This window comes from Lutjanus erythropterus, chromosome 18 (genome assembly GCF_056507025.1).
Source record: "Lutjanus erythropterus isolate fLutEry1 chromosome 18, fLutEry1.hap2, whole genome shotgun sequence".
In the NCBI taxonomy this organism is placed as follows: Eukaryota; Metazoa; Chordata; class Actinopteri; order Lutjaniformes; family Lutjanidae; genus Lutjanus; species Lutjanus erythropterus.
Window position 1 is genome coordinate 13,163,868 of NC_139334.1, and position 130,037 is coordinate 13,293,904.

General features: G+C 39.2%; 6 protein-coding genes across 9 annotated transcripts; 2 read left to right on the forward strand and 4 right to left on the reverse strand.

Moving 5' to 3' along the window:
- Window positions 1–15,651: 15,651 nt before the first annotated feature.
- On the reverse strand, window positions 15,652–36,371 carry rpap1 (RNA polymerase II associated protein 1). Of its 2 annotated transcripts, none has more exons than XM_084742076.1 (27): window positions 36,314–36,371; window positions 35,124–35,323; window positions 34,783–34,931; window positions 34,443–34,535; window positions 33,662–33,812; window positions 33,382–33,546; window positions 33,030–33,260; window positions 30,069–30,184; window positions 29,818–29,916; window positions 28,810–28,911; window positions 28,562–28,729; window positions 28,111–28,290; window positions 27,832–27,966; window positions 27,518–27,688; window positions 27,219–27,376; window positions 26,454–26,624; window positions 26,165–26,360; window positions 25,325–25,434; window positions 24,511–24,706; window positions 24,052–24,198; window positions 22,647–22,789; window positions 21,911–22,343; window positions 20,784–20,902; window positions 20,449–20,680; window positions 20,173–20,349; window positions 18,391–18,447; window positions 15,652–16,484 (listed from the first exon to the last, which is right to left on the reverse strand). In XM_084742076.1, exons 2-27 carry the CDS (start codon window positions 35,317–35,319, stop codon window positions 16,335–16,337), a joined length of 4,245 nt encoding a protein of 1,414 aa, XP_084598202.1. In that variant the 5' UTR covers window positions 35,320–35,323; window positions 36,314–36,371; the 3' UTR covers window positions 15,652–16,334. The 2 variants fall into 2 exon arrangements, with proteins under 2 accessions (XP_084598202.1, XP_084598203.1); XM_084742077.1 differs by lacking the exon at window positions 36,314–36,371 and adding an exon at window positions 35,733–36,230.
- An 18-nt stretch (window positions 36,372–36,389) lies between these two features.
- LOC146310774 (transmembrane protein 151B) lies at window positions 36,390–43,374 on the forward strand. Its single transcript, XM_084742078.1, has 2 exons — window positions 36,390–37,133; window positions 41,583–43,374. Exons 1-2 carry the CDS (start codon window positions 37,011–37,013, stop codon window positions 43,194–43,196), a joined length of 1,737 nt encoding a protein of 578 aa, XP_084598204.1. The 5' UTR covers window positions 36,390–37,010; the 3' UTR covers window positions 43,197–43,374.
- A 4,350-nt stretch (window positions 43,375–47,724) lies between these two features.
- Window positions 47,725–54,777, forward strand: lrr1 (leucine rich repeat protein 1). Its single transcript, XM_084742667.1, has 5 exons — window positions 47,725–48,288; window positions 50,720–50,818; window positions 52,390–52,642; window positions 52,962–53,436; window positions 54,211–54,777. Exons 1-5 carry the CDS (start codon window positions 48,106–48,108, stop codon window positions 54,464–54,466), a joined length of 1,266 nt encoding a protein of 421 aa, XP_084598793.1. The 5' UTR covers window positions 47,725–48,105; the 3' UTR covers window positions 54,467–54,777.
- Window positions 54,778–55,990: 1,213 nt separating this feature from the next.
- dnaaf2 (dynein axonemal assembly factor 2) lies at window positions 55,991–60,263 on the reverse strand. Its single transcript, XM_084742668.1, has 2 exons — window positions 57,890–60,263; window positions 55,991–56,480 (listed from the first exon to the last, which is right to left on the reverse strand). Exons 1-2 carry the CDS (start codon window positions 59,999–60,001, stop codon window positions 56,079–56,081), a joined length of 2,514 nt encoding a protein of 837 aa, XP_084598794.1. The 5' UTR covers window positions 60,002–60,263; the 3' UTR covers window positions 55,991–56,078.
- Window positions 60,264–62,275: 2,012 nt separating this feature from the next.
- On the reverse strand, window positions 62,276–68,092 carry LOC146310777 (Krueppel-like factor 11). The gene is made up of 4 exons (XM_084742670.1): window positions 67,886–68,092; window positions 65,918–66,199; window positions 64,200–65,109; window positions 62,276–62,742 (listed from the first exon to the last, which is right to left on the reverse strand). The coding sequence occupies exons 1-4, from the start codon at window positions 67,922–67,924 to the stop codon at window positions 62,441–62,443; spliced, it is 1,533 nt and encodes a 510-aa protein (XP_084598796.1). The 5' UTR covers window positions 67,925–68,092; the 3' UTR covers window positions 62,276–62,440.
- A 12,007-nt stretch (window positions 68,093–80,099) lies between these two features.
- grhl1 (grainyhead-like transcription factor 1) lies at window positions 80,100–101,895 on the reverse strand. 3 transcript variants are annotated; one of them, XM_084742284.1, is made up of 16 exons: window positions 101,736–101,895; window positions 97,754–97,943; window positions 97,436–97,509; window positions 96,648–96,781; window positions 96,183–96,418; window positions 94,851–94,933; window positions 94,359–94,512; window positions 94,123–94,234; window positions 93,227–93,321; window positions 89,758–90,001; window positions 88,868–88,992; window positions 86,451–86,479; window positions 86,166–86,251; window positions 83,596–83,681; window positions 82,314–82,378; window positions 80,100–81,511 (listed from the first exon to the last, which is right to left on the reverse strand). In XM_084742284.1, the coding sequence occupies exons 1-16, from the start codon at window positions 101,753–101,755 to the stop codon at window positions 81,397–81,399; spliced, it is 1,848 nt and encodes a 615-aa protein (XP_084598410.1). In that variant the 5' UTR covers window positions 101,756–101,895; the 3' UTR covers window positions 80,100–81,396. The 3 variants fall into 3 exon arrangements, with proteins under 3 accessions (XP_084598410.1, XP_084598411.1, XP_084598412.1); XM_084742285.1 differs by lacking the exon at window positions 101,736–101,895 and adding an exon at window positions 101,498–101,701; XM_084742286.1 differs by lacking the exon at window positions 101,736–101,895 and adding an exon at window positions 100,991–101,067.
- Window positions 101,896–130,037: the final 28,142 nt, after the last annotated feature.

The window sequence follows — 130,037 nt, forward strand, 5'->3', positions numbered from 1 at the left end:
AATCCATTGTGTTGGTGTGGAGGAACCATCGGAAGGATTTATAAAACCAAAACTGTCTGCATCATGAATTAATAAAACTAGAGGTGATATGTATATATATATATATATATATATATATATATATATATGTATATTGTTTTTTGCTTTTTGGGTGAACCAACCCTTTAAAATGCTTCATGTAGTGGGGGTTGCATACGTTGTTAAAATCAAGGAGCAAGACCAAGTCCTCACTCAGTCAACTGTGTCTTCTAGACATTTCCAAAAGTCTGCCTCAGTGACCTCACACTTACTCTCAGATACACACACTTCTTGTACTTCTATCTTTGTGAGGACCCTTTTTGACATAATGTGTCCCCCATCGCAGCTACATTTCCAACCTTAACCCTTACCTTTACCTGAACCTCAACCAAAAGTATAACCCAACCCTTAAAACAAGGTTTGTAGCCTCAAACAGCCCTCTGAAGGTCAAATGTCCTCATTTCCAAAAATGTCAGAAGGTCTAAAACTCAAACTGGTGTCACACACAGAGCCCAGGGCCTGGCTAGGTCATTAAAGTTCATCCAAAAATGAAAATTAAGTCATTATTTACTCACCGTCATGCTTATTGAGGGTTAATTTTGTTAGTCTGCAAAACATTGCTGGAGTGAATGGTGACTAGTTTTCAAATGTAAAAAAATGGAAAACACACACACACACACACAAAAATGTCTCCACACTGCTTGTCTGACATAATCCAAGTCTCCTAAAGTCCTGACATGCCGTTTGCACACTGTCACACCACACACACCCAGTTCAAACAGTGTGCATGTGCTATACTGAAGATTCAGGTGAAAAACACAGTGTGAATAACTTTTTTTTGGTCAACTTGACGTACTGGGGCTTTAGGAGACTTGGATTACACCAGATGAGCAGTATGGAAACATTTTATGTATTTACTGTTGTTGTTTTTTGATGTTTGAAAACTGGTCACCATTCACTTACATTGTTTGGGAGATTCTGCAATGTTGGTGAGTAAACAATGACTGAATTTTCATTTTTGGATGAACTATCCCTTTAACTGGGCCGACTAAATCCTAAAATATTATCATCCTGTGTGTGCATGTGCATGTGTGTGTGTGTGTGTGTGTGTGTGTGTGCGTGTGTGTGTGCGTGTGTGTGTGTGTGTGTGTGTGTGTGCGCGTGCATTACATCGCACTGAGGGTGTTTAATAGATAACAATTAACACAAAGCTTTTCAAAGTGATCACTGCAGTATCGATGGTGTTAATGGGTTTATAAGTACATCCATACACTCACAGTCCCTCAGACACACACACACACACACACACACACACACACACAAATTAATTAGTGTGCACTGACTCAATCATTCCAATCACGACCTGTTTAATCACAGTGGTGCTGCTCTTATTGTGGGTTAATGGCTGTAATGGAAAACCTTCATTTACATTTCCGCCTTTTCCATTTACGTGGATGTTAATGTGTGTTTAACACACTCATGGGTCGTGTAAACAGGGATTCGTTGTCTGTGGAGCCATCATAACAGATTTCAGGGGTCAGGATGTTACACAAATTGTTTCCGTGCGAGCAAAAATACAGCTTTAGATATTATTTGCCGTGAGCGAACAATCTGCTATAGTTCCTTTGTGACCCTAAATATCCTTGTTGACTTCACAAAAACGTAAAACTCTTCCCATGCTTCAAAACGAAAGTGAGTCATAGTAAATTGGCTGGAAATTAGCAGCATTTGTCAGCTACAAACAAGGTTTAACTATCAGCAATTTGAAAGCAATTTGAGAAAAGTAACAGAGAGCAAAGAAGCTAAATCACCTGTGGCAAAATAGCTGTCAGATTGGTTTTAAAAAACAAGTGGAAAAAGAATTTAAACTAAACCAGAGAAATTAAATTATACAACCTGAAATACTGCTCCTCTGTAGCAATCTTTGCAGCACTAGACCCTGTCATTAAGTTTCTACTTTTCAGAGTGCATCAAATCTTTTAAGTCTGTTTGGTTTCAGCTAAACACCTCAGAGGAAGAAGCTACAACAGCTGTAACAGCTCACAGAGACATGTGGTTTTTATTGTTTGATAATGTGATCACAATCTGGTTCAAATTAAAAAAAAAAAAAAATCCTTCAAAATGTATTAAGAACAAGTATCTTCCAACGTGCAACCATTTCTTGTCAGAATTCACTGAAATAAGGATGTTTTTGTTCATTTTTGATTTTTGTGTTGACACTATTAATTAAGTTATGTCTTGATTCCTTAAATTAAATTTTGATGTACGACTGAAAACAAAATAATGTTTCAACTCAGTTTCACAAAAAATATTCTGTTTTCCAGAAGACGGGACTGATGAATATGGACACACATTTCAAATATAAAAACCTCAGTACAGAACAATAACAGAACTTATTGTTTTTTCCCCATAATTAATTAAAACCATATTGCTGATATACAACAATTGTTTATAAAATATTAAATAGTGACTCGGCCTACTTGCACTTGATTTCATCACCAAGTTGAATTTCAAAATGTCATCAGTTACAGAACCTGAAGACAAGCTGAGACCTACAGATAACATTGTCCCATCAGGGTTTTCTTTTTCTGTCAAATTACACCTTACCTGACAGATGATGTCGAAACATTTCATTTGAATTCTTCAGAAAAATTTGACGAGTCAGAGTTGTTCTTTGTTTTTGTTGTAATAGTGATGTCAGTCAGATTTTGTTTGGTCAGAGCTGTGGAGTATTAAATTTAGTTTTTAAAGTTAAACGTCTCTTAAAATGCAAACATGTGAAATGTGAAGTAGGTAATTATACGCCATGTTGAAAATAGACTCTGGGAAGAGCGAGAGGGACTAGCGTGCACAAACATGAACACGCAGCTGTCCCGGCCAAACTGAGATGAATAAAAAACAACAAAAGCCCCGAGAGTGTGACGTTATTCTCTGCCCAGGAAGACATTCCTCCATTAAATCTTTACACAGCAAATAGAGGTTTGTCGACTTCTGACGAGTGAGCTGAATGTTGTGTTTCTCACCTTTAAAGAACCACAGGCTAAACTTTGGATTAGGATCTTAACATATCAAACGCTATATGATTTTATCTACAGACTGTCAACACCAACCCAGACAGGAACAGACTCGGCTCAGCTTGGTCCTATCAGTCATCACGCTTGAATATTCACTATTCAGTCACTCCTAATGTGTCTTTGCCAGATTCCGGTCTTATCCCCTACAATTTATTGTGTCTCAGTAGTTCGTAATAGTTCAAAAGCTTATCTTGATTATTTTGATATATATGCCTTTGAAAGACGAAGCCTTTGCTCAGCTACAGGTCACGTAATTTTAACAATAAGTTGTAAGTTGATGAATTGTTGAGCATATGTGCACATTCAGGTCATTCGTGGGTGAAAGTGTGAATTGTGTCATACAGCCGCCCTTCTGGAGGCTTTAAAGGCCTCATGAAGCTTCACGTATGAGGGCATATTGAATCCAAAGACAACTCTGTCAAGACACCCTTATGAACCCCGGGGAGTTATAAAAGAAATTCAGGCAGCATGAATCCACAAAGTGCTTGGATCCACCCTATCCAACACGAAGTATCACAGCGAAAATAAATGAAGGCATTTAGGGTGTTGATGAAGGAGAGCTTGGTGTGAGTGACAGAGGTTATACAAGGACGAATTCTTTGTTTTTTTACAGTGAAATTTGGCCTGAAAGTATATTGCTCCCAGCTGATGACTTAGAAGTTAATTGCTGAGATCTGGGAATGTGACAATATTACTTAAAGCTGCAATAATCACTCATTTTATATCAACAACGGACTAATATATGTAATGTGAAAGTTGAATGTCCATTAAATGTGCTCATGTTTTTGGTGGACGGTGAACTGAAAGTATCTGTGAATGTTAGTGTAATTAACTCACAGCACCCGGTACATCCACTCAGCATTGCTAATGCACAATGTTTTGCAATTCAGATGCAGCTCTGGCGCTGCTGAGGCCAGATCATGTGAATATCTGAGGGCCTTTTAGGAACAAATCAGTACAAATTTAAACAGAAAAAAGGTGACATTTTTATGCAAATTGTTCCCGCCGGGTATGACAAACAAGTAATTGTCACCCACATCTGCAATGAATTTGAAAAGACACATCTGAGTCGAAGCATCCGACCAGTCTTGGGAAATATATATAAGAGTTGATGATCACAGGGAATGAATAACAAAGGGTAAGACCACAAGGCAAAGTACTTCCACCCAAGTCAAACAAAGTCTAACTTTGCTGGAACTATGAACTTAATTCAAAGCTCAAGTTTGTGGACTATTATATGAAGAAGTTCATTTTAATCTGCGTGAACTGTACTTCGAACTGGCTCCTGTGAAACATGAATTTGCACAATGCTGCTCTCCAGGCTCTGCTACCTTTCCAGCACCAAAAGACAGATGAGGTTAGCAACTAGCTGGTGGACAAGCAGCATTTAACAGCTAAAGAGAGAGAACTAATAATTTTGGTGGGGACCAAAACAGAGCTAAAAGAAGAGTGAATGTTGGCCCTGACTTTGACTGACTGGCCAGAAACGCAGCTCCAAATGCTCAATGTCTGCTGAAAGTGTAATAAAGACATTTTTTGCTGAGATGTTCAATGGCCATCTCTTTTCTTCTTTCTTTCTGTAAAAAGAAAATCACTCTTATTTCTTGTTGAATCTATTTGCACAACAGCTCTTTCATATTTTAGATGTGTTGGTCTTGTATGTATATGTGTGCAATATTGTCCTTAATGCTTTGGCATTATTGTTCACTAAACATTCATGCCAATAAAGCAAATTACACTGCATTGAACTGAAAAGTGAATAGTGATTTTTAAAGCTTTTCAGCTGAAAACAGCTGCTGTCTACATCTGGAATGAGCTGGAAGACATACGTTCCCTGTGGGCTCTGCCACTATTTTAGCAACACCTTAAAAAATGTAGGTCTGGTGGTTGCAGGTGCACATATGGGCTGCAGCAGTTGAAGTGCACTATTTCCAGCCCATACTGGCAATCATTCAGGTTCATGGCCTTAACCTGTCGAGGCAAAACAGCAACACCTCAGTTACATAAACCCAGATTTGGATCCAGATTGCTTTGATAAATTGCTCTTTTTTTCCTTCCTCTCTCTCTGCTTCTCCATCTGTTTTTTTTTTTCCTTACACAGGCAGCGGAAGTGCAGGAATTCCCAGGTGGCTTCAAGCCAAAAAACTCATCTCTTTTAAAATGAGCTTCTCATCACTTGACGGTGAATCCCACACTGCCTTTCATGCCCAAACATTACGGCTCCCTCTGCTTCACATGTCTCAGTCCGGCTTGAGATGTACGGCTCTCGTTAGCTGGCTGTTAAATATTTAATTTGCTGCAAACTACAGAGAAAGAGGTCAGTGAGTCTATGTTGTGCTTTGAAAATGTACCCTGTAGATGACGTAGTTTGAGGGCCTAAATCAGATTTATTGAGAAAATAAAGAATAATAGAGCAAAATTTAGACACTGATGGACATTTCTGTCCTCTGTCTGGTTTGTTTTGTACTTTTTAATGATATGGCCCAGAGAGAACAAGCTATTGGGATTTTACAAGTTTGTAACACACAGTAATATATTAATATTTTCAGTGTGCTCGCTCTATTTTTCAAACACTGAACTCAGTTAGGCCTTGGTGGTATCATCACAAATCTGTTTTCTTTATTAAAGCTTTTAACTGCTGTTAATTTGTACACTACACACACAAAAAAACATGCACTTACGCAGTCAAATGCACCCTGAGCCACACATAAGCCTTTCCAAAAACTTAAACACCAGCTCCTTTGTTAACGTCAGATTTGCATTTCTTTGTGTCTGACTTTCTTGTTTTTCAATCTGCCATAAGAGTATCTGTGGCCTGAAGGCAGGCTTTGTTAGCGGGACATCGTGAGAGCATCATGGTCCCCTCTAATGTAATCAGTTTCAGTGAATTACAACAGCGCCTAATGTCATTAGGACCTGGTGACACTCATTTAGTCCACTTATGTCCCCACATGTCTCAGACTTCGGAAAGTTGGAGCAGGGAGCAGAGCGAGTGACAGCTGTTAAAACAGCATCTCTTCCTGGTGAGACAGGAGAATTACAGTGAGGAGTCTTCACACCGAAACACTCTTCCTGGGTATAAAGATCTTAATCCAAATCTGTCAAAGTCTTCTTCTGTCTTTCTTTTTAATCTTGACTCGAGGCACCATCTCAATCTTCAGCTCAATAATCTGTCTGATGGGGAGTTTTAAGGAGTTTAAGTGAGTTGAGCTCCATTTTGTCAGATTCAAAATGTAGCATTTTGTCAAAAATGCCTCAGAGATATGAGGATTGCTCTTTATTTCCTTCCACACTCTGGCTTCAACAAATTATTATTTGCAGAGTAAATGAATCACATTATTATTTTCCCCATTAAAGGCACAATATCAAACATTTTCCCTTTCAATCATCACTTATGACCCACATGAAATGTGGTATTTGACCTCCTGGGAATGACATTCAACAATCAACTCTTTCTTCAGAGTCGTTGCACATCTAAGCAGTTGTTTTATAAAATTCGGGTTTAATTTTCTAGAGCCTGAGGTCACATGTCCAGACAGATTTTTGTGTTTTACTAGTCCAAAACCCAAATAAAGTTTTAATAAGATAAGTAAATCGAGGCAGTGTTGCACATTTATATTTCAGTAGCTGGAACCATGAAATTTTTGGCATTTCTGTTCGAATAAAACAAAGAATCTACAACTAGCATGGTTGTAGAAAAGAGAGAAGAGACAGGACCACCTCCAGGCCAATTTGAAGATGCAGATATGGTAACCCACTGTCCTGTTTCATTTCTCCCAGTTTGGGTTGCAGCGTTTGAGTAACTGAGATATTTTCACTTTCATCATTACAAGCTTTCATTATTAAAGAAGTAAATAAGATTAAAAATCGAGTCATGCAGCTCTCTGAGGCTGTAATCAGGCACAGCGGTGCTTTGAACTAAATGCTAACATCAGCATGCTAACATGCGCTGAATAACAATGCTAACATGCTGAGGTTTAACAGGTATAATGTTACCATGTTAAATATCTTACTTTTGTGTGTTAGCATACTAATTTGTCTAGGCACAATAAAGGCTCCTTGCATTTACCTCCTTGTATTTACCTACTAGGATGGCTAAAAATTACTAAAATAAAAGTCCACCTGCAGTCATGTTTTAAACAATATAAAGTGGCCTGCAAGAAGTAATAACCTTACACCTTTCACCATGCGTTCATTTGGTATTTAAGGATTCCCCCGCCCTTACCCCTCAGTAGCTGCACCTGAGTTCTCCGCTTCTCTGCTGCTCCTCATTGAACAGGATTGGTTCCTTTGGTTTATGATGTAACATACCCAGTCAGACTGAATCTGATTTTTCAGAAAGCCCTTGCTCACTGCAGGTTCAAAGCAAGAAATGCTCAGACATAGCGTTTACTGCTTATTTTGCCCTTGATATGTCTTGTAACACATGAAAAACACCACATGGATGTTTGTGACAAGGTTGAAAACATTATTTTCATGGAAGGGGGTATTTTAGACCACGGGTGGTTGTGGTCACGGTGTGAATGGACGGACTCTTAGCCGCTGCTGGCTCAGTCACAAGTCTACATAATTGCAGCTGGTGCTAGGATAACTAGCAGAGCTCATAAACCAAGTACTCTACACCATGTTTTGACTGTCTGCTGCTGTAGCTGTGATTGTGACAGGCTGTAACTGTTATATAGCCATGGGTATAGCCATTGTCGTCATTGCTTTTGCTGTAATGATGGCTGGGAACACAACACATCTACATGTAGGGGTGTGTGCAGTAAATTGACATGGTTGTGCTGGCTGACTGTTCTGGCAGAGCTGTTCCTGAGCTCCTTCCCTCTCTAATCTGATAGAAGTACCGGTTTCAAATCAAAGTGTGTCGATACTTCCTTGGCTAATGTTAGCAGGTACAATAAGAAGTCACGGTACGATTGTAGTAGCCATATAGCACCATAGAATCAACCGAAAATGCAGTTGTAGCCCATAGCCATGCAAGTCCACAGCCACAGCTTCCACCATAACTCTACCCTGCAGCTGAGTCTGAGACAGTCAGAGCAGCTGCAGCTGTGTTCACAGCCAGTGGCTACTTACTGTCGGAGCTCGTCCTTTTAATCAGCAATAAATACATAATGCAAAGTGTCACATCATCTGTTTGTTCTGCAGTTTGATGAATGTTAAACTGCTTTAAACTGGCAGTGTGTCAGCTGGACAGGACCAACCCAATAAATGCTCCGATAGATCAGGGGGAATGCAAAAGTTATTGCAAGGAAATACAAAGCAAAATACTCGGCTGCACCCCACACACAAAATATGAAATATAAATTTCTGCTCTTGATTCGGTGAAAATGTTTAGCCTAATGTAGTGCCAAATGACTAGTTTGTTCAGCTTACTGTCAGAGAGGAATATTCACATTTAAAGAAGCTGAAATCAGAATTTTTAAATTTGTTTTATTAAAAAATCACTCAAAATGAAACAAAACTGGACCTGTTTGCCAAGTCTCTCCTTTAATAATTATTTTCATTATTGATTAATCTGTCAACCATTTTCTCCGTCAATCAGTTAGTTGTTTTGTCCATAAAATGTTATAAAATAGTGAAAAATATTGATCATAATCAAATGTCTTGTTTTGCCTACAACTCAAATATATTCAGATTACTGTCAGCATGGAGTAAAGAAATTTGACTATTTTTTCCTTAAAAAATGACTCAAAATGATAAATCAATGATCAAAATAGAAGCAAATTAATTTAATAGTTGATTAATAATGGATTAATCAATGCAGCTCCAAGTGTTTGGGTATATTAGTTTGTTTAGCTGTTTTTTCATTTGTTGCGTGCAATTTATTTAATAATTGACTGATTTAAAGGCAAAACATGGTGAAATTTCCACCCATGACTTGACTCGAACAAAGAAAAAAGGGAGTCAGCACTCATAATCACCAGTTTCCATCTAAAGAGTACGTAAGCAGAAGACAGATCAATACTTGGTGTCATCATTTATTCATACTGGAGTTGCACCTCCGTCACAGTTCTCTGGTAACGTACAGTGTTTGCTCCTGCTGCATGTTAAACACAGCGTGCACGCTCCTCCTTTGATGATGCTCTGTATGCAGCTCTCTGTAACTAATGAGAATAAGCTTCACACAACAGTGAAGGAGTTAATATTCGTCTGCAGCTCACTTTCTTTTTCATGTCAACAGCAAAAAGAGTACAGTGAGTGATGACACTGAGCTCAGGGGTGTCATAATTTATGCATACTCAAACACAGACATTTTATTATTATACAGTGATCATAAATAACGGCCGACTGTCTCAATCTCTTAAATCAGAAAGATTTATTGTTTAGAACTTTCTGGTATTTTGTTAAATTTTTTACCATGAGCCATTTTCTTTAACGATTCCTCATTTTCCCTGCAGGAATGAACATCTGACGCTCTTTGCACGGCAGTCATTTTAAACCATTTCTTATCAAACTGCTATTTATGAGTAAAGATCGAGGCAGAATATTTAATGAGCCCTTTCAAATGTAAAAAGTGAGCGGTTTTCTTTGACTCGACATGTTCGTGGTCGAGCTCCCCATATATTGATTATTAATTCTCTCATGCTGACTTTACAACTTAAAGGGATTCAATCAAGGATGGCAGCAGATTGAGGCATCAGTGATAATCTGTATGCAGACAGCAGGTGAAGTTCACTGTATGATGTGAATAAAGTCCATACAGCGATGCAGGTTGAAATCAATATCACAGTATTAATAACCATATTTACCAGAGGTGGGAACAAGTTATTGTTTTGCAAATCACAAGTAAGTCTCAAGTCTTTGCATTTCAGTCCCAAGTCAAGACTGACAAGTCTCAAGTCCTAAATTTTGAGTTTTGAGTCCAAAATACCAAATGTAATGTCTTTTTAATAAGATCAAGGAAAATATTCATAGTACACTTATAGTGGTCTCAGCCAGCCCCAGTCTGAATCTCCAAAGTAACTAGTAACAAAAGTTATCAAACAAAAGTAGTGGAGTTTGCCTCTAAATTGTTGTAAGGTATGAAGATTGAAATACTCAAGTGCAATTACCTCAAAATTGTGCTTAAGTACTGCTCACAAGCAACCACCAGTCTATGTAAGACTGAGGGCCTCCCAGCAAACAAGGCTTGGAGGAAGGACATTTATTAGTCAACAAGAAGGCTTTTCTTTAGAGTAAATGGCACAATGATATATTTGAGGAAGCTGGGTGACGTTACATGAACCATAATAATTTATCATGCAGCATAAACACAATTAGAAGAAAGTTATTTGCTAGATTTGAGGCAAATGGTTAAATTATATTTTGTTGAAACCAAAATCATGAACATATTCAAATCAAGCACAATTACGGCCCTGAATCAAGAAGTCAGAGGTCTTTAGTTGCACAGCGGAGAACAGGAATCCCTCCTCTGAACCTTGAAGTTGGCTTAAAGGTTTAAAAACATCCAGGAGGATGACGGGTTGTGTGAATGCTGTGAACTAGGAGGAGCTGAGAGTGAATCACATTTTCTTCTGAACTGTCCTTTATATGACGAGTTCAGAAAACTGATATTCAATGAAATGTCAGTTCAAAATCCAGAAATGTTCTGGTGCACTGATGATGGCAGAATGGTTGTTTAACATTAATGTTTCTAAATTGGCTAAATTTCCTTATAAAGCCTGGAAAAACATGTCAGGATGGTTTATTTGTTTAATATAATTAGTAATTTATGTATCATTCTACTGAAATAAACAAGCCTTACGCTGATGATGGCTCTCAGATGAATTATGCAACACATTAACTGCAGAGTCCAAACCAACTCACACATTGAAGAGGACTTTACTACCCAGCCAAGTAGTAGTAGGGGAATTTAGCAGCCCATTATATTATTCAAGCCCAAAGAGTGGATGGCTTAGTGGAGGACTATAACAGTTTTGAGCTTTGTCTCTTACAGGCATCTGTCTTTTAGCTTCTAGATACCTCCTTTACAGTACCTGTCCTAATGTTTGTACCACCACAGCAATCGCTTCATTCATCCATTATTTTTTATTTTTCATTCTTGCCTGTATTGCATGTCTCACATTAGGAGATTCTCATAAATAACTTAACTTTCCCAGCCTTAACTATCATTAAACTTTCTTGCATGCACTGATCATCCTGTGAATTTCCTCGCCAGTGTGCACCCTGTGTGTTGCACCACCACCTGGATCTATTTGAAGAACTGCATGTGTTTACAGGTGTTGACTGGCTTAACTAGGATCAGTGGAAAAACACTAGCAAACTGTTTTAAATTAGGTTTTATTGACTCTGAATTTCTAAACTTAGATACATTTCAAAGCTGGACTTGTATCAGAGGAATAATTACCCAGAATATTAAAACCATCCCAGTTTGTTTCTTTGAAAGCACAAATAAACGCTAAGCACTTGCTTATTTGCCAATAATTCAGCTGCTTTATTTGCAGGTTTTCGTCTGCCAGTCAGATGTCTTAGTCATCCAAGTCGTAGTACTCACAAATGGTTATTGTAGGGAACTGCACTTGTTTAGGTCTTGAAGATGTTTCGCCACTCATCCAAGAGGCTTCTTCTGTTTTTTCAGTTTTTTGACTTTTCATGACTTTATTGACAGGAGAGCTGAAGATATGATAGGAAAGGGGGAGAGAGTGGGGGGGGGGGGGGGGGGGTGATATGCAGCAAATGGCCACAGGTGGGACTTGAACCTACAGCCACTGCAGAGGACTCAGCCTCAGTACACAGGGCGCATACTCTACCAACTGAGCTACCACGCCGCCCCAAGAGAGATCAGGTATTTAACCTCTGTGAGGTTGTTAACACCTTGAGAGGTGTGTGACTCATGTACCCATCCCTCCATCAAGTGACCCATTATGGACACTTGAGTAAAGGTGTCAGTGGGTGTTGTGAGTCATTGACTCACCCTGCCATCATGTGTCATTAGCGACACACAAAAGTGTCGATGGATGTTAATCTGCCTGGAGAGTGACATCAGGACTGTATTGTATGTGGCTGATAGATTGCATCATAAACCTCCTCCATATAGGGATGGTTGTTCCAGGCTCTGACAAAAATGGCTTCTTTTATTCCTCTCTAAACCCATCAGTCTTCCCTGGCCAAAATACCAACATCGCTGTCCTCAAAGGAGTGTCCCTTGGTAAGGGCTCTCTTGTGTCAGCCGCATACAATGTTGTCCTAATATCACTCCCCAGGCAGATTAACACCCATCTACCCATCTACCACCCCTGCATTAGTCAGTGCCCAACTTTGGTTGCCTCAGTCAAAAAAGTCTAGACTCACACCTGATCTTAACATAATGTCTTTTTTCAGACTGTGTAAAAGCTCCGAAGAGGTTTGAAAGTTGCAGGACAAACAAAGAAATATGAGTTTGATGAGTCAGATGGTGGTGCTGTAATGAAGGCCTTCTTGGACAAACAAGCGTTATTGTATTACTGATGGTATCCAAATGAAGAATATTAAAAAAATCATTCTGTTTTTTGCATTTTTTAAACCGTAAAAAGATAAATACCAGCTGCACTATTTGCCATTTTGTGAAAGTAGGTTGGACATTTTATAATCGAGTCGAAGTGTAGTTTCCCTGTGGAAAATTTACTTTTGAATCACACTGGTCAATTTAATAATTAAGCCTAACTGGGGCTGTTGGCAGATTCCTCACTTTTGTAGCAGCTTGGCACATTTTCCCATGAAGAGACCAAACGCAGACCAGATGTGGGAGTGACACATGTGATCAGTATTAGTACCCACAGGAGGTGCCATTGTCTTTCAACAGGAAAAATCACATGCCAAGGTATTTCACTGAGAGACAAGAACGTTGAGCAGTTGATAAATCAACAGGCAAAACCAGGTCATTGCATTTATCTAAGAGAGCCAAACGAAGGAATGAGTAAACAACATGAAGCTGCCTGGTGCCAGTCCATCGTCCGACATGTTATGTGAAAATCTGGACAAGAGTCAAACTGAAAAGATGGAAACGAATCAGATTAATCAGATGCAGAAATTCACCTTGACAACCATATAACTGAATTACGGAAGTAACGTAAAATAGGACCGTGTGAGAGGCAGCAAGCTATGGTCAGAAATAATTTTTTCACACATACACCAAATTGAGAGATGAGATCTCATATTATATTAGAGCAATAACCTCTGTTACACACCTTAAACAGACACTATCTGATGGAAGGACACACTTGAAATCACTGATTTAAACTACCTCATTTAAGTCCATCTCCTCACTGAATGTCTGTGTTGTTGTTTGTCTTTTTGCTGACTATCGCTGCTTTGTGATGTGATTTTGATTTTGTGATTTTATGGGCTACAGAACAGGATCCTGCTGTAAACCAGTTTTAACTGAGTCAGGCCTGATTAGTTGGAACTGATTTTATTATGTTACTTTTCATCTTTTCCTGTATAATAATCAAAGCAATGAAAAGCATGAATGTTTCATAGGGAGTTGGTTGTGTGTGGAGTATCAGATTGCTATTATTTTATATGTAGTGCCAGAAGGAATTGGATACTTCCCTGGAGCATGCAGGAGATGAGTGTTTAAATGAAAAACATCCTGCTCACTTTGACATAGATGGACTCCACCTGCTTCAAGATCAACACAGCAGCCACAGGACTCCCTCCGTACATTCATCTTTACAGCAGATCAAAACCAGCGAGAATGAGTCTGCGAAGCATTCCTGAAGTTGTATAGCATTTCTTAGCATTATTTTGATTGTCTTTGCATACATGGAGCATTAATTTCTGAGGACATAAACAATCGACAGTCCAAACAGATGGAGGATATGCAAGTCCTTGGATTGTCCGTCAGTTTTCGTCTGATTGACTTCACACTTGGCGGGAGTATTCCTGAGGACTTGAGGGAGTAACAACAAACTTTATGTTTTGGCCTGGAACTACCAGAATCTTGATACAAATAAAGATGGACACTCTTGGGCTGGGTATCAGCAACCTGACATGCCAGATGATTTGTTACACAAAATCATCTGGGAAGTCGTCTTCAGAAACTGTTTGGAAAAGGGCAGGACCTTTCAAAAACACACTTGGCAGGTGAATGGATAACTCATCTGTCCACTATGGGCCTAACTTCAACCAGTCAGATCAAACTCTTGCCGAAATCAGTCGGGAGAGGAGTAAAAACATCTTTTATATGGAGAAAAGCCTTCAGTGCCGTTCTTTGCTCTTCTTTCAGTGAAAAAAATCTCTAGTCCTGATATAACTGACGCTCTCACAGTATCTACCCTAACCTTTTTATGTGCTGTGTCTTACCAGCCTGATTGTTTCTTGTTGTCAATAAAAAAATAAATGAAAAAACCTAAGGGAGTGTCAAGGGTCATCATCCTGCTCCCATCAGGTGCTGCACTGCTATCTTTTAATGTGTGAAAACACTCCACAAAAATGCAAACAAAGGATCCAGTTGTGGTCACACCTCTTTGCTGCTTATTTGAAGAAATACGATGATGATGTTGGCTATTCTAATTATTGTCGTTGGATGGCGATTTCTTGGAAAAACCCTGGAAGGTTTTTACATCTGGATCACCCCCTGTTGGGGGATTATTTCCAATATTATTATTACCATGTGTAATTACCTACAACTGAACTAATACATTAGAACAATCTAGACCAGATGTTCCCAAACTTTTTTCATTGGCCCGCAATTTGAGAGGGTTTTTGTCTTGAGGAAGCCCCTCTTTCATGTCTTCATAGATCACAGTAGGATCACTATAAATTACAATTAATCCAAATGGACAACCATATTTCTTTCTGCAGGAATTTCTATACTGATAAATTATTTCTAAATTATGGTAAACAATTCTAGTTATAAATTCTTTTAAAGTATTAACAATGTGCACAATATTGAAACTATATTTATCTCATAAAGTTATATCTAAAAACAGCCAAATCCAATATTAAACCTGTTAAGTAAGAAAATTAACTTCAACAGATGTGACAAGTTGTTAATGTGAAGCAGGTGCTCGCAAAGTGTTATCTGAGTACAAGCACATCTGCAGACAACACTCTGGTCCCTTTCGGGCATTTTCCAAATCTGATTTAACACTGGCACCAGTTTGCACAGCTTCAATGGGAATTATATAGGGTCTTTGTCTGTGAAGGACTTCAGAGTGAGTGTTATTGATCAGTAACACAGACACGGAACAATGCACTCCACTTATTGTGATAGCCCCGAGAGGCACATTCTGGACAGGCTTTTGTTTGTGGTTTCAAAAACACATTTTAATTTGTTACAACTCTGTGAAAACAACATGTTTGCTGCAATGAAAATAAATAAAAACTAATCAGTGTTTGTTTTAATTTTCAGCTAATTTTTGGCCCATCCTCAAAGAGCACCTGATTTGTTTATGTTCTGTATTGCCTATACCCTGTGCAGCACTCCCCACTTTATCTCTATATTTACTGTACCGTTTTAAAAATATGTGCTTTTGCACAGCTACATTTTGTTAAATGCCGAATTTATGAGTTATACTTGCAGTGTTGAGTCGCAGTGATTAAGAAATAAAAACACCGGGGTTACGCATACTTCAAGTTTTATTCACAAAAAGACCATTTCAGGCACTTGTAAAGCAGGTCACTTGTCTTTACTCTGAGCTGCCGAGAATCATCCTGGTCTGTTTTTCAAGCTTATCAGACACACAAGAGCTCTGGCAAAGTGCTGGTATCACAATGAAAAACATTAAATTTCTCCAGTTTGGATAGAGAAAAGGTTTGTGGGATCTGTGCCCCACAACATCTGCACTTAATTTTTTAGCATTACAATTTAACCTTTGGGCTGATTTGACTGGTTGTGTTTCAGTTCAAATGACCTTAGAAAACCAATAATTTGAAACAGACTCGCACATAATTTCCACTGACTGTCTGTAAAATATAATCTTAGATTGAGAAGTCTACTTTTGTCATGCTCAAAACAGGTTAAATTTAGTGCTAAAAGTTATTTGCAAATGCCTCTTCATTAAAGGCTGACCAGATCTATGTCAGGCTGGGTTTCCTTTAAGAAGACAGGCCACAGAAAATATTCTTGTGACCATATTGGCTGATCTTGATGAGACATTTTTAGTACCCTTAAGGTGACATTAATGTCTCCCTTTATCTCCACCACCAACCTCTCTTTCTTGTGCTCTAGTCTCTACTTCGATTTGCTCTCAGTCCCGTTCTGTCTCTCCTCTGTGTCCTCAGTTTTTTGCCTCACTACTCTCCCTGCTGTCTTCAGTCACCTTTGTCACTGCTGCTGTCCTGCAGTTTCAGCACACTCTCCAAACGTTTTGCCCTAATGGGAGGCAACTGATCATACATGTTGAAGCCAAACTCTGAGTGCTGTTGTGGCAGACGGAAGAGCAGCAAGTGACTCCTCAACACCTGGAAATGAGACACAGAGAGCGAGAGGGAGGTGAGAAGAGCAGCAGAGCTGATGATGTACACCACAGATATCCCAAACAGTACTACTTGTGGAGGAGGGGGTACTTCAGCAGTTACAAGGTGGTATGTGGAAATATTGTGCAGTAGCTCAACTAATTTGAAAAAATAGAAAGAATGATTTGATTTTCAAATGTATATCGGCAGCTGTAACAACAGGACACCATTTGTTCCAACTGAGAAAGCAGGAAAACTAATTAGCAAGCAAACAGAGGGTGAAACAGTTGACTGAAAGTAATTAATAAAGGATTGAGATAGATAGCTTAAAGTAATGAAGAAACAGTTGAAATAGTTAGTTAGCTGCTAGCTTAAAGGTAATGAATAAATGGTGTCGATACTAATGTTTTAAATATTTAGCCAAATATAGAAGCTGAATGTCTTTAAAAAAATAAATACAATTTTGAAGTAGATAGCTTCAAGTAATGTATAAACAGTTGAAATAATTAGCTACCTGGAGGTAATACATAAATTACTCAAAGTAACCAATAAATTAATGAATAGATAACTGTTTAAAATATTTACCTAAGTAAAGAAGCTCAAATGGCAATAAAAATATGAGTAAATGGTTAAAAGTAAGCAAGTACAAATGCAAACTTGATTAAACATTGACAGTTAAACTGTATGAAAAAATATTGTAACAATATAGACTTTTATGTAATGGACAGCATTAAACAGGATAAACAAGGATAAATGAAATTCAAATGAATAAATCAGGAAAATGACATAATGTCAACAGATCTGACATTCAAAAAAGGTTGGGGACCACTGGTGTAAACAACACCTTCAGATAAAGAACTTCACAAAGTTTTTTTGTTACGTTACAGCAGGACTTCACGTTGCAGTGTTAAGGTTGGAATAAAGGCTGTTGCAGTGACCTCAGTTTTGAAATAGTGTTTTATAAAATGAAACAACCAATCCGAGGGCCAGTAACGTCTCAAGCTCAAGAGTAGACTGATGGACTGTCCATGACCCGACTTCAAACCAAGCAAAATATTATTACATTATGTATATTATGTTAGTCTAAATATTATTATTTTCCTTGCCTCACACTTGAAAGCTATGTATTATGCTGTTTTACTGTTTATTTTGTGGATTTATCAGCTGAACTTGGCATTAGCATGTTAAGCAAACTAAATAACCAGAGTTGTGGGCTGGGTGCCAGCAACTGTTAAATGTCTTTTCTGTTGCTTTTTGTGAAATTTTATTCTGCAACATGAGCTACGTTAGCTTTGTTGTTAGAGAGAAGTTGGCTCGTTACTTCATTGACAAACAAAAGAATTGCACTAATACAGCATACTGTGCTGAGCCAGCATAAATGACCGCAGCGGAAATTAGGTCAGAGGAACAGCCCTAGATGGACTGCAGACCATTTGTTGGTCTAAGTGTGGCAAATGTATTCAGTGATAATAGGGGAGCAAGGTAATTACTGGAATTAGAAAAAAGCTGGAACAAGTGTTAAAAGACATTTTGGAGAAACTGAAATACTAAATAAGACATACAAAGAAAAATTATTGGGTGTAAAACCAGCTACATAAAAGGAATTAAGAAGAGATGATTATCACATACATAATCAACACTGAGCCTTTAAAACATGGACGTTTTAAAAGAAATGAAAACACTCCAGGCTACAACAACCATAGATGGTAAGAAAAACATCCAGCAGGATAAAAGTGAGTTGGATGGCGGTTAACGACATGAGAAACAGCATGGAACCGACTGGTTTGTCAGAGGAATGTGGAGTGATTGTGGAGAAAACAACATTTCGTGAGGCTAGGAGAAGAGTGCTTGGTACAATCAATAAACACCTCGTAGCACATAAAGATCAGAGAAGAGGGAGAGAGTGAAGTACCTCATCAGTCAGGTAGTAGATTTTCCTCAGCATACTGTGTCGAGCTGCTTCAACCTCCTGGAAAAGGACGACAGGATTAAAGATCAAAGGCCTCATTGATGTACTTTACTGGCACACTTTACCACTCAGTGTTTATTTTAAAAAGCCTGCACCAGCATGGATGAATGATTATAGCTCCACTGCTCTTATTTTAATGTCTCTGTTAATGAATCCAATAAGCTGAAACTGCTAAATATATTTCTTATTGCAGGATGTTAACCCCCAAACCTCACAGTTAAATAAAAGTCACAATACTACACCTTAAAGGGTAATTACAATGTAGTTAAACCTGGGGCCTATTTTCATATTATTGGATCTAAATGAGCCCCAGGGTACCATCAAGCTGGCTGCAGAGGTAATAAAAGGTCATATTAAAATGCATAATTTCAATGACCGGTTGAATATCACTATGCCAATCATGGTGCTTTAAAATGGGGCTTTAAAAAGGAACGATACTCAGTGTTTCATAAGTAAGACTAAGCTAATAAGAGTCATCATTTTAGTCGACTGTTGTCACTGTAAACTGCATGTGTGTAGTGTGAGAATGGAAAGCTTGATAGACATAGCAATAATAACTAAGGAGGGTGGGGCTTAGTGAAGGGTGAAGTTTGCTTATTAAAAGTGCTTGTTTTTGCCATAGACAGGCTCAGATCGCTTTTCTAAATGTCTGATAACATTATAGAAAGGATCCCTACAGAGACAAACCTTACTTTTGAAGAGTAAGTTCCTTTCTTTCTAATTAGAAACAGCTGTTATATTGCTCTCCTAAATTTTACTTTGCAGGAAACTTGAATTACTGATAACTGCTGCCTCAATCTTTTTTTTTATTGTGTGATACGTGTTAACTCGTACTAAAACACCAAAGTCACACAGTAACACAAATAAACTAACAGATTGAGGAAGTGGTAGACAAAAGACTTGTTTTCTGTGAGAAGAAATTGCTGTTTTCATCAATGGAGAGAGTAATATGACAGCTGTTTCTGGTTGAGCAAAAAAGATCTTACGCTACCAAAAAGCACTCTGTTCTCTGTAGGGATGCTTTCAATAATGCAGCATTTGCCCCGCATGGATTACAACTGCAGCCATTACAGCCTGTTTTGCAGTTGCTGGTTAAGGTGATCTACTGGATTCATTTCAAAACTTTCATTTAGACCCTAGGGCCTGGGTTTTAAAGTAACAGAATTTCCCTTTAAATAAATATTTATGAACAGGAAGGAGCTAAGTTGAATGTGACACAAACTCAAGAGGCCGCTCCACACTTAATCAGTAACATGAGAACCAGTTTTGTAGTCACATAAAATCTAGAAATAAGAAGATTTTGAATCCCATGAGCTCATATTTGGCACAAAAAACGTGCGTGTCCATTACATAACTGAATACATCTCACAAATCCAGTGCAGCTGCTGCACCTTCTGGATTTGCTAAATCATGACATATGTGGCAGTTTACCTTTATGTGTTCTGTGGCTGAGAATAAAAGCCACAAAGCACATTCTAAAAATGAGCACAACACAAAAAAAAATACTACACACACTTTCTCCAAGACAGGCTTGGACTTGTTTCTGAAGCTTTGAGTATTCACAAATCAGGAAAGGTATTCCCAGAGGAGACAGAATTCACTTTCCTTTAGAGTCCTTCACGTACAGACTGTACTTGTCTTTGTGTGTGTGTGTGTGTGTGTGTGTGTGTGTGTGTGTGTGTGTGTGTGTGTGTGTGTGTGTGTGTGTGTCATGAGGGGCTGTACCTGTGCTGCAGCATCCTGAGAGAAGATGAAGGAGTTGACGTGAGACAAGGCAACCACATATAAGACAGGACACCAGCATGGCCTCAGGGTCCCCGTTACCAACGAGCGGAAGTAAAGACGGAGGAGAGGGAGGGAGTCTTCAGGGGGAGACGTGAACCGCTCCATCGGGATGGAGAGCTTCATGTGAAGAGACAGAGAGATAACAAATGAATCCAAATAATTTGTTATAGGATCATAGAATATTTGTGGTATAAAAAGCAGTAAACTCATCATCACCTGTTCTTCAGTGACTCCCAGTGACCTCAGCATCCCCACATGTTCTCCAAACACAGCCAGCCTCATGGTGGCACTGTATCTCCTCTGCAGGGGTAACAGGACCCAGCAGCCAAACAGCCGGTCCCCAAAGGACACGGCTTCATACTGGGTCAAAAGAGCAGAGTACAAGTCCTGGAAGGAGGCGAGACCTGGAGGAGCGACGTTCAGGTTCAGAGAGTCCAGCCTGGTTTGCCTAGAAGTGGAAGAGATTTGGTGAAACTGGAGTTAAGCCACCTTTCTCTGTTCTCAGGTAAGATCTGACACTTTCAGAAGAAGGTGTTTAAAACTTTTCAGACCTGGTCAGCAGTCTGAACAGACCCCAGGTGAGCTTCTGAACAGGTCTCTCCAGGAATAAGTCACTGGAACACAGGAACACGCAGGACAGGCGGGCAAATTTGGCGATGGGAAGGATCGCCTACAACATAACACAGTGTTCTGGAGGTTAGTTACAATAACAATTATAAATATTTAATTTAATAAAATATATATGTAATGTTGCCTGACAGACACACTAGAAGAGAGGTGTGGCCACCAGAGGATCAACATTAATCATTAGTATTTATAAACAAAATCACTGTGACGTCGCACTAATAACAGGTAGACAACTGGCGGTTAATTTGAATATGCAGATATGTAAAATCAGCAAACTTGTTTATTTCTGCTGTTATTTTCAGCCGATACATGTAAAGATATATAGTTAAACATGGCTTCTGCTATTAAACTGCTTATACATAATATAACACTGTTTTGAAAGGTGCTATGTAAATAAAGCTTATTATTATTATTATTACTCATACATTAGGTAATTGTTTCAGCTCTAACTGTTAATTGATTTATACTATGTTGGCTAATATGCAATGTAATCATGTTTTTTGTCATCCTACACTGACCCCACAAATTCAGTAACAATCTGGTTCAAATATTTACATTACAAAACTCTTATATATGGCTGCAAAATTAATAAAAATACTATCGAAATTACAGCATGGCAAAGTGCAATATCCAAATCACAGACCCCGCAATTTTTTAATAAAGGAAAAACGTGTGACAAAACAGCATTATAATGAAGTGCTACAGCACTGCACAGATGTCCTGGTCTATAAATCTTGTTCTCCAGATGTAAATAAACATGTTTGTTTGGAACAGACCACAACAAATGCCACATTGTTGTGATTTTCATTTTTTTCAAGTGAAAATGAAAATTATTACACAAAAATTATCATTCCCACTAATCGTGAATCATATCACAATCAGAATATCTGTCAAAATAATGGCAATACAATGTTTTTACCATATGCTTTACCATTTTGTTGTTACTTGGGATTGACAGTTTTTTTCTCATCCAAATCTTGGGGTCAGTGTAACTGTGAAGCCCTTTGATGCAGTTTTGTGCTCCACAAATGAAACTGATTTGTTTCTGTACCTTTAGTGCTTCGTCCCTCCAGACCTCCAGCAACAGCAGCCACTGCAGACAGTGGGTCACTGCCTGCAGCGCCCCCTGTGGAAGCTCTTCCACTGCTAGCCCTCCTCCGTCAGAGACCCCACCACGCTCGTACAGGCTGACCAATGGGAGGAACGGCCAGTCCAACGGCAGGGTGGGACCAGTGAGCTCTGGGAGGAGGTGGGACTTGATCCAGGGGTTGCGGCCAAGCAGAGCGTCTCGGGATGTCAGCACGGACGGCTCAAGGTGGGCCAGGTGAGTGAGGAAGCAGCCTCGTATGGATGGCAGCTGGACACAGGCTTCTCTCAGGAGAGCTCCGACAGTCTGGAGGGAGGGGGAGGTGTGGTGTTGTGGTTCCTCCTGGAGTTTCAGCTCTCCCAGCTCTACTGCCTCAGGTCCTCCGCTGTGGCCCTCTCTGGAAAACAAACATAAACTGAGTAATAGAGAGGAAGCAAAGAATGTGGAACACCACTTTTGGTGTAAATATGTCATCGGTTAAATTGATAAAGTTACCAAAGAAATCAAATTTTGAAGGGAATATAATTTGTGAAATTAGATATTAATCATCTGCCCCGTTTTTCAAGCACTAATTATATTATAATTATAAAGAATTAGAAAGAACGTTATTATATGGAATCAACAAAACAAAAAGGTCAAAAACATTTCAGGCTCTTTATGTTGATTGTTTTGTTGTTTTTTAAAGTTAAGATAAGCTTACGATATAAAGTCCTTGCTGAAGATGATGGTGGACAGCAGTTCATGAGCCAGGAATTCACTGCCTGGTAGTAGCCATGGCAGCAGAACCAGCGCCACCTGGTGGTACAGCGAGGTATGTTTGGCTACTTGTGGCTCAATGGGAACCTGAGAAGAAACAAAAAGAGTAAATGCACAGCTCGATGATGACAACACGTATAACAACAGTTTGTCTCAGGTGAAACCTCAATTCATACACAAACTCTCCAGAACAAAGAAGGAAATCACACTGATCTGCACTAACTGATACTCTTTTTTCATACAGGCGTGTGAATAATCTGTTTTTTTTAAATACAATAAACTACAGAATAGGATGTGTTATTAACCTCTTTGACTCCTCTACTTCTTACCATACACAATTTTTTTTGCCATTTTCAGGAGGTGGGGGAGGAGATCTTAGGCAGAGATAGAAGGTTAACAGTATATGCCACATATAAGTTGTATACATCTTCTGAAAACTGAAAACCTGAAGATTGTAAGGGTTAATGATGGAAGTATGAGATGGCCTTATACATACTCAGTTATGTCTCATACGTTTTTGCAGCAATTGCAGGTTTGAATCCATTATTACACAGATTTGGTGAAAATTTTAACCATTGTTGAACCCTCAATAATTGATAATATTGTTCACAAGCCCCCTTATTATCATTCATTATACACAGTGAAGTCATCCATTCTCTGAATGCCCTAGGTCTCTAGTTTGTGGTTGTGAAGTTTCACAAGGCTGTGATTATCCCAGATGTCATAATATTTCATCTGATACAATGAGGTCAAGTTTAAAAAAAATATTCTCACTACAATGAAATGGTTACTATGGTTACTAACATGCATACAATCGGCTCGCTGAATCCACAAGAGTCTCAGCGTTCTGGTCATAACTGATTTATGATATTCCAGCACATTCATACACATTTTTTTTAAGAACAGGCATAAATAATACATTTATATTCCATGCAAACAAGCATTGCATGGTTTTTCCCCAGAACTTAACGGGATTGACATAAAGTGAGGACGTCTGTAAAAAGGGAGACTCTTGTGTACCCATGAAACCATTTTCATTCATATGTGAGGAAGTAAGAGGATAATGGACTCTTCTGAAAATTGCAATGCCTGATTTTCACCTGTCAGAAGTGAAAAACCTAACTTTACAGTGTTATTTGGTCAAATTCTCAACAAGCTAACATGACATGGTTCACTTCACTCTAGCTGTAAAGCTCACCACATCCTCTGAAAAGACAGTGATGTCAGCCACGGAGATGCCCGTGGAGAGGTTAAGCATTATGATCAGTCAGGAACAGCAGAGAATGTTGCTGAATGAAACAAATACTTGAACAGAATATTATTTATGGGTGTTTGAAGTTGGAGCCTACCAGTCTGTGCGCCAGCCGGAGCAGTAGGTAAAGGAGGTGGTGTTCATGACGGAGCAGCCAAGCTCTGGTGTGAGACAGGGTGGGAGTAGCCTGACTGCAGCTTCGCAGGTAACTTATCATAGGCTCTGACAGGAGGAGACCAGTGAACTAGAGAGGAGGTCAGACACAGAAAAAGACCACCTGAGATAAAATATATATGGGATTTAGCTTCTGTTACCACAGGATGGCAGCAAAATACATCTTGCTGTGTTCCTAACTCAGTGCTAGACTGCCAAGAAGCTGAAACAAAAAACAACTTTATTGATTAGTTCCTCATATTTGGCTGAGTTTGTGCTTCACGGTGATATAATCTAATGGAAAACCTTGCAGATTCTGTATCCCTTGGCAGGCTATTGTCAGTCCCTGTCTTTGCAGGATATAAAACACTCCCTAAAAGCATATGGACTCAGTGAGACCTACCTTTCGGCTGAGACCTTTGTGGATGCTTGTAATTGTCTCCAGGAGGAGCCCCAGTCCTGTGAGAAGAGGGAAGGGGGAGGAGGGAACAACCAACCCTGGACGGTCCCTCCATCCTGGACAGGCCAAACCAGGGAGGCTGGGAGTGGTCTCTGGACCCAGATGGCTAGACTGGACATTACACACTACTGAGGAAGACCTGGTGTAAAACAATTACAATAGAGAAAGTTCAACATAAAGTGTTTTTAATGTGCTGTTGAAAGTGTGATTCACGGGTTCTCAAACTTATTACTCAAGATCTGCGTCTCATTTTTAGTCAAAGTCAGAGCTTCGGCACAGCTGGCAAAAATAAAATAACATTTAATCAACTCAACAAGCACTGAACAAATATCGACGTCACCTAACAGGTCAGCATATAACTAGGGCAGACATGACTCAAAGAGCTAGTCCATTCATTTCTGACTTAGATATCTTAACAACTACATTTACATTAGTTTTAGAAATGTGTAACGGAGAAAATCAAGTTGATTTAGAAGTTGATAGCAAATTCTCCAGTGTAATGGCAGCAACGACACACAAAACTCAACAATGTCATGCTGCTACACTGTATATTCAACATCACAAACAATGTATTGATCAACAGAAAATTTATTTCCGAAACAGAAAATGTTCCACCTCATAATGTATAGCATAGCATAGTTGCTATTTGTTTCTGAGCAGGACCATGGTTCAGACATTGAGAAGATCTTGTATAATTGATAAAGAATAAAAGTTCATAAGCAAACAGACAAAACAAAGGCAACTGTGTCAGACTTACTTTAGGTTCTTTATCAGGCCTTGAACAACGTGATGGGACAGCAGGGGCAGGAGAACCTCAGACGTCAGCAGCTCCAGTTCCTGAAGTGTGTCTACTGGCTTGAAACAATTCTGAGAACAAGAGTCACAGTGACATAATTTTAGTAATTTTAGTTGTTTTCATTTGACAGTTACTCTCCTGTGACTGCATTTACATGCAAATGTGTATCATGGTTTTAATCTGATTCAGGATATGATGATGATGATGATGCTGATGATTTACACTGAATACATGATTCTAACAGTATCTTGGTTTCTGATGATCTGGGTGCAGTCTTATCTTAATCACTCACCATCCCAACCACTCTTGTCTGTACCAACAAAAATGTTCCAGTATCAGGTGTCTGCATGCCACAATATCCCGGTTTCTATCTGAGCATTCCAGCTAACATCTCCAGGTTTCTCAAAACTGGGATTTGGTCTTCTCCGGATTTATGATGTTTACATGCTTAAAAAAATAACCAGGATACTTAAAAGACCTGATCATAACCAGGAAACTTGTGCACATGGAAAAGCATTCCATGTTACATTTTGTTGATGTGCAGCCAGAGCTAATACATGCCAACTCTTGAGTTTTTCTAACAAGCCACTTTTATTGAATGTATTTTGTAATTCAGAGATTTTGAAATATCAATCATGGATATCTGAGATTTTACTGTCCAGTCATGTTTCAGACATTTACTTAAGAGAAAACTGATAATGAATTTGTTATAGAAAGCCTAACTGCTAACGTTTGCAAGTACCAACAAATATGGCTTTGCTATGAGACAGATTCAGAGATGTACAAAGCAGGAAGCAGTACCTGTCTGGAGAGCTGGTGGTAGTAAGCCTCTAAGTAGACCAAGTACGCTGGTATCACAGCCAGGCTGCTCTCTTTCTGAACTGGATTATCAAGACTCTTCACAAAACCCTTCAAATGGCCCAACAGGGACGCCTGCAACCCTGTGACATGACTCCAAGACACTGGAGGAGGAGGAGGGCACTCTTCTCCCTGAGAGCTGAGTAGGTAACACAGACAAAAAAAAAAAAAGGATTCAAGTGGAACATGTAGCAGCTTGGTTGCATAAAACCTCTTAAACCGTCATGTGTACCTGACCACACCGGCCTGTAGCTCCTGATGGCAGCCAGCAGTGTGTGTGACCTGTGTGAGCAGAGAGAGCAGAGCCAAGACTCGCTGGAGCTGCAGGGGCCACAGAAGATCTGAGGGGATCAGTACTCTGTGAACCGACTGTAAGGCCTTCGCTAAGCCTGGATACAGGTCTCTGTGGGAGAATAATGCCAGAATGGTGGAGAGGAGGAGAGGAGAGGATTATATTTTGAGAAACTAAAAGTGCAGTTCCTGTGAGCTTTGAATTATCTGTATAGTTGAACAATCTGGAGGATAACCAGTACAGAAGCAACTGTTAGGTAACACACTGAAATGACTTACTAAACAGATGGTTTACAAAACGGATAGTTTATAAAGTGTCTTTTTTGTAAGTTTGTTTAGGAATAGGGCAACTGATGACTATTTTCATAATCGATTAATGTGCTGATTATTTTGACAATTAATCTGTTAATCATTTAGTTTATAAAATGTCCAAAAAAATTTTGAAAAATGCTCATTACAATTTCCCAGAACCCAAAGTGATGTCTTCAATTTGCTTCTTTTGTCTAAAATCCAAATACTCTTCATTTCCCAGCATAGATGGCAAAAAAGCAAATCTTTAGATTTTAGGAGCTGCAAATGTTTAACATCTTTGCTTAAAAAATGATTGAAAGAATCCTTTTTCTATTTACTAACTGTCTAACATAGTCACAGGTCTATCTGGGAGTCTTTCTGTCTCTTTCTACTCAGTTTGAATTCCTGAACTTACATGTATAATTGACAGGCCTGTCCGTATCCAGCTGCTACAGCCCACAGCCTGTAGGCCTCTGTGGTGATCCTGAGAGCATCAGTCGCTTCCAGCAGCAGCTCGCCGGGCTCCGCACTCAGCAAACGAGACAGACGTTCCCTCACTCCAAGAGAGTTTAACTGGGGACAGGAGAGCAAAAGATGCACAATTAGCGCTTACATACTGTATATGCTGGATAGCATCAGGCATCTCTAAATCACACAGTTATTCTAAAATAATATAAGGCTATTAAATACTTAAAACACTGCACTAGCACTTACCAATCTGGCACAGGCATGTCTGCCAGAGGTAGCTAACACTCTTAACAGCTTCATGGCACTGGCAAGTGGGACTCCGTAAACTGACTGAGGAAGGGGTGAAGATGGCATTGTCCAGGAAGTGGGAAGGAACTCCGACAATACTGTCTCCATCAAGCGAGGGCAGTCGAGCACCTGAGAGTGAAATACATTTTAAAAAGTTAGATATAGGCAATAATAACTACTTGTACTGCAAGTTTGGGAAATAATAGGAAATAGGATGTCTAGGTATATTTTTGTAATTAAATGACTGGAATTGTGGCTGTTACTGTTTCTACCTGGGTGGCAGATGAAGAGGAGTGCCTAGCGATACGAGTCAGGATCTCAAGGACGTCCTGGACTACTCGAGGAGAAGGTCGGACCACCTCGAGGATGTAACGTAGCCTGGGCAGCAGTTTCATTTTTAACAGACCCTGAAACACAGGCAGGAGAGACAACAATAGTCATCAAACCATCTAAAGAAACTTCTTTATTACTGTTGATTTACAACACATTATATATCTGAAAAAACAAGTAGAACAAGTAAAATATGCATTAAATGAGTTCTGCTTGTTTACCTTGACAACATCCTGCCTGGCCACATCATGATCACTCTTCCTCTCTTCCTTCTCCTTAGTGGTCTCCCTCATATTTTCGGGCAGCCCTTCATCCTCCTCATCATCTTCCTCCTGAGCAGATGGCAGCAAAGGGAAGGAGGCCAGGCCACGGAACCAGGAGAAGGTGCAGTCCAAACACTCCTGAGAGGGAAAACAAATTGGATATGAACCAGAGGGACAAGACATTAGACTGAGAAGAACTGTAACAGACAACCACAGTGTATTATATCTTATATAAATACATTTTTTTCTGATATATTTTGTGATAATTGGTCAGTATTACTGTGATTTTGCACTGCACTTCAAAGAACCGCTTCTTAACCAAATTTTAGTAATTCTTTGGAGATAAAAATGATTGTTGTGCATCACATTGTTTAATCGTGTTTTAATGAAATGCTTCTAGTTGTCTTACCTCATCCTCTGCACACACGAGGAGTGCTTTGAGAGCATGCACAGCTGCAGACATCGCTCCCTCCACACCGTCGTCCAATGCAAAGCGGAGCAGAAAGAGCAGGCCTGCATCCAGCAGAGTGGGCATCACGCTGCCTTTCAGAACAGACAGGTACTCCCCAGCTCGTGCCTACAGGATGAGAAATGAGTGACTACAGATATCAATACGTCTCTGCAGAGATGTGTGACTCTGTATGTTTGTTTGTGTACCTTTGAGAGGATGTTGGCCAGAGTGCTGAGAGCCAGACTCCTCTGCTGGATGATTTGACTCCGAGACAGCAGGAAAAGTTCCTGCAGGGAGTAACCTGCCCGCTGGAGAGGAAGCCTCAGCGTCAACAAAATAAGCCATGATAATGACATTTAAAACAACAGGTAAAATCTCTGGCTAATCTACCTTTGTATTTAGTTGCCATTATGTTAAACTAGTTTTTTTAGTTATTGTTGGTCATCTTTTGTTTGCTTTTGTTCTCTCTTTTTTGCATGCTATTTGTGTATGTAATGTATGTGTGAAATATCCAGTCTGTAAAATAAGGAACAATATGAATAGAAAATAAATAAATACAAAACAAAACCATGAAGAAAAGCCATGAAAGTGTTACATACATTTCATTAGACTGACCACATTAAAGAAAAATAGGAAACATTTAATGATATTAAATTTGGGAGACGTTTTTTGTTTCTTGACTTATTGCCAACTAAGACTGTACCAACTCTCCTTTAAACCACCAGCTTCTCTTCTTTTGAGGTTCTTTTTGTCATATTTTATGACATCATCACCCTAAAATAACAAAAAAACAAAACCCCAGCATTTTCATCAACATTAATATAATTTGTGGTGCTGTTAGATTGATGCTAGACTGCTGACTAGAGCAGAGGTTTTTGACCACAGTGAAAATGGCTCGACACCAACAGGTATGGATTTAAGCAGAATGTTTTGTTAGATAAAAACATTGTGAATTTTGGGAATGATTACATCTATCGTTGTTCAAGTCATTTTGACTTGGACTTAATGACGCTTTGGAGTTATTGGAAATGTTTAGATCACATGAGTAGGAAAAGATCCCATGCAGCTGCCATGGTAGAACTGTGTAGAAATAATGGGTTTAAACAGAATGAATAGACATGCAAAAAAAGGCTGTGTAGTTCAAATGTTGATATCGTATTTGAATGTCAATTTTATGAACGAAGCAGGACAGAACAGCCCTGTTACCTACTCACCTCAGGCTCCTCTCCATGGTGGTGCAGGCCTAAGTGTGTGGGCAGATCCTCAGTGGGTGGAATCAAAGTCCCCGCAAAGTCAAACCGAGCCTGCATGGCCTATGAAGAAACCACAGAATGTGTTGGCTCGCACATCTTTTCATCTGTCACTACGGCCTGAATGCAGAAAGAACTTACTGAAATGCAAGTCGAGTTGAAATGAATGAATGCCTCTTTTTGTTTTACTGATATTATACAAAATGTTGCTGTACCTTTTTGGTTCCTTTCCGTCTGGGTGCAGGCAGGTCTCTCATCCACTCCAGCTTCTCTGGTTCCAGCTTATCCATGTTGACCCACTCCTTCTGAGGCTTCACCGGCAGATTCTCCACTAAATTCACACATTCACACACACACACAAGGGCAAAAACAAGATTAGTAACAGTGAATTGTTGCTCGTATTAATCAGTACAACTGTCTGCTGTAGTCAGAACAAATAAAGTGATAACTCTATGTGCCTCCATGTAGGCCTGGACAATATATTGCCCCAAAATTAACTGTGATGAATTAAATTATTGTAATTTTACAACAATTTTATGCCACTGACATAATGATAGTATCATAGGATAATAATGCCAGTACATTCAAGAACAATGTACCTTTAATACTTAAGAATATTCAGAATGTGATACTTAGACTACTGCTTAGCTACTACTTAGCTACTACTACTATTTTGTCTACTACTTAGACAAAATAATACATTTTTGTGTTTCTCCAGAGTCTGTTAATGTCCTGAACCCTTTTTACACAGAGATCCCGTAATACCGCCGCAATGAGCACTCACCTTTAAGCAGGCTTTGTGTATTTACACTGAAACAAGCGGTACCAGCACCTGGAGGTACTTCACTACTTGCCATGGCTGAGGAATTGTCTGGCTATCTATGTAACCCAAAACAAGGATATGCTGTTTTCTTTAAAAGGGAAGGTAGACGGGGCAATAAATAATCTTTTCCAGAATGACAAAAACAGCCAGGTTCATTAGGATTTTTGCTAAAACAGAGAGGCATAAATGATGTGTAAGACTTGTCTTCGTATGATCCATTAGAAACACTCTCATCAGGAACGGGAGTATTCTTTGAACGATCTGCAGTAACTTAATTGCAGAGAGTGGCTACTTCTGGCTCAGTCTGGCCTTTCTGCTAATCACACAAAGTGAAGTCAATGATCAGCTTAAAGTCTGGATTTCAGCCATGCAGCAGCAGCAGCGTCCCACATTAGTTATACAATTAGAGAATGGATGCTCAGGAGAGTGAGGAGAAGAGGGAGAGCAGACAGAGTGTAGGGGAGAGCAGAGAGATAAAGGTAGGAGTGGAGGCAGAGAAAGCTGATAGACAGCCAGATGTGATGGTTCTCATGACAGCAGACAAGTTCATTTAGTCTGACAGTCGTAGAAGCAAGTCTACCATGCAAAGGGACGGTTCTCCCCAAAATCAAAAATACATACGTTTCCTCTTACCTGCAGTGCTAATTATCCATTGAGATTGTTTTGGTGAGTTGCCAAGTTTTGGAGATATTGGCCATAAAGATGTCATCTCTCTAATATAATGGAACTAGATGGCACTTGGCTTGTGGTGCCAAAAAATACATTTGAAAAACTTAACAGCAACGTCTCTTTCCAGAAATCATGACGCGGTTACTCAGACCTTGTTGTGAGCAGCAAAACTCCACCTGCTAACTGTATCACCACACAGAAGGAAGCGTGCATCTATTCATCGATGAGAGGCTAGTCCTCATGATGGCGTGAGGTGTAAACATTAATGCTGTCCTCCCCATACATCTCTATGGCCGATATCTCCAAAACAAGGTTACTCAAACCAAGACAACCTAGATGGATAAATAGCACTATAGGTAGATTTGAGTAACCTGTGGGGTTTTTTTCAGATACTGGTGCTAAAACGATACCAGCAGCTTAACGTTGCCTGAACAGAAGCACAAAATGACATATGACAACTTTAAAGTAAGGCTTTTTTCATTGCAAGGCACATGTAAATTTGAAATTGAACAATATATTAACTGTTAAAATAAAAAATAAGATCAAATTGAATATAATGAATCTGGTTAATTTTTGGTGATCTACAAATTCCAGCTTCAAACATCAGCAGCAATCTTTTGCAGAAATTCGATCATGAGAGCTGCAACAATTAATCAGTTTGTTAAATGATTATTAAATTAAACGCCAACTATTTTCATAATCAAATACAGCAATTTTTTAAAGAGAAAAATTCTAAATTCTCAGATTTCAGCTTCTTAAATGTAAATATTTTCAGTTTTTTTATTCCTCTCTGACAGAAAACATATATATGTGGGTTATGAGTAAAACAAGACATTTGAAGACTTAATTTTTTATGCAAACAACTATTAATTACTTAATCAAAAAAAAATAATGGACTGATTAATCGACTATGAAAATAATTGTTAGTTGCAGCTCTAATGAGCATATCTGCCAGCCACTCATCATCATCAGTGCTGTCATCGGACTCGACACATCTTGTAATTTATATTTCTGTGTCACACAAAGTTGCTGCCTGATGAGCTCATCATGGGGTCACACGAGCAGTCAATCATGATGCACCGCTCTGCTTCCATGTGTGTCCTGTGTACCACCAGATGCTTCCCCCTTTACATGCGACTGTTTTAAAACATCTGTTGCATGTCCCATGTGGTGTCGGAATCCTTTCAAGTGAAATAAAGCCACAGTTAAAGCAGCTTAGCTCTGCATTTTAACAGTGTTTGCAGTAGGTACAAGGTAGTGGAGGGCTGCTTGCTGCCAGAGCCATGTAGAGAGCATGCTGCTATAATGTTAACCAGGCACATTCAGTGACGCGTCTGTAATGTCTGCACCAGAGTGCAACTATTTCAATCCACAGCTCAGACATCTGGCACCGAAATGATGCAAGGATTCGGTTTGGTGGTTACCAGTTGTGTAGGAATCAGTGCCATATTGGCACTGAGTTTAGCTGCCCAACCCTAAGTACAGGTAGGAGAAAAAATTTTTTTTTTTTTTTTTGATTGTGGGGACAACTGTCCCTTTAAAAGTAATGTGAAATAATAATGAAGCATATACATCTGCATAACTTAAATGCTGCTGATTCATGTATATCTCCAGCAGCAGCAGACCCCTGGAACAACTGACAGGGCAAATGTGAAAAAAGTGTTTATTTTTATTTTATCCATACCCGTCACAGCAGGCGGTGGTGGCAGTTCCTCCTCCTCTTCTTCTTCTTCCATCTCTACTTCTCGGGGTGTCTCAACCAGCACAGCAGCACTGGAGGAGTCTGACTCTCTGCTCACATTTTCAAGAGGAAAGTTTTCCTTGGTGCTTTTGCCCTGCGGGTGTTTGGATGGGGAGGCAGAGGACGAGACACTCTGGGCTTTGCGAGATCTAACAAACTCCACCAGTCTAGGATCTGGGAAGCAGAAATAATCGTGTTACACGCACTAGGACCAACAACATAGAAAAAGTACTTCACTAGTTATGATACAAACTCAATTCAAATTTTGTCTTCCATTTCAACTATTGTCGCCTACCAAGCTGCGATAAGAGTTTCTTCTGTTCTTCTAGTATCTCAGACTGAGGCATTCCCAGCAGCTTCGCCTGGTTCTCCCTATGGATCCTCATAATCTCTCCTGAGCTGTCTGGGCCCTCAAGCCCCTGACCGGACACAAGCCGGGGGCCTGAGGCTGCAGTCGGCTCTGGTGGGTGGAGAGGAGTGGGCAGATAAAGAGAAAAGCAGAGAAAAATAATGTGAGGAAGGGGTTCTGCGGTGAAAGAGGAACAATTAGAATAACATAGCTCAAGTCTACTTACGATCATCTGCAGCCTCACACTGATCTGTATCCATTCTGGTCTCAGGAGCTTCAGGTGCACAGTGTAAAGTTTTCGTCCCCTGTGAAAGTTTCTGAGCCGCAATCTGACGTGCAAAGATACTCTTCTTTCCACTAGCTGAAGACAATGGTACCTGGTTGTAAGGATGAATAAACTTAAAAAAATTAAGATAAAGCCTTACGGAAAAATTTCCATTTAATCATTTTCAAATAACTGTAATGACGCTTTGTGGGTGTAGACACTCAGCTTGAATAATAATTTTTCATACACAGATTTTTAAATAATGTGTGATTCTGTTTGTAAAAGCACTATTGTTCTCCATTGTAAATTGCCAGAGGTCGTTGCCATTTTTAAAATCAAAGGGCTTATACACTTGCATTTCAGCATTTCAAGAGCATCACGCTTTCACATCATAGCATATTTATCAGGGTTCCGCACCTTTTCTAAAGTGAAATTAAAGCACATTTCAGGCATTTTAAAATTACCTTAAAGCTGGTTAGACAGCTAGCTAGCTAAATAATGAATCTCTGCTCTGTGCCACTAAAAGTTGAAGGTTGATTGATGGGTGGATGTCGTGATATTATCAGTTGAAATTAGTTGGTTCCAGCCTCAGCACACATCATATTTTGTTTTACCAGACGTAAATACTGTTAATTAGGTGCACAACATGACCCGGGATGTGATCTATAGGGGTTAAAATGGCATGTTTCATTTAATCTCGACATTAAGGCTCTAAAATCACACACATGAAGAATCTTTTTACCTGACTGCTGGTTTCTGAGCGGTGCAATACTTTGGGGAAAGCCATGCCTGTAAATGCTGGTAGAGATACTGGTACAGAGCTGGTGTCTCTCTCCTTAAAAACAAGGAATGTTACAGATCCGTTAGTGAAATACTGAAAAAAGATGTGAATTATATCAAGATAAGCATGATAGTAGCAAACAAGGATAAATGAGAAAAAGTACTAAACAAAATTTAAGTGACACACTGGATGCATGAATACTAGGAGAGATCAAAGTGGGAAGATAAATTACTTTTTTAATATATGGTCACACTTTGCATTTCTTCTCTTGCTTAAGTTTGGTTTCACAAGAGGTACTTACAACAATCCTGGAGAGAACAGCACTGATGTGAGTGTCATGTCTGTCCAGCCTCTCCTCAGCATCCTCATCCTCAAAAGTGACACGACTGGCTTTAAAGCGAGACTTCTTAGGAGGGGCTGGTGTCAGAGATGGGAGTTGGTCTGGAAGATCTAGAAGAATTGAATTTTGAATTCTGTATTAAATATTGTATTAGTCTATTATTATTAGCTGTTATATATACTTTAAAAATGTGACATTATTAAAGAGTGTGACTGAAGTACCATTTGCCCTCATGTTGAGCCAACGGTGATTAAAAATTCTTAATAATAGAAAGAAAAATAGAAAAACAACAGATCTTTTACCTTCCATGGTGACAACATCCCTCTGTCTTCCTTCATCCTCCCCATTATGTTCCCCTCCTTCACCTCCAGCCTCGCCTCTCCTCTTGTCAGGTCGGCGGACTACATTGGCAGCAGAGGGGGCACCGGAGGTCAGAAACTGTTCCTGCTCTCTCAGGAGGTCTGCCTCAGAGTCGGTTGGCTTGGGACGCCGCAACATCCCCCTGAAGGACACAAAAAAAATGATATTAAATACCACTGGTGTGCCCAATTCTCGTTCCCCTATCCATTTGGCTCTCCATACTTCAACCTGAGCCCCAACCAGGCATCTCTCTAATGCCTAAGCTACGCCTTAGCGGGATAATTTCTATTATTTAAAGTGAGGTTGTATGAGGTACTTATCCATAGTCAGTGGATTACATACAACAGATGCTGGCTGACACGTCCCCAGTTTGGAGAAGCAGAGAGAAGTACCAGCACCGAAGGAAGGCAATGTCCTGTTGTGTACAAGGTCAGCAGCAAACCTTATTTTAAGCACCTCAAAAAATCATCACACATCAACTGTACACTGAGTATGGGTAAGTACCTCATACAACCCCACTTCAAAAAATCCGAACTATCCCTTTAAAATACCTTACTGGAGAAGGAGGCAAGACTGTTGAGGTGAAAGGTTATAAGAAGCTGGTGAGTTCCCACAAAAATAACTTATGCCACTGAATGAAGGATGACATTTAAACTCTACTGAGACTTATTCGTGCTGTCCTCTGGTTCATCATACCAGACAGGAGCGCGTCGCAATTTAATAAAACACTGTATGTTCAACATAATCTCTCATCTACTTTACAGAGTACTGTAAACGTTAATGGCTAACTTAGATCTGGTTAACATTAGCGAGGCTAATCTTAAGGCTAACTAACGTCATCTAACGTTATCTGCTGGCGTCAAATTTACACCAATTAAACAAATTAATTAATTATGTCAAACGTTAGCTGTAGCTATACATCGCCTTTTTGTTTTCACGTGCAAGTGAACGTTAGTGACGTTCACATCAAACACGCACCGGGTAACGTGCGGTTTACGTTAGCTTAACTTTAGCCTGAAATCTAAAACCTCACTCAGTTGAAGCTAAAATTATCCAACACGTTATCGAACCACATCTCCACGATGTGTCTGTCTTTGTTGCTTCAAAGTATTTTACAGTTGAATTAGCTAACCTTCGGTTAATTGCTGGATCCGTGAAACACAACACAACACTCGATGACAACACGGAAGCTTTTTAGTGTGACACCAAAACTCCACCTTCAAAATAAAAGCTCCGCGAGCATGAAGAGGAAGGAAACCGTAAACCATTCCTTCTCCAAAACTATGAGGTATTTCATAGGTTTAGAAAGCATACACTATTTAGCTGAGTTGTTGGTTAGTATTTGAATGTATTCTCGCTTATTTATATCGTGGGACGCCCAGGGTTTACCTCATATCTAAGCTACATCTCGCGTTATTATTCCTCCCTTCTTCAGGAATTCAGGACACAGGATAGCGCTGCAGCATCTGGATAAACATAATGCGGTGATGGTTTTATTAATGATTTATGGTTTTATGAGGTAATTTGCCACTGACAACAAGCTTCCCTGGCTGCACCATCATGGTCAACCTCTGCTGCCTCTGCTGCGGTGAAATCCCTCAACCCCGCCCCCCTCCGTCCGGCCAGTCGGGACCACCGCGGGATCCCCTCTCCTCCTCCGCCTCCTCCTCCGTGCAGCAGCAGCAGCAGCCTGCTGGCTTCGGCCCAGACCGTGTGGGGCTGAAGGGGGAACCGAAAGAAGGGGGAGCGACCCGAGGGAAACAGAGCCAGTGAATAAAGAAAAGAAAGAGTAAGTTTGCAGTCTCTGTCTGACATGCGAGAAGTGCAGCATGCTCTCCTCCGATATGGACTCTGCGGCGGCCAGCTGCGCTCCCAATGATGCTGAGGGAGAGGAGCAGGAGGAAGAGGAGGAGGAGGACTCACCGGCTGAGAGTGATGTCCTGGAGGAGGAGGTAGGTGTAGACATGTCAGCCATTCATTATCTTATTATTATACTAAAAGAAAAACCTTAAAAACAGGAAGAAACAGCAGCTGGGGATACTTCTGATGAATGAATTACTTTGAGAAAAGTAGAACAAATAGAGCCTGACTGCTGCTGGATTTTGTGGTTCATGCCCATACTGATCATAAGGAGTAAAAAAATATATATATAAAAATACTAATATTGATATGTTGACCATTATTCTGTATCAGGGCTGCAACAGCTAATAAATTATTAAATTAATTGCCAACTGTTTTGATAATCGAGTTGGGAGGGTTACTTTAAGAATATATTCTGATATAGCTACTAATTACCTGTTAAAACATGTAATCAGTAGCACAATCTAAGTATCACAATATTAAAGTAATGTAACTTCATTACTTTTTGCTACTTTTGGAGTTCCTAAATATAAAATATGGTAAAACTGTTTAGTCTAATAAATATTTTCTGACTTAATGAATTAGTAGCTTTGACCATGAAATGGTGAGCTGGCAGCTTCAAATGTCTCGTTTTGTCCACAACTCAAAAATATTCACTTTACTGTCAGTTGGAATCTGAAAATTTTGACGTTTTGACTTTTGTATTCAGATTATGTAATTATTACATGTAATGTGTCACTCCCCAAGCCTGTTGATGAATTGATTTGAGTAATTTTAAGAAAAGAAATCCAAAATTCTCTGTTTCCTGCTGCTTAATTATGAATATTTTCTTATTATTTTGCTCTTTTATGACAATAAACTGAACATCTTTGGGCTGTTGGCAAAACAAGACATTTGAGGACATCATCTTGTATTAGGGAAAACAATGATCAGCATTTTTCACATTTTGCAGAAAAATGGAGAAAATGATGAACAGACTAACAGTGAAAATGAACATTAGTTTTAGCTCTATTCTTTATAGTGCATACAAATTACCAAATATATCCACACATTTTTTTGCAGTGATTCCTCAAATGTGCTTATCAAACATGTGTGACAAAACATAAGGGAGTCAGAATATTTACAGTTTGACAATAAACTTTATTGTCCAAAATGATGTCAGGACAATGAAACAGTAAAAGTGTTTTAATAATTATACATGAAGCGAGAAAAAAACAGAAATAGAGTAAAATATACTGTATATAGGCCTATACAGTATATTACATTTTAAAATTATGAAAAAAGGATTAAATATACAGATTATGCTGCCTGTGAGGACCTAACTGTGTTTGTGTGGATGTTTCTCCACCACCATGCCCTCTGTCTTTACTGTCATGGAGTAATTACTGTGATTCTAACTGGGGGATTGGCTGAGTGTGCAGCCATCCGTGGACAGAAGAAGCGAGTTGTCTCAGACCCGCTGTCCGTGAAAAGTCCCGTTTTATAGTGTGGAAGAGATTAAAGTACAGTTTAGTTACAAACAACTTTCCACAAATGTCCTATTTATCGTCAGCCAACAGATTTAGTTTAGCTGCTTGAAAACCGCTTTTAAGGATTTGATTGTCTCCCACCTGAGCCAGGTCGATTTGAGTCATTTTTTAAGGAAAAAAAGTCCAAATTCTTTGATTTCAACTTCTCAAATGTGAATATTTCCTGTGTTTTGTACTCTATGACAGTAACATCTTTGAGCTGTGGAACAAAATAAGACATTTTACGACACCACTGTGGCCTTTTATAGACCACACTACTAATCGATTAATTGAAAGAATAATTGACAATCAAAGCTGTTAGTTGCAGCCTTAACTTGAATCTTTTGACCTGAAATGATGAGTTGATTTAATTTACTGTACATAGTTAAATCATGATGAAGGTTAGTATGAAATTCAGTCTCTCTTGACCTTAAACTTAAAATTTTATAAACTAAAATGTTAAATGTTAGCATATTGTCAGTGTGGCTGAAGAGTTGTTGGTTCAACTTAATATCTTGAGTTTGTGGAACATGTTTACTCAAGTACAACTGAATTAAGTTTATCTGACTAGAAAAATTAGTTTTGAATCATTACAAAATTACCTAAATTTGTCTTTTGAAATTCAGTCAACTTGAAACTTGAAGGCAGTCTGGACACTTACTTTTTGAAATTATAACACATAGTTCATTCTGATAGTGTAGTGATATAACATAAGGGTCACAAGTGCAATTTTACTGCTTGGAACACTTAGATTTTCCTGAATATACATCCATACTTTTAAGAAACATTTTCAATGCAGGACTTTTACTTGTAATGGAGTATGTTTATAGTGTGGTACAAATACTTTTAATTAAGTAAAGGCTTTCCTCTACCACTGGTCAGGGCTTATAGTTTTTTATATAACCATGGCTTGATTTAACAGATATTTTACTTGGAGGAAATATATAATGTTTTGTTTTTTTTTTCGCAAATCCTGCATATATACAAAATATGATATAAAGTCCTCCCAAAGCGTTTTTCAGGTAAATTAGTACAATCTGTATGTAGTCAAAAATGTCTGCAGTCTGGAGGCCTGGACAACTGAAAAGTCCGTCCTCTGTGCTACACCAGAATTGCATCCCCGTTTGCTCCATAAATAACTGAGGTGGAACCAGCAAAGTGACATCCCCACCCCTGTGTCAGTGCAGTAATGGATGGGCTGCTTGTCAACATAAATCCTTTCACTCCATAAAACACCAGAGGTAGTCTCCAAGAACACAGGATCTCATGGGGAAGAGGATTGTCAACCAGACACACAAATATTATAAACTACCATCAAGTCATCTATTAGTTTAACTGATAAATGTGACAGGACAGGATCAAATTAACTCCCAAATTTCTCTCCTTGCAGATGCATACATTAAATGTTGGTTTAAAGGCTGGTTTAATCTCTTTATGCATAAAGGGTTACGCTCTGGCTTCATGTACTGTTAGTGTTACTGATGAAATGGCTTAAGGCCCATGTCTCTGCTGAATGGGACAATTTGACTTGTGGTCAGTATTGCAAATGTGAGCACTTTTGTGTTTGTCTGCTCTGAGCTGACCACCCAATACTCAGCAGATAAGTGTGTCTGTGTGCTTAGGCAGTCCTGGAGAAGTATTCAGATTGTTTTCTTAGGTAAAAGTAGCAATATTACAAATTTAAAATACTGCATTGCGAGGGATTATCAAGTGAATACATGCATTATCAACAGAATGTAAAAGCACCACATGCTAATGTACTAGTTTTGCAGCAGAATGGCCTCTCAGCGTTATATTATTATTTAATTATTATTACTTTTAGCATGCATGTGCAACTGAACGTTAGTGATGCACATCATCTCCATCTCTATGAGAAGATATCCTAACTTCAACCTGACTGGGCGGGAGAAGAGCCGCAAAATTGCCTCTGCATGTGCTAGATGCTGCTGTGGCACCAGCGTTAACTCTGTGTACCTCTGCTACGTTTAGTTATTCTGATTCAGATTTTAGCAGTGACTCTTAAGTAAGCAAGTAATGAATTTAGCTTTCTCTTAGCCATATTACTTGATGCAACTTGATGCGTACTTAGACTGTTTGGTGTAACCCTGATGTGGAAGCAGAAAGAAAACATTTTTTTCACATTGAATGCTGTAGGCCTAACGTTAGGGTTTCTTAAGTACACAACATTTGCTGTCCATTTTTAACAACCCAGTATTCAATGGCAAGGAAAGAGAAAACACCTGAACAATATTTATTTGTATTCATATTTGTGAAAAATGTTTTTTGATTTGAATAAGGAATACTGTATATAGTGAGCATAGTGAGACATTTCAGTGACAGTTGCAGTTGCAATTTGTTGATAAATAATAATTGTATTTTGCACCATGGACCTGACTAATAATATGTGTGGCTCATATTATCAGCCAGTATTAATTTACCACCTGTATATGTGTATACATTGGTTACTAAGTAACAAGAAATTGCTGTTGAAATGCCAAAAATATGGTTGAGATAATTATTGTTGCAGAAACAGTGTGTCTATTAATATATTGCTGTACAGGTTGGTTAAAATTATCTAAATTTAATTGACCCTTATTCATTTTTGTGTGCGTTTTTATGTATACAAGTGTTAATCTGTGATATCAATATGACAACTTTACTAGCAACTACATTTGCCCTCATGCAATAAAGATTAAATTGATTTCAGAGATAGATGTGTGAGAAAACCTCAGTTAATATTTAGTCCATCAGCTGCTTTGACTCACAGCCTCTCAGGGACACTGCCTGCTTTAATTGAACCCCACTGAGCTTTCTTTAGTTTGATTTACTTCATGCTTAGGTCTGGAAAAGCTCTGCAATTTATAGTGCAGCCACGTTCATTAGCATTTCTGCTGCAACTCATAGTGTCACTGCCATGTTTCAGGGGCTCATTCCTCTAAGTGCCTTTTCCTAATTACTCTTTCTCTCTTTCTTTCTTTCTACCTTTGTTTCTTTTTTGTTTCCTTGCTTTCTTTTCTCTCTCTGTCTCTGCAGCAGCGTCCAGTGAAGCAGTCCCTGGGTGCTTGTGTCTGCAGAGAGTCCCATTGGCGCTGCCTGCTGCTCTCTCTGCTCATGTACAGCTGCCTGGGTGTGGTGGCCTGGTGCCAGCTGACCCGGGTCACCAAGATCAGCTTCAACCCAGCTCTGACCTCCTCCTTCACGGCTTCCTTCACCTCATCCCTGAGGGGGGCCTCCGGGATGGGCGTCGGAGGACACTCAATGATCTACCATGACAGCCCCTGCTCTGATGGCTACATCTACATCCCTCTGGCCTTCCTGCTCATGCTCTACGTCCTGTACATAGTAGAGTGCTGGCACTGCCGAGCCCGGAGCGAGCTGCAGTGCAAAGCAGACGTGGACAGTGTGTACGAGCGCGTGCTACGCATGCGACAGGCCCAACCTTGCATATGGTGGAAGGCCATCAGCTACCATTTTGTCCGACGGACTCGGCAAGTCACTCGATACCGTAATGGTGATGCCTACACTACCACGCAGGTGTACCATGAGAGGGTGAACACCCACGTGGCCGAAGGCGAGTTTGACTTCAGCCACTGCGGAATGAAAGACGTATCACGGGACCTCAGAGGTTTGGAGGGTCATCCGGCAACTCGGCTGCGCTTCACCAAATGCTTCAGCTTCACTGAGGCTGGTCCAGAAAACGATTACCTCAACCAGAGAGCGAGGTTCTTCTCTGAAATCGAGGGTTTGGACGATTACATGGAGGCCAGGGAGGGGATGCAGCTGAAGAATGTGGACTTCAGAGAGAGTCTGATAGCCTACATCGACCCGGACAGGATGCCATGGTACAATTCCCAGGTGGCCTTTTGGCTGGCAGCTCTGTTCATGTTGTCCTGGCCTCTGAGGGTGCTAATAGAGTACCGCACTGCTTATGTGCACTACCGTATAGAGAAACTGTTTGGGTTGGAGTACATCAACAGCCAATCATCTCCTTTGGATGAAGACAGGCCTGCAGGGACTGGGTGTGTTATCCCAAGAGTGGACACACTGGACAGCACTGAGATGGAGTGGCACATACGCTGTAACCGTCAGGTGATTCCCAGCTACTCAGAGGCCATGCTGATCAACATGAGCACAGCAGACTCTAACTCCCTACAGGACACTGAAGAAACCTCGTCCTCAAACTGCATCCTCCTGGACAGCAGCCAGACTGCTCAGAGCTACGGCGCCCTCCAAAGCCAGGATGACTATGAACGACGCAGCGAGCCAAGCGAACAAGGTAGGAGGAGGACCATCACCAGCTCCAGCTGCTCCTCCATCTTCTCCTGCCGTGGAGCACTGTTCCACTCCCACCTCTCCTCTTCCACGTCCCGCTTCTCCCTCTGCCGCATGTACGGCTCCCACCGCACCGTGGCCCTGTGGAGGAGCCGCAGCAGCAACCTAACGGACCCATGCTGCATGGATGAGCAGTGCTGCCGGTCTGACTCCAGTCAGCTGGCGCTCAGTGACAGTCCACCGACCTATAGAGACGCCCGGTTTTTCCCAGTTCTCATTGTGCATCGATCTGAGGGCTGCGGTAGTGAGGATGGGAGGGAAGTGAGGCGTTATTATATACGGAGAGGGTCGTCCTGTGTGGAGACAGCTCTGTAAAAGACATAAAGAGACATGTTGGAAAGAATGATTGCAGTGGTATGACATTTTCATGGTATGGTAACCGTCTCAAAAAATATCTCAGCATACAGTATTATACAGTTATTTTTATTATTACTGACCCTTCCTAAGTCTCACCCTAATTTACTTCAGTGACAGTTGAGCCAGTGTGGTAACTTGGTCAACTTTCTTCTGTACTTAGATATGCTGTGTGCTTGACTTGTCAAAGGTTGAAAAAAAATCTAATTTTTAAAAGACACTGCTGGAAGACCTGTAAAAGTGACATATATTCACATCTTAACTTGTAAACATTGGCACTAGCTAACTAGCTGGCTAGTCTACACGAATCATTAGTGAGCTAGCATTTAGCTAACATTAGCTAATGTAAGATGTGACCCTATATGTTGCTTTTACATGCTTGCTCAACTGTTATTGGAGCACAGAACAAAAAAAGGTGGGACTTAGCAAGGGTCAGCTATTATTTTCATTAGCAATTACAATGACCCTTAATAGAAGGAAAACAGAAGGGTTTTTTGTGGTTGAACAAACACCTATATAATTTCAGAAAATATTATTTATGGCAGACATGAAACTTGATGATGATAACTGTCAAGTTTCATGCTATGGTATACCATGGAACTGGTCAAGGTCATGGTTACAATACAGTAGCTAATGGGGATCCAATAAACAAACAAACAAACCAACAAGGTATTGACTGAAATAACCCAGTGCCAAGTAGTATCAAAACCAGTCAAACGATACCTGCATTCAATCTTTTTGGTACCCACATCTAGAGAAAAATTTGACTGCAACCGTTATTCATGAAGAAGAACCTTCAAAAAAGGAATCAAATTAAATACTCCACTGGTCACTCACTTTAAGGGCGCTGGTATTGATACTGGTATTGTAATGTCATAAAACAATACCCAGCCACAATTCACTCCACAGACAGAATGACATTAACAAGGATTTATGTAGAAAATGTTTTTTTTAAAGAAATTCCACTGTAAATATGAAGTAAAAGAAACTTAAATAAATACCTTATTTACTTTTTAACACAGTCACCAAAAGGTCAAAGACTCTGTCCTCATAATGAATTTGCACATGTCCATATCATTGACTTTATATAAAGATGGATGGCATGACAGCTCCCAGAAAGTGAAGCCAAAACATCTTGATCACCCCCTGATGACTGGCTGCAGATATGTAAAATGATACATAAACCCCACCCCCTCCCATGAGAGTAGATTGGACATGGGCCAAACTAATACATCAAAATACAAGTCAAATAAATTTAATAAACCTTGACACCATGGCTCCAACCCTGATCACTACAGTGCAGACTCCAGATAACATCAACATTGCAGAATGGCAGCACCCATATCCAAGATATTTTGGCTTCGGTTTTGTACAGTGGGAGAAAGAGGAAACGCGTTATCCATCTTTGTTTACAGTCAATGGTCCATTTTATTACAGGCAAATTGTCTGTATGAACACAGGTTGGGATGCACCAGGACATTCTCACCTCGTCACACTCTCCTCGTGCCAGCAACAGTCTGTCAGCTACAGGAGTGTGTGCCATGTATAAGAGGATCTGACAGATCTGACTAAATGGTGCATACTTGACACAGATATATGGAAACTGCACAACCTCAGCATCGTACTGTTTTCATTAAAAATTCATATTTTTCAAAAATCACAGGAAACAAAACTTCCGGCTCTTACTTTGACCTTGTATGTGTTGTTATATGTGTGGGAATACTTACTAAAATTGTGCCATGTTGGGGCATACGTAAGGATAATAGTATGTTCATATTACCTGCGACACAGCTATAATATGGCCAAACGTGGTCGGCTGCATTGTTGCAGATTGCTGAGAAAAGTTGAAGCCTGTTCACCATTTTTTGGTAGAACGTCACACCCGACACGCAGCAACAAGTGGTTGACGTCAGTTTCTGGCTTCATAGCCGGCTTCCATCGAAAATGACTTGTGGCCTGACGTTTGTTGCCAGTAATATGAATATAATGTAAAGCTGTATTCACACCAGATCAGGTGTTCCAAGATCAGTGCAGGGTTGTGCGGTGGTGTGGGCGTGTTTATTTGTGCTGTAGAATGTAACCACTGTGAAACAATTAGAAAATAACATTTTGTTTCTCTGATTCACTGCTAACACAGCTCCCTCTCTTCATTCACTCTGCTTGCTGGACTACCGCTGCTCTCTCTCTCTTTCAGACAAACAGATCAGAGCAACCCATCAGGATACTTTGTTCCTGCATCAGGTTTACACTCCTTTTTGGGTGAAAACAACTACTCTAATTAACTGATGGTCAATAAAAATGCTGAGGTTTTTGCCAGTTTAAATTCATTAAATGCTATATTTCAGATTGACTGTGGAGCACTTTACCATTTCGTTCTCCGGCTTACATGATTGGTCACTGTAGCATAATCAGATTGTGTTTCTCCAAATGTTGATTCTGTTTCGGCATACACTGCAGCCCCCATGGCTGCAGCCCACTGCCCCCATTCAAATGAACAGGAGAACTGGTGTTTTTGACGCAACACCTGATTTGGTGTGAATACAGCCTAATACAAGACAGTTGCATGTTTTTACCAAAAGTGTTGCCTTTTAGTTGATTCGCAGACAGCAAGGTGAAACCAAAGAGTGTGTTGTTGTTGTTTTTTTCTTTCCAAAGAGTTTTATGAAACACTGCAAAGAATCTATTTAGGAAGGATACGCTGGTTGGAGAACATGAGTTGAATGTCAAAATGTAAAGCAATAAAAGTTGTTTTAAGGATTATTGTTGCATAACAGTCATGAGACTTGTGAGGTTTATGACTCAGTGAACTTGTACCCTGTCAGATTAACTGGAATATTTTCAAACTGGAAATGATTCAAAATTGCAGAAGGAGTCATGTAACAGGATATGATTATCACAAATAAATGTACAATCCTCCTTTTGTGTGTTAACATAGAGGATCAGAAAGAAGAGAGAAAGGAAGAGGAGAGATCAGAGTTAAGTTTCTCCTGTGATCATGTTGATCTGAGGCGACGATGTCGGACACAGTCAGACTCACTGGTACCTCTGCTGTCCTCAACTACAAGGGAAGAAACGCAACACTGTGAAGTCAGTGTTGTTGGGTTGAAGTATTCAGCAACTTTCCATTGTGACTGCAAGACAGAAAATCAACCATTTATACTAACAAAAGTTTAAATTCAGCATCTTACTGGAACTGGAATAAATAAACAAAATTACATAAATATAACTTGATAATTTTAATAAATAAAAATAATATAGTGTTTCTGAAATTCTTATTAATCAGTGATCACATTTAAGGAAGTTTGTCATAATCCTCTGGAGCCCAGTAGTTTTTTTTGTTAAATATTTCATAATACATGAGTGTAACATTTGTAGACAAACCCACAGGTGTATGTGATTTATATTAGACATGGTTGTTTTACTTACTTTACTTGAACACAGGAGCCTGAGTTTAGGAGATTTCTGTTCACACATGGCATTTATGTTTACATTGTGATGGGGAGAGATAAAAGAAGTATTCAGATCCAAGGTAAAAGCAAAACTACAAAAATATTCCAGTACAAGTAAAAGTCTTGCCCCCAAAACTTAGTTACAAGCACAGCATTATTATCAGCCTAAAATAATTGTAGAAAGTTATAATATTATACATTATATTACTTTTCTAGATTATTATCAGTTAATCAATCAAGCCATTTTGAACTACTTTATGTACAGAGTAGTTAAATGTATAACACTTAATCATTATTATATCATTATCATTGTAAGATGATGCGATCTGTATGGAAAAACTGATTCTCCAAAGTAACTAGCAGCAGTTCCGTTTTTGGGAAAGTCTTTCTTTCGGTTGACCACTAGATGCCACAATTGCTTTATGTTTTTTACCCCAAATTTATTGACAAATGTCAAATACAAACCATGGTAACATATTACCCATGTTAAGGAAGAAAATATACACAATCAAATAAATAAATGGGCACAAATTAATAACTGAGTATCGATGATTTTATGTTTCAAATATCGTTCGGGTTTTGTTACTTTTCGGTTTTATGGCTTGACCAGAGAATTAGTATGAGGTAAACATATTACAATAAGGCAGAGTTTAGTTTTATGTTGGTACGTTTCATTTAATCATATGAAATTTGCAATTTACAATTGTAAATTGTTTACAATTGTAACATTTTAATCCATTAGTCTGTCCCTCAATGCGCGCTTGAGCTGACGTCCTTCCTACAAGGTAACCCCAGACCCGCTAAAGATCTCGCGAAAGCGACAATTTAAACCTAAACCATGACCGTTTCCAAATTCTAGCCAAGTGCTTTCTGTCCCTAAACCTACCCAGATATTTTAACCACACATGGCTGTCACATTATAAACCATAATCATTTCCTGCAAGGTCGTCAATGAATAAACGACGCGCACAAATCTCGCGAGGGTTTCGCAAATCAACGTTTCCCTTTCAAACATGTCTCGAACTGAGTTAAGCAGCGCCTCACTTACGTCACTTCCCACGCGCGCGGGATCTCTTGCTAACAGCAGCTAATCAACCATCTGACAACTGCAAACTATCAGGACCTTTACGATTTGTAAAGATACTGTCAAAATAACCTCAGCAGCCCACAAAAAGCTTAGTTTACCAGCCGTCAGTTGTGTTTAGCGTGTTGTACAGCCGTTCAGATGCAGCTGTGTGTGGGGAGAAGTGTGCTCTGTTGTTGACATCCAGGACAAGCACGGATGTGTGTTGTGTCAGTAGCTCCAGCGGCTGCTAGCGTTACTTTTTTCGCGGAAGTTTTTCTCTCTGGTATGCGTTCAAAGCCTCTACTCACTGTGACTCGGCACTGAGCCGGACTCGAGTCTGTAATATTAGGTTGAGATGAAGCTGCAGTGTGATGTCGAGGTGGTGAATCGGATGCTCCCTACGTTTGGGATGAAGAGTCGCGGCAAAGGGACGAGAGCGGTGCTCTCCATCGGGAAGCATTTGGACAAGACGAGTCAACGCAGCAATGTTTACATGATGATCTGTACAGCCAAAGACAGGGCAGGATCAAAATACAAGGTCAGTGTCTGTCTGTTGTTGTTGTTGTTGTTATTATTATTGTTGTTCCTCTTTATCTTCTGTGCTGTACTAACTGCTGTACTGCGTCTGGTTGTTGAAGCCGGACTTCAAAATTTATCCCGGGGCGTGTGGCCTCTGTGGTTGTTTCCCAAATAATTCTGATGGGAAGTAAGTTGTAAGCACTTTCCTTAATCTGTCATTGGCATCATTAACGATCTGATAATCAATTAGTTGTTCTTTTTAAAAACACAAACATTTTGCTTATACTAAAATATACCAAATTGGTTTTTTTTTTCTTCCCCACTCAAAGCTTTATTTCCACAGCAACATGTATACTGTCTGACAGTATCATATAGCCTATGAATCATATACAGGCATTAAATATCAGATAACACATGAGACTCGCTCATAAAAATAATCTCTGTTGTATTTCAGATCTTTATTTGATAGTAGATCGATTACATTTTACTTGATTGACCAAATTTTTAACGACCGATTAATCAATCATCGATTAATCTTTATCATCCCTAATCTGTTCCAAATTTTCTTAATTAATTGATTAGTTGTGTGGTCCATAATATGTCAGAAAAATCGGGAAATTGTTTTGTTTGTTTTTTTCCATGCAATCAGAACTGTAAAGGTAGATAACAAAACTGCTATGTAGTAGTTGGGGATTTAAGCACAGCATAAAATGAATGAAACAATGGCACAATCATTTGCATGGATCACGATACAGTGTTTTTGAGAATCAATACTGTATCGCAAAACATAACAATGTGTTACTCAAGTATGTTGGTATTTCTTACACTCCTAATGTTGATCACTGTTTGCCAAAGCCAAATATGATGTCCTCAGACATCTTTTTATTCCACAACCCAAAGATATTAAGTTTTTGGTCTCAGAGAACTAAAGAAGCCAGAAAATAATTACATCTGAGAAGCTGGAATCAGAGAATTTAGACACATTTCTTTAAAAAATGACTCAAAACAAGTATCGATTATCAAAAGAGATGATTAATTTAATAGTTGAAACAACTAGGTTAATTACTGTAGATCTAATATTAAATATTAAGCGAAAATTAGTTCTTAAAACATGCATTTAACAGTCGATCCAGATTAAATATCTATATTATCTATCTATATTACATTATGGTTTCTTTTACATTTATTGTTCACAAGTCTGTAAACTTTGTCTGTTTTTGTAGTATTTTAGTTAGCATTCTTTCCTTGCATGCATTTTCACCAGTCAGTGTTTATAGTTTATTTATTTAGTTTAGTTAGTTAGATAGTTAGTTAGTTAGTCCTTTTTAAACAGAAAAATTATAATTGCCTGAATCAGCCCTCTGCTTGAGTTTAAGAGCAAAATTTGTATTTACAGAGCCTCAAAAAGGATAAGAAAAGAAAAGAAGCATTAAGTCTTGGCCGTCAACTAATGATTATTTTCATTTTCACAATTATTTTCACAATCAGTGCTTACCTCAATTTCCCTGAGCCCAAAGTGATGTCCTCAAATCGCTTCTTTTGTCCAACCAACACTTCAAAACCCAAAGACTCTTCATTTACTATCATAAATGCATAAAGGACAAAGAGAAACAGCAAATCCTCACATTTAGAAAGCTGGAACCAGCAAATGTTTGACATGTTTTGCTTGAAAAATGACAAATTTCTAATCGGAGTAGGTGGCAACTAATTTTATTTTGATCAACTAATTTACATTTAATGTTCACAAGTCTATGAACGTTACCTGTTTATGTAGGGTTTGTTTATATTTCACCCATCCATTCAGGAAGGGGCAACTGTATTTTTTTTACATACATACATTTATCCATCTATCTATCTAGAGAGATATAGATATATATATACACATACATACATACATACTATTTTCAACATGTAGGTCACATTATAACAAAATATTTTAGTGTCTACAAGGATGTGCCAATTACATGCTACATTCCTCATAGCCCTAGTTTAATTAGACTGAAAATTAGGGCTAATTTTATTTGTTTGTCAGTAAAACACCCAGACCTTCTGCTACAGTTTCTTTTTTAAATAGACAGTATCAAACATTGCATTAGATTGGCTGTATTTTGCTCATTTCCACTTACTCAATCCCCTGAGTGACTTAAAAAATCAACTTTTTAAATTATTCATTATTAACTTTCCCAGAAAGACCAAGGCTGGAAACACTAGAAGAGTTGTTTTCATGGTTTCAAATGTTGCCTTCAGGTGCTCTTCAGAAGCTCCCGTGTCTGATTTAAAATGTTATAGCTGTAGATGTAAACCTGCATGTTGAGTAAGTGCTTTCAGCAATCCTGTCTACACTTGCTGAGCGACTGTGAATCACTCTTGGTCAAATGAGGACACGTAACCGCCTCAGTGTTGTGTCATGTATTTTTCCATCTCTGATATTTGCCAACTTTCTCTTGCAGCTGAAAGACAACATAGAGAAGTTCTTCACATGGTTTGTGGAGGAAGGCAAGGCCACAGTGAGATTAAAGGAGCCTGCTGTTGACATTTGTCTGAGCAAGGTATGACACCCAACATGATGTAATAATTACAGTATGAGTAGAAGCAATGGTTGGTTGTTGTTTTTTTCCTATGAAGCAACTTCATTCTTATGTCCTTTGACAATTTGTTACATAAAACTCAGAGACAAGAGTTAAGCTGTCCACTCACTCATATATCAGCTAGACAGACACGTAGGCTTGTTTTGACTGCAGTTGATGCCTGGACAGACACCAGCAGCCTCATTGTTTCCAGCTGCTCTAAAGCCCTCCTGGCTGTTTTGAGGCAGCGGTCACCTTTGACCCAGATTCTAACATAGCTGAACCTGTCACGTAGACAGAAATACTCCCACAAACACAGTGACACACAACATTAGGCATGAGCTCCCAAGCTGTAAGAAATGTGTAAACAAGATCTCAATTTACTGAAAGGCCACAATTTTATAAACACCATGATACCACCAGCAGAAACTGCAGCCTTAAAGGAACAAATAAAGGGATTATACAAAGTACTTGAAGTTGTATTAAGTACTTGTCCATAGTTGTTGTCTTACCTATAGTATATGGCGGTCAACATGGTGCCAGTTTAGAGAAGCAGTGGGAGAACTGGTGTCGGAAGCTAAGTAATGAACTGCTGTCAACGGGGTCAGCAGCGAAACATATTTTAGCCACCTGAAAAAAAACAATGTCAGTTTAAGTGTTTACCTTGCCGTCAAACAACCTTTTACTGACCAAAAAAAAAAAAAAAAATCAACGCTGTTATACAAGCTAAATATCACTCCCTCCAAAGCCACCAGACTCCTTTGGCAAAAACAATAATTTTACCTCACAGAATAAAGGAATCACTGGTCTACTGCTGCCTCAATAGGTTAGTAATGATATTGTGTGACTTTGTTGTTGCTCTCATTCACCAAAAGACACACAATAACACAAATGGCGGCTGTTGTAGACCAGCAACTCTGGTATTTCACAAAATAAGATTACTGAAATGGAGTCTGGCTGAACAAGAAATAGCAATATTTGGCTTATATAACAGCAGCTTCCCATTGAATAAAGTTTGTCTGACAGCAAGATTAAGCGTTGAAAATATTCTAGATATAGTGTTTTGTTGTTGACCCTGTACATAGCAGTACATTGCTAAACTTCTGTGCTGGTGCTCCTCTCTGCTTTTCCAAACTGGGGCTGAGTTAACCACCATCTACTGTAGTTAATTCATTGCTTATCAATTAGTACTTCATACAACTTCATTTCAAGTAAGTTGAACTATCCCATTAAAAGTGACCAGAAATATAAATAAACACCACATTGTTTCAGTTTGGGTATAGATCTGTTATTTTGGAACATGTAGGATTGTACATTTATTCACAAAATGGCATCTTATCCCTGTACTACCTGAGTCACTCACATTTATATTCCCAGCAGCAGAAAGTTCATCATGTTCATTCAGAGGAAGTGTGTCAAGATATTCCAGGCCAGTGAATTTAGGTTAGATATTTCAAGGAATCCGGTCATATGCAATCACCTGAGCAGATACTTTGAGTCTAATGTAAGCTGTTAACCCCCCTGTAACTTTTTATTCATTGATTCATTTATAGGCTGATGCCAATAGCTTGAAGAACTTCCTCTCAGCTGCTCGCTTGGCAGACAGAGGAAGTGACACAAGCAGCCTTCCTCTCTCCACACTCACTCCTGTTCGTGCCAGAGACGTAGAGCAACCCAAGAAGAAGCTCACCATAGTCTCCAAGAAGGACTACCCCCTTACCTCTAACTTCCCCTACTCTCTAGAGCAACTGCAGGTCTCCTACTGCAAACTGTCACGGGTGGACATGCGGATGCTGTCCCTAAAAGGTAGAGTGAGACGATGGGGTTGTTGACTAGTGGCTATACATATACATATATAGCCACTATATATATTTATATTCAGCCTGTGAATAGAATCTGATGATAACTCTTTGAGCTTTTCAAAGTTTCAGAAAACAATCATGAAGATCCAGTGTTTTGAGAGCTTCAGATAAAAAGTCAGCTCAGCTTCTGCTGCTTCAATTTAGACCATTTGATCATTTAAATTTGTCTCTTGCTAGTCCCCCAACTTCATGGGCGTGCAACAGTTTATAACCAGAGTACCCCTTTTAAGTGTTGGTATTTTTCTTTTGTTTTGTTTTTGCAGCTCTCCGCAAGCTAGACCTCAGTAACAACCACATCAAGAAACTCCCCGCCACCATTGGTGACCTCAGCTGCCTCTCTGAGCTTATCCTCCACAACAACCACCTGGAAGCTTTTAGTGTGGCGCTCTGCCTGTCCACCCTACAGCGGACCCTCCAGTTCCTGGACCTCAGCCAGAATCGGCTGCAGTCCCTCCCTGCTCAGTTCTGCCAGCTCAAAGAACTAGTGAACCTCAAACTGGACGACAATGAGCTCGTCTGTTTGCCATTCCACATAGGACGACTATCCAAACTGAGGTTCCTGTCAGCCGCGCATAACCAGCTGGCTGTGTTGCCTGGTGACTTCCGTCAGCTGAGTCTGGAGAACTTGGACCTGTTTGGAAATCCGTTTATCCAACCTAATTCTCTGGACCACACAATGAAACTCACATTCCCCCTTCCACTCCAAGAGATGGCCTCCAGAGCAGTGGCGAACCTCAGGTTAGAAAATATAACATACTCAGTGTATCGTACTTACTCTTTGCCAGTGGATGATGGGGCTGGGGATGATTAAATGTTCATTCCAGCACATACCACACCAAAATATGTTCTTAAATTTAACAGTTACAATCTCTTCGCTTACATGCCTCTATATGTCACTTAATGAAATCCACATGTTCCACATGTTCAAATCGGCATAACTTCTTATTTACAGCTCAGTTTATCTTATGTATGAAGAAAATTCATCACTTTTAATGCTGGTTTGACTGTCACTCAGCATTATTTCCATTTTGGAAGGAAATGGCGAGAAACATCAGAATAAAATACCAGGAGTTTAGTTTTCATTAAAACCAAATTGTAACTGGTGTGTTAACTGTATGCCAAGTTAATCCAAGCGCTCAAGGCCTCCTATGTTATGATTGCTGACAAACAATGTAGTATTTAACAGGTTATTTTTTTAAATGGAGTCTGGCGCAGTGCTCACTCCACATAAAAAGAACTGGGGCTACATTACATCACTTGCAGCAAACTTTGAGGAGAACAGTGAGGGTAAAACAGCTTCATTGATCACCAAAACACCAAATCCTTCAGCGCATTAGCATGTCATTCACCACTGGCCCTGCTTGTAACCTGTACTGACAATGTCTCTTCTGCTCTGCTCTGCTCTGATGAGAGAAACCAGCATGACAGTAAACACAGTAAAGTGAACATAAATTAGGTAAATAACATGGATAAAGTAACTCATTATTGTACTCTTTCTGATTCACCTCACAGGATACCATACGGACCTCACCTCATACCTGCCCATTTGTGTCGAGACCTCGAAGTAGCCAAGACCTGTGACTGCGGCCGCGTCTGCATCAATTTCTATATCAAAACGGCGGTCAGCATGAACCTGCACCAAGTCTCTCACACGGTGGTCCTGGTGGACGACATGGGGGGCACAGATGCTCCTGTGCAGCAGCATTTCTGCTCCCTCTCCTGCTACTCCGAATTTTTAGACAACTCCCTCCAGAGAGGAATCAGATGAGGAGGAAGAAACTGCTTTTGTTTGACAGGAGACACACTAACATCTAGAAACTGCTGTGGATTTTTGCACTAGATTGCAAGCTATGAGACATTGTTGGATGGTATCTGATAAGACAACAACCAGAGGAATCTACAGTAGTAAACAGCTCAGTGTCCAGTTTTCTACTAATGCCCTTAAAGTGATAGTTTGGACTTTTTGAAGTGGGTTTGTATGAGGTAATTATCTATAATCTGTGTATTAGCTACAGTAGATTGTGGTCTGCATGACCCAGTTTGGATGCAGCAGGATTACTAATGTTGGAAGATTTAAAAAAAAAAGCAAATCATATTTTAGCCAACTAAAAAAATCAATATCAGTTTAAGTGTACACTATATTTAGAATATTTTCACTGTTTTGCCTTTCTGTCAGACATATTTTTTCAACAGGAAACAGAAGCTAATATATACATCTATGCTCTCTTCAAAACCACCAGACTCTTTTTGCAAAAATAGTTATTTTACCTTGCAGAACACTGTATTTGCTGGTCTACAGCTGGTCTTTTTTTCATAGTGTGTTTATGGTGAATCCAAACTAATCCTTTAAAACACCAAAGTCACACAATAACACAAACTAACCAATCTAGGCAGCGATAGACCAGCAACTCCTGTGATCTGTGAGGTAAAATTACAAAGGAGTCTGGTTGCTTTGGAGAGAGCAATATTTGTGTCATATAACGGTGGTTTCCCATCAAAAAAGGCTGTATGACTGCAAGATAAAGCGGTGAAAATACTCTAAATATAGTGTATGCTTAAGCTGATAGATTACATTTTGCTGCTGACCCTGTCCACAGCTGTATGTTGCTTAGCTTCTGTTCCAGTATTTGTCTCTGCTCTCCAAACTGTGGGTTTGTCAACTGTTATCTACTGTAGCTAGTACACTGACTACTGACTATTGATAAGTACCTCATACAAGCCAACTTCAAATCCAAACTATGCCTTTAAATGACAGGAGATTATTGGCTCTGTTAAGCTTTTTTAAAAGTGCTTCAAACTGACTGTTTTACACTTACATTCAACTTATAATGCACTTCCCACACATGAAAAATGTGAGACGAGCATAAATACATTTGTCACTGCTCCATCTCTAACAGAGTGGCACTGACATTATGTAACTCACAGCAGCACTGACACAAAATGACAGTTTCCCTGTCCATTTTGTGTAAGTATCACTCAATGTCTTTTCTGTTCTTCCTGCCACTTAAAACAAACTGCAGGTTCCCCCACTGACCCACTTCTACTTGGCAGGGGAATAAAGAAATTAGATGAATCACAGTCTTTTCCTGAACACAGTGCCTCAGGGTCCATGAGTAAAGGGAGTTGGTTTTTACTGTGCTAGTGACCCACAACTTTTATATAAATATATGTGAAAAATTCAATAAAATAAAAGTATCCGTTATGTTGTCCTAAGTAGCTTATTCTGGGACACTGAAATGAGTTATGTGTCATTTTTATCAAGTTTTTGAATAAAGTGACTGAAGAAGAATGGTTACGTTTTGAAAATAAGAATATTTAATATTGTTTTAACTGACATGACTTGCATTCAGAACTGCTTTATACAGTTAAATGCTTCATCTTCAGTCCAGTTCATACATCAGGGAGTTCTGGAAGACGAACCCAGCAGATGTGGAGTGATCACTGATGACCTTTTCGTTTCCATCTTCATCGATTTCCCTTAATAACGCAGGTGGAGAGGAGTTGGTGTCATGATCTGAGTTCTGGAAGATTTGCTCTGTCGGCAGGTCATCTTCGTCTATGTTCTCCCTTTCCTCCTGCTTGCCTGTGGCAGGTTCTTCGGAGCAGAAGTTGACCCTGTTGCCTGAACCTCCTCTGCTTGACTTGTTCATTTTAACTGTCACAGGCATCTTGCTGCACTCTTCAGTCGGCTGGGAAATGCAGCAGTCCTTGAGGTTCTCGGCTGGTGTGGAAGACAAAGCCTCACTGGGTCTGTGATGTAGAAATGCAGGATCTGTTTCCAACTAGAACAAAAAAATAGAAGTTAATAGAAATTTACAACCCTAATTCCGAAATCGTTTGGACACTGTAATAAGTAGACAAAAACAGAATGTAATGATTTGCAAATCCCTTTCAACCTTTATTCAATTGAATGAATTACAAAGATGATATTTAATAGTAACACTGATTAACTATCACTTTTTGAAAATTTACACTCATTCTGAATTTGATGGCTGCAACTCATTCAAAACAGGTAAGGACAGATGCATTGTAACTATTGTTCCATCTTTTTACAACACTCAGTAAATGCTTGGAAACTGAGGACACTCATTCTTTAAGTTTTGAAAGTTAAATTCTTTTCCATCCTTGATATACAACTTGAGGTGCTCAACCGTATGTGGTCATGTTTTGCGATCTATAACGCATCACGTCAAATACTAGGAAGCCACTTTGTTGTACCACATGCAGAATGTGCCGGGGCGTTGTAATTCTTAAAAAGATGTCTGGGTGGCAGCATACGTTGCTCCAAAACCTGTATGTGCCTTTCAGCATTAATGGGGCTTTCACAGATGTTACAGTTACCCATGATGCCACGGGCACTAACACACCCCAATGCCATTACATTTGTGCCTGTAACAATCTGGATGGTCCTTTTCCTCTGCAGTCCAGAGGTCACAATATCCATGACTTCCAAAAACAATCTCAAGTCATCAGACAACAGCATGCTGGATGTTGTTATATATGGCTTTTGCTTTGCATTTGCATTTGCAGATGCAGCAATGAGCGGTGTTTACTGACAGCGGTTTTACAAAGTGTTCCTGAGCCCATCCCTTACAGACATGTTGATTTTTGATGCCGTTTTTAGTTAAGTGTTGCCTGAAGGATCAAAGCTCATGGACATTCACTGTTAATGTTCAGTCTTGCCCCTTACATGCAGAGATTTCTCCAGATTTTCTGAATTTTTAAATGATATTATGGATTGTAGACACTGAATTCGCTAAATTCCTTGCAACCACTTGTCAAACTGTTAGTCTGTTTTTCCACACAATTTTCCACAAAGTGGTAAACCTCACCCCATCTTTATTTTTGCATGACTGAGCCTTTCAAGGATGTCCTGTCACCTTTTAACCTGTTTACCTTTTGAATGTTCTAAACAGGTGTTTTTTGAGCGTTCTACAACATCCCCAGTCTTTTGCTGCCCCGTCTCAATGTTTTTGGACCGTGTTTGAGTGTATATTTAACAGTTTATCAGTTTGAACATTATATATCTTATATTTGTACTGTATTCAACTGAATTGAAGTCAAAAAGGATTTGCAATCTTTGAATTCTGTTTTTATTTCTGTTTTACATAATGTGCAAACTTTTTTGTAATTGGGGTTGTGGTGTGATCTCACACAATTTTTACCTGCTCTCTAACAGGATTTATCTCACCTTCAGGTTTGCATCTGGAGTCTCTCTTGTCTTTTCAGTCTCCTCTTTCAAGCCTGATTTCTTCATTTTGGGCGTTGACTCCAAACAAGAGTTCTGGTTCACTTCTCCCTCTTCTCCAGTGACACTTGGATGTTCAGCAGTGACTAGAACAGATTGGTTCTCTGGTTCAGGTGCAGCCACACATGAGTTTTCACCTTCGGAAGAAACGGCGTCACACTGAAAACTTGTTGCACCAGAATCATTTGTCTCTGCTGCCCTGTCACATCCATTTTCTCTTAGTTTGGTATGTTTACTTGTCAGTTTATCTTCATTTTGCTGCCTTTTTTGTTGGTTCAATTTTTGTACTTCCTTATTTTCCTGCTTCTCCACCTGCACACTTTCTTGGCCTTTTCTAATGTGTTTTTCACATTTCGCTATCTCTACCATTGTTGGCCAGTTCAGATCCTCCTCTTTGGTGTCTCTGTCCTCCTTCATCTTCTCCTCAGCACCAATTTCCTCTTTTTCACCATTTTCTCTTTCTCCCATCTCCTTTTTCTCTTCTTCACCTTTCTCTACCCTTGTTGGCAGGTTCAGATCCTCCTCTTTGGTGTCTCTGTCCTCCTTCATCTTCTCCTCAGCACCAATTTCCTCTTTTTCACTATTTTCCCTTTCCCTCATCTCTCCTTTCTCCTCTTCACCTTCCTCTGCCCTCGTCTGCTGCTTCAAATCCTCCTCTTCGATGTCTCTTTCCTCCTCTTCCTCCTCAACACCTCTTTGCTTCACACTTCTCCTCTCCTCCTTCCAGTTAACCTCCTCCTCCACCCCACTTTTCTCCTCTTGCCTCACACCATCACTAACACTAGCAGGCCCTACAGCCAAATCAAAAGCTTCATTAGAAGGAAGAACAGGCAGTGTGACATTCAGCTGTCCTCTCTGTTTGTTGAACTTGGCCTCTCCTTTATCTTCATCCACAGGGTAAGCTAAGGGCAGCTCCAGTCTGTAGGCTGGTTTCGTAGACTCCAGTAGCAGCAGCCGTCCCTCTTTTACCTCAAGGCTGGCATCTGCGACCGTCTTCAGAAGTGGCACATCAATGGTAACCACTATCTCTTTGGGCCTGGGGCTTTGGGCTGAGTCTCTAGAATACCTGAAGTCCTGCAGATCAATAAAAGATCGGTATTTTACTGTGTAGTTTGGCTTGGTTGGCTCTTTGGGTTTCTTAGGCTGGATCTGGAAACTTTTAGGTGTTTCTGCAGGCTTGGCTTTTGAGGTTGTGGTAGACTGTTTCTCATCCGGATATGGGAATGCAAGAGCATCAGGCTCCTCTGAGGGATCCTTGGGTTTATATCCAGGTATGGGTTTGCGGATGACACAAGGCTGCGGGGTGCCTTTGTATTTTGCACTCATCTCTCTCACATTATTTTTATCCACGGTCACTTTAAATGCACTCTGGATGCCCTCCATGGTTGTGCTGACCACCATATCCATGAATCTCTTGTTTTTGCTTGCAATGTGGAGAGTGTCTGGGTGGAAAATAACATCATATATCATGATTTTATTCCCTTTTGTATCTGTGTCTTGCCGCCCTGGGTGCAGACTGTGAGGCAGGGACCAGCACTGTCCTCTGTGGCCCTTCTTAGATACCTCCCACTTACTGGCAGGTTTTCCAACTTTCTCATTGGCACAGATATTGATAAAACACTTCTGCTTGCCGTTCACACTCGTCCTGAGAGCCCTGAATGGCTGGGGGTGGATAAATTCAATCGTGTTTCCTCGTTCCTGCTCCAAAAGTTTGATCTCCTCTTCGTATCTCTTCTTATTCTCGGGATCGGACAGTTCCTCGGCGTAGTCGCGCAGCATTTCTTTGAATTGTTCGTCTTTGAACGCCTTTGTCAACCTGTCGATTTCTTCCACTGTCATGTTCAGTTCTTTCAACTTATCTCCGAATTCCATGTTGATGGTAACAAGGTGAAATATTAAGGCGAGTGAAGTTAGCCTGCCACGCAACTCTGATGAGTTAAACAACAAAGAAACAAACAACTGGTCAGAAGCAAAGTTAACTAAACTGTAAAGGTGCTCGAGGTGTCCTCGCTGAGAAAAATGCAGATTTTTCTGTCGTTTTAAGGCAACTAACATGTGTTTTAGCTCGTGTTTGACCTCCAATTGGCAGCAAATGGTCCAAGTTGTGTTAGTGTAACCATAGCAACGCAATGTAGCGTTTAAATGATGGTAACCCCAGACCCGCGAAAGATCTTGCGAGAGTGAGTTATCTTTCCCTACACCAATCCAAGTGTTACCTGTCCCTAAACCGAGGTTAATGTCTTAACTACCGCGTTGTCACATTATAAAACATATTTAATTTGCTAAATGTGTACAATGAAGCCATTAGTACAAATCTCGCGAGAGTTTCGCAAATCTCAGGTTCCCTTCCAGATACGACCATCATTGTTTTAATAAGGAAGTACTCTTCTGAATAAATTATTGAAACAAACAAAAAATAAACTAAAACTAATATAGAAATATTGAATTGAACTAAAGGCTGACATTGATTTATATAAAGATCTAAAACTAATACTGAAACTATACTCTGGAAACTACCTGAAACTATACTGAAGCGAAAACTTTTTTTTTTTTAAGAACTATGATTATAAAATAAAAAAAAACCTACATTAAAATTACAACTCAATAATACCTCTGGTTCTAATGGTGAAATGACATTATTCGACCAGCAGATGTCGCTGTAGACCAGGCCTCTGGTGGCACACGGCCAGTGAGTATGTCGGTCAGTAAGGCAAAGGGGCGGGTATGCAGGGGAGAGAGGTGATTGGTCGCACCCCCAACAGTTCATATTTCTCACAGTCTGATTGGAAGGAGTGTGCTGTTACTAGGTATGAGACCACCGATTATGAATGTGTGGGTGAGGAGAGAGGCAGAGGGGATGGAGGCTGCACAGAGAAACAGTCCTGGTCCAGCAGCATCTTAACGGCTCCTTTTTATTATTTACTTAATAATAAAACATGCACACTCCCAATTTCTCACACTCCGTGTTAGTTTATGTGGCCAAGGATAGTCTAAATCAGAGGTTGCCATTTTTTTCTCAGTCAAGGACCCTCTTAGAAGATAAAATATCAAATAAATATAGAATGAAATATGTTGCTTTTTTACACTTCTACTTAGTTATGTGAAAGAACAGCACAAGAGAACATGTATTATGAAGATATTAGACACGTATCAAAATTATTCATACCATCTCATCAAAGAACATCCATGACATTCATGAAGAGAGTATGCTTCACTCTCAGAACAGGATCGTCTGTTTCATAGTGGCAAAAGAAGTTCAGGCAAAAAAAAATGAATAAAATAAAATAACAAATTTAAAAGCAAAGCAGAAATTAATGTAACTTTATAAAAGTAATGTTACCTTTATAATTCAGTCCATTTTTAAGACTGTCAGAATCGACCTGTCAATACACATATGTCTGTCTGTCTAACTATCTACATCCAGAAACTAATAAAAATTAAACTGAACAGAGCACACCCACTCTGAAACTCAGCTCAAAAATTAAAATTCTACATTTATTATCAGAGCTATTATACATTTAATATTTTCATTAAACTATGAAACCTTTTGTAAATTAAAAAAAAAAAAAACTGACAAGAGTTCCATGAACCCGTTTGAGAACCACTGTGCTAAATTACAACCAGGCCAGTAAGAGACGTTGAATGAATAAAACACTGTGGTGGTGTGTTATGCAAGAATCATACAGCCTCCACCGCCTCCTCGTTCCCATGTGACGGAGCTCAAATGATCACTTAATAAACTCTTCAAGTGTTCCGTCTCTGAGCTAATGAACAGGACGCAATGTCCCCAAATGGTCTCACCAAAATGAGGAGAAAAAAAAAAAAAATCATTCAGCCAGTCATCCAATAGAGCAGTGGGGAGTAAGAGTGTGACGCACACAGGATGTGGGCAGGCACCACTCACTGCATTTCTGCATGAGACAACCGGGAAAGATTGCTGACTATATCTACAATCCCACACCTCATTTTTCCTGGATTAGATAACAGAGAGCTCATAAAAATGCACAGGGAATGACTTGTTTAATCTTTTGTTTATTACAAATATGTATTAAATAATATGAAAAGTTAGACAGGGAGATATAATCAAGGTATAATCATGGTACTGATGATTAATACTCATATTTACATTGTTTTTCATGTTAACATTTTCCCCAAATATGACATATAAATGCATTTCATAGTACAACAAACAATACATTCACATAGACATGTGTGTTGATACTGTTGATCAAAAGTGTTGTAGGTGGGGAGGAGAGGATGAAATGTATAAGACAAACTTCATACAAAGGCTTTGGCGAGAGTGCATATACATTATCAATAATATCAAAATAAACAAAAGAGAAAAATACACATACAAATGAGCAGAAGAGAGGAAAAACAAGAGTCCAGTGCATGTTTTTTGTTTCATTCCCATGAGTAAAGTAGCAGCAGCCTCCTGTGCTTGGCTGCTCCCTGTGGTATCTTGGGAGTGGGTAGGATGGCAATGTTCATTGTCTACTTGGAGCTGGCAGGCACCAGCATGCTCAGCGTGGTGAGGCCAGGTTTTGAGGGAGGTGTTTTGCAGGCGGCCATTTTGTTCAGGCTCCGAACGTCGGCCTGCCAGGAGGGAATTTTCTTCGTGGTCATGTGACGGCGTGCGTGTTTGGTGAGGTGGTCGCTGCGCATGAATCGCCGGTCACACACGGGACACACAAATTTCTTCTCACCGGTGTGTGTTCGCCGGTGACGCGAGAGCTCGTCAGAGCGGGCAAACCTCTTGTCACAGCCGTCCCAGCTGCAGCTGAAAGGCTTCTCACCTAAGACAGGGAAACAGAGAGAAACAGGAAAAATAAGGAGTCAGCAAGTGAGTCACGAGGGGTTCACTCTCTTCCCATAAAGCATAACAAGGCCGAGAAATGTTTTACAAACAGGATGCAACACTCATCTGTGGTCACGTTTTGTTCCACATGTGCGTGAATATGCAACCAAATATGTCTATGGAGACGGACGATCATTCACTTTATCCACACAGCAGCCATTTTGCTCTTACATCACACTCAGGTTGGGAACCTCAAATGCTGCCCAGCTCTGTCCCAGGTTGATTAAACATAGGAAACCTGACAAACTGTAATTATTTAAGTGCTTCCTGAGTGATCAGCAACTGAAAAGACGATTGATAGTGAAAATCTTAAGGGACATTGGGCATTGATTTCAAGCTAAATAAATATTTTTGATAACCTATTAGCTACCATAGCTAACGTTAGCATTAGCCACTTCACGATGTGATATAAAAGGTATAATTAATGATTCCCTTTATATTTCAGAATCAATTAACACATTTCATATCATATCATATAAAATGGCCGCTGTGTGAATATAGTGAATGGGACCTTAATTTGGAAAATATATGAATGGTAGTCAACGGCAAGAGACAAATTATTCTTCCATCCAGTCTGAATTGTGCCATGAACTACAAACATTGTCACTTTAGAAGAAAATTAAAGATGTTGTGATGTTGATGTTTTTAAGTATAAGACTGTGACTTTCTCACGACTTTCTCCCTCCAAAAGCTAACGTTAACTGCTGACACTATGATGTCTATGTGTTTTCTCGTACCATGTCATGATACAAGCAATAAGTTTTGCTCGTTCTTTCATTTCCTGAATGATAAAAGGACCAGAAGTTGCTGGACCAAACACATCAGGTAAGAGCAAGGGACAGCCATGTTTGTGTTGATGATGGATACTGCGTGAGACAAAATTATTCTGTATGACAGTGTGACTTCCTTCTGAGCTGACAAATTTTATATGTGTAATTCATAGCACAGTTCAGATGGGAACGAACATTTTTTTGTCTCTTACCACTGACTATCGTTCGTATTTTTTCCAAGGTGAGGTGCCATGGGTCACACCTAAACACCAAACATCAAACTCAGTTTTAAAATAAACCAAACTAAGTTCTGCCTACCTAAAATCTTTTGTTGAGACAATTTACTTTTCTTCTTTAGATAAATTTGAATCTTTGAGTTCTAGAAACCCCAAAAAATTGTATTTCAAAATTGTTCAATTATTCACTTTTACTACACTACATGTAAACTATCTCAATGAAACATTCATAGTTGGTAAAACTTTTTCAAAATGTAAGAGCCTGAGTTGGGCTTAAAACTCAAAAATCTATTAAAGTAAGTCACCTTGAAATTTTGAGTTTTCTCAATGTTTTCATTTTTACAGCGAAGGGGAGGGACTTTGCCTCTTTAAATGCACTAAGCCCTCACCTGTGTGTGTCCTCAGGTGAGCCTTGAGGTGTGAGCTCTTAAAATACGTCTTCCTGCAGCCGGGGAAGTTGCAGACGTAGTTTCTCCGACGGGAAAAGTCCATCTTTGTGGCTGTTGTAGTGCCGCTGGGCCCCGCTGGCACATACACAGGGGCTGGGGCCAGAGGGAGCAGCTTGGTGTTGCCCAGGGTCATGACAGTCTGAGGGCAGTTAGGGGCCTGAGAGACAGAGGGCTGAGGGAGGACCAGCATCACCGTGCCCTGGGTCACCGCTGAGCCCACAATGAGGGACTGCTGCACCGGGGCGGTGTTGGATGTGGTAGCGGTCTGAATCCCAGTACTGGATGTCTGAACTGCACCGGGGATGAAGGCTGAGATAATACCTGATTGGTTGCTGACAGGAAACATCTGGCAGATGATTTGAGGGCTCGTGACAGGAGGCGGGGACAGTGTTGAGGGAATGGGCTGTGGTTGAGTGGGGGTGGAGAAACTGTCCAAACAGGATGTTGAGGGACTGGTCTGTTGCTCTGTTTTTGAGGTGGGTAATGTGGGTGTGAGCAGAGCAAGAGGAGATGGAGGTGAGCTTGTCTGATCAGTCTTTGTAATGCATTTCTGCTGCTGCTGTTGGCAGACCACTGCGGCAGCAACTCTGTCTCTAGCTTTCTCTGGGTTGGGGGCCACTGGAATGTGGTGTTGGCAGGGGGTGCTGTCTGCGGTGTGGCGGATGACACTGGTCACCATTGCTCTGCAGGGCTGTGGCGGACGGGGGAGGGCGGGGGTCTTTTCAGCAATGGGTGCCAGGACAGGTTGATGGAGGCCGGAGCCACAGTGTTGTGAGGACACAGCCATGCCAGAGCTCGACTGGAGCATTGATGTCTCAACAAAGCTGGGGCTGTGAGGGGGGGTCATACACTGGAAACAGAAGGAGGAGATGAACATCAGAGGAGTGTTTCTGTACTTTAACAGTGGAGAGTGTTTGCAGAGTTAAGTATCGCAGGTGGTGAACAGGTACACACAAGAATAACGATAACTCTGAGCTATAAACTGAGATTTTTACGGCCCTGCACTGTGAGACTGAGACCACCTGACTGTGTCAAGGCTGTTCTTGCTTTTCCCCAGTCTTATGTCATAAACATTGTCAAAAGGCCAGTGACAGACTGACAGTAGCATTCAGGGCCCTGTAGTTTTTATGATAATAACAATCACATCCATAATCAGAACTGAGGAAAAAACATTTTAAAAAACTTCTTTACAATACATCCCCTGAAAATAAAATTCCCAGGTGCTGAGGCCTGGTGTGGTATCATTTTAGACCTGGCGGCCACCAGACTTGCATGGCACTAGGTTAAATTCTGGGGGAAATTAATAAAGTGGAAAAAAATAAAAAGGTGCATTGTTTTACACAATTAAATTCCCAACTGTGCAGGTCAGCCATAAGACATGTAAACGTCCAGCCCCTTCGCACTTAAATTTTTCCAAATCTGAACTTTTTTTAAAAAAAGTAATTGAAGAGGCCTGTTGTTAACAGTTATGTTTATATATTTACATCAAAATATGAGGGGCTTTCATACAAACCCTGAGTCCCAGGAATATGTGTATTAATGAAACATCAGTTATCTCAGTAGTTTCACAGCTCAGTGATTTCAGTGCCAGCGCCTGGCTCAGACTATTGACATACATATTCAACGCTCGACCTGTGCAGCATGATAAAGTAACTCACCAGGGAAGAGAGGGACACAAAGTCCTTCGGGGGCTCTGGAAGTTCAGGTGGGGAGATGGAGTCGCATGAGTCCGAGGCCGGGGTCAGGGGTCTGGGCTTGCAAGGGTTTGGCCTGCTGCTGCTGAGGAAGTGGCCCCCCTGGCCCCAAGAACTCATACACACCAGCGCTTCGGCTGCCTCCAGGTCCGTGTACTCCAGGCCAGTGGTTCCGCTCGAAACAGACTGCTCGCTATCATGCCTCCTTCTCTTCGCATAGGACCCACAGTGATCCATATACTCAGTCTGAAAGGAACCACAAACAAACATCAGACAGAGACAGAGATGTGAAGCAGAAAGGTACAAATACTATACTCACTGTACTTAAGTTGTCAGGCATTTGTACTCTGAGTATTTTTAATACTTATTTAATGTTATATGTTAACACAAATATCTGTACTTTCTACTCCTTGCATTTTACCTAAAATTTACCTAAACAAGATCACTATTTAAGTTCCAATGCATTTAAGGGAAATGATTGATTATGTTTTGTCCTGCCTTCCTAACATCATGACCTATGTCAACCTAAATGGACAAGACAATAACATAAAAAAGACGATTCCTCTGTCTATCCATCAATGCATGTCACACATAACATAACAGGGCTGTAACGACAATTATTTACATTGTTGACCAATCTGTCAATAGTGCATGAAATGTCAAAACATTGTGAAAAATGCTCATCAGTTTCCCACAGCACACAGTTGCAAGCAACCAACAGTCAAAAACCCCAAAACACCTAATTTACTAACATAAATCACAACGAAAAGCAGCAAATCCTTACATTTAAGAAGCTAGAACTGAAATGTTTTGCTTGAAAAACAACTGAAACGATTAATCAATCATCAGAATAGTGTCTAATTTTCTGTCAGTCAACGGCACAGAAACAGCTGGTGCAGCCAGAAATACTTTTTATATTTACACTTATGACACATGCCAGAGTCTGTATTTTTTCATTTGTACTTGAATAAATAAGCTGTATCAGTTTAAAACTGCACTTCTACTCCAGTGAACTATCTGCGTACCACTGACACTGACAAAGATGTATGTCAATGGCATGTACTTTTGCCAAAAAGAGGACAAAAAGTGGACAAAAGAAGCAAAATGAAAGTACTTCAGTTTTGCCACATCATTGGGTTATCGGTGTTATTTCCAACTACATGATATACGGAGTTGACTCAGCTTTGACTCAGATGTAATCACGCAGACGAAGGGACGCTTTCTACTCTATTAATCAGAATGGGGGGGGATCTATTTCCAGTTATAATCTGCTCTGTCACTGTTCCTCAATCTGAAGTTACCGGCCAAACCGCTCGACGCTGCCAATAAGACCGAGAGGGGGTGTAGGTGGTGACTACACCCCGGCCCAGCATGCACTGCCTCTGGCTCAGAGCCAGGACACCTCCCATCGCCAAATATAGACCAAACAGTGACGTGCAGCCGAGATGAGCCATGTGAAATCCCCATAAAGCGGGTTTGCATCAGGAAGTGGGCTTATTACGTTATAACTTCATAACACACATTAAAAATAAGCAAAACATATTACTTATCCTTTACACACCCTCAACCAGACAGATCAATTTGTTGACACTGACAAGCTCCTGAATACGTTTAAATTGCATTTTTATTTTATATCATCATATATATATGTTATGACATTATAGAGATTAATAAGCAAAACCGCTGAATAAATTCGTGTTAAAATTTTGTTTAGCTACATTTTGATTTAGCATAATATGGTTGGTTTGACATCACTTGGATGCTTACGTGACAAAACAAATATTAGCTAATAAAACTGTGCAGAACTGTTGAATGCTTAATATAGCTTATGAGTGCAGGAAAATAAAATGAAATCACTCAGTAAACAAGCCAGTGTTTCTGGACAACAAAACAAAAGCTTGAGTAACAGTTTAAAAAAAAAAAAAGTCTTACCCCATTTGACTCCATCTCTGTGAATTTTCGCGATGGCATTGAGGAATAAAATATCTGAATATCACTTTTTTGTTGTCAAAGCCAGTAAAGAACAAAGAGACGGCGGTTGCCAGTGCTGCTGCCTGTGCTGGGGTAGGGTTGAGGTCGTTTTTTTCTCTGACTGGCTCCCTTTTCTCTCAGCTGTGTGTGTAAAACATGGGGAGGAGAAAAAAAAAAGAAAAACAAAACTCACAACACGCACAGGCGGGTGGCAACACTTGGCCAATCACAAATGAGTGTGTGCGGAGCTCCAGCCAATGGGAGAGCAGAGAGCGCGTGAACAGTGCGTGCTCGCTGGACGGTTGGAGGAAATAGGGTGCGTGGCCGTTGGTGGGCGTGGCCGTGCGAGTCAGCAGTGTCAGGGTAAACCCGATGAACTGCCATCCGCCAAACTAGGCGAAAGGTCGATCCGGTCTATGAGACATTCACGGACTGTGGGAATGACCGGACGGCTCGATGCAACATGTTATAGATTATCCAAAAAGAAAAATATTTTATACACATATCTGTCCACCATGCAGCATTGTAAATCAGTCATAGTCAAAGTGAAAAAGGACTACATAGCTATTAATTGACAAGGAATCTAAACCAAATCTTTTTTATAAAAAAGGAATATTCAAATAAATAGTCTATATGCCCTACTTTATTGTTGCTGCACATTTTAAAGCTAATTTTTATCATCATTTTATTATCGATGTTCAGCTAGTTTCTGAAATCTCAAAACAGACTATGTTAGGGTATAAAAATCAGAAAAAATGCCAAGGCTCTCTCTTTTAAAACAGTTTAAATGTCTTTGTTGTCATTGCATGGTCATGTTGATGTGACAGTAAAGGTATTTGAGTGCCTTATGTTTTTATGGCTTTTGTGTACATGTGTCCCTATTCAAAGAGCACCTCAAACAAATTAATTTTGAATTCAAGAACAAAATCAAACATGTTATTACTGTATTATATTGATGAAAAAAGTTAACAAAAGCACTCACATCCAAATGTGATAAATATTGAGTGCTGGAGACAAGTAGCCTGCATATAAAAAAAAAAAGGGGGGGGGGGTGACTCTATTATATTGGACTAGATTATGCATAATTGTTTTATTGTATTAGGATGTTTTGTTTCTCCTCAAGTGCAGACTACAAAATATTAAAAGTGTGTCTTCAATTTGATTTGAAAAGACAAAACCTCAAAATTGTATTCATGTTCACAATTTATAGTGCAATTTTTAGCTAAAATGCTATCAAGTGTTCAACAATGTTCAATACTTTTGAAAAATGTTTCCCGAACCTCAAACCTCATTGCATTAAAAATGCTTAATTATACATTTGTGTACTTCTGTATTGATTATTGTGTAATTTCTTCCCCTGCTGCACAGTCTGTGATATTGCAGAGTATTCTTTTTCATTTATTTCATTTTAAAATAAAATAAAGAATATAACTATTTGGTCCTGGTCTGGTTGAAGTCAAAATGTGAAGGACAAACAACAAAATTATTCCAACAAGCTTCTTAAGAAGGGAGTTAAGTTCAAAGTTTACAAGGGAAACTCTTGAGGAAAGATTAGGCTAGGTTCACACACATTATCAATACTTGATTATGCTTTAGTCTATTATCAATTGCATATACCACTTTATTGTCAATGGAAACGGTCTGTCAAAAGAAACCTTGATTTTTCAAGCTCTATTGTCAGCTCAAAAGTAAGGGAACCTGGAGGAATGTCATTTCTGCCACTTTTCCCACAATCCCTAAATGCAACACTAGTTCCAGATGAAGCGCGGGTTTCTGTCTTGTTTTTTGTAGCTGTTTGTGCAGCTTTGTCACAGAAAACGCAGAAAAACAAGTGCTTAACTCTCATCACTTTAACATTTCATAACAGAAACAAAACATCACTGAGTTTCAAAGTGAAGAAAATGCTTTGTTTTATCCATGGTGTTACTGTATACCTCAATAATTTATCAGCATCCCTTCAAAATCAGCTTTCTCATCATTTTTGTTTTTTAAACTAGGTCACCCATGAGTGGTAACATAACAAACTTTATAAATATTCAATAAACTCGGCTACAGTGTAACAGGTGTAACCCAGTCTTCCTCATGAACGGGACAGTTGTTATGGCTGTAGCCACTATTTAAGTGATTATCAAATTCACTGTCCCACTTATACCCATATAGGTGTTCAAAGTTATTATAATTATTTATGACTACAGATGCTCTGCACTGATAACCTATTGTCCTAAGTGCAGAAAAAAACATATTGTGCTTTATTCTCCTTATTCTAAATGTATTCTTTAAACTTTATGTAAAAGTTGGTGCATGTTTTTCCTGTGGCCTACTGTCTGAACATTTCTATTAGGTGAAAGTACATGTCAGAAAATTCAAATTGGTCTTGACCTACATATGCTGTTACATCACCAACTGCATTTGGACAAAGAGAAATCAGCCAACGAACCTCTGGAAGTAAAATGAAAAAGGCTCCAGTTGAATTATTTCAGAGATATCATCAGTTCTGTATAAACTAGATGATGTGGTAAAAAGAAATAGTAGGGCCAGTGTCAGGCCCATTATATTTCATATTCTGTTTGTCTTTCCTGTTTATTAACAAACTTTACACCTTTCCCTTTTCTCATATTGGTAAACTGGTGTTTGTTTGTAGTTTGCCTGCAGCAGGAGGGAGTATAGCAGGTGTGTTGGCCCCGCCCTGGCAGCGCCTGGCTGCTATCGAGGGCCGTGCCTCACGGTGACTCACATAAGCATGACCTCAGGGAGCAATGAGGGCATGGAGCTCTGGCAGTGCAGCTCCAGTGCCAGCAGTTAGCGAGAAGAGAGGGGAAGAGGGAGGAGTTACAGGAAAAGCGAGTTGAACGCAGGCATGACAGGCAGCCTGGGCCTAAGTACAGCAGCCTGTTTGTGATATAAGTGGGGCAGGCCGCTTCAACTTAGTTAGGGAATCTGGAGGAAAGGTTACGCTGGCCCTATCTGGGCCTCCACATGCACACCTCCCCTGTCCAACCAACTCCCCCAGCTCAGGAACTCTAGGAGAGGACTCAAAAAGGGGGGCGTCGCCCCAGCAGGGTTAAATATACCACCCAGGGACGATATTTCACTAACAGTCCCTGAACTCTGACGGGCAGCCAGAGACAGTGTCATGCAGACCAGAACGTTGCTTCCACAGGAAATATATACATGGACAATGTATATAAAAAAAAAAAAAATCTTACACTACATGATTTATTAATGTTTTATGATTAGGTTATTAAAAAATGCATTAATCTTTAATAAACAATTACAGACCCATTTTTTTTTTAGAAATGTCCCCAGATGTCAGACTTTTATTGTGAAGATGTTGACCATATTATCATCACCATACTGTTGCTGCTTTTCACATTCAACCTGATGCAAATTCAGAAAATCCTGAGTGTATACATGTACGTTTATATGTGTTCATTTTGTTTTATATTTTCATCCTATTCCATTCTGAATTTAATTAATGAGCTGTGAACAAACTAACTGACTAACTACTAAATCAAGGTAGTGGAAGGCCAGTAACTCCCATATTCTGCAAGTACTGTTTTTGCCAAAGGGGTCTGGTTGAGAGAAAGATATTGACTTCTGGCTGATATAGCAGCGTCAGGCTTCCAGATGATAAGTTTAAATGGTTAAATACCATACCCTTAAACTGCTATTAATTTCTTTAGGTGAGCTTTTTTTAGCTGACTAAAATACATTTTGCTGCTGACCCTGATCACTGCAGTATATTGCTTAGATTCTGTGCTGATATTTCTGTCTGCTTCTCCAAATGGGGGGCATTTGGATGATTACCATCAAATAATCGGAACTGTCCCTTTAAACATATTCACTTCCCACTCCCACTTCCACTTTTACCGATAGCTTTTACCGTCATATTTCTCACTTTATACATTTCTTAGGACAGCAAACTGGAACAAATAAAAAGAGGAATACTTTCGTGTTGTGAAATCCCCTTGCTGTACTTTTTTCAACGAGTTTATATTTTTTTTGTTCTGATGGAATGCAGAGCCAAAATGGATTTTGCAGATTATTGTTCAAGATATATGTAGTAACACTTGACTCTTGTGTTTTTGAATGACTTTCCTGTTTTTATTTCTTATAAATCTACATGGTTTGGGGATAATATTTTAATAGCAGAGGCTAATGCTAAAGTAATACAAACATGCAGAATGCTTTGTGGTTTCAGTGAAACTTGTGGAAAACACTGTCAGTGAGTTGCTTCCCCCCACCGTCACAGCAAGCTGGCATCTGGGTGAAAGGACACAGCAAGTCATGACATCCCAGACAGTGGGGAAAACCTGTAGAAGGATCCTTCCTCCCTTCTTTCTACTCATCTTTTTGTTGCCTTCTTTGATAGCTTTTTTAAAATTTCAGATCAATGAAAACACTGGATATGGATGGGGTTTTTTTTATTTTATTTTATTTCTTTATTTTTTTTTTTACAATAATTAAGGTTCAAATAAAGGCTGATTGTTTGAGAGAGTGTCTCTTTATGAGCCATAAGAAATCATTAATAATCTTTAAGAAGGTGTAGATGTTTATGATGATTAAACTGAGAAATATGTTAATGGAGTTTGGCAAACATCATCACCATCATCAAATTATTAGACGCTACAACAGTAATGTGATTACTTTGAGGTGTGTTTTTATTTGAGATACACTTGGTTAATATGACTTTTCTTTTTTAGTGTTACAGTTGGCCCCAACCACTGTTAAGGGCCCAACACATGATCAACGGTAAAAACTCTTTGCGCTGGATGTCCCGTTGTTTTCCTATGGAGAGAGCGGTGGCACCCAACCAAGTGGAACTGCTACCCTCGGCGTGGCACGCCGCTCAGATCTGCCACTGACCGCTGCACTCAAAGTTCAAATTATTTGAACTATGACCTCATTTGCCGCTGACCTTTCAAAGCACAGCCAATGAGATAACAGCTGAAAGTGACGACGCAGGCGGAAGAGACCACAGGTGTGTCGATGTGACACAAGCAGAGGAGACAGTGGCTGATGGTCGAGTCTTGAAGGGAAACCCTCAACCGCGGAAGATCATTTTGACGTCACAATGAAGGGACAACAAAGAAAAATCTCACAAAAATTCCACAAATCCCTTCCAGACACGACTGAAGAAGTGTTTCAGGGTTCCTCAAACTCTGTAACACAACATTAAAAGCAGACTACAATCTTGCCAGTAAACAGTCAGGCTGGGTTACAAGTTTTGTGAATCATATAGTTTGAATGGATGAAACTATATTGAATGAATTTAGCTACTTCCAGAGCTAAAGGTAGCCCAGCCATTTGTACACCTGGCAGACATGATGTAGCAGCTGTAGCACTGTGCTTCGCCTCTCTGCGCCGTACCTGGCGGTGAGGCCGGGACAAATTTCTTATCATGTGAAGGCCCTATTACAATTACACAAACTGGGGGTCAATGTTAACACTGACTACCTGCATTAAATTTAATTTTGTAGTTTTGTCCTTATCAGTGAAAATGTATAAATTGTATTATTAATTGGTTCACAAATATATGTTCCTTACATTAAAAGATGACTAATGTATTTCAAGTAGAATGTGAGGTATGAAAGAAAATGCAGAAAAATGTACAAGTGCCCCCCAGTCTCCTGTAAATTATGTCATCCCATATAACTATAATATTTCATTATTGTTTGAATGAACCTCCACATGTTTTTTCCTAAATTGAATATGTTGTTTTCTTTCTTTTCTCTTTTTTTAAGAATTTGTTTAAGATTTTTTTTTTTTGCCTTTATTAGATAGGGACAGGAGACAGAATAGGGGGTATAGAGAGGGGATGACATGCAACAAATGGACACAAATTGAATAGATTTCTAAAAGATTTGTGTGAACCTGTTATAGATAGCAAACACTGCCTGACAACAAACCACAGATGACCTGTTGTGTGAGCCTTTTCCCTATCAACTCTGCTCTGAAGGATGCTTTGTGTACCGCACAACACACGTGCCCCCCGCCCCCCCCCCTCCTACAGGAGAAGGGAGCGACGACAGGAATTCCTCAACAAGCACACCCGACTCCTGATTGGAAGGAATGGGACTCTGAAGCCAATCTGTTGCCTTGAGAAACTGACTTGCGCGCTGCCAGACCGCTGTCTGTTGTCCTGGCAACATGAGGATCAGGAGGCAGGTTTGAGGGCTCCCTGGCGAAGCTGGGCCTGGGCATGCGCGGTGCCTAATAATGAATGCTTGACAATCTGACATATCACTAAATAATACACTAATATACTCTCTGCTTGTCTGGCTGACAACGTTATTTCTATGCTTCTATTCTATTCTGTTTTTTAAATTATTATTATTCATTTATTTTTTAATTTTCTTTTTTTTTGGGGGGGGGGGGTGGTTTTTTGGTTTTTATGTGGGGGAAACTGGAGCACCAAGAGAAAACCCACACAGTGTTAAACACTTTGCTGCGAGGCCAGTGTTAAAACACTGAGCTGCCTGGACATTTCAGTGGTTATGTAGTCATCACAGCTGCCCATGATGCACTGCCTAAAAGGCTTTGTGATAACTTTCCCCACTGCAGAAAAGAACAGGGCAACTGCGCACTTCCTTGGGGCTGGATTGAGGTGGGCATTCATGTGGATTTTTAGATATTTCACAAGAGCGTCATGGAAAGATGGATTGTTTTGAGCCATTAAAGCTTCCAGTAGCTGTTTCGGGGGGGGGGGGGGGGGGGGGGGGGGGCAAATTCCTGGGTAAGGTCTTTAATCACAGCTTTGTTAAATTTTTTTCATCTTGTCCTGGATTTTTATCTCAGTAGATTCAGTGATGTTTATCTCACCCAGCGCCTTGTCTGACAGACGCTTGATGACGGCCATCATTTCTTCTGTATCAAGGTACCTTGGATGTTTCTGAGGGACCTTTGCAATGAGCCTCACAGACAGAGCCAAGATGAGGTTTTTCATTACTTTCTCAGGACCCGATGATAAGGTATCGACTGACACTGCTGAGAGTCCACCTGACTTTTCAGAGCCTGACGCCGGATGGTGGTGAGGCAATGGAGGAGAGACCAATGTAAGCTCATGGGTCACCTTGGGAGTTGTGATGTTTTCATTTTGTTTGGTGTTAGGAGGGACAGTGCAGTCCATCAGGGAAGAAGAGCTGGACACGTCTTTTCCTGTAGGAAGAGGGTTAAAATAGCGTATATCATCTAGATTTTCACGCCATAACACCTTCTTGCGGTGACGCACTGGGGTACGAGTGTGGGAGATTGGGTTGGCTACATGGCTCAAGTGTGAGACTACATCGGATTCACATTTGAGGCAATCCTGACTGTCAGCACGGTCCATGACATTCAAGTCTTCATTAATATCGTCCTCGAATAAGGTTGGAGACAGTGTAGCATCACTCTCAGGTGATAATTGTATTGAAGGAGAGCGTGCTGTTGTCTGGCTGATGTTTTCTGGTTCTACGGTTCTACGGTCTTCAGATCTACCACCACTTTTTCAAACTGTTTTTTGGCAAAGTTGCCAAGGTTTTATTGGTGGGTATCTGTGGTATATTTTTCATGCGTGGCTTGTGAGTCACAAAAGTCTTTCACCTTACTCGTGATTAGTCCTACATCAAAAGAAGGTCCTGGTGAGGTCCTCTCACTGCGTTGAGATGCATCTTCGGTATCGCTATATTGTATGTCACCAATTGTATCATTAACAATTTCAACCGCAGCAAAATCAGCATCCATGCTGGTGCTGATAGGAACGTCATCATTGTCAACCCCTGTGTTGGTGTCTGCCGTGTCAATCGACCATCTGATGAGGATGTCACTCACAGCTTTAGTCGCTGAGATGACAGAGATCTTGGATTTTCTGCCCTGCGATGATTCACATCTCTCTGGTTCTTGTAGTTCTAAGGATTCTGGTGTATTTGGGTGGAGAAATGTCTGTGCTGTGCTCTCCGGCTGCCAGCGGTGTTCCAGGCACGGGAACTTCAGCTTACCTAAATGTTTGTACTGTCAGCTGCTTCCGGTTACATTAACTCGACAACAGCGGCCTTTCATGCGCAACACAAATCAGACACTGTGCCCTAATAAAGTTTGTCCAAGTAGAGTTACCATACGTAGCTGTCCAGCCGTAAATCAGGGCAGTGACAGGGGGAAAATGCGGTGCCGTTTCTGCGCATGTGTGGGGACGGATCGGTCGAATAATGCACAATAAAGGTTATATAATAAAAAAAAAAAAAAAAACCCGATAGTTACAATAATGAAAACAGTTTATGTTCACCGAAACTGACGTGGCCGAGATCACTCATGAATTTATGAGCCAGTAATCAATTAATCATTCATGAACCATCATAAACATGAAGACTAAAGCTGTAGGGGTTTTTTTCACAATATTCAGAGATAAATTCTTAAAATGAATCGGCGCAATGTTTCTTATGCTCACTGATTATATTCATGTTCCAAAATAACTCAGGTGTGAAAGCAGGTGTTTTCTCCTCACAGCCGCCAGCCTTGATATAGAGAATGGATACAGTATAATATTTTTAATGGTGATACAAAATTAGTAGGAGAACACAATGCTGTCACGTAAATGTAAAAACCATGCACACCCATGGACGGACATTACAATAAACTCAAGACCAACACATTCATAATTTCAGTAGAAAATGTAGCCTATATGTCCAGTTTTCTGCGTTGTTTCTGTAACAGCTCTGGGAAGTGAGACTCAGGTGCAGAGAACACACAGGAGGCAGAGTGAGGTTCAAATGAAAACCACTGTCTTTACTTAAGTCCAAAACAAGGCAAACACAGGGAGTCCAAAAAGGCAAACAAAAACAGACAGGGAAAAAAAGGCACAAAACTATAATCCAATAAATAGGCGAAGTCCAAAAGGAAACATGAGGCCTATAACCACACCAAGCAGCTTCACAGACAATAGATACAATCTGGCAGAGACATGTGGAGCTGGTGGGGGTATAAATGCACAGGGATGGCAAGGAGGGTAATCAGGGGCAGGTGAGTGAGTGGCCTCAGGTGCAGTTGATGAGGGGCGGGAAAACACAGGAAACTGAAAAGACACAAGAGGTAGTGTTAAAAAATAAAACAGGAAACATAATAAAACCCGGAATGTTACAGTTTCACCAGACGAAAAGTGACATACATGGCAAAAGGTAAAGAGATGTGCTCTCAGGTCATTGTTCTGCCCTTGCCAAATGCTCTCGTTTTGTCTGTCTCAGTGTTTTTTAGGGTTGGGAATGACAGAAAGTGCACAGAAAAAAAATCTACACATTTATACAAATGTACAGAACACAATAAGGATACTATGACATGTACATAAAATAAATTTCGGTACTTCAGGAGGTATTAATGTTTGGATTTTAGTCCCATTGCTGTATAAAAATGTGCAGGCCCTGTTTGTATACCATATATTTATATACAGTAATATTCCATAACAGAGAAGTTCAATTTGCACTGTTCTGTGTAACCTAATGATATCTACCAAAGGTTGAGGAATTGCTCTGAATTTTAATAAAAATAGTAAATATCTTATATTCTTTTCCAGGTGTCCATTGTATCTATTTTAGTGGCTTACAACTGCAGACATGCTTCATAATATTCATGTAACTTTTCAGTACTTGCAGTCTATCAAACTTCTTCATTGTGCACGTGTCCTGGAAGAACATTCAGCAGCCGTGGTTTGACTGTGTGGGAACAGTAGATGTGGGTCTATTTCCAGCGCTAGATTGAAGTGATCATGAATGCCTTTTTCAGAACCTACAGTCTGAATCACAGAGTCACGATAAAAATCATCCTGTTATGTCAGCAAGTCCACACATGGCGAGTGAATAACTTCACAGCAGGAAGGATTTTTAACTTTGGAAAGCGGTTCTATAAAAAATGGTATGAATCATACAAAGATATATTTCAACTCAAACAGTGAGTTTTCTAAGTCTTAAGTCTGTATTGTAATTGCAAATAAAATCAGTAAAATCACACAAACATTTGTGATTTAGATTATGATGGAGAATATAAAGGAAACTTCATGTGCGAAACTTGCTGTACTGTCCAAACTCCCTTACATTAATTAATTTTGAGACTTACATATTAGAAACCAGTCTAAAACTCATTTCCATATGAATTCTGAAGGAGACATTATCATTAAGCTGCATGTGCAAATGTGTCTAGACTCCAGCCTGGTACCAGACATGGAACAACACGTATATCTCAGAGGTAACTTGAGGAGGATTGCAGAGCAAAGGCAGGAATGTGTTTAGATTTCTCAAAGTGCGAAACTAGAGCAGCACTTGGGATGTTTGAACAGCATCGAAGTAGGTCACTTGTGGTCTGGTCTGCCAAGGGTTCACTACACTGTCATAAGAGTGTGCAGTTTGACAGGGCAGAACCCAAAGTGGTGCAGCATTTAACCTCAGAAAAGACAGAGATCTCGACAGCAGTGACATTAAATATGAGTCATCTGTTTTTACTGACTGTACTGGAGCTCTAACAGGGAGTCAGTTGCCATGCCACGTTATTTAGAGATGTAAAAAGAAAGGTTTTTTTTGGAGATAGTTTCAAAGTGATGTAGACTGGATATCATGTAACACCATAAAGACGAGTGCTTTGAATGATGAATCAGCTTTGTGTGAATCTAAGTGATATTCCATGGCATTGTCATACACTTTTTTAAATTTTATTTGATAGGGACAATGCAGTTTAACATATGCAGAGCATGCAACTGGTATATTGTACAAAGTTTATAGCAACTGCAAATTTTAAACTCTTGATCCTGTTGGAATTTTGCACGTAGGCTTACAGTGTAATTAAAATATACAGCTTCAAGAATCGTACACTGCAGATATGAACAATAACCAACACACCGTTACACCAAAGCACCAGAGTTATTTTGAGCACATTTAGCTAAAATGGGTACGGCTGTGGTTTGCGTTTAGCTAGCACATAATCTTTGTTGTTTTATATCTGTAATTAATTTGATTTCAGTTGATGATTTGTTCCAGAGCTCGTGTACTGCAAGGCACATTTACATTTAGCAACTCTCCTCCAGCCATCAGTGTTGGGCGGTTTTCTTCTCCAGAAAATCCCAAAACAGTCACTGAGCAGTAAAAGCCACAGCCACAGAAATGCAAACTGTATCACAAAAACATCAGAACAAGAAAAAATAAACTTGGGGAAGTGCAGTGCAAAAACATCAGATTATGATGTCTTGTGATAAATATGTTTTAAAAATATTGTCAAGAAAATTCCTTCACAGTTAGTAATATGTAATTTGTTGTGTGTTATTAAAATAATGCACAGATTCCATTCTGTTTTGTACATGATGGATAATGTAAAGTGAGGGTGTCATTATAGTGCAATAAAGCCCTTCAGGATTCGAGGGTGACTATCCCACTATGTCAGGATTTATTTCAATTATTGCTCTGTGAGAGTCTATTATCCTTATAGAGGACACCAACCAGAAAACAGCTTTAGATATAAATGAGAGTCTACATTAGTAAAAGGGTGTTTATAAATTTGTGGCCAAGTGTCCGACAGAGCGGCCTCTCTGCACCGGGCTGTCCTGTCATGCCTGTTTCCTGTCCACAGGGTTAGTGTTGATGCCCAGACATCTGTTCCTGTGGACAGACACAGAGATCACTGGCACAGGCACAGTTAATATCTGCTACAGCTCAAAAAGATCAACTACTGACAGACCCATTACTTAAAGTTGACCATTTCTAGGGAAGAGTATTAGGGCAAGGTACAAGGGAAAAACAGAGAGAGGAGGAAGACATTTTTAAAACTTTGCGTTTTGAGAATAAAGTTGAAATGTTGAGAATAAATGAGATATACTGAGAATAAAGTCAAATCTAAAAAACACTCAAAATGTTGAGAAGAAATCTGAATCAAAATGTTGAATGAAGCTGAAAAAATAAGAATAAAACAGATCTCAAAAATAAAGCTGACATCTTGAGAATAAAGTTGAAACACCATACGTACCATTTATGCCGAGCAGTAAGCAAGAAATTTGACTTTACTCTTGAGATTTCAATTTTCTCTCATTTCTTCCTCTTATGCCTGGGCCTAGTAAATGTCCATACAAATCTCTTGTAAGATGGAAAGTTTGGAAACTGTCTGCTATGTTTAAAAGGAAACAACCATCTGAGAGGACATGAGGAAGAAAAAGTCTCAGACAACCAAACCAGCAGCTACTGCAGAACCTTTATTGCGCACTTTGTGCATCAAATCCTTTACAAAAAAAAAAGAACAAAAAACAATTAAAAACAAGTTAATAACTTTTTGTCCCATTACATGTAATGTAACTTCATATAAAAAGGAAAGAACATTATATTATTAGGAATAATAGAAATTTGAATATATATGGTAAAAAAAAAACAAAAAAAACAAAAACGAAATGACCCACATCCATTCTCTTAATAAATATATACACATTAAGTACTGAGATACAAAAGGAGGGATCATATAGATCCTTTTTGTCAGTGAATATATACAACAATATTTCTATTTTTAAAAAATCAGTTTTATCAGTTAGAATGTATATATACTGTAGTTAAGGAAAAACTTTTTTTTTTCTGAACGTGTCTGAACCTAAATATCATATTGCACTTCCAGAACAGCCTGCATAGACTGTACCAGACATCCATTGACCTATTTCATCAACATTCAGAAAACTACTCTACAAGGGAGGGGTAGCTGTGTTTTAGTGTTATTATCAATATATTTAACAACTATTTAATACTTACAAAGAGGCCATTATTTAAGTTGATCTGAGGAAAACATCTTTTAAGCCATTTCGCTCACAAACAACATGTACCTTAAGCTAAAAAAAAAAAAAAAAAACACACACACACACACACACAACAAACATTTACTGTACAATATTCTCCCCAGACTGTGTGATGATTGACTAAGGTTTTACACACTAAATACTGCCGCGTTGTTTGATAGTAATACACTGAACCACTGGGGCTCCATCAACAATTTGCTGTCTTCATTTTGTGCGCTACATACCCAATTTACAGATTACAGATTGTAATCATCAGTGCTATGGCTTTCAGAAGGGAGCTGTTTCTCCTCATAAGAAACACTGCTGCTTGCATAGCATGAGGTATAGCAGCACCACAAACACTCTGCACAAAAGTAGACACTGATATTTGAATACAAAATACAGGTGTCTTAATAATCAAACCTGACCTCACTTGTTGATTCTTATGCACAAAAAAAAGGGTTTAAACTGAATCAAAATGTATAACTTACATATCTAATAAACGTTGTGGTCCATTAAGAGCTAGGGCTTTTCCAATACCTCCTTTTAAAACCTGTTTGACATTAATACAGCACAAAGACAACATGATTTACAATTCAGATCAAGTCCACAATCGCTGCATAGCTGGACGTGTAAACCACCACTCCTGACGGCTTCGTCTCATTCGTCCTCAATCCCTCTGCTCAGGGTGTCGTCACCTCCTTCTGTCCAATCAGATTTCAGTGAGAGTGAGTTTGTACATGCCGCCCAGCTCTTCCATGGTGATCTGGAAAGTGTCCTCGTTGGAGTAGTGTTTGATGATGTTGTCGTCCATGTGGACTAGAATCCTGTTAAAAGCCAGGTATGAGTGTTAGTGGCCTGTTGTACAAATGCAATCTACTGTATGGTCTACGAGTGTAAAACAATTCTACCATAATCATTTTAATTTTTACATTTTTAAAGCAAAACTTTAACATTTGGGGAAATGAAGCAACAGCCAGGAGCTGGTTAGCTTAGTTTAGCATAGAGCAGGAAAATGCTAAGTTATAGCAGCTAGCAAGCTGGCACCGTTACCTTGAATAAATTATGGATTTCTCTGAGTTTGACCATTGCTGGACACATTTGGGTTTATGTGCAGGACTATTTGTTGGCCAGGCATAGTAACTTCCTGGAGTCTTGTTCGCACAGTCATGTGTTATTATCAGAATTTAGGCAAAAATAAGCATATTTCCCAAAATATTCCTTTAAGATTTATTGTACTACAGCAAGATTTTGCTCAAGACCACAGCTTTACCTTCAATATGCAAATGTAATCATTGCACCATTTAATTTACCTTTAATATCCCAATTACGGATATGTCAGTCAAGCCTGTATGCGTCTGCTCGTACAGTTTATGATTGGCTGATGTGCATCACAGCAGCAGCTAGTTTGATTGCTAATGCTCAATTAACTCACAGATTACCAGCTAAATACCAATTAGAAACAGGTTTGAAAATTTTAATTAGGCAAGATGTCACCTTTGCCACATGAATCATGGGAAAAGCCAAGAATTTGACTGACACTCTCATGATTTGCATTTTGAAGGAGACCGAAAACAATTTGATCAAGCCCCAGAGGAAAACTCTGCTGCTGAACAAATATAAACTCACCCTTTCTTGCACTTCTTATAGACTTTTCCAACCTTATCCAAAGGTAGTTCATACTTCTCTGAAATCTGGTGGAGAAAAAAAAGAACAAATCGATGTGAAATTATTGACAGAGACGTAAAAGCTTGAATAAACCTCGTGCTTACTCTTCCCTGCGCTATTCCTCAGTCTGTGATCAGTCAGGTCAAATTTAGAGAATACAAAACATTCTGCACTTTATTAACTGCAGGAAAAACTTGATATATACCTTAACACAGCAATATCCAGGGGTTACTAAATTGTCTTAAGCAATAATTTTAATTTAACAGTTAAAATTTGAGCACTGTTGTTCGTCAGTGTCTGGTCAGTATTATTTAGCGAGAAATTCAGGATTGTGACAAAGCACCTTTGCCAATGATAGATGCAAAAAAAAAAATGTTTCCAAGTAACAATAAGCAATAAGAAGCACTGTAAGCTGATCAGCTGGTTATAACTGCCAGTTGTCTGTCAATGTAAAGTTTAGCCCGTTACCCTGAAAACAGACGCTCACTGCTCTTGAAATACACACTGGACTTTGACCTCAGTGGCAGCTTGCCTCACTGCCTGCCAGACTCCTTTAACAATTTGCTCAATTTAAGCATTTAAAAATGATTAATGATTTCTTACAACTCATTTGGCAAACATTTGCCATTAACCTGAACTCTAATTGACATGAAACCGACATCCAAAAACAGTTATTCTGGCCTGGAATAGAAAAGGGGGGCGCCGCAGCTGCAGCGTTAATATCAGAGAGGTGAGTATTTCAACTTTACATGTTTCCTTGATCTCAGATGACACGTCATGGTCATTTTAGGATTTATTACAAAAAATATAATAAGCACACATTAGCAAACTTCATTAGCACACTGGAACTGAAACTGCCTGAGCATCATTAGTTATTGGACTAAAATATTTCAAACTGTCTGGGAGTTTGAGAAATCCAGTTCTGGTAATGTTTGTAGTGAAAATAGCTATGATAGAGCTGTCAAACAACCAATATTATACAATAGGTTTTGTGACACTGAAACAAAATCTTTCTCTATTTGATATGGCAACCTTTTATAAAATGTTGCAGTAAGATAAACCCATGAATGGTAATTGATATAATGGTGTTATTTACGTTTAAATCTGTGGCATCCCTTTCTGTTTTTTATGGACAAATAAATGTACAAATTATATGAATATACAACTGATAATTGTATTTAAAACAGAAGCATGAGGTGCAATACTAGTCATTACCAAGTATAATGAACTGAATACAACTTACAGCCTCCACCAGGCCTTTCAGCGTGGGATTCTTCAGCATGAGGGCATCAAACACCTCCTCTGTCTCTTTGCGCACGTACAGCAGGACTGTGTGGTGAAACGAGAAAGAGGAGATGGAAAGGCGTCAAAGCAAAGCACGCATGTTCATGGATTGGACACAAAAACAGACCCAAATCTGGCCTCCAGCGAAAGTCACTGGCAGGCGTAAAAGCGTGTGTCTGCGTCAGGCTGAACAGCTCGACTGCCGGTTTGGTTCGTGTGTGGGTTTTGGATTTCAAAGTGGTGAAGCTCAACCACAAGCACACATATGTTTAATCCATTAGAAGATTTGTATCTATAATGTATAACCCTGCAGGGTTATCCCTAAAGGGATCATTCAGATTATTAGAAGTGCGGCTGTATGAGGTATTTAACAATAGTCAGTGTCAATAATAAATATCATTATAAAAAAAATCAATGCTAGTGTATGCTACATTTAAAATATTTTCACTGCTGTTCTTTGCCATTAGAAAGCCTTTTCTAATGGAAAACTGCTGTTATATGAGCCAAATATTGCTCTCTCCATACCAACCAAACTCCATGGGTGAAATTTGTAATTTTACCTCACAGAAAAAGGAACAAAAAAAAAAAAAAATCTGATTGAGGCAGTGGTAGACCAGCAACTCCCGTATTTTGCGAGGTTAAATGACTGATTCCACCAATGGCACACCTAGAGAGCGCACTCATGATACGTGGTTGTGAAGAGACACAAACAGAAGGACAGATCTCGGTCTCAAAATACATCATGCTCTAAATAGATTTTTATCGTATTGTTTTCCAGCCTGTTGCAGGAACTTGTGATATTTGTGGCGTCTAAATACAAGACCTCCTTCTGTTTTTAAGTAAGCTTCTATTTAAAGATGTAACTGTGTGCAGAGGAGTTTTCAGCACTTTACGTCATCTGTATATGGAGTAAAACCAGATAAAAAGAAGAGAAAGAAAAAGAAAAAAAAGTGTGGTGGTGTTTGGTTTCATAAAGCTACAGCGTATTCTGTATAGCCACAGTTTTGCTTCGCTCGTTGTGGTGTGGAGCTGCCGTGGATAACTCTAATTGAGACAGACATCATTTGAAAGAGGCTGTTCAACACGTGATTGGCAGTCCTCACTTTGAGACGTCAACGTGGTTACTTCCAAACCACCACAAAGCTCCCAATCGTCTCATTGGAAAACCATGACAGCTTTTCTGGAAAGATTATAAAACATCATACGTGTTTTTACTGAATTTAGAGAATTTTCGAGGAGAGGAGAATTTAGAGATTCCAGACTCAGATTGGGATAATTTCCTGTGGAGTTGAACCCCTTTTAGTAGTAGAAGTTAAGTAGTTAAGCTGTAGTTTAATTACTTTTCATTGTGAAGCAGCTACCAGCTTGGTAAACTACTATTTCAGAGTAGTTTCCCCAACACTGCTTATGGTTTGGCATGAGTTGTGAGCATTTCAAAGACAACCAAAGATTGATTTTATTCCATTTGAAGGAGGCCATCACAGAAACCTCCTAGCTTCACAGAATCTTAAATAAACTAACTTTAAACTAACTTTCCCAACTTTAGGATAACTGTTAAGCCGCCCTTTATTTCACTTTTCCGTCTGTAGTCGTAGGTAACTCACTATCTAGCTAACCGTAACTGATGGTTGTGTTCGCTAACAGTAGTTAACAGTAGTGTCCACTAAGTAAAAGTAGTAGATAGTAGTAGAAGTATTTGATAACGGTAGAATTAGGTAACCATAGCTAATGGTGGCGTTTGCTAACAGTATGACCCAGTAGAAGTGTGTGGTGTTGGCTGTATCTGTAGAGACCCTGCCCTCTGCCTATATTTCTTTATTTTTTCTTCATTGTTTTGTTGTGCTTGGGAAGTTTCACCAACCCAAAATGCTGGTATTTGAAATCCTGATGTGTTTAGGAACAGCTTGGACTAATCCTACTGACTCTACCTCTAACGTAAGATGGAAGTTTCTGTTGATGAGGTGAACGTATCCAGCATTTCACAAGAAAAGAAATCTGAAACATATACATTATTTTGTGTAACAGGAGCATCTGGTGATCCCTCAGTTTTTCTTAAAACTTCTTGAAACTTCACTTCAGGTGTATTCATGCAGAATATGTCTGAGACTGGCATGAAAAGGTCAAGGTAAAGTCCAACTCTTTAAAACTTTCTTCCTCTTCGTAAAACACATCTTAAAACTTTTATTTACATATTTTACTATTGGAAAGAAGCTAGCTGCACTCCTATGAATAGGATATAGGGTAAAGGGCACAGGCTTGTTTGCATGTGTGTGTGCACGTAGTGATCAGTGGTATTTTGTTGGGTCAGTGGAGGCCTCGGGCACGTGTGTGTGTGTTTTGAAAGACCTGGAATAATCACATGGCCCAGAGACAGTATGTGTGTGTGTGTGTGTGTGTGTTAGGGGGGGAGTTGTCTTCAGAGGCAGATCACAGCACAGACACACACACATGCATATGCACGTGCACACACTGACCATCACTCAAATACTCCTGATCAGCATGTCAACAGTGAATGCATTACACACATACCTTTCTTTGGTTCCTCCACTCTTGCCATCTTGTTTGGGGGCGACACAAACTCATCATCACTGAAGGGTAATCTCTTCATGCCCGAGCTGCAGTGGACACACACACACACACACACAGAAATCAGTGCTTAAATGCCCTTAACAACCAGCTAACAGGCTATAAAACACACACAGGCACAAAGCCAGCGGGCATTTCCTAGAAACATCAGCCCTGAATGCCTTTTACTGCGAAGGTACCAAAGGTTGTCTCATTTCAAAACTACTAAAAAGCAAGTCAAAAACTCACCTTTCCTCTCCATCTTCTGTCGAGAAAGGCTGCAGAAGAAACAGAAATGGAGAAATTAACTTGTGTGCATTCATGGTAATAATTAAATATGATTTATCCTGCAATAAAAGTGTGTGTTTAAAATGTGCGACTTTGCAACTGCATGTAAATCATTCAAGCAGGTCGGAGCCAAAGTCAACAGCAACCTCCAAAAGGTCTCCCATTGTTGGCTCATTTATGCTTCTTTTATCACTGATAAATTGTTTTATCAGTGATAAATGAACTTGGTCAACACAAACCAGCTACTCAGCCATCTGGTTTATGTGGAGTAAAGTATTTCCAGTTACAGCTGGAGAAACAGTGATCAAAGTACTGGTGTGAACCCTGACAGAGGGTCACACGACTATTTTCAGGTTTTTATTCGATAGGATAAACATGTGGTTGAGATTTGATCAGTTTTTCCTCTTTATGTGACTTAATTTTCTTAGGAAATACAGAATACTAATAAGCCATGTTCCTCAAATTCTTCTTTTAATGATATAGGAACAAGCAAGGCCATTTTATTTCTATAACACCTTTAAAACAGAAAGGCGTTTCGAAAAGCTAAATAAAGTCTATTCACATAGAATAAAATTGGATTTTAAACCAGATAAACTGCACAGAGGAGTATCAAGGTAAGGCATAAGTATTAGTATTAGTGCCAGATGTAAGAAAAAATAAATCAGAGGAGGAAGATTTTTTTGAGATTTAAGTTGAAATGATGAGAATAAATTTGAAATATTACTTTGACTTTATTCTCAAAATGATATTTCAACTTAAGGTCAAATATTTCAGCATTTGACTTAATTTATTGTTAAAATGAAAAGCGAAAATCTTCCTCCTCTCATATTTTCCCCTTATGCCTGACTCTAATACTCTTCAATAATGAAGAAAAATACCAATATACATAATATGGTAATAGGCCAGAAATACAGTTAGTGCATGAAAAACCTCAAATCAGTTAATTATTTCAAATAATGCATACAATCAGTCAAAAACATGTTGTCTTAATTCTTGTAAAACTGCCTTTTTGGAGGGTCTTTTGCCATGTGACTGTATTGATCACGGGCGTTACTGTTAATAGAATTCTATTTCTAGCTGGTAGGTAAACCCTGAGTTTATCAGAAACTGACAGCGGTTCAGTCAGGTTCAATGTCACCGGCAGCACCAAAAATAACCTACTGTCCCAACTTGAGCCTCGCTGGTGCAAAGTAAACTTTGTGAAAGTGGGAGAACAGGAGAAAGAGAACGTGTGCTCACAATTTGGCCAGGAGGGGGCACTCAAAACCTACAAATAGTTAAGTTTCTCAGCGTTCTTCCTGCAGAATCATTTTGCTCATTGTGCATGTCACAGAAAACACGAAAAGTGTCTGAAACGGTCCAAAAAACTAACGCCAGGTGTACGTGCACATGCACCTGTGTGAGTGTCAAGTGACGTGTTCATCCTGACCGGACGAAGCTCAGAGTTCAGTCACAGAGCAGAGGGCTGCTGCTGGTCAACTCTGATAAAAGCCTGTCAAGCTGCATGCATGCTTAAGGGCACAGTTCGGATTATTTGAAGTGGGGTTGCAGGAGGTATTTATCCATAGACAGTGTATTACTGTGTGCTGCTATAGACAGGATCAGCAACAAAACATATTTGAGCCATTTTTAAAAAAGGGCCACCTAAAAAGTTAATTTAGAATATTTTCACTGCTTTACTTTGCTGTCAGACAGTCTGAGTCACATAATAACACAAACAAATTAACCGACTGAAGTAGTGGTAGACCAAGTGGCTAAAATATGTTTTATTGCTGAGCCTGTCCACAGCAGTACATTGCTTAGCCTCCTACCGCAGTACTTCTGCTGATTCACTGTAGGTAGTGGTATAGTATTAGTATGCTTCAAAAAATTCAAACTATCCCTTTAAAACATGCAGTTAAAAGTCTGCCACATCCGCATCCACGCATCATTAATAAAATTGCAGTCCTCTCTCTATCTCTAAATCTTCTTTTTTTTTTAATTTTCCTCTGAGCATATGAACAAATTTACGTGGTGGCACAGGTAGTATTTTCTGAACCAGCCCGGTTTGTTTTGAGTCACTGGTAAATGATTCATCCTGTGAGTAAGCAGTTTGAAATACAGCCATCAGTATGTCGGACTCCTATCAGAGCTGGAAACTAGAACTCTCTGTTCCTGCCAACTACCAAGCAAGCAGGTCACCTCGACCCAGCTGGCTGAAGAGTGGGTGTAAGCTGAAGTCTGTTTATGGACCACCTAAGATGCCAAGAAGGGTACGTGAATGTGGCAAAAACAATGTTCATGGTCGGAAATCACATACGAGTCATGTGATTCCATGCTGTCCTGAACAGTGCCGGTGTTCTTAAAGTTCTGTGTGTGTGTGTGTGATTGGCACTTACATGGCGCTGGAAGGAAGAGAAGTGAATGTCGGGAATGAACAGGACAGGTTGGGTCTCAATGTCCGTCATCATCTTGAAAACAGTCACATCGTGTTTCTGGAGGATGGGCACTTTGACATCTACAACTGGGAGGAAAAGACACAACAGGGAATAGTTCAATGAGAAGGACATCTTTTAAGGACACATGGTGGAAGCAAAACAAGCTGTAAACACAACATTGACTTATTATCACCTTATAACGCTGTTACAGCAAACATATTAGCACAAAGTCGTCTGTTTACACACCCAGTGTTTATTTAGAGTCATGTTTCTGAGCAGTAGTCACTCTTTTTTTTTTTAACTCCTGTGGGAAATATTTGGCTGCTGAACGCTCCACTACGTTCACAACTTTGCCTGTCTGCTGTTTGGAGTGTGGCAGGTAGCTTGGAGAGGGTTTATTCAAGCTTTTTGTTTTATCTGAAAATAGCACCTAATGTGGCTGGAAACAGGAAACAGGAACTGCAGAGTTGGATGATATTTCTCTGTGTGTTCATCACAACGTGCGTTATTTGAGAGATTCTGTAACACTGTGAAACTCTAACAGTGTTTTGTGGACTAAAAAAACAAAACCCGACCCTCGATCGGTATGAGGGTGACTAGATAATGACTGAATTTTCATATTAGGGTGAACTATCCCTTTAACAATAATACTTTACAGAATAAACAACTTACATTGACATTATTTAGTGAACTTATTGTAGTACAGTTATTTTAGGATTTAGGCATGACTTTTTTTATGCATGAGTGATTATATATATATATTTTAATGTCACATATTTCCTGCAGTACGCCAAAGTCCCTCTCGGGGTACTTGTACCCACATTTAAGAAGTAAAGTGCTGAGTGACTCACAGGCCAGGCCGGGGTTGAGCTCGGCAACCTTCCCTTTCCGGCGGGACTGCTTCCTCTCCTCATCTCGGATCTTCCTCTCGGCTCCCTTGTCACAGAAGACTTTGATCTGGCAGTAGGCGCGGTGGATGGGCTTGTTGCTGCGGTTGTTGTAGCTGTAGGTGTCGATCTGCAGGTTCAGCGGCAGACCCTTGACGCCCTTCTGAGAGGAGAAGTCTGTGCTCAGACAGTTGACGGAGATGAAGATCTGTGGAGAGAAGACAGGACAAATGAGAAAAAGACGATGGAAACCAAGAAAAAATGTCCAACTTCACCTGTACAAAGTTTAAGTTTTGTCACTTTAATTATTAATTTAACTTTTTAACTGCTGTTTGTTAAAACATCATTTCATTAAGACACTGAGGATTTCACTTTGCATCATCCTAAAACACTGAGGGCCTTCCTGCTGAGGCCTCATTCAGTGTTCTGAGTCGCCCTCTTTTGGTCAAATATAGTAATCACAGGCTCATATTTTTGGCCTGATGTGGACATGTTTCGTTGTCCTCCTGGTGCTTGTATTGAAAACAGGTTGGCATTGTGTCAACAAGACACACTATCACAACAGAGAGTTTGGAAACACCTAACAGAGAAAATCCACTGATGTCACTGATATTATAAAGATTATAAAAAGTCAAAAGAAAATGAACTCTGTGAATGGATCTGTGCATAAACATAGTGTATTTAAAATGAGCTTCAATGAAAAATAGACAAAGACAAGTTGGGATAACAACTTTACAAGTAAATCTGCTCTATTTGTGTGTTTTACCACCTTAAAATGTTTATAATGATATTTAGAGTGATTATCACCATGCATGAGGGGAAAGGAGTTTAAAATGGCTTAACAAAGACAAAAATTTATGTTTATACTGTCACACATAAAGCTGAATGAAAATTATTGTCATCAAAAGATGTTTTTGCGGTAACACCAGTAAATTGCCCTAGAGCAGGTAAACATAAGGGAGGGGCTGCCTTTTGCAAATACACTGCAAATACAACATGCTGCAGATCAATCAGCCCAGGGACAAACCACACATACAGACACATGTTAACACACACACACACACACACACACACACGCTTCTTCATCTGTCGTTAAAGTATAAACAGACCATTTTTCAGACACCTAGCACTTCCAAGTGGTTTTGCTGTTCTGGAAAAATCAACGACAGGGACAGGACAGGAATATTTTTTGCGTTACTGGGATGGACAGAAGTGAAAATCCACTCCTTAAATGTGTGGTGAAAGCAAGACTTATAAGGAACCAATTTAAATAAGGATGGTGTCATTATAGAGAGCCTCAGTCACACTAGCTATACCTAACTAACCTAAAAACATGAACTGTAGTTAATGACAAGAGACGTGTTATTTATTGATCCCATTTGAACTGTGCCACAAATCCCACATATGTTTGTTAATTCAAAGGAGAATATTTCAAGTCAAGACAGTTTCAGTTTGTTGTAAAACTGTTGAAGTGTAAGACTGTAAAGAAACATAATTAGTAAGACTACACACCTAGAAGTTCATCTGATGTGGCACTTAGGCACATGGTAATTCAAACTGGAAAAAAAAAAAAAAAATTCTCATGTCATTAGCTACATTCATATTTTTTTTCCCCCGAAGTAAGACCTCATGGGCGACACCGGAAAGGGAGGGACTTCACCTCTCTATTGAGGAGATGCTCAAACAAAATGTGGCAGGGCGGTGCTTCCAAAATTACACAGACGGTGAAGTCATGAACACACACAAGGATGAACATCCTATGGCCTCGAGTCATGGGACAGTTAGACCCACATCCTGGTTCGTGTGCGTGAGTGTGTGACTTTATTTATGTTAAGCGTAGCCTACAGAGATGAGCGCCATGTTGTCTCTTTGTATGTTTGTTGGCGTGTCAGTCGTCCTCCATCTCAGGCTGACAGTGGATGAGTGCCAGAGAACGACATGAGGGTCAACAACAACTGGGAAAAAAAATCAAGACTGGAGGAGGGGACAGGAGCGCCTCCTTTCTGTCACCTCTGCTACCTGCTGAACAGGATTTTATTTGTTAGCTGTCCAATCCGGCCCTTGTCCCCCCCACAGAGTTTCCTCATTCCTTCACTCTTTGTCTGAGAGCAAAAATATCCTCACACACACACACACACACAGCATCACAATAGTGGTGACAGGCAGGTTGGACCAGTCAAGAATGTATATGCACAAAGCAGGAAGACACACATGCACACACACCTCCACGTCTCTACGCAACAAGACTAAACACTCAAGGTAGCGGTGACAGCATCCTCACTCTTCTATTTAAGCTCTTTATTTTCTCTAATGACTGTTTTAGAGGATCACAATGAACAAACTGGCTGATGATCACGGACAAAGGGCTGTCAACACCTGAAACCTTCATTCTGGTCTGTGGCACAAACCACGCAGGGCCTTAAAAAAGGAGGAGTCGTCTATTTTTGGCTTAAGTGTGTTGATGTGAAAAGTTCAAGGCTCACATTAAGAGTTCAAGGCAAGGAAGTTATACGGAAACCTGGGATCACCAGTGATCCTGTGGACTAAACACTGCACCTGTTCTTGCGTGAACACTGGAGGGCAAACACCAGCTCTCGCACAAGCACGTCATTTTGTTTATTTGTGTGTGTGTGTGTGTGTGTGTACATGTTTCCATAACACTTTCTAAGAAGGTCTATCTGTATTGCATTGTATGCACATTCATAATACATTATAATACAGTAATAAAGATTTATAAAGCTCTTTCTAAATTTTTCTTGTCATGCATGATAAGTTATAACAAGGTTTATAAAGTATTACAAAGGATATGTACGTTGTACATTATCTCATTTATTACACAGCTACTTTAAAAAAAAACAATAATCTGACACAAAATCTTAATTAAAAAATGATTTAATTGCTTCTGCTAATTTGACATAATAATACATTTTATTACACAGCTTTATTAAATAAATTTGTCCTACTGGTCAGTCATGCCATTCTAAGGTCTTATTATTTCTATATATCAGACTGTTGCTATGAAGAATAGACAGTTGCTATGAACATAGTTGCTATGGATCATAGACTCTAAAGGAGCAGTAAAATAATTTCTGAATCTATAGACTCCTTTATAAAATAACATTAAAAAAAGTTCTCTATGTGGCTTTATAACTGGCTAAAATTATTGCTGTTATAATGTGCTGTGTAATCCAGGACTCGGATTAGTCTCGCATGAGGGTATAAAGCATTATGAATGCTGAACTTACATAATGTCAATCACTTAATACAACTGTACTTAATAAATCTTGTTACGAGTTCTCATGCATGATATTAAAGATTTATATTTATTGTTATAAACCCTTATGAGTGAATTTTTTCTTATGAATATGTTTATAATGCAGTATAGACATGATCTTCACAGAGAGTGTTACCCATGTTTCTTTTATTGTCTTACTTTGGCCTCCTCATTGGTGTCCCAGGTGAAGGAAATGGCGTTGTAGGAAATCTCCTCGATGTTGCCAATAGTGTTGAAGCTCTCTTTGTAGTCAGCTGTGACAGCAAACAAGAGTTTAGTGACTAATTTAGTAGCAGAGTGAGCCAAACCAGCAGTTTCTTAACTCAACAAAATACAGTCAGAAACAAATCAGCAGTTTTATTTATGTTCGCTAAAGCTGCGTTTCTGGGGACATCACTTTGCCCTCAGAAAAGTCCCTGCTGGATGAGTTGCACTTTCCAAAAGTACTGGAACCTCAGGGGTGGGGCTTGCAGCACTCAATATGTCTGATTGGTTGAGAAGGCCAACTTGCAGCATTTTATGTCAGCCACCATTCTGAAATATATGCAGCCGTAAACTAGCAGCATGACTTGAATCTCCTCCATGATTATTGTGTTGCACTGTTGCATAAATGTCATGTAAAACAGCTGTCACACGGGCTGAAGGAACCTTTTAGTTCCTGGGAGTAAAAGTTCCCGGTACCATGGGTAGAAACACGACTTAAGTTACTTTATGACGTGCAGAAGTTTTAAAGGCTGCAGATTTAATCCCAAACCGATCCAACTGAACTGGCACAACCAAACAACACGCCTTTTCCTGTCAGTTGTAACTAAGCTGCCCTTTAAACCAGCCACTTAACTGTGCAGACACAGGAGGATTAATCAGCTTGATCTATGATGACAAGTGAGATGAATCATTGGATGTTTGAAATCACGACCATCTGGGCACCAGCAGTGTTTCACACATCACATTTGAGTCTATCTGAACCTATTGCAGTTCTCTTGTTCTGCCAAGTAGTACATTTACAGTATTTTTAATGTAATTGACAGTTAAATTAAAAAAAAAAAACTTCTTACCTATGTCCAGACATCTCTGTTTGGCAGTGTGCTGTCTGGAGTGCCAGTACTTCCAGTGTTTCAGCTGATCATCTCTGCACTTCTCCTCTCCAAACACCACCATCACTACACTCTGGTGGATGGATTAACACACAGTGACAAATTTAATATGTTATTATGGTATTCAGCACGCGATCACTGTCAATAAATCCAAAGCTGTTGCTTGTTTCAGGTTTATTTTTATCTGTCTTTCTTACCCTGACTTTGGTAATGGGTTGGTGAATGCCTTTGTTGTCGACCTCCCTGAGGGTGATGGGGTAAAACTGGCCCTTGTTCAGGTATGTCATTGTCCCGTCACCTGTCTTCTGACGCAGAGACTTGGATGCCTCGAGGGTGTACTCGAAATTATTCCTAAAATATGGGGGCAATAAAAAATCATGAATAAAACATCAAGAAAAAGCATCTGTTATCTGCAAAACAGGATAACAATGCAATAACACTATTCAATAACTTGAAATGGCATGATTTAGCATGATTCATTTAGCCGCTGCAGCTAAATGTGTGACCTAAAATGTGTATGTGGCCTGTCAGATAGCGCCCGTGTGTGTGTGCAGGCTCTTGTCTTTCACACAGAGGGGGAGTCTGGTGTCTCCCCTGTGACTGCCATGAATGAGGCCATTCTGCAGTGTTGTGTCAAAAGCTGAATGGAGGTGGAAGTCGGGCGGTGGGCCGGCGGCAGCGCGACTTACCCCGGCACAGTGTCAAACTGAGGGTACTCGTCAGGCGTCATGGAGGCCATGCGTAACTGGAGATCCCCTGGGAAGGAAAACACCTGCAGCACACACAAAAAAAAAAACAGATAAAGTGTGAAGTGAGGCACAGGAGAAAGAGGATTTTAAACAGCTACTTTTAAAAAAAATAAATGATTTATTTTCTAATTCACCGGCAACCATATCAGAAACTTCCTACGTTATGTCTTTAATTGAGTCTAAGATAGGATTTTTCCTACTTTGGTTTTACAAAAGCAAATCCTAACTGTCTGTCTTACTCCATTGTATCTTATCTCAGGTTAACAAAGCACCCAACAATTTTTACATCTGGCCTCACCACTTGAAGACAGATGAGTTAGATGTGTTGCTAACATCTGTATAGAAACAAATATTTTCTTTTTTCGGATATTTACAGCAATGCTAACACTGGAGAGAGCAGAGGGTTGCAGGCACAGTCTGCGCTGTAGACGAGGAGCAAAATGGAACACGTCCTTTAACTACTGTTAGCTAACACTCCCAGAGGCTACTGTAAGCTAACACTACTTGCTAGTTAGTAAGTAAGTTAGCCACTACTGCAGGTGGGAAAGTGAATGGCAGCTTAATGGGTATCCTAAAGTTAGGAGAGTTTATTTTAACTTTGGAAAGTTAGGATGCTTGAGGAACACAGTTATCTAAAGTTAGGACAGGGACATTCTTCTTAAAAACTTTTCATCTGTAATGTTTTATTTTTCCTAATCAAGCCCTAAACCAAATTACCATGGTAACCAAACAGTTAAGACAGGATCTGCAAGTTAGGAAGTTTCTGTGATATGGCCGCAGAGGAATAGACAGTATTTTCATTTTAATGCCCCTCAGCTCAGGGTTTTTATTAATTTGTTCTTCCCCTTCATCCCCATTTCTTTGAGTTTAAATGGCTCTTCCTTCATGTTGCTAACCCCCCTTGCCCCCTCCTGTACAGGGGTTTTGTTGGGTTACTCTTTTCTAAGGTAATTCCCCTCCAGGTTAAATAGAGAGAGAGAGGACAGAGAAAGGGCTTTGGCTATTGTAGGAGAAAAGTACAGCACTTTATTGTGTTGGTGAGACAATGGCATAATAACACACTGGCCGCTATTTTGGCATGTTCAAATAAAACCAGGGAAGGCTGAGCCCACCGCTGGCTCCATGGGATCAGGTGAATATCCTATTGTCTGATGGGAGAGATCTGAGAGAGGAGAGGAGAGGAAAGCGAAGGAGAGGAGGAGGAGGAGGAGGAGGAGGGGGTTGCAGGGAGAGCATTAGTGAAGAGGGGGATCGAAACACACACACACACACCTCCTGGGAACCATCCTTGAAACTCTCGGAGAAGGTGGAGTCGGGGGGCGTGCGGGACTGAGTGCTGGGGCTGAACTGGACGCCGTTGTGGGCGAGCTGGCGGTCAAAGACGCCCACGTGACTGTCGTTTTCGGTGCAGTTGTTTGGTATGGTCACTGAGAAGCCGTGGCTGGGCACCTCTGTCTTCACGGGTGGAAAGTTTGGCACGGCGGCGATGGAAACTGTGACAGTCGTGTCTGAAAAGACAAAATCGGTAAAATATAAGTATAAGAAGTATTTTTCCTCTGGCCTTTCGTACTACTTATCCAGGTCTGTGGATTATCTTGACAAGACATTCATCTCTACAGCCGATATCGCCAAAACTCAGTAACTCACGCCAAAACTATCTAGATGGATAAATGGCACGACAGGCCAGCAGAGAACTGTGTAACTGTCACTTGTAAGTGTTGTTTGGTGAGAACAGACCTGGTGAAGCGAACTGGCTCCTCTTGTCCTGGGCGAGCTGAAGAATATTGAAGGGGCCCTTGAGGACCTGGATCCGGCTCTCCATACCAGCTTCCTGAAGTGGAGCTATGGGATGTCCGGCCTGGATCTGGTGTCTGCAACAAAGACAAATAGCACGTCTGTAGTATTGGATCGAAGGTGTTACCCAGCAGACTGTTTCTGTAAAAATCATTATAAACATAATGATAAGTTTTAATTTTGCACTTTATTGTGTCGTGCTGTACTTTTTAAAATTAGCTTCATTATATCTCAGTTTATCTTCTTTTCATGATGTTTCAATCTCTTATTAGCATCTGTTATAAACACTATGATACTTGTATTGGATAGCTGTTTTCAGTTTGTCTAAGTATAGGACTAATGTATCTGTCCAAGTCAAATAAAGCATAAATAAATAAATAAATAAATACATAGAGGACAAACAGGGAATGAGCCCCATTAGACAAAACTAACATATACCCAGACTTTAACACATATACATGCACATATGCATTCAAAACCTTTACTCTAAAAGAGTAAAATTTTTGTTGTCAACTAATCGATTATCATTATTTTCTCAATTCCTCCAAAGATGAATATGTGTGCAGTGTTAAATAGATTTTAATAAATAAGGCTGCATTCAGCTCCATCAAATACAAAATCCAGAGAATGTGAAGCAGCTTAAATCTGTCCATTCCCTTCACGCCATGGTTCCCCTCTGCTGTGCTTTTATTTTTAAAGGGGGGTGGTATCAGATGAGGGTTGCTGCTTACCTTTTGTTGGGATCCACATCACAGACCAGTGCCTCTGGCTTGCTCTGGGGTATTGTTCTCTTCTCCCTGGGCACCTGTATGGGAGGGTAAACACAGCCGCTCAGCGTCTGACCACATCACATCCAGCAGCCTGGGTCATCCTGCTGTCTATATGTGCAACTTGATCAGTTACATGACAGAGGCTCTGCCTCGCAGATGTTGTTTAATGGTTGGATGGTAAAAGCCTGTAAGGATTTACCTAATCCCCTGGCAAGAGATTCTCCACTTTTGATTTATGAGAAAAGAGCTCAGAAGGTTGCAGAACTTTCTCCTGCGTACCTTATAGTAGTCGTAGAGCAGGCCGAGAGCTGCGGCGCTGTCCTCGTCTCCGTTTATGCTCATCATGGCCTTGGTGGCAGCTGTCAGCGGGTTCTCCAGAAATGATTTCCAGGCTTCATCCTCTGTGGTGAAGGGACGACGCTGGCCGCCATAACCCGGTTCATTCTGGAGAACCAGGACCGCACGTTTACTGCAAGAAGACGAGAGTCTCATAAGTCACTGTGCAAAACCAAATATTTAGATGTCAGTGTTTTTTTAATGCGGAATCTTCTTATGTGATATGCTTTAAAACTTTTTATCACATGATGTTTCAAACCAACAACAACTCAAAGCATCACTTCTGATATACTGTATGGACACTGATACATGTTTGAAAGAGCAGGTACAGACTGCACCAAGAAAAAATAATCATATTTTAGTCAAAAAGTCAAAAGTCAGCAAAACTAGATTTAATATGAGTAAATCCATATTTGAAACTAAGCACAGTTCTGTTTGTTGTAAAGTAATATAAGTAACGGGTAAATTGAAATATGGGGATGTTTTATTACCCAAATCACAATAAATGAAAAATAAACTTGAGCGTCGTTGAGACCTAGTAAGTATAAAAAAGGAGGAAAACTTTTGGCTGCTCTGTGGGTGTTCACTAGCTAGCTATAAAATTCTTAAAATGAAACTTCACATCATGTTTCTAGCTACCTAAAAAGTTAAGAAAGCATTACATTGTTTGCTAGATGACTAAAAGAAAAGCTTTACTTTCTCCTCCTTTCATAAAGACTTGTTGGCTGAATTTATGGAGTAATATGGCCAAATAATAGAGGATTAAAACAGACAACAGCACAGTAAGGAAAAAAGAATTGGCAGACTGTTTAAACAGATCAGCTGGAGCAAAAGAAAGAAGAAATGAGTCGTTAAACTCGATTGGGTTAAATCTGTCCCTTAACTTTCTTTAAGCAACTTGAAAATTTAGAGTAAAAGATAAATTGAGGTTTAAATGTAACCATTCTTAATTTTAAGCTAGTCTAAAAGTTTGGTGTGTAAAGAATTGAAGTTAAACCATGATTAAAACCGGTTTATTTTAAATTAAATGAATCCTTGTTGGTACAATGGCGCCATAGACTCCATGGGTTTAATGGCTTTCAGCGAGTTCACAAAGCCAAGACCTACAATCACGGCCTCGTTCAAAACAGACAAACGGGTTATAAGGGCTAGAGATCCACCGCGTCAATCTCTTAATCTGCGAGACCAGTTGTTCAAGCTTTTCAATGATTGTGCAACAAATCTCAGCCATCGAACCACCGAGGCGTCTCGAGAAAAAGATGCTCGACAGGCTCGTCCAGTGAGACAACTCTGGTTCGGGGAACACTCATTGGCTGAGAGGGTGACCGCAAATGACGTATCTGACCCGGCCACATTCCTGTGTTTTTAATCAGCGGCGTACTACTGTTTTCGTAAGAGAACCTGTTTGTGAAAAATACGTTTTTTTATGCGCAGTCACTGCCTGCGTCTTTCTCGTTCCTCTTCCTCTTTCATCGCGTGACGTCTCCAGAAGAGTCGTTGCTTTGTAAACAGGACTTAGTCGGACCAACAAGAATACACCACCTTGAGTTTTTTTGTGTCTCATCTGCTTAAAGTTGATTTAATGCGTTAATTTAAGTTCACTGAATTTAAAAAGGCATGAAACTACGATGCAAGTGAGAAAATACTAAGCATTTCAAACACTGAGCTTCTCTATTTACTGTAATGTTCCATGTTTGCTCAGGTTATGTTTACTTAGACATGTTAAGCCCAGTGACTAAAACAAAGTAAAGACATTAGTTGAGCTCTTGTTATTAAAGTTTCATCTAGATCATTAACTTTACTCATCAGAATAACACATCTTAAATCATCCTGCCACTAAATCCTGATTTTCTGCCACATTAAAGTCATTATGACAAAGTGTAAACGGACTGGCTCAGTTTCCACGTCGAGTATCTACAACAAATACAGCTTTTTTCCTCTCAATGGTCAGAGCAAAGTGATAATTAGTAATCCTATATCTAATTGTGCTGTTCATAAAAGGCAACCTGATAAGATCCATTATTTACTGGCAATAAAACTCTAAAGAAATGTAATCCATTAACAAGACAAAACAAAGAAGAGTTTTTTTTCAGACAGAGATTAAAATTAGATTTCACATGTTGGGAATAAAGTCATGAATTCACAGATGTCTGTCACTGTTAAATATTGTAAGTATGCTGAGTGTTCCTGCAGTCAGACTAACCTGAAGTTTGCTATTTTGGAACAACTAATTTTGGACTAAGTATATTTTAGTTGTAATTAAATTGTAGAAAAGCACAATTTTAAGCATATTTAGTGCTAAAGTGGAACAACTTCATGTAAGCCTGGCACACTTAAAGTGTGTATATATAGACATGTTTGTTTAATGACATTTAAGTTTACCTTGTTTATGCTACTTTTCCAGAGTACACAGCAGTACAGCTTTATAATAAACATGCATACTTAAATACACCTCTGATCAAGAGATATCAAAATAGAGATGCAACAATTAATCAATTCATTAATTATTAAACTGTCAGTTATTACTGCAACCATTCTGATTTCAATAAACGATCAGTTTAAGAATTAAAAAAAAAAAAAAAAAAGTCAAAATTCTCTGATTGGAGCTTCTTAAGTGTGATTATTTTTTGGTTTCTTTACTCCTCCCTGACAGTTAACTGAAAATCTTTGGGCTGTAAACAAGACATTTGAAGACGTCATCTTGGGCTTTGGAAAACACTGGTCGACATTTTTAATCAAATTCTGACATTTTATAAAGCAAACAACTAATCAGTTAATCAAGGAAGTAACTGCCCAATTATTCAACTATGAAAATAATCATTAGTTGCAGCCCTAAATAAAAATATAGACTTTTCAAACTTCTTACCAAACTATCATTCCACTATACTTTTTAAAAGTGCACAAATGTACAATTTACAACACACTTACAATAAAGTACACTTGAAATATACTTTAAATTAGGCAAAATAAAATAAAATAAAAATAATAATACAAGTATACTAGTAATAACTTTCTAATACACTAAAGTAAACTACTTTTTCACTTGGGAAGAACATTAAAAAAAACAACATATTTTTCTGTATTTAGAGAAGTTTGTATATGGTCTCTGATTTTAGACACTAAACATTTTGGTGGTGTGGAGTAAAAAATATAACCTCATATAGCCCTGCGCTTGCTTACATTGTCTGTGTAAGTAGTCGGGCCAACGCCTAGCAGGTGTACAGTTTCACCCCCCTCAAAAGTCTCCTTGTCGTTTGTCCTCAAAAAAAAAAAAACATACAGAATATAGGCTGAGCAGCGTGAAAAATACTAATCGGGTTTTTTTGTGTGTGTGTGTGTGTGTGAACCTGTTGATTAAACTCTTACTTGGCAATAAAAACCACAAGCAGAGGCGGTTTTCTTTGACTGACAGCTCCCTGCTGAGGTCCTACACAAACATCATTAAGACTATCCACATAACTGTTGGAGCTTAAAGCAAAATCAAACAGCAAACCGCCCTTCATCGCTATCACGGGACACTTTTTATTCTAACAGGCGCCTCGGCTCGCTCGCACGACAGGTGGAGGGATACACCTGTACAGGCTTGAACATGACAGGTGAAATGAGCGGAGTTACACCATGGGAAACTATTTACGTCTCCATGCAATCACTCTCCCGCTTGGCAGCCAGACTTTAGAGTAAACTTACCCTTAAAAATGAAGCCGTAATCGTCCTAAAATAATACTTAAATGCAAGATAAATGTCAGAATTTTAAATATCAAGGCTGCAGGTCAGAGGTAAAGCACTAATCCGTCTGTGCCATGAGCTCAAAAAAGTGCAAAAATGGTGTAAAAATCCACAAAATATTTAAAGTCAGTATTAACGAGCTTATAAAGTCGACCTGCTGTAATGTGCAGGCTATAGGTGGAGAGTCAGGACAACTTACTTGTCATGCTCCTGTGACATCTCGGTCGGTCGAACTGGACTTTCTAGTTGGTACTGAAAATCCGATCCGTCTTCTTTACCGTGGTGCTGGATGAGGGCCGCGGCAACAAACAACACAGTCCCCGACTGAGAGAACGGGTTTTGTCGGCTTTTCTCGCTTTTTTGGGGTAATGGTGAGAAATCGAGGCCGGTTTTACCTGTGACAGGACCGCGGATTGGATTACAGGTGGACGAGGGGGCGGGGCCGCGCTGTCAATTACCCCCTCTGAGATCGTGATTGGCTCAGCCGGTGGCCTACCTGGAGCTGTGGAGGGAGACGAGGTGAAGCAGTGGAAGAACAGGGTTTAACAGCTTTGATTTTATCATGTTACGTTTGATATTGTTGGAAAAATATGCAAATCTGACAATAAATTACAAAAAAAAGATGGTGATTGAAGGGTTAAAGTTTAAAATAGAACAAATAAATCATGATTGATGTGTGGAAGAGCTCTAGAAAATTATTATTATTTATGTACACAACTCAGGGTTGGGTGGTAATTTAAAAACCAAATCAAATATCAACATTTTGGGTTGGTGAAACAGCTGGAGTGCAACAAAACAATAAAAAAGCAGTGGTGGAAAGATTAAGTACAAGGACTAATACATTACTAAAATAATTAATTCAAATTGAACTCACTACCCATTCTACTCATTTATGACTTAAAAACTAAGTAGATAACGGTGTGATGCAAACCTAAGTACAGACTTGAAAATATAAATATACAAATACCCGAAAAATTTAATTTCTGTAATTTGAGTATTTGTAATGAATTACATCCACCGCTGAACATAAGAAAATACAACTACAGCTATCAGCACACACTTCTAGTGGGTCATAAGTCGGGCTGGTTACTGGTACTCAATAGCTTTAGAGTACTGAATGAAATAAATTTCTCCAGTCAAATGATACGTGCAATCAATCCTTTTGGTACCCAGATCTAGAAAACAAAAAATTAAAAGCAAAACTATTTTTATGGTTTTGCTCACAGCCAATCACCACAAGCCTTCTTCATAAAGAATAACATTTGGAAAAAGGTGTGAAATCAAGTGATCTGTTGGTATCAGTATCACTTAAAGAGTACTGGTATTGGTACTGGTATTGCAGTTTTTTACATGATACCCAGGCCTAGTCATAAGTGATGACTGATGATTGTCATATGAGTCTAGACTATGTTTTCTTTGGGAAATGTTGCAGATTATACCTTTAACTGTGGTGCTATTTGTCCATGGTTTTGGAACCAAGTTTCAGCGAGATGTCTGCCTTCTGTCTGAATTAGACAGCACTTGGCTTGTGGTGCTCAAACGGCCAAAAACAGTACAGTTGAAAAACTCAAAAGCAATGTCTCTGTCCAGAAATCATGACCCTGTTAATCAAGATAAACCACATAACCTTCAATCCCAGTTTTATGTAGGAACTACTTTTTAAACCTTTTTTTCTACGAGCAGTCTGTGGATTATCTTGAGTAACCCAGTGATGATTTCTATAAAGATAAACTACTGGAAACTCACATAAAAACAATCTAGATGGATAAATAAAAAGATAAAACTTGGAAATTAAGAATGCACCTGTATCACAAATGAATGATAAGTGATTTCTTGTCTAAGACATTGGAGAAAATTAAATTTATTTGTACAGTTGCATGTTTCGGTGCTAATTTAAGGACTGGAGAAGCAAGGAAGGCCTTGTTTTGAGCACAATCACTGCAGCATTATACAGTACATGGTTAGTAATGTAACTTATGTATGTGTTAAATAAGAACACTTGAACACATGAGATGTTCTTTCTTGACTTGAAATGATGGGTTAAATAAATACAGGACTGTGAGTTGACTTGACCTATCAAATTAAATTTCATAATAAATTAGATAACTTTGAACTAGTTATTTATTCTAATCTCAGTCGCACTCACATTTTTAAGGCAGCAGGTGAACTTGTGTTTTTCATTTGAACCTGTTTAAAATGACTTGCAGTGCGGGTGTCTGCAGATATCACTCCAATAACAGTCTTTACCCTAAAATCTGCAAAGTAATTTTTATGTAACTTATCTTAATAAGGATCTCTTCTTGCTTCCTTTTAGCTGACAAACGTACTACTCACTGTAACTTTGCCCAGTAAAAATGTAAACAGACTGGTTTCATCTGATTTCACGGAAAATCTGTCTCAGTGGCAGCCATTAGAGGGACAGTTCACCCAAAAATTAAGGTTGGGTTTAGGTTTTTTAGTCCACAGAACATTGGTGGAGTTTCACAGGAAAACAGAACACAAACAATGGAAGCGAATGGCAACCTGTTTTTAAATGTAAAAAAAAAAAAACAACAGGAAAAAAAACATAAAATGTGTTTATACTGCTCCTCTGGTGTAATCCAGGTCTCCTAAAGCCCCAACCTGCCAAGTTTACTTGAAAGATGTCATTTAAACCATGTTTTGAGTCTAAATCCTCACCGTCGATCCTTAGCTTGGAGCAACATTCACATGCATGTGCACACCGTCTGAAATGAGTGGGTCTGGTGTGACGGTGTGTCAGGGCTTCAGCGGTTATGCCAGACGAGCAGTATGAAGGCACGTTTGTTTTATTTGTTTTTTGTTTATTTCGTTTATTCATTTATTTTACATGAGTGTGTCGATAATGACAAAAGTTTCATTTTGAGGCCAACTATCCCTTTAAGAAGAACTAGTCAGAAACAGCTGATCTTTTTGCTGATGATCTCTTTAACTTATTAGGTCATATTGAGGCATCAGTAATAAATTGTGCTGGTTTCATAACCAGTTAAAAATTCCTTGTAGTAGCTTTAACATGAGATCTCTTTCATGACACAAAAAAATTCACTCAGTTTATAATGGCATTGACAAATAAAACTGTTTTCCAGTCTTGAATCAAGAATCAGATGCAATAATGTGATAATACAAACAGGTTTTACTTGCCATAATCATCCCTCCTGTTCACACACTATTCAACCTCTTTCTAAGATGATTCCTGTGTTAAAGATAAGGGACAAAATCCAATGATCAGTGCAGCAAAAATATATTCTGAAGTTTTGCTTTGCTAGCTTATATTGTTATATTGCTCTTATTTAAATGTATTTTACAATTTAAATTTTTATCCTGGCAATAATCCCCATTTTTTCTGTTGCCTTTTTTTTGTATCCTGATTATGTAATCCCATTACATGTAATCAATTACTCCACTATTTTATTTATTGAAATTAAAATTAATTTCAAAAAATAAAATAAGAAAATTAAGTAAAATAAAATGTATACATAGGTAAATTGAGTTTTTCTTGCCAGGAGGGCACCAAAGCACTGCCCCCTAAATTCTTGTTTCAGAAGACCCATCATGCAAACAAAATGTAAAGTATCTCAAGTTTCCCATCGTGCTTAACAGTCAGTAAACCTTCCTTTATGGAGAAATCCACCCACCTGTGTCACTGTTACCGGATGATGACATGACACAGAGAGTTGTTTACATTCTCCTGGAGGAGAGATTATCATCAGCCTGCACTGCTGCAAGTAAGAAGCAGGCAAATTTAGTCCCGAAATCTCCAGAAACATCAGAGGTGTGCAAATCAAATGATGTATTAGCATGCAACCAAATCTGGGGGTGCTCTCAACGGTTACTAAGTGGTATGAGACTGCAGCAAATTACTGTCATTGGAGAGTTTTTCTATGGAAGTTTGGCACAGAGACTTAGAATTAATTAGTTGCTTACTTTAAGTATTTTGAGCTCCTCTGACATGCTTTATTAACATTGCCTCGGTTCTTTATAATCCTCTACAACTAGCTGTGGGCTGATTGTGATAAAATAAACATAAATGTACAATAAAACCTTGAAACCTCAAAACACTGGATGAAAAGAAACACCCTGAGTGAAAACAAACAGCTTTGTTAGAGACAGAGAGGGTTTAAAAGATGCTATCAGCAATATTCAAAGTTTCTCCCTTTACACACACTGAAACTAACAGTAATCCCCCCACCCCCTCCCTCTCTCTCTCTCTTAGTCACACACACACACACACACACACACACACACACACACACACACACACACACACACACACACACACACAGAAACAACCTCCTGCTCCTGGATCCTGGTTTACTGTTTATTTATCCCAGAGGAAGGACACCTGCCTCTCCTGGAGTTTGTTTGTGTTTGCACTGAGGACATGGGATAATACAGCGGGGAGGGATACAAGGATGTGTTTGTGTGTGTGTGTGTGTGTGTGTATGTGTGTGTGTGTGTGTGGTTATGTGTGTGAGGGGAGGCTGGGAATATGTCACTGGGCTGCTGATGATAGTGGGTCTGGCTAGATGCTGACACGACAAAGAGCAGCGAGGCTAAACCATGAGGGGAAAACAGACATAAGAAGAAGATCACGGATCAAAGCGTGGGATCAAACCTGAGAAATGACCTGCAAAGATACTCTCGGGAAAGCAAAAGATACAGTAGATCTGAGCAGAAAATAAGTGAAATCACTAATATAGTGATGCAAAAAACAAAAACAAAACTCCATTACAAGTAAAAGTCCCAAATCTTACTCAAAGCTACTACAAGGAGATGGCGATCATGAATGATTAAATTGTAAAAGGTAGCATTTAGAGGGCAAAATAATGAAACAGATTATGCTGAAACATGAGATAATAATAATTACTTGATTTATTAGTGAAAATGAATGAATTATTACTATTATTATGAGTGGTAGCTTATTGTTTGAATGTTGCACTAACAAAGAGTTGGTTTACAGTTGTAAATTGGAGCTGGGCTAGAAAGGATTCACCAGCCAAACCACATCCTTAATAATGCATTGAATTTTATTATCTTATCATATGTTTTATCAGATGTGAAATCTAAGTCTGTGACTAGTGACTCTCGCTGTCAGATAAATGTAATGGAGTAAGTGGAAACCTCATACTCTGGTAGCTTCAAAGACAAAGAAAACTGTAGGAAAATCAGTTGTTTAGATAAACATAACAGTCTTGATAAGTTTCATTTGAGACTCAAATGACACATGTAGTGATGCAGAAGAGTGTTTAGTTTTGCTGCAGGTGGATCTCTGCAGCTTTTGATACCGCAGACAACAACATCTTAATTGACAAAATTAGTCAAAGAGTCATTATATCAGGGTCAACCCCGGAGTGGGTCCTAATTTCTGAACAGAGTATTTCAGGTTTTCATCCTCATCTGTATCTCTTGCGGTGTGTCCCAAGGCTCTGTTCAGGGTCCTGGAAGTCATGTCTTATTAAGCTAAGTAAACTTTTTTTTTATGCAAAACATTTCATTTTCATGACATGACGCAGATGAACATGGCAGCCTCTGTGGAAGAGGTCAGATGCCCTCTGTATATATAAACGGCTCATTCTAAGGTAATGAAAACATAACCATTCTTGTTTTCAGGTGATTACACACTAATGAAAACGGAAATGAAACTGTCATGTTTGACTGGCCACTGTCTCTTAATCAACATGTTAAGTGCTTAATTTGTTTCTGTAAAATGAGATGGAGATTATTATTCTTTCTTTTATTTAATTTGATTTCTTGAGACAAAATCCTCTTAAACTGGTGGTGTAATATGCTTCTGCTGTGGAGGTCCTTGACATGAAAAATTTTGGGAACCCTTTGTCTTAGAGTCTCTACTTGGGTTTAATTGTGCTGTCCTGGCTCCAGACTCAAAACTGAGACTCCCAAACTTTGCAATTCTCCTCTTAAAAAAACATGTTTACACATGCCTTTGCTTAGTTTGTCCTTATCTCTGTTTTCTTATTTTCATATTGTTCCCAATTTTGTTTTTAATTGTGAAATACTTGGTATATTTCATATAGAAAGCTGTTATACAAAAAGACTTAAAAGAAAGAAAGAAACAAAAAACATTATTACACATTAGCTGTTTTTTTTTTGTTGTTGTTGTTTTTTTTGCTTTAATCAAAGTTTGCTCTCCAACAGAAGGGAACACACACCCAGGACAGGCTTGCTGTAGTTGCTGGTGTTTAATACCCCGAGGCAAAAAGATGATCTCATAACTTTTTGAAAGAGACAGAGAGACACAAACATACAACAAGAAATGAAAAGACAGGCAAACGGACTTCTTTCTGATGTGTACGATCGATGCACATGGAGCCGATTCCAACCGTTTCCAACGAATGAAACCCTCCAGGATGCTTTAAGTCATCTTTGTGAATTTACTTAGTGAGATAACCCCCACCCCCGCCCCCGTCCTCTCCGCCATCCATTTTTTCCACCTCCCTCATCCTAGAAGACAGTTAACGCCGTCCCACCTCACTCCAGGCATCAAACTGGGATGGAAATAAGATGCAAATCCATCCCCACTTCTCTAGCATGTGAGCACTTGTCTGAGGCGAGAGCGCTTGTAACCGTACTGAGGTTTGTTAGAGCCACACTGGACCACTGTCAGCTCAGGGTCTGCTGTCTGGTGAAGCTCGCTGTTGTTGGGTAAACACAGGAAGAGCCCTTATGAACAATGAAACAGTGTTGTAGTGTGTTTGAAGATCATTATCATACTGTTTCTAAATGTTAACAGACATCCATGAGGTTTGAAATGATGTGAGCTGGGGAGAATGATCATTTACGCCTACATGACAGATGAGTCTGATGCACAAATATCATTTTATTGACATTGTGGGATTGTCACTGTATGTCCAGGTAACTGATTCCTTGAAGTTTGTCAGGCTGTGTCACACTAAGATGAATTCTTGATGGGGTTTTAACAACAAGGATTTTAAACTTGATTAAATCATCTAGTTTAAATTATGTTACACCAAACCTAAACTAAAGGAACAGACTCGACTCAGTTTTATATGTATCTTTTTTCTTTCAGCCAACAAGTATTACTGAATGGAGGATAAATTAGACCTTCTCTGAAGAGCCACTGTTACTGTTTAGCTAGCTAGAAAACAACATAATCGTGTTTTTCTTTTTAGCTAGCTATCAAACAATAGAATGTTTTAGCCAGCTAGAGAGCAATGCAGTGTTTTAGCTATCTAGCGATTAGCGCAATGCTCTGTTATCTTTTTAGCTAGCAAGCAAACAATATAACTTTTTTTTTTTTTTTTACATTTGAGCACACTAGCAAACAGTATAACCCTTTATTTTTACTTTTTAGCTAGCTAGCAAACAATGCAATGCTTGTTAACTTTTTAGCCAGCCAGCAAACAATGTAACTTTTTTTCTACATTTTACCTAACTAGCAAACAATAAATAACCACTGCTCCCCTGGTTATCAAAGACTGTAACATTTTCTTAACTTTGTAGTTAGCTAGCAAACAGTATAACTTTTTAAAAATATTTTAGCTAGCTAGCAAACAATTTAACTTCTTGTTTTTGTTTTTTTTTTACTTCTTAGCTAGTTGGCAAACAGCATAACTTAAAAAAAAACAAAAAACTTTTTAGCTAGCTAGCAAACAATGCAACATTTTGTTTAAGAATAAAGAGCAGAGGTAAGTTACCCCCAACCCCCCTTTTGCTCAGCAGCATCTCCATATTGATTAAACTCTATTTAATTTCAGTTTCAATCTCTTAAATTGGGTGTAGTGAACTGAGATTAGTTTTGAATTGTGCAGCAAAACTCTGTTTAACTCAAACCTGGTTTTACTTAAGTCTGATTAGAACTAATCTTAGATTAAGTGAATATTTGTTTCAGTGTTAGACTCCAAGCAGCTTGATGATGATCGTGATGTTTTTCAGTGTTTTGCTGAGGCCGGGGTTAGATGGTATCACACTCTTCCCACTGATGACAGTAAAAACAGTCACAGACACTGAGGGCATGGCAGACCCGCATGCTGCTCCGCAACTCCTTACCCACCTAATCACACACACACACACACACACACACACACACACACACACACACACACTGGGAAGGAAACAGGCCAGTACTTTTTCCAGGTGTTGTGGGATTCTGGGATTCTTGATGGAGTGTTGTGCGTGCGTGTGTGTGCGTGCGTGTGTGTGTGTGTGTGTGTGTGTGTGTGTGTGTGTGTGTGTGTGTGTGTGTTTTGCTTGACAACACTGCTGATGTTTTAGCCCTGAGCTGTGGATATAACTGACCATTCAGTCTGATTAAAGCGACCGTTATTATTCACAAACACTGGTACATGGTCCAAAGAGCTGAAAACAAATAGTTGATTAATCAGTTAGCTGATTGATGGAATATTAGTGAACTATTCTGACATTTTTGGGAACTTTTTCTCTGTTTTCTGTCAGTGTAAGTGTAATCAATGTGAGAGACAGACACAAACAGGAAGGAATGAAAAACACTGTACTGCACTTCCTCTCTTTTTTCTGTCTTATCTTCTACCTTTTTTTCTTAACTTGAATATCATTTTGAAGGCGCTGAGGTTTTTCACTATTTTCTGAAATTTTATAGACGAAATCAATGATTCATCAGTTGAAAAAGCAGTGGCTTCAATTAACACCGCAGGGGGACTAACGATTAGCCAATCAACACTGTGGGCGGGACTAAAGCAGATGCCAAGGTGTTGTCAAGTGCTGTTAAGCTGTGCACCATAACCAAGGAGGAGTAATAACAACAATATTGATCACTATTGACAAGATAGACACTATTGAGGCTGTTCTAAATCACTGTTGTTGACCTAAACTTATGCTAAGTTCAGGCGGACTCGTAAGTCTCCCATGTTTGGTTGTGGAAAGACAGATCCGCTCCCCCACAGAAATCAGTTTGAGTCTAGGCAACCTCAGACTGAAAATGCAAACACACCATAACAAGCTGGCAATTATCTCATATATCAGGCAAAAAAGAATCTGCAGATTGATAAAATTATTGTTAGTTGCAGTCCTAATAATTTGCCATAATAGGCCTAACATAGAAGATTGATATCAAATATAGATCAAGTTATCAGTCATGTTCCAGTTCAGAGCGAGAGTTGGTTTTGCTTACAATGTTTATATATTAAGACACCCTCAAATTTGATTTTCATTGTTTTATTTTTGAGTCATGCACACAAAGTGCCAAATCCTTGTGAGTTAACAAAACATCAAAAGTCGGCCTACAGCTGCAGTGTTCAAGCATTTTATTGCATTTCCTGTCACTACAGGATAGCAGATAGGCACTTATTCCCCCCCTTCACCTCTCCTAAGCTAAAAAAAAAAGTCTGTTTCAAAAAAGTCTCAACCGAAGCTTTTCATAATCATCCAGCTGAAATGAATCAACATGAGTTTAATTAAAAAAAACACACACACCTCCAGCTAATATTTTATCTATTTTCGGATCTGATCTTCATGGTTTGTACGTTTAGAAAGAGAGAGAAACCAAACGAATGTTTACATTATGTTGTGGCTTCATTTACCTAACGAGCCATTCAGAGGTGAGATGATGATCTGTGAGCCGTTAGATAGATAAAAACACTCACAGTAACCTGAGCAGTGTGTTGTGGAGCTGCTCTGCAGGCCCAGACATTTCCATGGCTACATGCAGAAAGATGTTTGTACATTAAACTGAAAACATATTCTGTTACAGTCAATTTAAGGTAAATTCAGCGTTTATCCTCCCAAATCCCTTTCCTCTCTGCTTTACCTGTCAGGCTGCGTCCCTGTTTTAACATATGTGTTTAATCCCATAAAAAGTGGCACCTTACCAACTGCTTTGTATTCGCAGGCAGTGACAAGCGTGAGGTTTTTATAAGCGGCCTGGCTTGCTGTGTTGTGAGGAATGTAGGTAAACAGAACATACGACATTCCTGCGTGATCACGGACACTCCGACGCGTTATTTTAAGACTCACATCCATGGGAAATTTTGTCACATTCATTTAAAGTTAACACATGGGGCATGTGCAACGCCAAGATACATCACGAGATATGACAAGAGACATCTTGACATTTACTGGCAGAAAAGTAAAAAAAGACAGCTCATAATTATCAGTTTGGAACGTGCTCTCCAGTTTTAGATACTATCAATTTAAAAAAAAAAAAAAAAGGAAGAAAAATCAGTTCTGGTCTTGTTAGATTCTGCCCTCATCGTAGTGTTTTAGTGAGGAGATGAGGAGCGTGTGTGCAGAGGAGATCTCAATAGAAAGGTGGACAGGGAAAGGTGGTGGTTTGTCAGGATCTGCTTGATTTGCTGGAAATTCACAACCTTTACATGTCTTACCCAGCTGACAAAATTTGTTTCACAAAACATTGTTGGAAGGTTTCTTTTTTGGTTCTGGCAACATTGATGGCAAAATGGCAAGTTATTCTCAACATTTTTGTTACGTCTGTTTCGTTATGTTCCAGAACGTTCTGCGAAAGTTGGTTCCAATAAGGGAAAGGGAAAAATAAGGGGAAGAAAAAAGTTACTTCATTTGGTTATTAAAATGTTTTGGGAATATCACGTTGAACAGAAACATTTGTACAATGTTCTTAAAAAGATGTGGGAGGGTTACCAAGTAGACGTGTAAGGAGCTTTGTAATGTTGTGGGAACGTTACATGTTAGTTAGGTACCATATAAATGCTGAGCTGATAAAGCATCCAAGCTTCAGTTCAATGAAACAAAATACAAAAAACAAACTTTTCTTTGGTTTATAATTGCTGAAGCTTACTCATTGCGGCCTTTTGACTTACAGGCACCTTCACACACAGAGACAACAACGTGCACATTATTTATAAGTCACGTGGGGGCTGAATAGTGAGGTGGAGGTTAATGGATGGGACCAGTGAGGTGACTTGTGACTGAAGGCGGTTATTGTTGAAGAAAGCGTGGGAGACTGAGAAACAAGCTCTGCCACTTGTCACCTGGTTCAGCCTCCCAGTCTGCCCAGTCCAGTTTTGTTTCTGTCGTGATTGATTCCAGCTTATACCTGCAGAGCAGCAATCACAGCCTCCTCACTGATTACTGCACGAAAGAAGTAATCAGATCTTTTACTTACACAAGCGTAGCAACATTACAATGTAAAAAAATTATGATTGTAAGGTTGAAATTATAATAAATAACATTTACTAAGTATTAGTAATGCTATATTTTTTGTCATTAGTTCGTGTAATATAAAATAAAAAACTATATTTTGTATCATGGCTGATAAGAGACAATAACAATTACATTCTAATTACATTAGTAAACTATTTTATTGTTGCATGCATAACAAAAACAGCTCAAATAATGACTATAGCATGATTATTAGTATCATGCCCTTGTTTTTTAAACAGTGAAATAACTAAAGTTTAATTAACTATCAATTTCACATTTATTAATGATGGTTATTATAAAGTGTTGCCATAAGTAAGCCTAGCATTTTTGTTTTGTAGCAGGCCAAGGAGGGAGTAATTTAAACTTATTTAAAGGTTGTGTCATGCAGTGAGATGCAAAAAGAAGAAATATAAAGGATAAAAATGTATAAATATCATGTCACAATGTTAAGGCAAATGCTACAATCAAATTTTGTATAAAAAAATTCCTCTGCAATTATGCAAACGTGTGCAATGCAAAGGATACTACAGAGTCAGTGCATCATATTTTATACTCACAACAGGTTTTCAAAAGCTTAATCTACAACATAAGTAGTAGCTGTGGCTTATAAAGAAATGAAAAGGATTTAAAATTTAAGCACAGTGTTTTTAAACTAAATGAATGCTGCTTAGACAAAGTTATTGCTCTTTTTAAAACTTTTCATTGATTAAATGTAAACCCACAGATGGATATAAAGAGTGATCAACACAGAACTGAGAAAAAATACTTTAAAGTTTTCTTGTTGTTGAACAAAAATATTTGCAGGCAGATAATTGGATATTTGGAAGTTTTATAGCTGTATATCAGGTTATTCCTTCTACATATTAATCCCAACCTCTGAATTGACCTTTGACCCGGTATTCTGTGTATGTGTTATTCAGAGTTTACCAAAAAAATATTGGGTCATACCAAAGCAAAAGGCAGTAACTTCCATTTTATCTGATCATTGTTTGAAAAGCAGTAAAATGACAAATATGATAAATGATGTAAAATGAAATTGCACTTTTTACTTTTATTCTTTACATTATTATTACTATCCTTATTTATTTACAACTTTTATTATTATATTACTTTTAAAATCAAATTATTTCAGTTGATTTGGGGTGTTTCTAAGCATTTGATGTTACTGATATTTATATGATAATAAAACAAAAGTTAAGAATTTTAGGCAGAATTGTGCAACAGAAAAAATATTAAATGGCATCAAACCTTTTTCAATAAAATACAATACTGATTGCTTAATTTAAATGCAATACATTTTCACACCTGGGATCGGAGTCGTTGTAGGGGGGAGTCTGAGAGTTAGCTTAATGCTTTTCTATACTGTTGTTATATTTTATATTATAACACACACAGTTTACGTATTTCTTCATATTCTTCCAAATACTTTGCATGTTAGGATACTGTAACCGAAGTTATTTGGTTTCTCTGCACCTTTTAACACTTACTGTAATTTTTACCCCCTATTTTCTCCAAAATGAAACACATTTGAAAGAAGATACTTGTCAAAATGACAAAGGATGTGTTTAATGTCACAAAAATAAAAAATAAAATGTCAAAATATGGAGAAATGAGGTTTGCATCCAGCAGTGATGGCATGGACTATTTGGCACACTGCAGTACACTGCTTCACCCCGGAGAGAAGATTTGCTTCTTGCAGCCATCAAAAGGTCAGTTCATGCATGCTATGGGGCTTGTCTCCGCCATGTCACACAGTTGTTTTCACACTCAGCAAAGAGGAATCCTTCCTCAACAGATTTGCTGTCAAACCTGAAATGTGTCTTCAGGAGGAAGCAGGAAATAAAAGCAGAGCCTCAAATGTTTCTGGAAAATGGACTGAGGTCTAAAACAAAAGGTTAATATGCACATGCAATGTGATTTGGTTGAAGCTACAGTGTCATCATAGGTTTTGTTTTACTTTCACACCTGACACTGTGAAGCTGCTCCCTGTGCCGGGCCTGATGTCTAAACACCAGACACCATCAGTAACGTTTAAGTTCAGTGAGAGGACACATGATGTAGTTATTTTCTCTGCCTGCTGGTTAATTTCTCCAGACTGAGCTCATAATACACACGAACTCCAGCACAAGCAAGTTACAATATACAGACAATGCAGCGGTGTTTTCTAATCTAGTTAAGTGAACATGCTACTCAAAGGTTAGGCTAGCTAGAGTTTTGTTTGTTAGACAGAAATATGCCCTGTTGCATATCTGCTCCTTTCATTTTCTTGCTCACTCTGTTTTTTGTTGAGAGCTTTGACCACACCATTTTCTCAGTTACAGTGCAGGTGGGGTATCAGCAACCTGAAATGCATTTAAATGATAATACATTTATTTATCTTATAAATATTGATTGTACTGTCTGTGATATAAGTCAGTAAGTAAATGCAGAACAGGGTGGCCCAAATTTTGGTTCAGTTCCCTGACAAAAAAGATTTTTAGATTCATTTTTTTAAAAAAATCATAATATAAATCAGCATTCATGCTGTCTTATTTTTGTGAGGTAAAAATGCTTGAGCATCTCTAAATTTTTGCAGTCTTAGCATGGCAGGAGAGGGAGGCATGGAGGTGTACAAGGTTCAAGAGTACAAGGTTTAAGATTTGCATGTGCATTCAAATGCAATGAAATGCATGTGCCCTGGCTCTCTTTGTCCTTAAATCCTTGAGAAATCCTGAAAAGTAATAAATCACTTCGAGTTAGGTAACGTACCATTCATTATTTTGACCGTCTGGGGGTAAAAACTGTCTTTGAGGTGGCCGGTCTGAGCTCTGATGCTCTCAAAGCATTTTTCTGAGGGAAGAAGTGAGAACAGACCATGTGCTGGGAAGCTGGTGTCCTCCATGAGTACACTTACGGACCTCCTCCTGCAGTGGATGATGTAAATGTCCTAAAGCTGTGGCAGTACAGTGTTTCTATGCTTTCTGAAGCCATTTTAACTATCGCTCTCAGTTATTTATGGCCTTGCTCAGTCAGGTTGCCAAACCACACCAGTATGCCTCCTGTAAGAAGTTCTCTGTGTAGCCTGGTAGAAACTGATCAGGGTTTTTGTGGACAAGATTTTTTTGAGACGGCTCAGAAAGGGTAGACTCATACTGATGGAACTCATGTTCAGAGACCTAGACCCTGAGATCTGAATGTCCAAAAATTTGAAGTTTTCACAATTTTAACACCGACACAGCTGATGCTGGTGTGTGAACCATTTTGGAAGGAAGAGCTTGTTGTCTTGACACGGTGTAGAAGACACCTGCTTCATACTGGCGTCCACATTGTTGTCATTTATCAGTCCAATTTCTGTGGTCTGAACTCAAGTTTCGATCTAATTTGTCATTAAGCTGTTAGTTGAAATGGTATTATGCAGTTTTATCATGCAAAATGTTATTTTTTGTGTTGTTTTATCTATTGTTTAGAAGTATGGGAGTAAATCTTCTAAGTAAGTCTCTTATTTTGTAATTATTAGCAGTCTACATGCAACTTCCTTTTCTTATCCAAATACATGTAAGAATAAGAAGTCATTTGACACCAGTGAGGAGAGCTTTTACATGCAAAAAATGAAAATCAAACTGTTTTGTCTTCATCAGTTTTCAAATATATGTTTGAAAATATGTGAAGATGAGAACAGAGAGGTGCAAAGTGAGTGACACAGGAGAAGTTTCACTCAGGGATTATCGATTTGATTTATCACACACACACACGCACACGCACACGCACGCACACACACACACACACACACACACACACACACACACACACACACACACACACACACACACACACACACACACAGTTTCTCAGATTTGACTTCTTTGTGGCAATACAGTCAGCAGGATCTCAGAGGGCATGCATGAACCTGCCGCAGTTTCTGTTGTCTTCAAGCCAACCGTTGCTGCTCAGCGATTACTGCCATCTTCATATTGTGAAGGAGCCGCTGTGGTGAAACCCATTCGTCTTCTCCACCTGTTTAACCTGTAACATACGGAGAGGCAGCGACTGTGTGGTGCAACACTGAGCAGACCTTGCCTCATCCTGCACATGTACAGTTTTAATTAGGCTGCAGAAAAGTGACAAGACAGAAAAATAGATGAATAAGTTAAGGTCAGGTCCTGACAGAGAGCAGGAGAAAACAGAGGAGTTTCACTTGAACCAGGGCCAAACTTCTGAGCCTGAGGGGGGTGAGAAACCCTGACAGACTGTGATGATACTCCTTAACACATCACATTTAAAATATACGTGTAAAGTTGGTTCGTAGTAATGTAATACAATAATGTAAGACTGTTCTTCATTGGCACAGTCATGCTGAATAACAAGGAAATATAATCTGACCCACGCTCGTGTCATGTCCTGTGTTTTTAGTAACTGTGAGGGAGTGAAACAGTGACACTGGAGCTTTTTTTATTTCCAGTACTTTTCACTCTAAAGGAATTTAGTGTTTTCTGTTAGAAAATTAAACTGCTATACTTTATTTTGCAGGTCCATCATTTCCTAGAAAGTTTCTGGATGAGATTCGAGGGACAAAAGCACTGCTCACCCAGTATCAGACTTTGCTGAGATGGTGGAGTTAAAGACTATCAAACTGAATGAAAAAAGCATTTGCGCACTTAAATCCTGCGTTCAGTTTGATACTGTACAGCTCCAGCACCTCAGCACCTCACCGAGTGAGCCATGTTTTTTTTTATATATCCAAAAGATTTTTGCATAGATTTGAGTGTGCAAATGCTTTTTTCATTCAGTGGGAAGTGTTCAGGAAAAAATATAGGAACTAATCTGGAGGAAAAATACAGAAAATGTTCTAAGAAATAGGAAAAAGTACAGATAGTTGTCTAAAAAATAGACTGTACAAGTAGAAGTACTGATTTAACTTCTTTAATCAAGTAAAAGTGAGAAAATTCAGGCTATAAAATGTTCTCAAAGTATAAGTTTAAAAACGTTTGTACTGGCTGTCCATCATGTCTTGTTTTGTCTTTTTTTAAGGTTTTTCTTTTCTTTTTTATTTTGTCATTTTTCATCTTATTACATTATATACATCACTTTTTGTTTGTTATGTATTTTTCATCGTGTTACGTCATGAACACAGCTGGTTTAAGTCAGATGTACTCAAGAGTTTGCTTTAACAGAACTTAAATTTAAGGCAAGTGAACTTAAAAAAAAAAATCCAGTTTTCCAATTTAGTAATTTGCTTTGCCCAAAAGTAAAATACTGCTCCTTTACAACACAATAGTAGTTTTTCAGGATTAATGTTTTTATAGTGACATTAATGTGTTGTTTCAGTTTGTTAAATACCGTGGATATAATGGCTTATATCAGCATGATGTAATGATAGGTGGTTTCATCCAGCAAGTTTAAGAAAACACCATTTCATCAATTCAGGTGGACAATTTCTTTTATCTTGCAGAATATTTTATACTTTAGAGACACCAAGAGAAAATGGAAATAATATTAAACAATAATTTAATAGAAATAATCTTGAAAAGACATAGATGTCATGACATCAAACCTAACTGGTGTGATTGAATTGAAATAAGAATAGCAGATTAAAGGAATCGGTGAAACTTCAGGTTGTTAAAATCCACAAAAATAGATTCCCATGACTCAAGCAGAAAGCTGAGTGGGTCTCATTCAAAACATTACTGTACTGTATTACTGTACTTCAACTGCTACTGAAGTACAATTTTTACAGTGTATAAAAATCTTGCAGAAAACACTTCAGAATAGATAACATGCTCAAGTGCAGTTACTAAAAAACTACTGAGATGCTGAGAAGTGGAGAGGTGGATGTGACTCGTCAGTGAGCATTTCTAAAATTAGTATTTTCTCATTGAAATATTATTCATTCTTAAATAGATATTCATCTCCAAGCAAATTATATTTGATAAAATCATATCAGATTTTTTGCAATCTTTACAGTCCATGTAGTTGATAAACAGTTTGATTGCATCAGTAAAATCGTTCTAATCTTTACTTTCTTCTGTCTGTGTCAACATCACATGTTGGACTGAGGTGTGATCGCAGGACAGAGGTTGTGTGAAACTGCTGCTAAAACAACCTATGTACATGGATCTCTTTTGTTAACTGATCCTTAGACCAGTCAAACCAGCAACACCTCTGTCCTTGGTCCATCCCAGGGTGGAGCAGAGAAATCACCGCAGCTGACAAGTTGGGTTAGGCAAACCGTCACCATTGTTTTGTGTTTGGTTTCACTCTGTGTGCTCGGATCTGCCATAGAAATGTATGTGGTGTGTGCACATATGCACACACATGCACAGAGACACAACTGCATGTTCTCAGAGAAAGACTTTTTCTCAGATCCCCTTTACAACAAAAATATTTCAACATACACTGACATGCTCCTTTACAGGGGGTTAAAAGATTAATTTGGTCTTATATATTCGATCAATTCAACAATACATATATATATAAACTAAATAAAATGAAAACAAATTAAAATAATAACAGCTGTACTGAAAATAACCACAACAAAATAAAAGTAAGCATGGGTTGCAAATAAATTCACCTTACATAGACGCACACATTCATTATCAGTGCAAGTGTTTCCTCCTATAGTGAAGTACCCTCATTTCTGGAGGACACGGGACATTTAGAAAGCAGTTTAAGGGCCAGTGAGTAGGATTTAATGGCATCTGGTGGTGAGCTTGCAGATTGCAACCAACTCGCCTCCCCCTTCAAGCATGCAGGAGAAACTAAGGTGGTTTTAAACTCATGAAAAATGCAAAAAAAAAAACTCTCTCTAGAGCCGGTGTCAAACCTGGTGAAAAAGAAAATAAAAGCGGAATTGTGGGATGAAAAAGTAAGAGCAGGTGTAGTTTGCAAAATTCAACTGTGAATCAGAAGTGATCAGTTATGATGAGACGTGAGCTACTGGGGATGATGAGGCTAAAAGTACTGACCACTTATAAATATGAAAAAACTATATAACTATGATATTATTTAAATTAAATGCCAAATCAACAAGTTTCTGGGTGTTAACATTGTTTATTAGAAGATGATAATTTCAGCAATTACTCTTAAAAAGTTTAAGCTGTTTAAGGAAATTTAGGAGAGTGAATAAAAATATGTTAAATGCAACATTGTGTTTGTCAAAACAACAAACTACTTCTAATGTAGGAAAAGAAAGGTGCCTTGTTTTACACATTTAAATACTTAACTTTACATGTCAGACACTGTAAATGTAAATGTGCTTTACTTTTTTCAATTCTGGCCTTTCTAAAAATAATTGAACAGGCTTGGGATAAAACGATAAGGTGATGACATTTTATTCCCGAAAGGTCAAAGGTCAAGTTCGCTTTGACATTATAATGCTTAACCAGGGTTGGAAGGGTTACTTTAAATATATATTCTGATACAGCTACTAATTACTTGTTAAAAAATGTAATCAGTGAAACGTTTGTCCACAACTCAAAAATAATGAGTTTACCATCAGAGAGTAAAGAAACCAAAAAATCAAACAGCTGACTTTTTTTTTTTTAATTAAAAAAAAATACTCAAAATGATTAATCAGTTAATTAATCCTGTCACAATCTTGTCAATTGAAAAATAGGACCAAAAGTCCACATGTCTGGATGAAACTTTCAAGTCTTTCCTGTAATAATTATCTTCATAATCAATTAATCTGTCAACCAAATCCATGACAACATCCTCAAAAGTCTTTTTTCAACCCGAAAATATTCAGTTTATTGTCAGAGAGGAGTGAAGAAACAAAAATAACCTTCACATTTAAGAAACTGAAATCAGAGAATTTAGGCTTCCTTTTAAACTAAGAAATGACTCAAAACAATTAATCGATTTTCATTCAATCACATTCTTTAAAAACATGAGTTGTACCTAGAAACAGGGTCAATGGGATGTTTTCTTTTTCTGATGTACAGTAATCTGGTTGAGCGATTTAACTTGGTAGGAGAGGGACATTTCTGGAAGTACTTATAAAAAAAAGTTTCAATGTGAAACTGATTTGGCAAAATGACTCTGGGGAAGAAAATTAAAAGTGAGAAATGGTCTAAAATTGTTCCCAGATGTAGCAAATATGTAACAGAAGTGAAAGGAAAGCTCAATTATCACACTCTGCTAAAACACAACAGAATGAAGTTGTTATATGGGAATGTAGTTTGGACAGACCACTTTGGACTAAAGTATTATAAATTTTAAAAAGTTGGTTTGGTTCAAAACTCCTCTAGTAAACACAAAAGTTGTGTTTAAGGAAGACCAGTCCCAAATACCAAACATATCCAATTTTCATTTTCTGTTATTACTGTGGGTTTAATAATGCCTGTCGGCTTATTTTAAGACACTGGAAGGCAATAAAGGCAAAGAATGAGCTAATGCAAGAAAGTATGCTCAGTAGAATAAGTGATGATCAGGAGGAAGGAGTATCTACTTGAGTCCAGCTCTGGGTTCACACTAAATAGAAGATCTAAATAAACATGAATGGGCTCTGAGATCCTGTAGTGTCATGTATGAGGAAATATGTGTCACATGTTTTCTTTCCTGTTTTTTTTTTCCCTTCTAGGCTGATTTATTTATTTTTCTCCATAATCTAAAAAATGTGCCTTGTGTTCCTGTATTCTGAAAATTATAATATATGCATGTCATATACCAAGCCTTTCAAAAACCGATAAAACTTTGAATTCCTAAAAAGGATATTTCTGAAAGGCTTCCTAGACTAAGTTCAGAGTTCTCTGAGAGTTTTCTTATAATATTTCTGAATACGGGCCCTGCATTTTCTAAGAACTTCATCACCAGGAGCAACTCTTTGCACGAGGAAGCTTTGTGAATATGGCCCCCGATTTGTAGCATCAGCATGATCACTCCTTCTCTGTCTGCACAGGAAGCAGCACCACCTCTGTCTCCTCAGCAGTGGAGGCTGACGGCCAGCAGAGGGCAGCGTGTGATAACGTTTATGTAAAAATCAGCACCCAATAATCAAACCCACTCCTCCCTCTCAGGGAAACAGGTTGTGTAACGTTGATCTTTTTCAAACATTTGTTCCAACACGCCTTCTGTTCTGTTCAGTTATGTTCTGCCTTCAGGCAAGTGACTGGCCTTCACACACACACACACACACACACACATCTGCACTGCCACATGCAGACGCACAACTTCACACAGCTGAAGAGGGCTTTATGTACTCTCACCCTCCTCCGACCCCTCTATTTTTATGCAGATGTCTTCCTGTAGGACAGTGTATAGAAGCTCTTGTACATGGAAATGAGTGGCGGGCTGTAACTGAAAAAGATGTTTGATATACGGCCTCTTTGCTGGGAGGCCTCTTATGAGGATAATACTGTGCTTTTTCACTCACTCGCACACACATGCATGCAGAGCTGCACTATGTCTGTGTCACTTTGTCTGTTCTCCTGTCTCTTTCTCATGAATATTTCATTTTCTTTCCCCCGTTGAGTTTTGCTCTCGCTGGCTGCTCCTCTCCCCTCTTTGTCTCCCTTCCTCTCCTCGTTCTTTTATCTTGATGAGTGCGGGGAAGGGGCTTGGTATTGATCTGTTTGTGTCCAAGTCAAAGCGAAAAAACAGGATTTGGTATCACGGATTACACCCGCCGTGAACAGGAGGGCGATGAGAGCAGTACTTGCCTGAACACCCTTGGGTCCTCACTTGATTCATTATCCATGTTCTGGTGGTGCCTTGTTTTCCTCTTCTGTCTGTAACCTGAAACCTCCTCCTGATAGCTGATATAAAATTCAGGATCCGTTTAAGGAAGAAATCAACATGCAATGAGGCGGACGATAAGGCAGTAGGATGCTGACACTCAACCTGTTTGCTCATCTTGTGGAGTCACTTGGTTTATTAAACAGCAACAGAAGCACTAAGCTTTTAAAACACTATGGAACGTTTTTCCCTGACAGATCTGACTGAATATATTTATGTTTGTTTATATGTGTACAGCTCTTTATTTTCTTGTAATATCTTCATTCGTAACTGAACATTAGAGAGACGGTGTTGTTCGTGTGTCAGTCAGTTTGTGGGGTTTATAGCTTTCATGTGCACCGCAGAGGGTCCCAGTTCCCAAGATGGGAAGTTGTTACTCCAACGTTGGTGTGTTCATGTGCTTTCATGTCATGAAGTGGAAACAATAGAATACTATTTAGGATAGAGAGTACCTCGGGGTAAAGTAAGGGACTTAATAACCAACATTTCTAAAAACAAAAAACAGCCCAAAATGCTGCAACAGTTTTCACAACACGTTTTGGTGTTTTGGTCTGATACTGAAGCACAAGGTATCCTTTAGCAGCTGTATCTGAAAGCCTTTTTGACATGTGATCAACACTGCAAAACAGTTGCAGTTTGGGTAGATTTAGGCACAAAAAACTACTTGGTTAGGTTTAGGATGAGACCACGTTTCAGGTTACAAGAATTATGTTATGCTACGTACTTTGTGTGATGTAGGGTTGTCACAGTTCCCAAAATTCACAATTTGATTTGACTTTCAATTCTAAGGTCATGATGCAATTTGATTTCTCCCTTTAAATTTATTTTTTAAAAAACTGTTGTCCGACATCTGCAAAGTCATCTTTCAAAATAAGTCTACATGGTACAAAGTGTGATGTAACAACCAGTAAGCTACGCTGTGTCATCTCTGTTGTCTTTTTTTTTTCCTCTGGCACATGCTGGATGCTGCAAGTAGGCGGAGTGGAGTAGGAAAAAAAATGGTGGAAAAATGTGATTCTGCCTTTGATTTCAATTCGATTTTTCTCTCATTTCAATTTTAACATTGAAATTTTAACATTGAAACTGTGGCACCTGTAACATGAAGTTACTCAAGCAACTTGCGAAATGAAAGTCCGATGACACACATGAAGCAGGTCGTGACACAAAAGTCACAAGACACAAGTCGCGTAATTCACATAACGTTATGTACCTTACGATGGATTGGTTTCACGTGGGACATGAATCCTGGCGTCCTGGGTGTCCTGGGTGAAAGTCATGCATTTGTTTGAGCCATCCGTCCACCCCACCTTCTTCCTTTTAATACTGCGTCAACAGCCTGGGGCGTCTTATACAGTCGCGGATGGATTTACAATCAAGCCACTTGGAAAGCCTGGTGCGTCACTTTCGGACGCCAAGGGGCAGTGGCAAATCATCAGTACGTGACACGCTGGGAATGTGACTGTGCTGGTTTTATAGAGGTGACTGTGACCACTGAGCAGATCAGAGCAGGAGTCTGGAGCAATTTAGACCGAAGATTTAAACAAACGAAAACTTCTTTGATCAAATGCTGCTGCTGAAAATTGCATCAAAGGTCAAAAAGTATCTTGTACTTTGAAGGATACTTTGTATGTATATTTACGTATTTTTCAAACACCAATACTTTTACTTCTAATTGAGTAATATTTTAGTAATTTCACAGTACTTGTACTTGAGTACAGATTTTCAGTACTCCTTCCACTACTGGTGATAATAGTAGCCGTTTCATTGTAGTGAAACTTAAACATGACAGTGGTTGCTTGTTGAAATTAAATTCACTTATGGGAGGAGATCTAACCAGCTCTGTGTAGAAACATTAACCTTCTGTGGGCACAAGGGGAGACCAGGAGGATGGACGGACACAGGAGAGGAAACAGGAAACAGGAAAGCAACACAGGAAGAGAAGCAACAACATCACCTCTTCCCTGCTGTTCCGCTCCTCCTTCCCCCTCCCCCTCCTCCTCCTCCTCGCTACACACACACAGATGTTCCCATGTCCTTCGCCAGCCCTCCCAGTTGCCCGCACTAGCAAAAACACTGGCGTGCTGCTGGTAACCATGGTAACAGCTGCACGCCCGGGCCCTGCTCGAAATGTATGCAGAAGAATCACAGCGTGAAAGAAGGGGACCATCCCTCCCACTCGAGGAGGAGAAGAGGCTGCATTCATCACCATGACGAGGGCAGTGCTGGGTGTTAATGTGGTCGACTGTCGACTGCTGTACACACAACAAGTTTGAGTCCAAGAATAACATCTCGGCTTGTTCCTTTTGTTCTGACAACAAACATGATGTATTATAAACACTGTCAGAGTGACACGTCTTCAAGAGAAACAATGGCTTCAACTGCAGGAAAGATGTGGACATTTTGAATGGATCCACTTACATGTACACGTGTATACAGCATATATACTTTACCTGTCATACACACACACCTGCAGTATCTGTCAACCAGGCCTGGGATTACATCTAACAGGATTATGTAATCTGGATACAAAAAAGGTAGCTGTATTCCATCAGTTACAGATAAAAAAAAAGATGTGGTAAAAATGGGGATTATTAATAGGATTACAATTTTAAACAAAAAACGTTATATTACCATGCACAGTACACACACAATTGCCAATTTATTATCATGGTCTCCTGTGAAAAAATGCTTCACTGAGTGGAAATTTCACCATTTTTGTCTTTAAATCAATCAGTCAATCAATTGCACACGACAAAGAAAGGAACAGTTGGACAAACTAATAAACAACAAACATAAAACACTTGGAACTGCAACACTTAATCTATTAGACAACTAACTGATTAATGGTTAAAGAAAATGGTCGACAGATTATTTGGTAATGAAAATAATCATTACAGGAACGACTTGAAAAATATGTTGAAACTCTTAATTAACTGTCATTATCCTACAAATTTCTTTGTAAGAACAGATACGTAAGGTAAGGTAAGATGAGGTGAAGGCAAATTCTGCCTATTTATGATTCATATCCATAAATGACATGTGGGGTCTTTTCATATAATTGCTGTACTACTATGTGTCATTTGGCATTTTTGTTTATTTATGTTGTTTGATGCTCTTTTTGCTAAGAACAGTGTTGTCTGCCACCTGATTCTGTTTCCTCTCCGTATTTTTATTTGTTTAACTTGACACTACGTATTTTACTGCACAATATTGTGTATTCATGAATAGAAAAATCCCCTAAACCCCACCAACCCACAAACACACACACACACACACACACACACACACACACACACACACACACACACACACACACACACACACACACACACTCTCCTGTCTTGGCTTCTGTCTGGTTTCTCTCATTGTGTCTGCTGGTTGTGCCCAGTTAACGCCCTGGGATGGGACAGCTGTCATGGTGGAATGTAAACACCGCTGATGGAGTCGAATCAAGACTCGTAATAATACAGGAAGAAAAAACCTCTACTGTTAACACCAGACGCCACAATGAAGACACACACTCACCCTTTATTCTGTCATTCTTCCTTTGTGTCTTTGTAGTACCAGGTGTCAGCCAGATTACTGACCAGTCGGTGGTGACACACTCTCCTGTCACCACCCCCCCCCCCATCCTGTCTGTCTCTGTCTGACTCTCTTCATCTGTCTCTCTCTCTCTCTCTCTCTCTCTCTCTCTGTTGAATGCACCACATGACCTCACTGTCCAGAGATCACACAGAGATGCTACTGAGCATGTCAATCTGTTTTTTTAATACATTTTTTACTGCCCTTGGTTTCCATGGCAACAGTTAATGTCAGGGAGTGGGGGAGAGAAAAAGAGATGCTGAGGCTGGGTTGCACCAGGAAGGATTCATTTTCAAACCTGATTAAATCATGGCTTTAGTTTTATTGTACCAAACATTAAACAGTTCAAAATGAAGAAAGATTCTATTTAAACCTCTTTAAATCACAGTGTAGGTTTTACTCTAAACCTAGATTAAATTTAATTCTGTTGCACCAAAAGTTTAAACTCCAATTTAAAATGTGATCCTTTATTAACTTTAAACTTACACTTGCAGCAGTTTACCTTTTTAAAATTACAGCCTTTTTAGCTTCCAAGCAAACAATGTATTAACTTTTTCGCTACCTGGCAAACAATATACATTTTTAAAAACTCTTTAGCTTGCAAACATGATGCTTTTTTGCTTTTTGGCTAGCTAGTAAATAAAGTAACATTTTTTTTTTAAACTTTAAGCTAGCTAGCAAACAATCTAACATTTTAGAATATAGGAATATAGAGCAGCAAATAATTCCCAATGAGAAACAAGCTGTTTTCACTCAGATAGTGTTTTTAAAGAGGAGTACAGAGGACTGATAGAGAGCTGAACATTACAGTGTCCCAACAAAATTGACCTTTGACCTCTTGGACACAAGCAGCGAGGAGGGGTCCCTCTGTCAGGAGCCGCCTCAGGAGGCACCCTCAGGCTGCAGACAAATTATTAGAAAGACCTCTCAGTATAAACTTTCTTGCTTGCTTGTCTTCTTCCACAGGCATCTTGAAATTTGTTCATCTTCATCTCATCTTGAAATAAAACTGACAAATCAGAATAGAAACAGAAAAGAACCAGAATATTTTATAGTCTTAGAATAAACTTTATTGTCCAAAATGATATCAGGGCATGAAACTGTGAACTTAAATAGGTATTCTTTGATTGTACTCAGTACTCAGTACTCTGTAGATGTGTAGCTGTAATTATTACCTCATGTTGTCTGTGAACATAATCCAGACAGGAATTATGTTGTCACCGCGATGTAAATTGGAAATCAGTTCCATCATATGCAAACGTATTTTCACGGTGACAGACTCAGACACAGTGCTTTGAGCTGAATGCTTATGTAACATGCTAATATGCTCACAGTTACAATGCTAACATGTTTAGCAGATATGCCTAAAGTTTATCATGTTCACTATCTTAGTTCATTGTTAGCATGCTAACATTTGTTAATTAGCACTAAACTGTAATTGAAACCGATAGGAAGGAAGTTTGCAGGTATTTTATCACTAACCAAAGTGTCAGACTTTTTGTGGTTTTGTAGCTTTGAAAAAAGCTATTTCAGGCTTTATTACTCTGCCTGTTTATGTACGACCTCAGTTTCTGAACACAACACAACAATAGCCCAGTTTGTTCCCTGCTGCCTCAAAGTAATATTTATTTATTTCTGTTGTAAAAGTGGCGGTGGTAAGATGAAATTCCTGCATAATAATAAAAAAAAAAAAAAAAAAAAAACTAAATAAATCACAATACTGATGCGAAATAAAAGGTAACTAAAAATGGTTTATGGTGGATTGCAGAAAAACACACAACAGTATAAGGACCTGAATACTTCTGCTGCCACCACTGTGGAGGAGTGCAATTTAGGGCAAATTAGCCATTTTTCAAAAGCTCTCTGCTGCTACATCATCACAGAGCAGGGTCACCTTGGGAGAGGAGAGGAGAGGAGAGGAGAGGAGAGGAGAGGAGAGGAGAGGAGAGGAGAGGAGAGGAGAGGAGAGGAGAGGAGAGGAGAAAATAGAAAGAAGAACAGAGGGCTTGTCATCAGAGCAGAACGTGACCGGAGGCCTGGACACAGATTGAACCCTCTCTCTGTCTCTCTCTCCCTCTCTGCTCTGCTGTCTTCTCAGCCTTTACCTCGGTGAAACAAAGCCGTTGTGTCGACAGTTTTGTGCCTGGAAGAAAATCGTTCATCACAAGTGTTAAAGCCTCAGCTTGCACCATGCAGATCTCCATCTGTGTGAGTCTGATAGTCTTACATAATCAGCTCAGAGCAGACAATAGCCTAAAGTTACACAATAAATTAACTGATGCGGTCACACACCACAGTGCTGTTATTGTTGAACTGTTATAAATGTGTCTAAATTAATTAAAATTATTGAAAGATCCAAACTGATGAAACGATTTAAACACTGATACACTTCCACAGCACCAAACGTCTTATCTGATTTTCCATATTTGGGTCATAAATCACTTCCTGTTGAAGCATTGTATACACAGAAGACAGTGTGGCAGTACTTCCTCAAGGGATATCCTCTGTGTGTTTATGGCCACAGGATATCTGCATCAGTTCTGGCTCCATGCCTGTTCTAAATATAGCTGTAAGCTGTATAGCTTGTAACTTCTTTTTATTTCCTTTTAACAGTTACAGTCACACAGTACATAAGCATATTCAAAGACTCCACAAGGTTGTAAATGTCTTTAAGAGGCTGTCTGTGAGTTTCGGCATGCTCTTAATGTCCATACATTGTTTCAGTAGATAATATAAGATATAAGATATAATAAAAGTAAATTCAATAAATATAGCTTTTAATACAGTAAATTAACAGGAATTGTGAATCATATGCACATTTCACCACACTTCTTTATGAGCTACTTAATTAATCTGATTACAGTGAGTGGTGTTTGAAAGTTATATCTTCTCTGTTTTCAGTTCTGTTCTGTGGGGCTTTTGTTTTTTAAATGATGATAGAAAGTGTGGGCGGGCAGCTCACATTGCCATGGTGACAAGATCACAGCGGGACGTAATAAAGGCAAAGAGTAGGAATCTGTAACATGAGAGGAAAGACAGAATAATAATAAATCACATTAGAAATAAAAGCACAGACATCGAGATAAAGAAGCTCTCATATCACCTCTAATGGAAGCGTAATTTTGTTGAGGAAATGTCAGCAGCTCAGTGGTATCCATAACAAACACTTGAGCTGAAGGGCCTTCGTTTGATGGAGATCTGTGTGGCATTCAAATACATACATGCAAAATCCCACAGTGAGTCAAGTTAAAGAAATAGCTTGACATTTTGGGAAGCACATTGATTAGCAACGCAGTGTTAGATGAGAAGACTGATACCACCCTGATGTTAGTTCGCTAAATATGAAGCTACACAACTTGCTTGACCCAGTCCAAAGATAACATCCAGAAGATAAGATAAGATAAGCTTTGACTTTAGAGTCTGTGCGGTGTACGGCACCTTCTGTCGTTAGACCTTCAATTCAGGTGAGGAAAAAGCCCCTGAAAACCCTTTTAACTAAAGGCCTGAGTGGCCTTGACATCTAACATAATTAACAGAGAGAGGCTGCTCTAACTCATGGATAACAGTGTTTACCAAACTCTTTTTCTGGGGGCCCACTTTTTGAAAGTCATAAACCATGTTGCCCCAATTCACAACAGGCCTTGAATACATCTTGGTAAAAGTTAATTTATGCATAAATGAAAATTCCTGAACATTTTTACTGCCGTTTTCACATCATTTATCTTATCCTGAAGCATTTTATTGAAAACATTCGTTAATATGGGAATGTATATTTCAATCTGGTTAAAAATTAATTATTTCACACGATAAAATTCACAATCAGCAACTGAAAAAGGAATGGGCTGAAGACTGTTTTTTTGAAACTCAACTATTCCAACTCATCACTAAGGCCATTTTTAACTCCCAAAACTGAAAAACATCTGTATTTTACTTTGGTTCTTACTTTAAATGTTTCAAGATGCATAACCCTCTTAGATTGCAATTTCCTTCTCTTCATTTAAAAAAAATGTTGAATACAAATAAGGATTTTATTCCTGACTCAAAACAGTATTTCCAT

Coding starts and splice junctions, on each gene's coding strand:
- rpap1 (XM_084742076.1), bottom strand. CDS start 35,319: ATGTTGCGGCGTCCCAAGCCAACCGACTCTGAGGCAGACCTCCTGAGA. Junction 34,536..34,782: donor CTGTTCTCTCCAGGATTGTT/GTAAGTACCTCT, acceptor CTTGTTTTTAAG/GAGAGAGACACCAGCTCTGT. Junction 28,912..29,817: donor ACCATGGAGAGGAGCCTGAG/GTGAGTAGGTAA, acceptor CTTCCTCTCCAG/CGGGCAGGTTACTCCCTGCA.
- LOC146310774 (XM_084742078.1), top strand. CDS start 37,011: ATGCTCTCCTCCGATATGGACTCTGCGGCGGCCAGCTGCGCTCCCAAT. Junction 37,134..41,582: donor GTGATGTCCTGGAGGAGGAG/GTAGGTGTAGAC, acceptor CTGTCTCTGCAG/CAGCGTCCAGTGAAGCAGTC.
- lrr1 (XM_084742667.1), top strand. CDS start 48,106: ATGAAGCTGCAGTGTGATGTCGAGGTGGTGAATCGGATGCTCCCTACG. Junction 50,819..52,389: donor TTGACATTTGTCTGAGCAAG/GTATGACACCCA, acceptor ATTCATTTATAG/GCTGATGCCAATAGCTTGAA. Junction 52,643..52,961: donor GCGGATGCTGTCCCTAAAAG/GTAGAGTGAGAC, acceptor TTGTTTTTGCAG/CTCTCCGCAAGCTAGACCTC.
- dnaaf2 (XM_084742668.1), bottom strand. CDS start 60,001: ATGTTAGTTGCCTTAAAACGACAGAAAAATCTGCATTTTTCTCAGCGA. Junction 56,481..57,889: donor CTCCAGATGCAAACCTGAAG/GTGAGATAAATC, acceptor TTTTTGTTCTAG/TTGGAAACAGATCCTGCATT.
- LOC146310777 (XM_084742670.1), bottom strand. CDS start 67,924: ATGCCATCGCGAAAATTCACAGAGATGGAGTCAAATGGG. Junction 66,200..67,885: donor CAGAGATGGAGTCAAATGGG/GTAAGACTTTTT, acceptor GGTTCCTTTCAG/ACTGAGTATATGGATCACTG. Junction 62,743..64,199: donor TCACCTGAGGACACACACAG/GTGAGGGCTTAG, acceptor TCCCTGTCTTAG/GTGAGAAGCCTTTCAGCTGC.
- grhl1 (XM_084742284.1), bottom strand. CDS start 101,755: ATGTCACAGGAGCATGACAA. Junction 94,934..96,182: donor TCAAGGATGGTTCCCAGGAG/GTGTGTGTGTGT, acceptor TGTGTGCTGCAG/GTGTTTTCCTTCCCAGGGGA. Junction 93,322..94,122: donor ACAGAGATGTCTGGACATAG/GTAAGAAGTTTT, acceptor TTGCTGTCACAG/CTGACTACAAAGAGAGCTTC.